The 144,179-nt window shown below is 33.1% G+C and overlaps 13 protein-coding genes and 3 pseudogenes across 15 annotated transcripts; 8 read left to right on the forward strand and 8 right to left on the reverse strand.

The window, feature by feature from the left end:
* Positions 1-9,059: 9,059 nt before the first annotated feature.
* Positions 9,060-21,406, forward strand: LOC129317990 (protein TIC 40, chloroplastic). The gene is made up of 14 exons (XM_054962455.1): positions 9,060-9,521; positions 10,273-10,399; positions 10,586-10,643; positions 10,729-10,746; positions 12,454-12,736; positions 14,692-14,798; positions 14,877-14,943; positions 16,762-16,834; positions 17,836-17,876; positions 18,151-18,196; positions 19,088-19,182; positions 20,526-20,629; positions 20,735-20,782; positions 21,035-21,406. Exons 1-14 carry the CDS (start codon positions 9,329-9,331, stop codon positions 21,092-21,094), a joined length of 1,320 nt encoding a protein of 439 aa, XP_054818430.1. The 5' UTR covers positions 9,060-9,328; the 3' UTR covers positions 21,095-21,406.
* Positions 21,407-22,400: 994 nt separating this feature from the next.
* On the forward strand, positions 22,401-25,209 carry LOC129318753 (uncharacterized protein At1g65710-like). The gene is made up of 2 exons (XM_054963688.1): positions 22,401-23,615; positions 23,872-25,209. Exons 1-2 carry the CDS (start codon positions 22,548-22,550, stop codon positions 24,688-24,690), a joined length of 1,887 nt encoding a protein of 628 aa, XP_054819663.1. The 5' UTR covers positions 22,401-22,547; the 3' UTR covers positions 24,691-25,209.
* A 1,644-nt stretch (positions 25,210-26,853) lies between these two features.
* On the forward strand, positions 26,854-28,076 carry LOC129317871 (NDR1/HIN1-like protein 6). The gene is given in 2 exon segments (XM_054962275.1): positions 26,854-27,198; positions 27,201-28,076. Coding segments are annotated over 2 exon segments (759 nt in total). The 5' UTR covers positions 26,854-27,098; the 3' UTR covers positions 27,860-28,076.
* Positions 28,077-28,850: 774 nt separating this feature from the next.
* LOC129317872 (40S ribosomal protein S5-like) lies at positions 28,851-30,713 on the reverse strand. Its single transcript, XM_054962276.1, has 4 exons — positions 30,541-30,713; positions 29,571-29,842; positions 29,275-29,478; positions 28,851-29,114 (listed from the first exon to the last, which is right to left on the reverse strand). Exons 1-4 carry the CDS (start codon positions 30,634-30,636, stop codon positions 29,060-29,062), a joined length of 627 nt encoding a protein of 208 aa, XP_054818251.1. The 5' UTR covers positions 30,637-30,713; the 3' UTR covers positions 28,851-29,059.
* Positions 30,714-31,802: 1,089 nt separating this feature from the next.
* LOC129317870 (protein LEAD-SENSITIVE 1-like) lies at positions 31,803-36,229 on the reverse strand (annotated as a pseudogene).
* Positions 34,723-36,247, reverse strand: LOC129317869 (phosphatidylinositol N-acetylglucosaminyltransferase subunit C). Its single transcript, XM_054962273.1, is given in 2 exon segments — positions 34,723-35,656; positions 35,659-36,247. Coding segments are annotated over 2 exon segments (918 nt in total). The 3' UTR covers positions 34,723-35,327.
* Positions 36,248-46,839: 10,592 nt separating this feature from the next.
* LOC129318863 (uncharacterized) lies at positions 46,840-47,729 on the forward strand. The gene has a single exon (XM_054963837.1). It carries the CDS (start codon positions 46,939-46,941, stop codon positions 47,545-47,547), a length of 609 nt encoding a protein of 202 aa, XP_054819812.1. The 5' UTR covers positions 46,840-46,938; the 3' UTR covers positions 47,548-47,729.
* Positions 47,730-49,316: 1,587 nt separating this feature from the next.
* LOC129318722 (auxin response factor 8-like) lies at positions 49,317-57,347 on the reverse strand. The gene is made up of 15 exons (XM_054963645.1): positions 57,210-57,347; positions 56,739-57,043; positions 56,438-56,559; positions 56,161-56,259; positions 55,990-56,046; positions 55,742-55,897; positions 55,581-55,665; positions 53,590-53,680; positions 53,319-53,483; positions 53,116-53,238; positions 52,673-52,748; positions 51,922-52,069; positions 50,689-51,695; positions 50,416-50,606; positions 49,317-49,858 (listed from the first exon to the last, which is right to left on the reverse strand). Exons 2-15 carry the CDS (start codon positions 56,779-56,781, stop codon positions 49,684-49,686), a joined length of 2,538 nt encoding a protein of 845 aa, XP_054819620.1. The 5' UTR covers positions 56,782-57,043; positions 57,210-57,347; the 3' UTR covers positions 49,317-49,683.
* Positions 57,348-66,911: 9,564 nt separating this feature from the next.
* Positions 66,912-68,680, reverse strand: LOC129318901 (protein DJ-1 homolog D-like). 2 transcript variants are annotated; one of them, XM_054963900.1, is made up of 5 exons: positions 68,503-68,680; positions 68,312-68,413; positions 67,727-68,161; positions 67,274-67,636; positions 66,912-67,193 (listed from the first exon to the last, which is right to left on the reverse strand). In XM_054963900.1, exons 1-5 carry the CDS (start codon positions 68,554-68,556, stop codon positions 67,005-67,007), a joined length of 1,143 nt encoding a protein of 380 aa, XP_054819875.1. In that variant the 5' UTR covers positions 68,557-68,680; the 3' UTR covers positions 66,912-67,004. The 2 variants fall into 2 exon arrangements, with proteins under 2 accessions (XP_054819875.1, XP_054819874.1); XM_054963899.1 differs by having other exon boundaries at positions 67,727-68,179; positions 68,503-68,677.
* A 4,636-nt stretch (positions 68,681-73,316) lies between these two features.
* LOC129318342 (helicase sen1-like) lies at positions 73,317-80,376 on the reverse strand (annotated as a pseudogene).
* A 7,976-nt stretch (positions 80,377-88,352) lies between these two features.
* LOC129317585 (uncharacterized) lies at positions 88,353-89,478 on the forward strand. Its single transcript, XM_054961904.1, has 4 exons — positions 88,353-88,613; positions 88,702-88,777; positions 88,860-89,032; positions 89,164-89,478. Exons 1-4 carry the CDS (start codon positions 88,498-88,500, stop codon positions 89,249-89,251), a joined length of 453 nt encoding a protein of 150 aa, XP_054817879.1. The 5' UTR covers positions 88,353-88,497; the 3' UTR covers positions 89,252-89,478.
* Positions 89,479-89,921: 443 nt separating this feature from the next.
* LOC129317584 (CASP-like protein 2A2) lies at positions 89,922-91,402 on the reverse strand. Its single transcript, XM_054961903.1, has 3 exons — positions 91,026-91,402; positions 90,580-90,697; positions 89,922-90,428 (listed from the first exon to the last, which is right to left on the reverse strand). The coding sequence occupies exons 1-3, from the start codon at positions 91,352-91,354 to the stop codon at positions 90,144-90,146; spliced, it is 732 nt and encodes a 243-aa protein (XP_054817878.1). The 5' UTR covers positions 91,355-91,402; the 3' UTR covers positions 89,922-90,143.
* Positions 91,403-101,192: 9,790 nt separating this feature from the next.
* On the forward strand, positions 101,193-102,226 carry LOC129318916 (protein OXIDATIVE STRESS 3-like; annotated as a pseudogene).
* Positions 102,227-113,906: 11,680 nt separating this feature from the next.
* On the forward strand, positions 113,907-119,716 carry LOC129317176 (probable polyamine oxidase 4). Its single transcript, XM_054961538.1, has 10 exons — positions 113,907-114,372; positions 114,817-114,932; positions 115,039-115,127; positions 115,287-115,400; positions 116,195-116,282; positions 116,383-116,468; positions 116,555-116,657; positions 118,058-118,155; positions 118,442-118,871; positions 119,207-119,716. The coding sequence occupies exons 1-10, from the start codon at positions 114,333-114,335 to the stop codon at positions 119,525-119,527; spliced, it is 1,485 nt and encodes a 494-aa protein (XP_054817513.1). The 5' UTR covers positions 113,907-114,332; the 3' UTR covers positions 119,528-119,716.
* Positions 119,717-124,452: 4,736 nt separating this feature from the next.
* Positions 124,453-129,539, forward strand: LOC129317720 (ras-related protein RHN1-like). Of its 2 annotated transcripts, XM_054962086.1 has the most exons (8): positions 124,453-124,563; positions 124,643-124,780; positions 124,878-124,955; positions 125,537-125,704; positions 127,036-127,084; positions 128,428-128,501; positions 128,694-128,787; positions 129,114-129,539. In XM_054962086.1, exons 2-8 carry the CDS (start codon positions 124,742-124,744, stop codon positions 129,215-129,217), a joined length of 606 nt encoding a protein of 201 aa, XP_054818061.1. In that variant the 5' UTR covers positions 124,453-124,563; positions 124,643-124,741; the 3' UTR covers positions 129,218-129,539. The 2 variants fall into 2 exon arrangements, with proteins under 2 accessions (XP_054818061.1, XP_054818063.1); XM_054962088.1 differs by having other exon boundaries at positions 124,507-124,780; positions 128,898-129,539.
* Positions 129,540-140,986: 11,447 nt separating this feature from the next.
* On the reverse strand, positions 140,987-143,307 carry LOC129318921 (trans-cinnamate:CoA ligase, peroxisomal-like). The gene is made up of 2 exons (XM_054963929.1): positions 142,900-143,307; positions 140,987-142,770 (listed from the first exon to the last, which is right to left on the reverse strand). Exons 1-2 carry the CDS (start codon positions 143,278-143,280, stop codon positions 141,187-141,189), a joined length of 1,965 nt encoding a protein of 654 aa, XP_054819904.1. The 5' UTR covers positions 143,281-143,307; the 3' UTR covers positions 140,987-141,186.
* Between the last annotated feature and the right edge of the window lie 872 nt (positions 143,308-144,179).

Genomic DNA, 144,179 nt, shown 5'->3' on the forward strand with positions numbered 1-144,179 from the left:
TAAAAAATATATAGTGTTTTTAATCTTTTAAGGATGTAATAGTTACTTTTTTTTAAGTGCCCTGTTGAATAGATTACTTTTTTTTTTAAAGTAAAGCACTTTATTAATAGGTGTAAATAGTAAAGAAAATTAGTTTTAAATAAGTAATTATTTTATTAAAAGATAAATTTAATTAAAAATACCTTAATATTTTAAATGGATTGAGTATCTAAAGAAAATGATTTGTTATAAAAATGTGATAGCACGCAAAAAAAAAAAACCTTGTACTGGACACGTGTAAGGTGGGGCAAATTTAGTAATTTACTTTTCCTGTCTCAAATATTGATGGGGTGATAAAAAATTGGATTTGGATCGCATGGGGATTAGTTCTGTTTTAGGAATTTGGACAGGCCTGGATCGTTTAAGATGCATACAGTGTAATCGGATCAATTGATGTGATGGGACCCGGGCCTTTTCCGTTTTTTGTGGCCCTGACGGAATCCTTTTATTCTTTTTTTTTTCTTTTCATTTTATTATATCCTTATTTCTCAATAAGCATTCAGAATTTTTTATGCGCAGAATTCCCACCGCATCAGCATTTGCAAAAGTTGACGACTTTTTATTTTATTTTTATTTTTGTATAATAAATAAAACAGCAAAGTTGCAAAGCGTGTCATATTCACGATCATCCAAGGGTCTCCGGTTTTATTGACTGTGCTCGTGATTATATTTATCATTTTATAATATGTATCGATGATTGACTTTTCTTGGGAATATCCTTCATGGAAAAAATTTTTGGTTCAGAAAATCACAAACAAAAATATATATATTCCCTCCCATCAACTTTATTGATAACTTTAAAAATAATTCATTTTATAAGTTATTGAATTGATAATGATATTGTTATTTTAAATAAAAATTTAAATTACTTTTAAAAAGTAAGAGAAAGAAAAATAAAAAAATAATATTTTATAATTTTTTTTGAGAGTTATATTTATCATTTTATTAAATTTTATTTTTATATTTTATTATATTAATATTAATAAACATAATTTATAAATAAAATGGGAGGAGTCCTGTCTATTTACCGCGAAAGTTAAATGACCCACACGAGTCTGCTTAGGGACAAAAGAATCTCATATTAAGTTATGTTCGCATGTTGAAAAGGGATGTCGAGTTTCATCCACAGGTCAAATAAGCAGCAAGTAAATGTCATTTGCGAACACTCGACAATGGTGCTTGCTTTGATTTTACCCATGGATGCCAAGTGCCATCGCGATCGGTTAGTTAGCTGTTGAACACACGAAAACACACACACACACAAAAACACGAAGCACTAGCACTACTGTTCCACGCATGTCTCCATCCATCACGCAGATGCTGTTAGATGATCTATATAATGTATAATCTTATAGATGACGCAATCTGTGTCGGCTACACTTAATCAGGACTGTTCGCATAGTACGTGGATTAAATTAGTAAAATTGTCAAGCATGAGGCAGCGTGATAAAGAGGAAAGCCATGAAGAGAATATACTGGTAGTTGTTTGGTTTTTTACCTATCAAAATTTATTAATAAAAATTAATTATTATAATTATAATAAAATTTATGCTTGAATATATTTTTTTAAAAATTAATTTTAATAAAATAATAATTGTTTAGATTATGGTCATGATTTGTTATTTAATTTTTGTGATTCATAGAATAAAATTGTTATTTCTTAACAAAAGTTGTAATTGAAACTTGTTTTTTAATAATAGAATTATATTTAATAAGTTGTAATTTCTTATTCAACTTTTGAAATTTACAGTACAAAAATTGTGATTCCTTAAACAAAAACTGTAACTAGGTATTGTTATTTTTAGTAGGGTGGAATGATATATTTCCTAAAAAAGTTATCAATAAAGAAATTCTTAGAGACTTCATTAATGTTGTGATATTTTAAAAGATCAAATTGTTATTACATAATTCAAATGGATTATTGTCACTTTCCTTAATAATTATATTTTTTTATAAATTAACACATGTTTTAAATAAAAGAATAACATATTAAAAGGATAGCATGGTTAAATAATATATCACTTTTCAAATCTTACCTCAAGATGTTTTTGCAAATCCACGTCCAAATCATTTTAGGAAGTACTCCCTCCATTAAAAAATGTAAGGCATTTTTAACTGAATCTTACCCTTAATAAAGTAGTTACCTATTTTCAAACTTATCTTATCTTTTCATATTTACCCCTATTAAATATTCTATAATAAATATAAAGTCATTATCAATATAGACAATTTTGAAAAAAAGATGATAATTATATCTTGAAAGACTAAAAATGCCTTACATTTTAAACATCAAACTTCTCAAAAAATCCCTTACATTTTTATATGGAGGGAGTACTTTTTAAAAGCACATTTTCCTAATCATTTTATATTCAAACAACTTTTTACATCTCAAATGTTAAAAAGTGTTTCTTAATATAAAATGTGGTTTACCCAAACACACCCTTAATTTTAATCCTTGTATAGTCATCAACCATTGAGGGATAATGCATCGTTGTTGGCATTCTAGTTTGGGCCAAGCCCAACAATGATTGGGCATCATAAGCAGGTTGCATAATTGCAAGCTTCTGGGCCTGACTAAATTGTTTTGTTTTTAATACTTTGTAGCAGTAACTTATTTTTTTTCATTTGCCCTTGGACCTACTTGCTCTTTGGGCTTTAAGGATGGATTGAATTTTTAATGAAATAAGTCAACATTTAATGGGATATGGCTCTCTCGCTTTTTTCTAATAGTCCCTCGCTCTAACTTGTACGCTGCCATACTGTTGAAGAAATGATCAACTAGTCCATAGTTTTAAGAAGATTAAGAATGCCGATAACACTAAGAAGGGGAGTATCCTTCATTGACATTGGCTGAAGCTGGGTGAACAAGAAGCTAAGAAGCCTGTATTTGCAAAGAAGCTAAAAGGTGTTAGTAGAGAAGAGGAGCGCTCAGAGGTCATACCAGAGCGGCAGAGCCAAATGATGATTCTGACGATAAGCTTTGTGATAAAGGAACTACGGACCTGAATGAACCTGATTGCAAAACTATTGAGGATACAAATAAGATCTTTCCAACGTTTGTATTCTCAACTAAAGCGAAGAAAAGGTTGTATCGTGTATGGAAGAGAGTTGTCATAGTCAAGCTCTTAGATAAGAGTATTGGCTTCAAAGCTCTAGAGTCAATATTACAAGCAATGTGGGTAAAAAAATGAGTCATTAGATCGATTAACATTGGCTTTGGATACTTTGTGGTAAAACTTTCAAATAAAGATGACTATTTTCAAGCTCTAACAAGTGGACCGTGGATGATTTATGATCACTATCTCACTGTTCGACCATAGGAATCATGTTTCAATCCGCAAACTACGAATATTGATCAAGTAGCTTGCTAGGTGAGAGTGCCGAAGGTGTTTTTTGAGTACTATGATAATGAGGCCTTTACTATCATCAGAAACAGGATCGGTAAGACGATTAAAGTGGATATACACACTTCTTGCCAGCTCAGGGGACATTTTGCAGTTTTAGTGGACTTGAGTAAGAAGCTAATGTCTGGTTTTCATCTATAAGGGGGAGATTATCATCTTGAATATGAAGGATTACACTTATTATGTACCAAATGTGGAATCTATGGACATAAGGCTGAAGTTTGTCCAACAAAGCCATACCAAGATTAGCAAGAAGGCAAAATAGAGTATGCACACGCTACTACAAAACCAAGTATAGCCTCGATGCAACAGAAGATACAGCCAGCGAAGGATCGTGGTCGGTTGTGCAAAAGCAAAGGAGTAGCATAAAGGGAAAGATAAAGTTGTTGATTAGACGAGAAAAGGCTAGGTTGGGTCGCGATTTGGTGTGCTTGCTATAGACGAGGTGACAAATAGTGCAGAGGATATAAAACAATGTAGTTTTATAGCCATGCATGGTGAGGCAATAACTATAACAGGGGGCCCATAACGAAGCTTTAAAAGGAAAAACAAAAGAGGAAATGTTGGAAAGAGGGTGGAGGAAGATATCAATTAGGAAGCTATAGCCGCACAAAACAAGATTGTAGAACAAGAGGTGGCTTAATAGTAATAGATGAACGAGGCAGTACAAGAAAGGGCCTGTAGGAAATGAGCAGAAAAAAGAATGAGGGAAATGCTACAAAATCAAATTAAGAGTAACGAATTACTAATGCTCACCTGGGAAGAGAGTGGTAGTAAGGAAGCCCAATCCATAAAGAGCACCTTAAGGCCTACTCAAGATTTATGGCGGAATCCCTTAAGTTTTAGGATGCCACAAATGAAATGAAAGAGGACTTAGACCTAGGAGAGCTTGGGCTGAATCTTTTAGTATCCCTTCAACTGGAACCCAATTTGAGTAATGACTTGTTGAACTTCATGGTACCTGAAACCCAAGTTGACTTTAGACTTTAGGTTGCTTTGGGCTTACTTACAGTTATTAATTATTTAGGTTTAATAAATTATTTTATTGGAATGCATGAGGGGCATGTGGTCAAAGCCTCCTTTACAATCTGAAACTAGTTTTAGATGGTCTAAAACCAAACCTTGTAGTGCTAGCTAACACACAATGTGAAGAAGAGTTAAGGCTTAGAAAGTTGAAGATGGTAGGATTCAATTCTATTAGAGTCATTCCCAGTGTTAGAAATTTAAAAGGAATAGTGGCAATCTAAAAGAGTGAGCAAGTACAGATACAAGTTTTAAAATAGGACCGACAGTTTATTCATTTGAGGGGTCATTTGGATGATGGTTTATCATTTCTAGCCACGGCCACATATGCCTTACCCCATTCAAACTTCAAAGAAGTTATATGGTAAAAGATTTCCAACCTTGCAATGTCAATCTCAAACCCCTAAACAATCTTTGGGGATTTCAATGGTGTTGTTCTTCCCTCGGAATGCATAGGTGGAGTAGGAAGAAATTTTCTAAGACAACACTAGTTCAGAAGTAAAATTGATAAGTGAAACCTTATTGATTTGGGTGCTTCAGGGCCTAGATTTACCCGGAAAGGACCTCAGTACATGGGCTTTGTGAGGCTTTATGAAAGACTCGATCATGCTTTGGCTAATCCTTAATTTCTTACTTGTTTCCTTGACTGTAAAGTTAAGGTACTATCTTAATCTCCTTCTCTAATCATAATCCCATATGCATTTAATTAGACGAAAAAGAGTACCCTTTCACTGGTTTTAAACCCTTTCGATTTGAGCCAATGCGGTTATGACATGAAAATTTTGAAGATTTTCTTAAGAAAACTGGAGAAACTTTAATGATGTTGGCTCTGATTTGGATTGATTTAAAAAAGATATCCTTATTTGGAATAGAGAGGTTTTGGATTTATTGAAATGAAGAAAGGAAATGTGCTGGCATGCCTTAATGGCATCTAGAAAGCTTTAGCTCATCCCTACTCTTCTTTTCTAAAAAATCTTGAACTTGACCTTCAGAAGGAACTTGAGGATCTTTTAAACTTGAAGAATTGAAATGGTTTCAAAAGTGCCAAAATAGAGTAGATTAATAAGTGTGATCGAAATACTCGATACTATTACTTAAAGACCACTGCAAGAAGGAGACAAAATAGGATCACAACTCTTGAAGATGATTCTGGAAATTGGGTAGAGAATGATTAAGATTTACAGGCAATAATCTCAAACTTTTTCTAGAGTTTGTATGACAAAGATAAGGAAGGTAAAGATTTGACCTGCTTATAAACTAGGTCTTCTTTCCCTTTAATTGATCAAAGTTCCAATGAGTCTCTTGTTATAATACTTCAAATGAAGAAATTAAAAGTGCACTATTCTTTATGGGGTCCTTCAAAGCACCTGGGTTTGATGGTTTCTTCCCTATCTTTTTCCAAGCTAACTAGGAAAAAACAGGCCATTCTCTTTGTAACTTTGTCAAGAAGATTTTCAAAGGTGACATCTCAGTGATTGAATCAAACAAGACCCTCATTTCTTTAATTCCTAAAAGAGAAAAACCTGAATTTGTATCCCATTTTAGACCAATTGCTTTGTGTACAGTTTACTATAAGTGCATTACCAAGATAATCACCAAAAGGTTGAAGGCAGTATGGATGATTTAATCTACCATTCCAAGCAGCTTCATGCCTGGGAGGCAGATACAGGATAATATTATTAGTAGGATAAGAATTGATGCACACCATGAATAAAGCTGGAAAAAGCCACCACCTTTTAGCAATGAAGATCGACTTGGAAAAGGCATATGACTGAATCAAATGGGATTTTCTGCATTAAGTACTTATTGAGGCTGGTTTGAATTCTAATCTCATTAATCCTATTATGAATTGTATTTCTTTTGTCTCATTTAATGTCTCATGGAATGGGAAACAATCTCATTACTTTAATCCTAAGAGAGGACTCCGTCAAAGGGATCCTATCTTTCCCTTCTTATTTGTATTGTGTATGGATAGGTTGTCTTATATCATAAATAATGCTGTGGAAGTAGGGAATTGAAAACCAATTTTTGTGACAAAAGAAGGACCAATAGTGTCCCATCTTATAGTTACAAATGATCTACTCTTATTCAGAGAAGCATCAGAGAAACAAGCTTCCATTATGATGGATTGTTTGAATGTTTTCTCTAGGGTTTTGGGTGCTAAAGTTAAGAAGCACAAGTCCTCCTTATTCTTCTCTCCAAAGGTGTCATCATACCTAAGAGGAACGATTAAAGTTGCATTGAAATGAAAGTTTCTTCTGACATTGGGGTGTACTTAAGATTCCTACTTACAAGAAATAGGAAAAGGATGGATAAATTCAGTTATATTATGGATATAGTCAAAACTAAGCTAGTTGGGTAGAAAGTGAATTGCCTCTCAACAGCCAAAAGAGCCACTCCAGCTAAATCAGTGTTAAGTTCTATTCCAACATATCCAATACAAGTAGCGAATGTGCTGATCAAAATTTGTCATGAGATTGAGAGGCTATAAAGAAATTTTATCTAGAATAAATATTAGTCACATGCTATCATCCGCTTAGTTGGCAAACTTTAATATTATCGAAAGTACATGGAGGATTGGGTTCAAGTGCCTAAATTCTGTTAATTAAGCTTTTGGAACTAAGTTGGCTTGGAATCTTGTCACAGGGAGTAAGAAACTCTGGGTGGATATTCTGCAAAACAAGTATATGCTAAGAAATGAAAACAACCTCCTTGTTGCTAAAAGTGGTGATTCAGCTCTATAGAAATTCATTTGTGAACAGAAAGACATCCTAAAGGAAGGGACAAGATAGCAAATATGAAATGGCGAATGTGTACATTTTTTTGATGATTTCTAGTTGTTCCTTGATAAAAAAATTAAAGATTTTTGCTTGAGACCATTGTCATAGGAGGAGTTGAAAAGCGAGGTTGTTGATTGGACTAGATATGGTGTTTGGAATTACATTTGGCTTGCTCTTATTGTTTAGTGGAGGTGATGCAAAAATTGATTGCCATTCTACCCCTAATGGAATGTAGTGGGAATGACATTATGACATGGAGTGGAAATAAAAATGGCTTCTTTACTATCAAGAGTGCATACTACCTAATTGAAAAAAATCCTTCGACTACTGACAATTCCATTTCAAGCGTATTTGGAAGTGGCAAGGTGCAAAGCGAATACGTTTCTTTCCATGGCAAATTTATCATGCTCGGTTACCTATAAATGATTGGAGAAGCTCGTGATCACAAAGCTCCCCTTATTGTAATTGGTGCAATTCTGAAGTGGAAAACATCATCCACATTACATGTGATTGTTCTTACGCTCAACAAATTTGGAGGAGACTTGTCAAGCAAAGGTACCATTCTATCTTTTCTCTACTTCTCTAAAGGATTGGATTGAGGCCAATCTTAAACAGAATTTTGGTGCTGGAAGTGCTATGGAACGGGGACTTCTATAGGGAGTTGTGGTTTGGAAATTATGGAAATGACGTAATAGTTATACTTTTGATTGCAATTTCCAAAAACTTGGTGATCCTTAGACAATAATTATGTTTAGCTAGAAGAGTTTCATTAATCGGGACGCTCCGAATGATTTCACTCATTCTAACACCGAGGCCAACTTAATGGAATAGACACCTCCTCCTAGTGGCTGGGTCAAATTTAATATGGATGGAGCCACGGTCATTATTGGTGGTCAAGCTGGATGTGATGGTTTTTTGAGAGATCACACTGGGCATTGGATTGCTAGACTTTGTCATCACCTAGGTTCTTGCAGTGCTTATGAGGCAGAGGAGTGGGCCACATTAAGAAGCTTACGTCGTGTTTGGGATTTTGGATTTCAAGAAGGTTATGTTAGAATTTGATGCAAAAGCCTTCTTGGTCAACTTCAACGTACAGAAGAGTAAACAACTTGAGTAGCATGGTTTTACTGTAGATTCTTAATATGACTCAGTGGGACCAGGATATTACTTTTCAGTATGTTCCCGGAGAGAAAAATCTTATAGCTAATAGGTTAGTTAAAGAAGGCTATCTTATTCTTCTTTATTTGGTGTTGCTCCTAGTTTTGTTAGGAGTTTAGTTTCTTTTGATATTTTGGGATTTCAGTCCCCTTTCTAAGTAACTTTAATATATTCACCTAGGCTCAGCCCTCTTTCTTACAAAAAAAAAAACTTATTTATTTTTGTATTAAGATTATATTTTTAATGGCCAAGGTACAAGGGAAAAATAGTTAGATTATATTAGTAAAAAATATATACATTAAAATTTAACAAAAACAATCTTGAAAAATAGTAGACAGATAATATATAGATGAGAAAACATCTTTCGATTTTTATACTTTGCTTGTGTTTTATTTTTGATCACTGCATCTTTTTTTGATGTTTTAATTTTTATACTTTTAATTTTTATTATTCTCCAAGATTCTTATGTTTTGTTCATGGAGTAATTAAAAATAATAAAAAATAAAATTATAAAAATTTAAAATAAAAAAAATGCAGAAATTAAAAAAAAATGTAAACTAAGTGTAAAAACTAAACGTTATATTTTCGCTGTGTGGATATTATATCGCCTTTTGTTTTAAAATAACCCTCTGTTCAATCAAGTCATATGTTGCAACGTTGAGGTTTATTTGACTCATCCCGGCCTAGACGCCGCCAAGTCCAAAAACTGCTCATCAGCTGCACACAACCAACTCCTCTCCCCTGCCGCTTTCTATCTTTCTTCTTTACAACGTCGCTGGGCTGAAAGTTGAAATCCCAGACAGCGAAGTGCGTAAAGAATTCAGAATTTTACTCACTCCCCGGCGTTCTACTTCAATACCTTCTTCCGCTTGCCCTGCACTTTTATTATTTATCTTTTCTTTTGAACTCCATAGACTGTAAAATATGGAGAACCTTAATCTAACCCTAACATCTTCTCCAAAACACGCGTTGCTGGGCCAGTTTCCTGCACGAAACTCCATTAAAGACGTCTTTAGAAGAAAGCCTTTTTCATTCGGAACCGCAATAAGTCCTTATTCTAGACGTTCCGTGTCTGCTCTCTCCCGTTCTCATGTTCATCGGGCTGCCGCTAAACCCAGCAAAACCCAAAATCTGGTAAATCTCTTATTATCTCCTCTATTGCATTTTTTTTTTTGCTTTTAAGGATTCGGGCTTCGGGGAATGTGCTGGGCTGTGGTAGGTTCTCATGCAATGCTCTTTACCGTAATTAGAAGTGTCAGGGTCTTATCGCTGAAATATATTAAATTGTATATATAATTGAATGCTGGTTCTTCTGGTTCTATGATGTATGGTAAGAGATATCAAAATAATATAACGCAGTGCTCTTGACATGCTACATTTAGATTCTCAAAGGTTTTCAGTTTTCGTAAGTCATACAATTAAATTTGTGTTGAATTCTGCTATCTTGTCCGTGCGGGGTAGATTTAAGAATAGAGAAATACTTTGTATATCAATCATGTTTAATCACCTAGCTTCTTAGAAAGAGAGTCACGATGATCCATGTAGAAAGTGAAGTTGTTCTATATCTAGATGAGATGATGAATAGGTTGGCGAATAGTATTACTGTATTAGTAGATGTCGGAATTGACATAGTGCTGATGAGAGAGGTTTAATTATTGTTTTTATAGCAAACTGAAGCAATAGTGTTTTGATTTGATGTGCATCCATGTTAAAAATTCATTGACTTGATCTCAGCATACTTTCAAATTTGGCGACCATATCCACGATTTATTTCTCCTTCCCCTCTTGTTTTCTGATTGACGAATGTGTGGTAGAAGCTGAATGTATCTCAATGTTTTCTGTTAAACTCTTTTGAGACATAATGTAAGACCTGCTAACAGTGCAGGAGACGTTGATAGTGGAGCATTTCGCTAGCATTTCCTCATCAAATAGTCAAGAAACATCATCTATTGGAGTTAACTCACAGTATTCAGTACCACCTCCGTCCTCAACTATGTAATCAACTAATCTCTCGGATACTGTACCTCTTGGTCATTCTACATTTATGTCCTTATTTTCCTCAAATTGTTGTCATAGTGAGAGACTGAGAGTAATGATTTTTTGAAAATTCATATGTGCATACACACATTTTGATTTGCTTAAAATTTCTCGTTTTTATTCCATTTTTCTATATATTTATAGAGGGTCGCCACTGTTCTGGATCGGTGTTGGTGTTGGGCTATCCGCACTTTTCTCATGGGTGAGAATTGTAATCATTATTCTGTGCGATATGTATCAATTAGGCTTTTCCATGCTGCCTGTTTAACTAGTTAAGTGTTTTGCAGGTATCTACGAGGGTAAAGGTGAGTGTCAATTTCTTGCAGTACATGGGCATAAGCTGGTGTGTACTTTGAGTTTATGGTAATTCTTCGCATAAGATAACTTACAATTGTCTATTCCATAAAGAATGATTAGCTGTAGAACTTAACCCTCCTGCCATGGTTTGGATAATCCCATTGCAGAAATCATGATATTGATATTAAAGGTCAGCTAGATTTACAGTTGCAGCAAGAATTTCCTTAACCATAAAAAATAATTTGGTTTGATTCTTGATGCCTCTGATCTCAGTCAATAGATATCGTTAATTCATGCTTCTGCTTTTAAAGTGAAACAAGCAAACCGTAATAGTGAGATTCAAACTCTGAAGGATGTTTATGTTAGTTTTAAATAGGGTCCGCCATGTCAATTAATTAATCTTCTATAGTCTGCAAAGGACTGAGAAAGCTGATTGTGATATGCGTATTCACTGAAGAACACTGCATTATCAGGAAATTGATTTCAATTTCAAGTAAGAGTAAAACTTCTAGGAAGCTTTTTTTTTTTTTTAAAAAAAAATTTGTATGGAGAAGCCACTGAGTGGTCAAGCCAGACCAAACATTTTCGTTCAATTTTTTTTTAATGCCTATGAACCTGAGCAGGAAATGTTTTGTATGCTTTTTCATCTTATTTTTTCTCCCTTAATTTGCATCCTCCTAATAAGTTGTTTTCTTTTGGATAAAATGCTTAACTGTCCCCTTGCTATTCCATCTCTTTCTCAAAGTATAAAACTTCCAGCAAAATATTCCCTTCCACTCCTTTGTTTATCCCATCTGAACACACTCTTACAGAGAATATGTTGCGGCTCTTGTTATCATTATTATTTATTTACTTATTTTTTGCTTTTTCCTATTTGATTTTTAATTATTTCATTTAGAGTAAAAGCTGTATGTGTTACTTCCCATGTAGTTTCTTTGCTAATTTTTTATCAGAAGTGATTTTTTCCATCATATTTTATTCTGTCCTGTTAAATGGAATTGGATTTCTTCCCATTGGTACAAGTCTGCGATTTGTAATATGGATTAATAAGGGTAGATTTGAGTTTTGTGCTCAGGATTTGGGAAATACTATGAAATATGAATTCTATTCAGGTGGTTGGTTATGGATATGATGAAATCCCTGTTCATTGCATGCCCTCGTTGTTGGATGTGGAATGGTTTAAGTAGTTTAAAGCAAAATTTCACTTCTTCATGAATGTATATTGTGAATGCAAGGCATGTTTTTTAATGGATATTTAGGTATTACTGGATGTGGAAGTGTCACATTGAGAAGTATGGGATGCTCAATGGGTGGGATATTTAACTAGGTTGATTTTAGCACCTTAATAGCTAGCTTTTGAGAGAGGGTTTTCTAAACCATTTGAATACCCATCAATTTGTATTATAACTAGTGGTTGACAATTTTGAAAGGGGGGCTACCTATGTAGAGGTTTGGCTATTGAGGAAGTCTAGTGAAGTGTCATAGAGTGCACCCACTAGGACATTGGCTCTCTAAGGGAGGCCAGTTGATGGAGACCTGGGCAGTCTGGGATGCTTGGGTCCCATATAAAGCAATCTAGGATGCTCAATCGGTTATTTAAATAAGTTGGCACTTCCACCTTAATATATATCTGTTGGGGGAGAGTTCCCGTCGCACTTGATATTTTCCATCCTCATGAATTCTGTCTATAACATTATCTTATGATCTTCTTTCAGAATTATGCAATGCAACAAGCTTTCAAGACCATGATGAGCCAGATGAATTCACAGAGTAACCAGTTTAACAGTCCTCCCTTTTCTCCTGGATCTTATCCATTCCCTGTGCCTTCGGCAGCAGGCCCCGCTGCGCCTGCTGCTTCTCCTCAATCTCAAACATCTACAGCATCAAGCGCACCGCAATCTGCTGTCACTGTAGATATACCTGCAACAAAAGTAGAGGCAGCTTCGGCCACCAATGTCCAGGATGAAACACAATCAAAGAAAGAACCCAAAAAAATTGGTAACAGCAAGAAAGTCTGCTTACTCCTTCCATTTCTCTTTCTTTTGGATCAGACATTGCTCTTGAACTTCTTAATGCAGGGAATATGTTCCCACTAGGAGATGTGCCTGTTAAATAATTGCCCTAGTTCTTTTGTTTTTCCTGGTTCAAAAATACACCTTGAATTTTCTGCCATTATTTATTCTCTTTTGGGGGGAGAGTGGCACATATAAGATGTAGGAAGTAATATTCAACACGAGACACTCCTAACATCACTATATCTCCCTATTTATGCTAATTGGAGAGTCCCCTAACTAATTAAAACCCTCAACCAGTTTCCAATAATTATTAATCCCATGTAACAGAGGGGATAAATTTTCTGCTGAGTTCAATTTCTCAATTTAAATGCTGTGAAGTTTACAATAGATTTGATGCTTTAACGCTGGAAAGTACTTCAACAAACCTAAAACAGTGATTCTTTTGCTGCTTCGCTTTTAGATAAAATTAGCAAACTTTCCATAGATCATGTTTGAATGTGATATGATAGCAAAATTAACCAATATAGTATATTCATTCTTAAGGCAAAAAATGGAAACAAAAAGAGGCACATAAGCTGATAGGAGTATTATAACTTAACAATTACATAAAAAAGGCTGTGCTTGGGGTGAAACAACAGTTCAGAAGCTAATAATCCTTGATTGTATTTGAAATATGTGCTTTAGACATTTTTGGAATCCTGCAAGTAAATAGAAATACACCAATTGTAAATTGTTAATATGAAAACCATAAGATGATTAAGTTGCAGTGCTGAAGAATAATAATCGAAGGCAGAAATGAATAGGGAAGAAAATTTTAGTTTAAAAGGAGAATTGGAAAGAAATTTATAGAGTAGCTGGTATGGAAGCAGTGATTTGTCCAAGAATATAAGATAAAGCTTATAAATGATAAGACAGCTGAAGAATAGGGTTTGTGAGACATTACCGATGGAGCATCCAATTATAGCACAAATTCCACAATTTCTTGGCATCAAAATTCAGTTCATGTGGAAAATCTGTTCCTTGGCGCCCTTAGCTCCCCCATCCTCTTCAATGTCTTCAAGATCGAGAAGCGTGACATCTTCATTTTCACCTGCATGCCCTCCATCACCTTCACCGGCAGCCTGCCACATCTACTCCTACCTTGACTCCTCCAAGCCCAAACATGCCCTCATCAAGTGCTTCTTCCACCTCCTCTCCTCCAAGAAAGACCAGGCCATGGCTGCTTCGATCTCATCTCTAGGTGGTGGTCATTTGTTTATTATATACATAGGAGGTCCCAACCTTAATGCCAAGTATGTTCTTCATTTCCCTCCAGGTTGCTTTGGACGATTTTCCCTTTGCCAAGTCCACGCCCAGATCTGGTCACCTTTCATGGTTAATTTTAAATTGAATAAAAGCAAAATTGAATTGGGTAAAAGGAAAAAAGGTTTTGGACGATGTTATGGTTTTGCTAGTGTAGTTTTAAGGGAGGGTATTTTGGTCTTTTGAATGAAAATTATACCATGATTCCATAGACATACCAATCATGTTTTAAACCCCATATCCATTCCATATCTACTTCCATATCTATTTCCATTTCCATCGAAGTCACTTCCATTGTACCGACGGGGCATTAGCATGGGTACCTGTCTCTCATTACAATGGATATCAATAGTCGCATATCCTTTGTTTGGCTATGGAGTTAGGATTTCAATATATAAAATTATTTCGTTTGAAATTGAAACTGTTCTTTCACCTGCACCATCATTTATATTACTAACAAATGCTTAATATTTAATTAGATTTTTTGAAATTTTGGGACATAGTCAAATGCTTCCTGAGTTTATCTTCCTTGGTAGTAGATATGATACTGCTTGATGATGTCAATTTCCATATTTGTGTACTTTTATTGCACAAGTATTGAAACTTTTCCTGTTCCTGATAAAATTTCCATCACAGCTTTTGTAGATGTTTCTCCTGAAGAAACTCAACCGAAAAATCCATTTGAAAGCTTCAAAGATGTTAGTGAACCAAGTACCACCAAGGAAACTCGGGTTCCTGATGAAGTGAGTTTTTAAGATTTAAGTTTTTGCTAATCAAGTTACGTTCTTAAAAATGTGACCATCCATGTGTATTAATTGAAGGTTTCTCAAAATGGAGCAGCACCACCTAACCAGGGTTTTGGTGGGTCACCTGGTTATCAATCTTCAGGTAAGTGAAGAGTCAGTTGAAACACATTATATTTCCACTCTTCCTGGAACTTTGAAGAAATTCATGGCCACTGTTCTATTAAAAACTGTTTTCTCTTGTTTTGCCAAGCTGATATAATTATACATATAGCTATTTTGTTTAAATGGTGCTTATACACAAGACAAAGTAACAGAATGCAAAATCCACGAGGCCATCTAGATGCCATTCCGTCCTTTAGACCTTGCAAACAAAAATCCACTGAGCAAGCATAGTTTGCAACCAATCTACACCACTACTGAATTCCCTGTAAAATTGCCAATCTGCTAGCAGCACCAGAGAGCCCACCTATATCATCCAGCACAATCACCTCCAAGTCTGCCTTCAAATTTACCCTCCTATATCCATTGTCTGAAGAAATCATACCACTCCACATCCATCTTGGTCAAAGTGCAGATAGCTAATTTAACAGGGAAGCCCACAACCCTAGTGCTAATGGAGTCAGGAAACTGACCTTTACACACGCCACAGATGCTGGGTTTGGCTCAATTCATTGTGCTATACCCAGTCTACAAATAAGCTAAACAGACCAGGTGCTTTTTCTATGAAGCTGATCCTTACATTAGGTAATTTTGCTGGGTCTGACACAATTTCAGTGCGCTATACCCCACAAAAAGTGAACATGCTTTTACTTCGCAGAAGTCCTACATTCCTCTTCATTTTCCATTGTATACTGATTGGCCCATTAGTAATGGGCCAAGACTGAGATACTTGGAGGCTTTCAGATGTGTGTGTCTGTGTGCGTGTGGGAGTAGGCTAGTGGGGAGGAATATATATGAGGTAGTTGGTTAAAGTGGGAGGGCAAGCAATTAGTGAGTGTTGTTTGGGAGTGACTCTAGCCTCTTGAATGGTGGAGGAGTTGTGTGTTTGAGTGTTTGTGTTTCTGTGTCTAAGTTATCAGTGTAGCTTTCTTTCATCTCACTTGTATTTGTAGCTTAATTTATTAAACTTACACTCCAGATTATTATCTGTTAGTTATTATCTATTGTGGAGCTTGGTTCCTGTCATCATGTTGATTTATATTAAAATGCATTTTAAAATATGCTACTAGGATGCTAAATGATATTAATCTGAAGATACTTTTTGATAGCTAAGTATTACAACTTTAAAGTATTAAAGATGTACATTAATTTTAGCATCGAAAATGTTAAAGTTAACTTTATGATGATATTCTTTTTTACGTAAATAACTGCTTCTGATAGGGTTAGGATAAAAAAAAATATAATTATTAAATTTATTGTGGTAGCTTCAAATTAAAGATGTATTAGTAAAAAAATAACTTCTTCAAAGATTAAATGACCTGGTCTTCGTACTGGTTCAAAATCCTTGCATCTCTCAGTAACTGGAGTTGTAAATTACATAAGAAGAAGGATAAGACAACCTTACGGAAGCCACAAGTGAGGTTTTCTTTGTTTATTAGTACTGGTTCGGAAAAGTATTGTTTACTAGTAGCATTGATGCTATGGGTTGAAGTCAGTTGAGGTTTTGTTTGGCTGCAATCACGGAACATATATTATCCCTGACTCGCCAGTCACATCAGAACCGACACTCCTGTAACAAGGAGGATGTGTGTTTGAACCCCAGAGTGGGAAATTGTGGTGGGTGTGTTTCCTTCCTATGGAGGAGTGTAAATATGGGTGGGCGAGTGGGTGTCATGGGTAATTGTCCCCTACCGAAAAAAAAAAAAAATTGTCTGTGACTCTGTTCTTTCAATGTTGCTTTAAATGGCTGCATTCTGGTTTAACCAAATGTTAAATTTGACCTTGTTCATTTTTTGGTTAGGAAAATCAGTCTTATCAGTCGAAGCCTTGGAGAAAATGATGGAAGACCCAACAGTGCAGAAGATGGTTTATCCGTAATATTAATTCCTTTTGACTTAGTGATTATGATTTTGGATTCTCAGTAAATGTCTACTCTTGGCTGTGAGGCTGTCTATGTAGTGCTCCTTTCCCTGCATATGCTTTAAATTGCACTTCTAATCATGCTTAAGAAGCTTATTTGTTTCCTTTTTGGTTCTACTTCCTTAGGCAATGTTTTAAGTTCAATTTTTATGTTGTATTATTTGCCTTTTTATTCTCCGCATGTTGCGTGACATTGAGGGGTTTTAGGTGAATCCTTCACTTTTTTAGTTTATTATTTGTTTTCCTTTGGTGGCTTTCATCACCTTATAATTGTACTTCTATACGAGACTTTTCCTATTACCTATTACAAACAACAGAGAGCTAGGATGAAATGTACTTTTAACTTTAACATGTCAGTTGCTGGCAGTTGATATTGGAGCCTACATTGTTTTTCTTTCAGGACTTTGCCCTTTGTTTTTGTCTTTTTTATCTTAATTCCTCCCCCTTCCTAATCTTGTTTTTCTTTACTGTACATGTAGTTTTCTTATAAACTCTGTTACTGATCATACTGGTAAAGTCCAAGACTTCTGTATTTTTATTTTCTGGCTGAAATATGTAACCAGTGCAATTCAAATGTATATATGAACCCTAACGCGAGTTATTCTGACAGAAAACTACTGTCTGATCTTCCCTTTAAATCTCTTTTTGGGAGGATATTTTTTCCTTTCTTCCTCTTTATTCATTTTTTATAGCATCTTTCTTCGGCCTTCAAGAGACGGCATAGTTTGGTTTTCATCTCCCTTTAATTGTCTGTAATATGTTGGGAGCTTTTTTGTATGTCAATTCGGTCCCTTTTTTTTTTTTGAATAAATTGGGTTGATTTCTAGCATATTCATTGTGTTCTCAATGCTCCATGAAATTTTCAACTATTGTTATTCGTGCTTATTTAAATTATTTGATTTTTTTTTTCCTTGCTATCCAAAAGAAAATTGACTTATATTTGGAACTGCTGCAGCTATTTACCTGAGGAGATGAGGAATCCTACTACCTTTAAATGTAATTTCCTACCTTTTCAGACCTCTGATTATATTGAGTAATCATAAATGTTATAATATATAAAATATTGTCCTTTTTGTGCAAAAATGTCTATATTTCTTATGACACCAGCATTTCTCATCTTTGCTGGGGGCTCAGTATCTTTTTCTCTCTCCTCTTTTGGCATATGATACTGTAAAATAGAAACCTGTCATGCTTCACTTTAATTTCTACCACCTGACATCTTAATATGATTAATGAAAACTAATTAGTTGCATTGTTGCTGCTTAACTAGGGATGCTGCAGAATCCGCAGTACCGTCAACAACTCGAAGAAATGCTGTAAGTTCATGCACTGTTCAGTGTCATGCTGTTTCTGGGGATCTTTTTATTTCAATTGCTTTCTCATTGGATCCATTGATTTGGTGGAAAAATAAGCTGAGAAAATTTTGACATGCATTATTTACTTTCTCACATTTCAGTGCTAGTATTCAGGTGGGCAGAATAATTGTCCACAGGCGGATAATGACTTCCTCTTTTCTGAGTCATCATTTTGTGGCAGCATACTCAAGATTTTTCAGTTTTCTGTGGGCCATCATGCCCTTTCGTGAAACATCCATAATCAAGTTATTGTTCTCATTTATTTTTGCCAACGGCTTCTGATTTTAGGAGATTTACTTTCAAATTATAGACTTAATGGACATGCTCTATGTACCATAAGTGTAAGTTATTGCAATCCCTTTTGGGTATTAGTTGCAAGGTATTTTCCAGGGGACGGTCATTTTCCTTTTAAAGTATGAATCCTTCAATAATTAATGCTTTTTTTCTTGTGTCTTTAAAAAGAATTTTACAATATAATATTAATAATATAATAATAATAATAATAATAATAATAATTGGAGGAATGTTTTGCTGAGTAATTTATACAGCATGTTTAACCATGAATGCGAGCTGAGAAGAAGTTTTGAATACTTATGCGGTCCAGCATACTGGTCAAATTTTTATGTATGTAATGGCTAGTTGAATGGATTTGGGAAGTGATACATTTAAAAATTATTCCTAATATTTCATGTTTCATTTGATAATGCCAAATTTTATTTTTATTTTCGTTCTGTATGTTGCAGTTCAATAAATAAATGTACTCTTTTGTTTTGATTAACCTTGCTGTGTGATCTTCCCTGGCGTCAAAGTATTTGAGATTCTTCTCTTATATTTCTTTATGTCCGGTTTCAGCAACAATATGAGTGGGAGTGGTGAATGGGACGGCCGAATGATGGACACCTTGAAAAATTTTGACCTGAACAGTCCTGAGGTTAAGCAGCAATTTGGTAACTTTTTGTCTCTTGCTTCACATTAACTTGAACAACGTTTAGTTTTTAGAGCTGGATGAATTAAGCTCATTCCTCACGGTAGTTCCATTCTATGCCGATTGCTTTAAATTTCACTGGACTCAAAACTACTCACAAGTTTAATATTCTTTTTTGGTTCCATCTTCTTGGTTATCCCTATAAAGCTTAGAAACTTCAAAACATGAGTTGTGCCCGCATCTGACACATGTTAGGCTCTTTTGTTGGACTTTTCTAAAGTTTGATTCCACTTTATCTCTGCTATCTTATCTACCTTTCAATGATTTTCATGAAACCAATCCTTTTGATTGTATTTTCTGTTGTGAGATATTGATATTTGTTAAAAATAAGAAGTTTCATTGAACTTCAAAATCTAGTCAGTTATCTTATCTACCCATTGTGTTTGTTTGTTTGATTCTGCTTTGATATGGTTTATGAAAGAGATGAAGCAAAAGCCGGAGTTAAATGACTGTGCTTAAATTTTGTTCCTCTTATAGTAAGCCAGAAAATGAAGCCAGAGATGAAGGAATTTCATGTAAGCCAGAAAATAGCACTATCCCTAAGCATCTGGCGGAAAACCATGCAACAGAAAAGGAAGTATTTTATATTTTTATTTTCATTACAAACCAGAACTAAATAAGGAAGCAAAACGTTGACTATCCCTAGGTAAATGTCCATAAAAACACACATAAAGCAGGAAACCACTCAGAAACAAGCAATTAACCAGTATGGTGGAACCAAAAAAAAATGTTATACTGCCATTCTAAGACACCAGCACTATCTTTATCCACTTTTTTCTTCCCCTTATTGGATGTTTCTATGTACCCTAATGTCATTGCATCCTCATAACTTGCTTGTTCTTGATGGACTGTCTGATATCTAAGACATGTTCTTGTTTGGAAGTTTATATTCAAGATATGCTACTTTTAATGAATGAGAGAACGTATCATTCCTCCAAATTAGTTAGCATGTTGAAATTTCTTTGCTGACTGATTTGTCTTTGTATGCCTGGCACGATGGGTATCCTAATGTCTGGCACAATTCATTGAATTTTTGAAAGCTATGACGACTTAACTCTTAAATTCCCATGTTTATTTTAGTGAGACTGACAATCTAGAGTTACTAGCAAAATGTCTTCCGCATAGGATCAATTAACAAGTGGGTGGGTTATCCCCCTGGAAGTTTTTATTCCCACCAGGAACATAGGATTTCCTATATTGTAACTCTGCCCCTCAGACGATTTCAATGCATTTCTTTGTTTGACTTTAACAATGAATCTTTCTTTTCTTACTCTTTGCTTCTTCTAAACATTTTACCTTCATCAGATCAAATTGGGCTTACTCCTGAAGAGGTCATTTCAAAGATAATGGCCAATCCTGATGTTGCAATGGCGTTTCAAAATCCTAGAGTTCAGGCAGCCATCATGGATGTATGTACTACTATTATTTATTTGTTTTATAAGTAGAAGACTGACTATCTTCTTTCACCTGGAAAAAAAAAAACGACGACTTACTTTATTATGCTGTGATTGCAGTGTTCACAGAACCCGCTGAATATTACTAAATATCAAAATGACAAGGAGGTAGCTTGATGCTCCATTACATCCTCAGCTTTGATTTTGTCACGCTTATGTCCTTTGTTTATTAGATTTGGATTTGCAACCTAGGTTACTTGGTGGTGTGTGCATTGTGCTTAATTAATGCTAGATTTTAAATTTTTGTTCAATCATTACTTGTCCTTAACCAGTCATTCCTTACGAACCCCGTTCATGTTCATTGTTGGATATTCTGGTTTAGTTTATCATCTAATAATTTTGCTTAACTATAAACTACAGGTTATGGACGTCTTCAATAAAATATCAGAACTCTTTCCTGGAGCGACTGGATCACCTTAATTCATCTGCTTGCTGCTGTGGATGCTGGGCTGAAGTTATTGTTGCCTTTAGAGATGAGCAAGGGACTGCAAGACTATGTTGATGGCTCTGCAGTGGCTTGCTGTTTTTGATATGTCGGGATAAATAATTCTAGTTGGCTGGGGATAAGTTATCTCAATAGATGTTTTTTTTTTTGGGTGAAATTGTTGAAATTGTGTATTCATGTTTTGGATATCAGTGTGGATTTTGCTCGCTGTGATTAGTTCTGGGATGTAGCTATCAATAACAACGCTTCAACAATCAGAAAATAAATAAATGCCTTCCTTTTCTCTCCGTGTGTGGCTCATGAGTAGGCATTTATTGGGTGAGCATAAGCTCCATGAAGTGGAACTATGCTGTACCCACTTGCAATTTCAAATTTTCAGTACTGAATGAATTGTATGGTATCAAAATATTGCCTCTGGCTTTAGCATGGCAGCTGGATAAGGTTTTGCTTTAATGAGATTGAACTCTTAACGTCCTCTGTTCCTTATTTATGTGTAGTGTGATAAGCTATTATTTATTACGAATCTCAAGTTTATTGGACGATTGAGAATTTGAGTTCTGTACATTTCTGTAGATTATTCTAGTTGGCTCTTCTTTGTACTGTGTCGTTATCGTGAGAAAGTGAAGGTTCTCAAGTCATATGATGGTAAATCTCTCTACGTATCTAAACGTACGAGACCGAGTTGGTTTGAAACATTCAGATTGGTTGCTAAATTCTCGTAATCTGACAAAGATCCAGATCACGTGAAGATAGCCGTTGGTGGATCCACTTCAAACATTCATGTGCCTGTGTGACCAAAAAAATGGGCACATAGCTAGCCTTCCTGTACCTCAAGTTCAGGCAAACATTTTATTCTCTGTACAAAAGCATTATAACTTGGTCAATGATGTCTGTGAAAGGGTAATGAACTGAATCACATCTAGTAATCTAGCAATCAGATTAGTGACTCTTTTTTTGACCTGGAGGTTAATGACTGTCACATTGTCCGTGAAGACTTGCATTACGAAAATTCCATTCCCTGCACAATCCTGCTTGTGATACCAATAAATCCCCATGTTTAAAAAAAGAAAAAAGAAAGAAAGAATTCATTTTTTTGAAAGATGTTGATGACATTGATGTTGGTGGTGTCAGAAACCAACCCACCCTTCACAACTCCAACGGGTCCGTGTTATAGAAAGAGAATATGGCAAGCCCGCTTGTGTACTGCCAAAATTTGAATTCCTCTCTCTCTCTCTCTCTCTCTCACTAAATGAAAAAAACAAATGTTTCTTGGGCAACGTTTCCATTCAAATCTGACGACCCCCCAATAGTCTAATACCCAACCATCCGGACCGGTTTATCCCCTCGTGGTACTTGCTACTCCTTTCTTTCTCTTTCATTCCCTTGTCTTTCTTTCGCTCCTTTGGTTAAGGTCAAACCAGAAATTCCATGGGTACGTGTATGAGTAAGAAGAAAATGTCTTCTTCTGCAGCTAAGTCAGTTTCTACTTCCACACCTCAACTTCAACCCCAAACTGTGACTGTCTTCAATTCCAAAGTGGAATCTGAGCGGCTAGTGAGCCAAAAGGAGAACAAGCAAAAAGATGAACAAAGCCAAGTGAAAAAAGAAGTCTTTATCATCAAGCACAGGAAGAGCAATGATGGTGGTGCTAGTGATAGAGAGAAAATTTCCAAACACGCGTGCTCTGATGGGGTTTCTTCAATTCCTATGACCAATTATGTAGCAGCAGAAGCAAAAGTAGATGAGATTCTCTTAGAGTGTGGAAGACTGAGCCGAAACTCTTCCGGGAAAGTTGTTTCTTCTGGTGAACGTGGTAGAGGAAGGAAACACTCTGGTTCAAAGAGAAGCCAAGATTTTGACCACTGTGAGAATGATACTACCACCATTGCCATTGGCAATAATGATTTATTTTGTGAGGACGATGGTGGGTTGGCCGGAGAGAACCAACCCCGTCTCCGGCAGCACCGGAACCGTCGGAGATCCCCCGTGCCCTCGTCGGAGAGAAGGAGAAGAACCCCGAGCAGAGAAAGAGACCAGCAACAACGATCAAGCAGCAGAGAGAGAAGATGTAGCAGATCTCCAAGCAAAAGATCGTCAGACACTACAACCTGCAACCTCACAAACAACACAACAACTAGGCCTGGAAAAATGTTCTCTGTTCCTGCTACTGTTTCATCCTTGTCTATGGATAAGAGTTACAATGGTGATGGAGCCACGGTGAGGGTCATAGCGAAGAGAAATGTTGGTTCTGCTTCACCTCGTTCTCAGTCTCCTTCAAGAGCAAATGGTAATAAAGTAACATTGCTCAGTGAGAATCAGCAGCAGCAACCATCAATGAGTCGTAATTCTTCAAGGAAAGCAGAGCAATCTCCTCACAGAAGAAACCCACTCAGTGAGATTGATGTTAATTCTCTTGCTTATACACAATCTGTCAACAACAATAGCAGCAGGTTCCAAAGTAGACCCAAAAGGGAAATTGAATCACACGCTAATCAGGTAATGACAACTTGCTTTTACATTTCTCCGCAGGAAATAGTGGCATTTTCTGTTTGGGTGAATGAATTAAGGTCTCTTATTACAGTCCCTTCTTTGACGATGTGACATTTGAATTTCATGTTCGTAATTCTTTTAACTTACTGTTAATGTGAAAATGTGTTGTTGTCAAAAGTCACTTTGGAGAAAACTCCAATAAGATTCTGGTTTATCCAATTAATTTGATGATTTGATAGTCTATTGCCAATGCCTACTGCAGAGAATAAAAGCTGATACGAACAGCAACACTGAAAGCAGAAGAAGCAGCATGAAGACGAAGGAGCAACAAGAGGAAGAAGAGGTCAAAGGACAGTCTTCAATGACTGAGAATGTTAATCTGAAGACAACAATAATACCACCTTCAGGGCTCGATAACTTTAAGCCCCAGGCATCAACGTTAACAAGAAGCAGATCGTCTAGGAGATCACGAGACCTAGACTACCTCCTCCTCAATCCTGAAACCGTAGCGATTCCGGCACAATCTTACACCTCGCTACTACTTGAAGACATCCAAAACTTCCATCAAATGAACAATAATAATATTACACCTTCTGTTACTCTTCCCGCTTGTGTCGCCAAAGTTTGCTCCATTCTTGAAGCTGTGGCTGATCTCAACTCCAGTACAAGATCGAATCTCTCTGCCAATCACTATGCGAAGAGGGTGCCAGATTCTAGTATCAAGGAACACCCTTTTGTAGAATCCGAGGTAAATGTCATTGATGATGTCATGGAGCCTAGTTTACACAAGTACGTGACAGTAAGCAGAGATGGTTCACTCCTTGGTGGGGTAATTGATATGGAGGGCCAAGAATCTTCTGCATGCAACAACTTCACTGTAAGTGGACAAAGGCATGTGGGGTTTTCTTCTTCTTCTTCTTCTTCTTCTTCAGTGAAACCAAATTCTGGGAATCCAACTGATTCTTGGAACCCAAGCAAAAGAAGAGAATTCGACTTTCAGAGGATAAGAAGTGGGAGGTTTAGTGACATTAAAGATGTTCACGCGATACCCATTGTTGTAACAACAGCTGAATCCACGTAAAATATCTGTGATACATGGATTCTCACCAACATCATTCTTCGTACCTGAGTACTTAAGTCTGCCTGACGTTTCCTCTATTCAAAGTTGCTTAATTGCAACTATTTTCATCAAATTCTGGCCATCCTCATCATTTGTTGTCCAATAGTCATTAACTTCAATTTTTAGTCCTTATTTAGGTAGAGCAATGGCCTTCTCAGGGATTTCAATGTACCAAAATGCCTCTTAGATGATCCAACAGATGATTGACCTGAAAGAAAAACAAAAATCCTCATGGTGTTTCCATTGCCTGCTGCTAGATGCATGGTTGATGATGTCAACATATTGGGCTATATTATATGTTTGAATTTGGGCCGAGGCCCTCAGAGTATGTGGAAGACTTTTAACCAGTAATTGGGAATCTGTAAAAGACTTGGTCTGGCCATACTTGTAGAAGACTTTTACCTTGCATGTAACCTTTCATATAGAGTTGACACTATAATACTCGCTTCAATACTATAATATGATACTATTAATATCCAAGTCATAATCACCTCTAATAAAAAAGATTTTCAAATTTGGTTGTCAAATTTTATCCTTTCATGAGGTATGTTAATTATTGGAATGGATTTCTTACTACGCAAGGAGAATTGTTCCTATAGATAAAGATTGTGTTTATTTTAATTTTAAAAAAATTATAAATAAGTCTTCGATAGGAAACTTTAAGTTATATGAATCTGCAAAGCTATTATCTATTGACAAGTCTCAAGAAGGACCTAAATGACATTTCTATCACATGTGAAGTGACTAAAATGCCTTCAGGCCAACTTCAATCCATCATCAAACTTTAATTACTAGTAAATAAGTTTTCTATCCGGAGATTTTACTTATTACTTTTTTGATTGACCTTTGCTTATCATAATTTTCGTCTAATCTAATGTGATTTTATTCTCAATAATTGTTTAAGAAAAGAAATAGATACAAACGTTGTCTTTTTCATCGTTAATTATTACTTTAATGTTGATAAAAACATCTAAAATTTGGGGTTTCTCTTGTACGGATTATGAAAGCTTGAAAATACATGGCATACAGTTTTCTCCTGTCTTTGTAATTGTAACCAGGGTATGTATTTGAATTTTAAATTTCTTGTATTTATTGTGATTTTAACCTTTTTCTGGTGCAGCCAGGTTTGGTTGACTCTTAAAACAGGGGAACCATACATTGATTCTCAGAAGCATTCAAGTTTAAACAAACAACAACTACCACAGGAAACCTCATATGACGTTTTTGTTTGATGGATCCAACTTATTCCACTTGTGACCTCATCAATGGCCACTTGAACATCAAACATCTAACTTCCTCCCCCACAACAGAACCAAACCAGAAAGTTTCTCTATTATACACACACACGAAGATGATAGATGCCCTGAGGTCAGTGATGTTGTCAGCCAAAAAGTCAAGATTTGAGACCTTAGACAAGACGCGTACGCTGTTTGTTGTGTGCAGATTGTGTTTTATATTGTTTATGACCTGGTCTTCTCAACATATATATATATATATATATATATTACGCAAGAAAGGAAAGTTCTATAGCCTTTTCTAAGACGCCTTTAAAGCAGAAAGTGGCAACTTCTTATTTGGGGATTCATCTTCCCATCATTAAAAAGCAAAAAAGAAAAAAGAAAGACTGACATGTATCTATATATTTGCTTGAGGTTTATATATAGCCATAGGCATGGTCAAGTAGCTTCCATCTCTAAAATCGGAGTAAATCAAACACGCTCATTTCTCTGACAAATTAATTATGATTAATGTGGAAAGTACTTTCATATCTTCTTTACTTTTTAATGCTATTTTTTAGGTAAACATGCTTTGAAAGCTTTGACAAGTGTGTTCAGACTATTTTACCTATGGGTACAAGACACCATGATATCCACAGAAGTGCATGCGTCAAAGTTTTCTTTTCTCTACTAGTTTATAATATTCTGGAGTGTTTGAACTTTGAATACAGTAATTAAAAAGGTCTAGAAACCAAAATAAAGTGAAGCTCTTTAGGTCAGATGCAGCAATACTAGATATTTTGAAAAGCAAGAAAAAATCGTTTATTGGCCAAAATTATACAAAGTTTGAAATTCCTAAAGCAAACGGCAGCCATTTCTGGACGCCATTTATTGCTGAATTTCTGGTACACGTGACTGAGAAGTCTTTAGCTCAGATGGAAAACCAAGCCTAGATATTTTCCTTCAGGGTTCAGGCCATGCACAGTCAATAAGAGCAAGCGCCTTATGAATATTCTTATATTCAAACCCTTCTTGCAAACCTAAACCTGTATCATCAATCAACATCTACCATATCCATATATATATACACAAGTATAGAAGAAATAACAGAAGAAATAGAAACCTTCAGTTTCTGAGATTTCCTGAACCAACATGGCTGATCATCAACAGAGAATTCACCCAGTCCAAGATGTAGAGGCATCACCACACACACCCTCCGCACCACTTTTCCCAAGAGACACGTCAAAGTCCGATACCGCGTGCCGGTGAAGGAACGAGCCGTGCAGGTGGTGGAGCATCCCCAACCACCTCCGAAGAAGAGAAGATCAAGAAGCTGCTGCTGCAAGTTTCTGTGCTGGACCATAAGCCTTCTGCTGATACTAATAGTAGCAATAGGCATAACCATAGGAATTCTGTTCCTTGTTTTCAGGCCGAAGCTTCCCAAATACTCAATAGACGGACTTAGAGTAACCCAGTTCAGTCTTTCAGAAGACAACAATCTGGCTGCAACTTTCAACGTGACAGTCACAGCTAGAAACCCAAACAAGAAGATTGGAATACACTATGAAGGAGGCAGCCATGTGAGTGCTTGGTACATGGACACAAAATTATGTGAAGGGTCTTTGCCTAAGTTCTATCAGGGTCATAAGAACACTACAGTGCTTCATTTGCCTCTTTCTGGGCAAATACAGAATGCAACTGGGTTGCAAACTGTGATTCAGGAGCAGCTGCAGCAGACAGGGAATATTCCTCTGAATCTTAAGGCAAAGCAACCCGTGAGGGTGAAGCTTGGGAAATTGAAACTGTTCAAAGTAAAGTTCAGGGTCAGGTGCAGGCTTGTGGTGGATAGCTTGGAAAGTAATAATGAGATTAAGATTGTTAGTAGCAGCTGTAAGTTCAGGCTTAGGCTGTGAATTCATTCTTAACAGAATAAGGCCTTTTCTGGTTATACTAGTATCATCATCATTATTTTTTTCCTATTGGATTTGTACATGTTTCAATAAGAGATGGAGGATTAGATTGGGTTTTTCCTCTCCATCCATACTTGAGATGCCACTCCCGTTCTTAGATTACAATTTCCAGAGACCTCTCTTTTACATTATATATAGTATAAGATTATTAAAAGAATTATACCTATTTAACTATTTTTTAAGTATTTTTATGGTTAATTGTTTATTTAAAATCTAGAAACTGCAGGAATTTTAGAGATGAAGAAATAATTTTCTAATCAATTTATATATTTATAACATTCTTATTCAAAAAACAATACATTTATTACATTGTAACAACAATAACAAATTCTATCCCACTAAATGAGGTTCACTATGACTAAGAAAAATTATTTGCAAAAATATATTGCAAATTGTTTAAATTTCTATGCATTCAAATAAATTTGTAGAAAGGTAGGGGAAAAGTGGGTGGCATAATTTTAAGACGTCCATCCACGTTTCAGTCGTGTTATATCGTGTCACTTGCATTCTAAATATGTAGAATGTGGTCAAATTTCAATTGGTAAAAACTGATTATAAAAAAAATAGTTAACAAAACATGATCATACTTAAATAATATTTTTTGAAGTTAATTTTGATCGCTGAAGATGTTTAAATAATTTTGAAAAAATAGTTTAAATTTATTTATTTTTTAAATCCTTGGCATTTTCTTTCGTTCGACCATCCCCCATAGTTAGCCTTACAAAGACGTTCATAAGAACAAATCATTATTTTCTTCTCAGACATAAAAGAAATGAACATTTCATTTAACATGCTTCATTGTTCTTTGTATCCATTCATCTTAGCTGCTCAAGAACTCAAGAGTCGAGACTCAAGGAGATGATAAGTCAGCTTTCTCGAGCTCATAATATTGATTGATGAGCACCCAAACTGACTCATAGTATTTTACAGCTAATGATATTGAAGGGTCTTTTTTAAGGGCTTCTTTCGACAAACAAGATCTGTCCATAAAATCAAAACTATCCAATATTCAAGAAATGAAACAAGCTAGCAATCATCAATCATATCTTTAATTTAGGTCCAGTAGAAACACAAAAGCCACGGAAGGGTGTGAAACAAAACCAACTCAACCAAAACTTTTATCCATGTGCCTCTTGTCATTCCTCAACGGTTAGCCTTGGCAACTCTCTCAATCTCGTCCTTCTTCTTAATGGCATAGCTTAAAAAACCAAGAAAAAGAATCAGCAAAAGAAGAACAGACGGTGACATACAAAGTGAAACAAGAAAGCAACCATCTTTAAGAGATTAGAGAAGTGCCACAGAAACATAATAATTGATTTCCATCAGAGTTAAAAATATAGCTGAAGACTTTTGAATACCTGTTTGATGATCCCTTTGCAGCATTGATAAGTTCATCAGCCAAGCATTCTGCAATTGTCTTGATGTTCCTAAACGCAGCCTCACGAGCACCTGTAGTGAGGAGATAGATAGCCTGATTCACACGACGCAGGGGAGAAATATCCACTGCCTGACGTCGGACAACACCAGCAGACCCAATTCGTGTGGCGTCTTCCCTTGGTCCACTGGTGAAAAAGAGGAGGTAGCATGGAATTAGATACAAGACAAACAATTAATAGGGGACGGCCACTTGTATATCTGTTTCTTATTTTTATACCTGTTGATCACAGCATCGACAATAACTTGGATTGGATTTTGATCAGTGAGCAAGTGGATAATTTCCATGGCATGCTTTACGATCCTCACTGCCATGAGTTTTTTCCCATTGTTACGTCCATGCATCATAAGAGAGTTGGTGAGCCTCTCCACAATAGGGCATTGTGCTTTCCTGAAACGCTTGACCGAATATCTCCCTGCGGTGTGAGGCACATAGGTCGCGTGCTTGGCAGGAGCCACACCAATGTAATCTGCCAGGGATATGTCATTCACCTACAGTCATATTGCCTATATAATTAGTAACCCTTGGAAGCATTAATTACTAATACAGAACAACATATATTGTTATCGCAAGGACAAAACCACACGCCTTCACTCTTAACAAGAAGTAAATTGTTATAATTTAAGTCATTCAAGAAAGAACAAAATCTTGGAAGCCATCGCATGTAAAGCAAATCGAAAAAGCCATCATTATGTAATGTGAGGATGCAAGCAAACCAAGAATAGCAGAAGTGGGCCACAGGACAACAGAGTGTATGGATCATTTAGCAAAGCCGAGTTTGTGACCATCGAGAAGTAATTATCTCTAGGCCGCAATCACAAGCAAATAGAACTATAGAAGCATGTCAATAATAGGAAATCAAAATAAGGGGTTCCCCATACTTCAGTCTTTTTTATGCGTATAAATGATGTCAAAGGGATAAAAACCGCGAAAGTTTCAGGGCAAGAAATGTAGATGCTGACGAACATGTTAGATTAAATATTTGGATTAATTCTCGACACATTATCTGAGTTGTTATGAGAAAATCAGAAAAGTATCTCCCTTTGTAATAGATTGACGAAATCTGGCATCAACGCAAGAAATGTCAATAATAATACAAAAACTTTAAAATCAATTTGCATCACATTTTGCTTAAATTTTAGATTGAGCATGTAAGGGAAAATGGGATTGAGAGGAACAAAAGGAAAACCTGAACATCGTCGAAGGTCCAACGGTTGAAGAGCTTGACATCGTTGGCTGGTTCAATGAGGTCATGGCTATGAGGTTGAGCTGCTTCGGTCGCCATAGCAACTTACCTTCTTCCCCAGCAACAGAGAGGCGGGCCGAGCTAGTTGCCGCAGTGGAGGTGCCAACTGACAAAAACCTCGCCAAGAGATTGTCAATATACAAAACCCTAAATTCCCGTATCGCCACCTTCTTTTGGGCCATGATCAAGCCCATATTCTACCCATTTAAACTCTTTCGGTCTGGGGATGATTTTTTGGGCCTACAGTCCAAGTCAGAAATTTATTTTATTTGGGACCGGACGGAGGGTTTGATATCTGAGGTGGCAGAAATTTCCGCCTTAAAAAATCAAGCGAGTTTTGACTTTTGAAAGAGAGTTTAGCGATGCTTTCAGGGAAAAAAAATTTACATACCAAACAGTAATTCATATATATGTGTGTGTGTGTGTGTGTGTCACATTTTTTTACATACCATGGAGACAATAACTTTTATCAAGCAGCACTTCATTTTCTTTTTGACCATGTGTTATATATTGCAGTTATAATTATTTAAACTATATTATTATTACTTAAATTTTATTTTCTAAATTGGCCAACTCGTGCGATGCATGAGATTATGGCTAGTTTTTCTTTAAATCTATGCTATAGATATATTTAAATTTTATCAATTTTATCAAACTTGTTGGTCAAGAATTTTTTTTTTTTATCATACTCCTTTTTTTAGTTGGCTATGAACCACGCGCTGACCAAAAAAAAAAATGATTTGCCTTGGCTCCATGTTTTGTTCCTTTTTTTTTTTGTTTAATTCAATTTTATGTGATCTATAACATGATCAAATCAATGAATAACTTGTGTAGTTTTAAATTTTTACTATTTATCTTCACATATTATCATCATTAGTAAATCACACGTAAAACTAACTAAAAAAATTCGTGCATGCACTTCAGCTTGAATTGTCGAAGAGAGAGGCCCCCTATACACTCTCATGAGAAAGGTGAAGTTGAATTGTTAATTTAGTCAAAACTAAATTCTTAGGAGATGTAAGAAATTAATATAAAAATGGAAAAATATCAATAAATCAATAAAAACCATAGAATTTACAGTATCGAGCCATCAACGTCTTTCCTCATAGGCTCATACGATTTAGTTATCATGTTAGAATTAAAATGCCATTTCCCACAAAAAAATGTCATTGTCACCAAAATAAATAAATAAAATGCCATCAACATGTAAGGATCACTAAGGAACATATATTGCATCGCATCATTTTACAGACGGAAACATCCACATAACCTGCAACAGTAGCGAATGACAGCACCGATTAAGCTGAACAACATCCACCGAGCACCCAGCGCCCACTGCTAGCTCGAACGATCATTCGATATCAGAAGCCCCAATGTCTTTCCGTTTCATCTAAACCTGACGACGACTCTATAACAAGCCTTTCCACCGGAACTTTCGCCACATCACGGCGGACTCCGATATCAGAAGCTAATCTGCTTACACAGTACATGCCACAACCAACCAAAGCCAAGCCACCAAAGCCAGCGGTCAAGAACCGAAGCGGCGAAGAAACCACCGCACTAGCCGCAGCCACATACGATGCCGCTTGTCCGCTGCGGCCAACTCCGATGCTCGCGAACACAAGCAGTCCTGTCTTGCAGTAAATGGCGAAGTCCTCACAATTATTATTGAATATATTATAATTTCCAAAGCCATTCTCGAGGAGGAACAAGGCACGGTGAAGCACCTCCTCTGGAGGATCAGCTTGGGCCAGAGTGCAGGTGCCTCCTCGGGCTTTGGAGAGAAAAAACACGGGGAAACGCCGTACTCGAAGAGGTATAGATCTCCGCCGGAGAGAAAACAATTCAGGCAGGATGAGATGACGCCATGAGATCTGCTTTGTCCCCCGCATCTCGGACATGCAGTGTGAACACTGGAATTGGGGGGCATTGAAGTTTGGAGGACACGGTCGAGAACAGTTCCGGTGCCGATTTCTTCACCGGCTCCTCTAGTGAAGTGGATCACCATTCCGTCACCGATGTAGATTCCTGGTTTCTTGGAGGAAAAGCAAGCATTGTGTGGCATTTTCAGTGCCTCATATGATGAACAGGGCAAAATTTTACAAGGCATAAATGTCACAGGATACTCAATAATCAGGATGGAATTCATTTCATAGGATTATTTTCTCGTTGTTAAGTTCTATAAAAATTAAGGATTGAACTGGTATATAGTATAGAAGAAGGAAAAGAATTGAAGGAAAGGGGATGACCGTGATGTGCGTAGATGTAAGCCTGTCTCCAGGAGTAAATGTGATCGCCGGGATGAAGTTTTTGCCAGTGGATCTTGTTCGAGAGCACTCCCATTTCTGGTTCAGCGACTATGAATGGTCTGCGTCTCAGCGATTTTTCTCTGAAGAATAGAAATGGTTCAAAAATCCAGAGTAAGCTAATGATGAAGCTCAATTACTTGGAGGGGAATCTTGGAACCCGAACGGGGACACGAAACGCAATCTCTGACTTCGCCTCCACGAATGTGCCACAAGCGCAACAAACAAAGGATCCGGTTTGTGTACTCACTGGTTATCATCAAACGCACCGTCTCATGAAAGCAAGAGAAGAATAACAGCCGTTCAGTTACTAGGTAATTGTGAAACAGTACATCGTTCTTAATCCTAGGCACCATTCTCATAACTCATTCATAAAACCTTGAATTCAGCAACCAAACCGGAACTAACTCTCAGTCGCAAGGAAGGGTGAGATTATTTCACGGCCGATGGCTCAGATCAATAAACAAAACAACGTGGTTTTGGTGCTGAGAACCATACTGACCTATGTTAACTTTGGAGGTTTCTAGGCCTCGTTTGGTTAGCTAAAAGTATTTTAATAAAATTGATACTAGATGAAAATGAAATTGAAATTAAAAATAAAATAAATAAATAAATTGAGTTTTAAAGTGTGTTTGGTAGGTCAGAAAAAATAAATGGAATATTGTTGTAGACATATTAATTAAATTGATCTTAAGATATAAAAAGACAACACTATCCCTAAACACTTTCACCCAGTTTAATCCTTTTCCTCCTTGTTCACCAGTGACGTTGTCGCATCCCAGAATCAATTAAGAAATTGTGAAAAATCATGCAAACTCATTCAATCTTTATGATGATCCACTTTTTAAAACTCTGAATCAACTAGAAGATGCATTCCATCGCCATCTTCGTCGGGGTATTGCATCCTGAATTACCTTTCCCACGATCCCAGTTTCTTCACTATAAACCAAAACCAAGAACTTCAACTTTACAAAGAAGGGAGTCTATGAAGTTAGACGACGTCTTTTCAGATATAGAGCTAACAGAGGAGGCATCGTCTAGTGGGTCAGAGAAGGAATCAGAAGTTTCTTCTGATGAAATACTCAGTGAAGATTAGAATCATGCTTATAAAGCAAGAACACTCATGCCGGAGGACGAGATTGCGAAACAAAAGGAGTAGCTATACAAAATTAGAAGCTTCGATGACCAAAGGTCAGATCTGGCGTTCGCCGAAGGATATGAAGGGGTGGGAGCTCCGGATGCCGAGGACTTGATGAAGAATGCTCAGTGCAGTGCAATAAATAAGGTTGAGCTTACAGTTACAAAAATAGCATGTTTCCAATAAATAAACTTGAGTGAACAGTTACAAAATCCAAATGTTTAATGACATTACGTGTGAATGTAATAAATGAGAATAAACCAGTTTTTTAATATTTTTTGCGCCTTAGTAGAGCGATGAAGGGTTTTCTTTTTTGTTTTCTTTTAAAATTTCTGAATTTGTTCTGTTTTCTCGTTCTTATCATGCCGACAGAATGCTTCCTTTTTTATTAATCAAACTGCCACATTATAATTTAGTTATCCATAGTAAGGTCAACAATATCAGTTATTGTTATGAAATGTAAAAATTAAATTAATAAAAATTAAATTTGAGAGACTAAATTAATAATTAAAACACACTATAGTAGATTAAATTCCTTTTAACAACTATGGTGACCACTCTATTTTGATTTTCCAATTCAAAATCCAAGCGTGACATCAATCTTATTCTTACTTAGAATCTATCTTGTTCTTACTTAGGCCAACCCCAACCAAAACATGCAGTTAGAATCCATTGTCCAAATTAATCCGAACATCCTCTGTAGCTGATTAAAATCTTTAGCTGAATGTCTTTATATACTGAACCACAGAATAAAATTTATTTTTTTCAGAACGGTTCATAAACAATAAATGATAAATACGTAATTCCCGGAAACGAACAAAAGAAGGTGCTTGTCCCATCAAATGTCACTCGATTTACTTGGCTCCTAGCTCTGACAGACATTGTATGCAACGAACGAACACCAACCGCCCCCCACCCCTTTTTCTTTTTTCTTTTCTTGGGGAAGCATGCTTTTTTCCCAGAGAAGTGGATGCAGCATCCAGATTGCAAACATGAATTTCAGACAACAGACAGCCTTCAAAATGGAACTCACCAGTAACTCAACTATTACGTGAACAATCAAGAGCAATCAGGCGTTTCATTTCACAAGATGAATTTGTCAAGGATTTGATGTGATCGTACAGCGATTGCAACAACACTTGCACCTAATTTGGACTAGCCCAAGCAAATATGCTTAGCCCCAATGCCGATGGAATGCAAAGGGAATTGTACCAAAACCTGAACCTCACTTAGCATTCAATAAAGTTGCCTCAACTTCTCATAGTATTCCCATATACGCTGTGATCTTAGTCTGTAATATCAAAACAAAGCTTAGCCTCATCCCAAGGCCCGTTGATCTCGAACTTGTATTCCTGAAGCCTTGTAAGCCAGTAAGGGCAGACCACATTGACAAATACTAACAGACTAAGCAGCAGCACAAAAAGTAACCGATCCAGCATGTACACAAAACTCAAGGTCAAACCAATCAACATTATGGAAACACACAAGTGTAAGCGGAAGGAATACTTTTTAATACAGTAAGTAACCAGGGGAGCAAAAAGGAAAACTAGCAATGAGAAGAGCATGATAGCAAATACATGTAGCCTTGATGGGAGACGGGACGCAATAAAAACGAGGCTACCACAGAAGCATTTACAGAGATACAACTGGATAAGGCCGGATTCTTTGTAGCAACAGGGGTTTTTACTGTGGATCCTGAATAATCATGGAGAAATAAATGAAGCAGTAGCAGTGACACGGTTATTGCCCAAATAGAATCCGAACTAATGGATCTTGTTAGAGTCTGGTATATAGGAGCCAAAACATATAATCCAGCTATAAAAAAGGAAATATTGAGAAAGTAATGGAGGAGAAGATTGAAGGAAAGCATATCTTGAGTCAATATGAGAATGAGAAATCCTGAAACGAGAAGACTTGCATCAAGAAACAGCAGAGAATTTTCATCCAGAGTTGAAGTTAGTGTGTAAGTCCAGACCAAGACAACAAGAGCAACAATGCACAGATATTCAGAAATGGAAACTGAGTCTAGCATCACCTTTATCATGTCCCTCTTTACAACACTGGCATTTGTGACCATACCTTCAAGAAATGATTCATCGGTATAGTTGTCACCATACCCAGGTTGCATACCACCATACGCCACTTTTCTCCATCTGGGACGAGGTGGAGAAGAGCTGGCAGAACTTCTAAGATCCATGCCAATCATTCATGCTATTTCAGATGACTCCTGATGATTGCATATACATATAGCAAGATCTAATTGTTCTTCATGACCCCTCCTAAAAAAAAAACAACTGATTCACATATGCGCTTCATTTGGTTCAAACAATCAGTGACTAGTGGATCTTATACATCAGTCTCAATCTCTTTTGCTTTCCAAGCATCATATCTCAAGATGGCATGGCATCTACAAACACCAAAGAATAAAAATTATTAAAAAAAATTGATGTTGAGGGAGCCTGATCAAGAATGAATCATCAGGGGGGGGGGGTCTAATGGCAACAGAAAAATCCAAAGTCATCAACAACACCGAGAAGACTTATCCCATTGAGGTCAACTACATGAATCACATGATGTGCTCTATCAATGTCCAACTCTTTGCACATATTATGGCAACAAAAGATAACTCAAACTATCAAGCATATAGTTGAAGCCAAAAAAGGTGATTCTATACTAGGAAATGCGGGAATTTTAGGCTACTGTTCTATATCCATTGAAGCAACGAAAACCAGTACAAATATGAGGGGCGGCACAGTCATAGATAGACCTATATTACACTCAGCGGAGGCATCTGCTCCCACCGAACTATTTGAAATATGCATAGACGATACCATACCCTTTTTGTTCCAGATACTTTGAAGAAGATGCCTTAGTAAGCCAATCGATTCAGACAACTCCTCAAAGCCACTGAAGAAGAATGACAAACGACAACACTCTTGCAGTTTATGACCTTCCAATTACACCTTGCAACTTATGATCATGAAAAGTGTTTCCTAGAGTGAGTAAGGTTCGTAATTGATCGTTTCTGTCAATAGCTTCTAAGTTCCAAGACCAATGAGCAGCAGGAAAGGATTTAAGCTCAAGACCAATATATTGACGAAATCTGGCATCAACGCGAGAAATGTCAATAATATTACAAAAACTTTAAAATCAATTTGCATCACATTTTGCTTAAATTTTAGATTGAACATGTAAGGGGAAATGGGATTGAGAGGAACAAAAGGAAAACCTGAACATCGTCGAAGGTCCAACGATTGAAGAGCTTGACATCGTTGGCTGGTTCAACGAGGTCATGGCTATGAGGTTGAGCTACTTCGGTCGCCATAGCAACTTCCCCTCTTCCCCAGCAACAGAGGGGCGGGCCGAGCTAGTTGCCGCAGTGCAGGTGCCAACAGACAAGAACCTCGCGAGAGATTGTCAATGTACAAAACCCTAAATTCCTATATCACCACCTTCTTTTGGGCCATGATCAAGCCCATATTCTACCAAATTAAACTCATTTCGGTCTGGGGATGATTTTTTGGGCCTACAGTCCAAGTCAGAAATGTATTCTATTTGGGACCGGACGGAGTATTTGATATCTGAGGTGGCAGAAATTTCCGCCTTAAAAAATGAATGAAAATTCGAGTTTTGACTTTTGAAAGCATTTTCCTTTATCTCTATGCCACGGGAATGTCTAAATTTTACCAACTTGTTGGTCGAGAAATTATTTTTTACCAAACTCCTTTTTCTAGTTGGCTATGAATCCCGCGCTAATTTATAAAAAAAAAAATTGATTTGTCTTGCTCCATGTTTTGTTCCTTTTTTTTATATGTTTGTCTTATTTTGTGTTTAATTTAATTTTATGCGATCTATAACATGATCAAAGCAATTAATAACTTGTGTAATTTTTAATTTTTACTATTTATCTTTGCATATTATAATTAGTAAATCACGAGTAAAGCTAATGAAAAAATTCGTGTATGCACTTCAGCTTGAACTGTCGAAAAGAGATCCCCCTTATATGCTCTCATGAGAAAAGTAAAGTTGAATTGTTAGTTTAGTCAAAACTAAGTTCTCAGGAAAATATACTAATGTAAAAAATTACTACAAAAATGGAAAAATATCAATAAATCAATAAAAAATATAGAATTTACAGTATCGAGCCATTAACTTCTTCCCTCATAGGCTCATAAGATTTGGTTATTATGTTAAAATTAAAATATCATTTCCCAATTCCCACAAAAATGTCATTATCACCAAAATAAACAAATAAACGATGGTTGAATGACAACTCGCGCGCGCTCAACTGTAGCTCCACATACAAACTGTCATTTTTAAACCTTCTTGCTAAGAACGACATGGTGAACGATGCGATTCCACACCCTTCTCCTTCAATAGACAGTATAAGTAGCTAGTGTAGATTCATTTCGAGCATTTTGTATGGTTTCACAAGAAGGTCATTGATTGGGCCGCACACCAATTCGGATTCACTATTCCAGTGGGGGTAAGTATTGAACTCCTCTAACAGTAAGCTCCACGTTCTTCATCTAAACTCTGAAATAGAAATAGATTAATATGGGTTCATAGCGTATGGCATATGTATCAAAAAAATGGGTTGTTTAACGTGGATGATTGTCAACATTTTTTTTATGCATGTAATCTAATCAACAATGTTAAAATTGCACACTAAATAGCTCAGTGAAAGTGCTGCACATTTATGATATTAAAGTTGTGTTGTAAAAAACAATTATAATTTGTGTTATCAAAAGGTTAGTGTCGTGTTGTAGACGTATAACAAGTGAAGTTAGATGATTGATAAGCTGTATAAGAGAATTTACAAGTAACTTTAGTTGATCCGTAACAAATTTAATGATGTTAATTTTTGTAGGGCAAGAAAATTGGTGGAGAAGAAAGAAGAACAGAGGAAAGCACAACAAAAAGACAAAGAACGAGTAACATGATTCAAAAAATTTATAAAAGAATTTCATAAAAAGAATAAAGGGTAATTTAAGAGCTTTGAAGAGGATTTTGATGGTGTCAGGTGAAACAACCGCATAATTGGAGGTGTCATCAAAGAATTAGACAGCACCAAGAAAGCAATGATGACGTGGCTAAAAAATAGTTTCATTTTGATCTTATCTTTTTTGTAATCGGAGATGCATGGATATTAGAGGATTGATATTACGACCTTGTATATTTAAATCGGCTATTTAGTGCAATGTATTTATGCTTTTTTTTATGTTTACGTTAGCTATTTTGATTAGTTTTATTGAGTATTATCAAGTTTTAGTATTAGGGCCGCACAAAGGATAAGACAGCACTGGATTTCGTCTTACCCCAAAGTCCAGTCTCTTTCATGAAAAAGACTAGATTAGGCAACTTATAGTCTAATCTTGTTCAATGATAACTCGAAGATTAACAGGACCAGACTTAGTTCATAGGATTAGCAGATTGGTCCTGTCAGTCCAACACTCAATTAGTTATTTTTTTCTTTTTTTTCTTCTATAAAAGGCAATAATCCATTTAACATAATAAACTCAATTAAGATAGTAAAAACACTTGTGAAGATGATGATGACGACGACGACGATGGTAAATCCATAATAATTTTTAACAATAAAAAAATATTTCTGTTATAGTCTAAGTGATTTAAATTTATAATTTTAACAAAAATAGTACTTAACAAACTTTAACAACACTACATTACAACAATAATTTATAAACAAACTCAATAAATTTTTATACAATCATCTCTTTAGCATCTATTACACTTAAAGCATTTGTCAAAAATAAATTAATTATAATTATAATAAATAAATTAATAGGGCTTGATTGGATCAAATGGTTCAAATGCCTAGTTTCTTGTTCAGTTCAATCCAAAAAAATAGTTCGATCTTTTTCATCTTTTTGGTCTTGAAGGACCAGTCTCTGTACGGATGAAACAAGATTAGGACCATCTCAGATTGGACTAGGTTAGACAGGACTAGAGAATTTTTGCACAGTCCTAATTGGCATAGCTAAGAAATACTATAAGGTTGTGTTTGGATAGATGAATTTGGGTTGGGACTTTGAATTTGAATCTCATATTTAAAATTTATAAATTTCAAATTCTTTGTTTGGATGATATAAAAAATTTTAAATCATAATATTAAAATTATTTATTTAGATCTTACATAAAATTCCAATTTTTAATTTATATATTTAAATTTAAAAGCAACTCGGACAATCTCGACGATCTGATCGTAGTCAAAGTCGGTTGTCTTGATGACCGACTTTCACTGGGATCAAATCGCTAGTGCCTATCAGAATTGAATGACCAACTTCTAATAGAACCATACCATGGGCAACGATTGGAACAAGATAATCAACTTCCACCAAATCGCACCGTCAATGCCTACTAGGACTGAAGTGCAGGCAACAATTAGGATTAGACAACTAACATTCACTGAGATCGGTCCATCGGTGCCCACTGGGATCGAAGTGCATGCAGTGACTAAGATTGGATAGCAAACTTGCACTGAGATCGAATCGTTGGCCCGATTAGGACCGGACGGCTGACATGGCCTGAGACGAGATCACTTAAGCTAATCGAGACCAAAGTGTAAGCCTGCAACTAAGATCAAAAGATTGGATTCCACCATAATGATCAATGTCTTTTGTCCTATCATGATCAATGCTAACAATCAGGTTTCAATGAAAGTTGGTTGTCTGGTCTTGATTGACGCTGGTAGTCTAGTTTAAAAGAAAGTCAGCCATTCGATTCCAATTGGCTCTGGCAGCTTAGTCTTAGTCAACGGTGGCAGCAATCCAATCTTGGTCGTTGGTGGCAATATGGTCCTTTTTATCACCACCAATGGGCCAGTGAAATTACAAAGAGATTGAGATAGAATTTAAAATATTAGGAATTTAAACAGATTTTTAAATTATTGAGAGATTGAGATAAAACTTGAATTTGGATTCGAGTTAAGTCCAAATCCATATATTTTTAATATTCCAAACAATGGATTTAGCTCAAATTTAAACAAAATCGCTATACATCCAAACATAATATAAGGGAATTTACAAAAAACTTAGATGTTTTATAGGTGCTGTAAGTAATTTTAACAAGTTATGAATGGATTTATATATGATGAATATTTCACAAGTGACATTTTAATGTGACACAAAAATATTTACAAGTCATATTAGATATTTTACTTGTGAAATTAGTAATTTAATAAGTCATGTTTAGATTTACGCAAATTAGATATTAAATTACATAAATAATAGTATGGATTTAACAAACAACATAAAGAAAAATTATAAATCATATTAGATATTTTTCTTGTAAAAATAGTCATTTAACAAGCCATGCTTGGATTTACAAATGTTTTGAAATTGCACAAGTAATATTTTGGATTTAACACATACAATAAGAGAATTTACAAGTAATATTAGACATTTTACAAGTAATGTTAGTAATTTAATAAGTCATGTATGAATTTACATAAGTTAAATATTTGACAGATAACATTATGAACTTGATAAGAAACATAAATAAATATACAAGTAATATTAAATATTTTACTTGTAATGTTAGTAATTTAACAAGTCATAGATGAATTCACATAAGATGAATATTGTACTGAATAACATTCCAAACTTAACAAGCAATATAAAAAAATTACAATTTATATTAAATATTTTATTTGTAAAGTTAGTCATTTAACAATTCATGCATGAATTTGCACAAGTTTTTTACGAGTAATATTACAAACTTAATAAGTAATGTAAGGAAAATTATAAGTCATAATAAATATTTTACTTGTAAAGTTACTCACCAAGCCATGTTTAAATTTTATACAGCCATGCTTAACCTAAAATCCTTAACTTTAGTGGACAAAGTGTGCTTCTCATCTCACGGGCGACAACCAAGTTGTCACGCTAACCTACACCTTATTAAAGTTTTAAGTCCAATTACCTTATCAGCATTGGATATAAATTTATAACTACAATTATCATATTTACAACATAACATGAGGATTGACAACATAAGATACAATTATTCCATTTAGTTTTATTTATAGGATAAAGAGAGAAGATTTATTTGTCATATTTATAAGTCACCTTATTAAATTTTTATTATAAATTTTTTTATTTGATCTCCATTGAATGATGAAGAGAGAAAATACATTGTTAAAGTATGTATATTTAATAGAAATAAAGTTGAGAAATTATTAAATTTCTAAACAAAATTAGTGAGCTTTAAAGTTATCATTGATTATTGTGAAACATGTTAAAATATCTCATAAATAGAATTAAAAAAGTATTCTTGATAGGACAACTTTAATATTATTAATGTGCAAAAATTTCACCCATTCCCCATGCTGTGAACCCATGTCAATCTAGATGAACATAATTAACAAGTGCTGTATGGTTTTTGTTAATATATTCAAGTTATCAACGTTCAAACAAGTCATTGTCATGGCAAGAAAAATTTCAAGTCATAACCAAAATCGTTCTGCATTTCTATGAACTATTTTGCATTTTTATATCAGAACTTGATACCAGTGATCTACCAAAAAAATTAACAAGAGTAACAATTTGACAAGTAATATATCATAATTAATAAGTTTGACTGAGAATAAATTTAAATTAGTAATAACAATTATTAAGGCAATAACAACCTTACACCGCTAAATTTACAAATAGATTTACATAATTGACAACTAATTTCACGTTGTTCATAAACCATGGCAATCATCAGTATGAGACAAATCTTCACGGATCTGTCACTGAACGTGAAGTTGATTACTCATTCCTCACCTGATAGAAAATTAAAAGGACACTATGACATGCCAATTGAAGACTAATTTCTCACCTGACTCAATAGGCTAATCGACCTTCATAAGCCATAGTTTTGGTTGCTCGATTTATGCACTACTACAATGCGTTGAAGTGAGACAGACTTTAAGCCACAAGTCACAATATCAATAGGCCACCCAACCCAGAAATTAAATGCAAGTCCTTCTCTTTTTGATCGAGCATATCGGTTGCATCATCGGTGACATAATTAAAGGTTAATCAATAACTTCACTCATAGGACCTCGTCAGCATCATCAAAGTGAAATCATTATGTGACTTATCAAAAATGATGTTTAACGACAAGAGGGGACTCGTGCACATGAATTTGGCTCTGGCATCGGTAGTCCAAGTCGATTTTTGCACACGCTCTCTCTTTATTTTATTCAAAGGGTATTTTGGTTAATTGCCTTGTAAACTTATTTTCATTTCAGTTTCACTTGCCCGTAATGTGTTTTAAGATTTGTTCAGTCCTGATTTTTTTATTAGTTCTCTACATGGGTCGTATAACAAAATTCTCCTTATAAATTATGGACTTGGCTTCCTTCATCTAAGGCCTCCCCTAAATCGAAGTAAATTTGGACTATCCAAATTTACTTAGATAGTTCATATTTAATTTTTTATATGTATTTGTATTTTATTTTATTTAAATAAAAATTTATAAATCATAAAAATGTTTGATAAATCTGTTCACTGGTCTCAAAAACCAGATTTAATATATATCATTCAGATATAATATTAAAATTTTATAATTTTTATGAATTGATTATCGATATTTACTCTTGGACCGTATAGTTTTAATATTAAAATATTTTAGTATTAAGTTTGTACTACTCATACTAAATCTAGATTGTAATGGTAAATAGATTTTTTAAATTCTTTATAATTTATATAATTTTTATTTTAATAAAATAAAATAAAAATAAAAATATTAAATATAGAACATCTAAATAAATCTAAATAGTATAGATTTATCCTCAACTATAGTTAAGGCTTTTGAAGGAAGAGGGAAGCCAAGTTCTTTAAATTATAGGGAAAATTATAATAGAGGACCTGCGAAAAACATTCATTGCAAATAAAGATCAAACAATTCTAAAATTATTTTGCAGGATCAAAAAACTTAAATGTAATTTAAATTTATTGTGAAGAGACAAAATCACTATTCACACACACACTTTGTTTTGACAACAAGTCCCTGTTCAGAAAACAAACAAATCTCATTTTTATTCTAACAATAATTACTTATCTCATTAATAACTCTAGAAAATTAATTTGGTAATAAAGATGAACAAGTATTATGATTTGGTAAATAAGTTTACATTCATGAAAAAATAAGTTCTATTTTTATTTTAATAATAATTAATTCTTTCATTAACAACTCTAAAATATTAATTTGATAGTAGAAAGAAAGTGTTGTGATCTGATAAACAAGTTCTCGTTTTAAAACAATAAGTATTATTTTTATTTTAATAAAAATTAATTCCCCTATCACAACAAATATTTGTGTGTGAGAGGAATAGTCTTGTCTTTTCACAATAAATTTTAATTACATTTATGTCTATTAATCTTGCAAAAATAAATTAGTATTATTTGTTCATGCAAAGCAATTAATATTATTTTGTGGTCCTTAGTTTTGATTTTTCCTAAATTATATTCTCTTATTTAAAAATTGTTAGGCATTTTTAATCAAGTTTTATTCATAATAAAGTAGTTAATTATCTCCAAATTAATGCTATTTTTTGCATTTACCTAATTTATTTAACAGACTATTTCACTTTAAAATAAATGTAGAGTTATTTTATGTTAAAACCTATAAAATGATTTATTTATTATGAGCATTTTTAAAAAATATAATGGTTATACTTTGAAACACTAAAAATACCTTACTTTTTTAACATTTACTTTCTTAAAAAATATTTTACATTTTTAAACAGATGGAGTAAGTAACTAGAATAATTATACGTAAATCATAAAATATGATTTTTTTTTACAATTTAACAACCATAAAAATTTATAAAAATTATTTTTTTCAAATTTTTAAAAAATTATTTATAAATATTAATTCGAAAAATTGTACATGAGCATTTGAGTGTAGAATAAGGATTGTAGTTAAATCGTAAAAGATTGATTTGCTATTGAAATTCACAATCTTAAACCTTCTCAGCTTTTATTTTTGATTAATTTTATAAACAATTTATCAAAATCGAACCATAATTAAATTGATATTCGTATTATATTATGTAAGAGCATTTTTTTAAATACTTGACCCTTCCATTGAGCACCTCCACAGTGTATACAAAGATTCCATTTAAATTTTAGGTCTTATCGATTACATTTTTAAAGTAGGTTACCATTCCCACACCTCCCGGGGGGTTTGACCCCATTCTCATTCCTTCAAAATCTTTCCTCCTCTAGCGAGATCACGCCTTCTAAGTTTTAGCTTGAAAGTTTAGAAAAATAAAGGTTGGATTAATTGATTTGCTTGTCATACTTATCATAAAAATTTAACACTACAATTTTATACGATCCACAATTCTAAGATGCAGACATTTTTTTTAACTTTACTTGGATTTCTATGTGTGCTTCCAACATTGAAAATATAGGTTAAGTTATATAAGCTGATCTGAATAACTAATTATATGGGTTAGGTTGGATTAAAAAAAATTAATCCAAATAAAGATCATTTTTTCTCACTCGTATTATATAACTTATGAATTATATGAGTTAATCCAGATGGATTAGAATTAGTAAATTTAACCTATATATTATTTTTTTAAAAATAACAAGGAAAAAGGGGGGAAATTTTGTGGGTACTAACCATATGAAGTATAACATATTTAGTCACATCAATTCATATATTTTATACAATTATTATAAATTAATATTTTGATGTATTTAAAATAAATCATAAATGAATATCTAATTGAAACTCATCATTTAGGTATACTTTTTAAAATTAATGAAAAAAATAAATTGAAAAAAAAAGAGTTTATGAGTTAATCCATTTAGCCCACTATCTCTCAAGAATTGAATTGGGATGGAGTTTTTTAAATTTATATAAAAATAAATTAAACATAACCCAACCTATATTTCTCCAAGCACTTGTGAGCCAATCCGTATGATTGGGGTTGATTCAAATTCTCAACGCTGGGTGCTTCTATGAATCAGCAGGCTTAAAGCCGAAGAAAAAGAATTACAAGGAAGATGCAAGGATAAAATAGTAAATACAACGTTTTGTTGAGTTAGAGTAAAAAGTATACAATTGTTTTTTTTTTTCCTAACATAAAAGTAGAAGACAAGAAACACAAAAATGGATGGATAATAGATTCGGTTTCAGTGCTCAGCTGAGGAGCACTGTGATGCTCATCATCCAAGAAAATCTGAAGATTCAAATTTTTTTAATTTTAATTTTATATTTTATTAAAAAAATTGAATATATTTATCATCAATTTAAATAGTATTAATTTAATATGAGACTTTAAATAGTTCAATTTAATATTATAATTTTTATAAGATAATTATCTAGATATACTCTAAACAAAACAAATTTAATATTAAATTTTTTAATAATTTTTTATTTTAATAAATATAAAATAAAAATAAAATAAAAAATTTAAATATAAATTTTGCAGATAAAAATTTAATATTAAATTTAGACTGTCTAAAATATATCTAGATATTTAATTTATAAAAATTATATAATTAAATTAAATTATTTAAATTAAATCAGTACTATTTAAATTGATAATGAATATATTTATAAAATAAATTTATAAATTTTATTTTTTAAAAATATAAAATTAAAATTGAAATTTAAAAAATCTGGATGGCTCGAATTTTTTGGATGATGAGTACCTGCTGAGGACCGAAACCGGATCCGATGGATAAAACTTGGACAGTCTGGCAAGCGTATTCCGTATCGTGTCAAGTCCAATCGTTTTAAAACTTGCCACGGTGGATTCATGGATTGGACAGAGAAGGAGAGAAGTTCAAATCCTGGCATTGACTTCGCCAGTGATCTACAATCTGTGCTTTCTTCCCTATTATCTCTTCCTATCTGTTACCTTCGTGGGTCATGGCTTCTTCAACAACGGCTTCGCGTCTGATCGCCGTGCTCCTAGGGTTTCTCGCACTCACCATGTCCACCACCGCGAGGCCCTGCAGAACCTTCTTCATCTCCTCCTACTCCTTCTCCTTTAGGCCCCAGTCCTCCGCCGCAACCCTCACTGCCTTCGAAGAGTTCAGATCCCTTGTCCCCCACGACGTCGCTGGCAATAACGACAATAACTATGACAATCTTTCTTATCCTGCCGAGATCTTCTTTGACGGCGTCCTCACTGGCTATCCCCTTGAGGAGGAGGAGCATGAGGCTGAAATTGAGCTACGGGCGTCGCAGATACGAGCCCCATTTGGATTCTTGTCCCATAATTTCAGCTCGTTCCGTGATCGAACTCAGGACATTATGAGCGTTGTTCTGGCGCTACTCTTCGGCGCCGCAGGTGGGGCTCTCACGGCTGTTGGTTTGTACTTAATATGGTCTGTGTTATCTGACCGCTATGATTATGGCGATTCTTACGATGATTATGTCGATCAAGAGAAAGAAATCGATAGCCCTAGGAAAACGGGGTTCATGAAGATTCCGGCGTTTGAATCTGCGCCTGCACCAGCCCAGGAATCGGTATGAATTGAGGATAACAGTCATGTGCTTTGGTGATTGTAGTTTGTGAACCTAATTATGGGTTCCTTGTAATCGTAGGTGAATTGAAAATGGGCAAACTTTTGGCCTCTATCGGTGTTTTCAATTGCATATTTGCCTCTTTTGTTTGACACCAGCTCGATATGTATTACTAACTTGTGCTTCTTTCTTTCTTTATATCCATATGCGCGCGCACACACACATGCGAGTTTACTGATGATAATTGAAGTCGAAACTAGATGGATACTAGTGTTGTCATATATTTTCTGTTCCCTAATAAGATCCTGGAAACTCGGATATTCCTTTATCTTCATATCTGCTTTTGGTTCTTCTGTCCCCTTTTCATGCTGGACCCCAAGGAAAGGTCCACCAGAGGAACTTCTCATATGCATTGCTGCTTTAGAATTATTAAACTTGTCGTTGAACTTTGCTTGTGGACTTTAACAAAGTTTTTTCCTAGAGCTATGAGGGAAGGAACGATATATTCTAGGAACTTCTAAAGACATACTTACTCGCGGTCATTAGCAGCGTTTTCTCTTTGTCAGATATTTTATTTACTATTGCTTGATTTCCTTTGTGATAGAGAGACACTTGCACGTGGTGTGCATTTACAAGTGTGTTTGATTTTTTAATTTATCAAAAGTTCATTTAGCGAAAGTTTATTGAATAAAAGTTAATTCAATAAAAATTAATTGTTGTAATAAAATTTGAGTTTGAGTATATTTTTTTAAAAATTAATTTGATATACTAAAAATTATTTGAATTAAGATAATGAAATATACTTTTAAATATACAATCATTAAAAAAATATTAATTTATGATAATTTATAATTTTTATTATACAAATATAATATAAGATTTATAATTTTTATTATACATTAATGTTAAAAATTAATATGATTAATTATTCAATTGATAATACTAAACACTCAATACCTAATTATTATTATTGAAATGATACTCATATTTTTAATGAATTAAATATTTTTTAAATAAAAAAATAAGAGATTAAATTTGAAATAATATGATTAAATGATATTTATTTTTTAAAAATTTTAAATAATTAAGTTTTTTAAATTTACTTTCAACTACTGTTTAAATATATTTTCAAAATGTGTTTTTCTGTAAAATATTTTAACTAAATAATTTTAAACATCTTAAAAATAAAACTTTATTTTATGAATGTGAAATGTAAGCAAATCAAAAAGGTCTTTAAGAGACACCAATCTGAGTCATATAAGTGATGAAGATGATTATGACCCATTTACATTTCCCATTGATCGTGGCTGTCATAAAACCAGACCTGCATCCGGAAAAATAAAATAACGTTTCTCAGCTTTTACGAAACGGATACAGCATATTAGTTTTCTAGGCGCTCGTGTTGGAAAATCCTATGAGAAAACATTGTAACAAGAATTCAGTGTCGAGTGGATTACGACATGTGAGACTTGCGTTGACAACAGGTAAATTGAAAGGCGAATTTCATTGTCAAGAAAAGAAACATCCACCTTAAGGTAAATGATATGAGATATTTAATAAGATAGACTTCAGAACCTTATACCACTACGGACCATCCACCTTAAGGTAAATGATATGAGATATTTAATAAGATAGACTTCAGAACCTTATACCACCACGGACCTCATGTTTAATCAGACTCGAAATGAGCGCAGTGATTTATTATGTTTATTGGCTCATTGCACGTTATATACTAAGGCACTGTCAAAAAGGCAGTAGTTTCAACAACAGTACAGGCCTAGAGAATAGAGATCGCATCATAATACAAGATAGGCTTATCTAGCTTTGTCTACTGTACATGAGTTCACGCAAGACGTTGATCAAATGCTACAGTAAGCAGAAACACTATCTAGCTTACGGTGCACATGTTGAAGGCACAAAAGGCCATCCTAACTTAACTTTCTTCACCACAGTACTTTTTTTCATCATCAAATCTTAAAAGTATGAATGAAGCCGTAGAATATGGAACAGAACATAAAGAACCATTCTAAACATGCAAGGTGGACAAATAGCGTTCAAACAGAAGCAGTAAATTTCCAAGATTCCTCACGGCCGCACTGGAACCTGAAGCAAATGCATTTATATATATATATATATATATATGAATCAGTATCCAAGCGAGCCCATTGATGGAAAGCCAGAAAGGTCCTGAGATTCTGCGGTGCTGCTGTTCATCCTTTGTCCCACACTCGGACCAAGCGATTCCACCGATTGCTCGCCCATTTTCATAACATCCTCAGGTGAGAGAATCTTGATGTACCATACATTATTGACGAATGATCTGTCACGTGAAGCAGTAAATCCACACCAAAACAATGTCAAAGATCCAAGGATAGAATAGCAGACCATGAGAGGAGAGAAAATAAAAGCTGTAAATTTAGGATAAATTACACCTCCTTCCCTTAAAAAAAGTTCAAATTGCAACATCCTTCTTTTGTTGTGAAAGTCCAGTTTATACAATAATACAATACAGAATATGTTAAAAAATGTTCAAATTGCAATATCGTTCCTTTGTTGTGAAAGTCCAGTTTATACAATAATACAATATAGAATACATACAATTATTTCCTTTGACCAAATATGAAGTCAGTAACTCAAAAAAAAAAAAAAAGGAGAAAATCAAATTTTTTGGCTTCTAACCAAAACTACTAAGCATTGAAATAAAAGTATAGAAATTATGATTTTTGATAAAAGTAACCAATAAATCTTAGGATATTTTCCCCATGTTTTAACTTGAAGGAATCAAGAGGCTTTGTGAACGTTATTATAATAGAAAGAATGTGTGGTGCAAAACGAATGATTTAACCCTAAACTCTAACATGATGTAAATATACTTACTCCCACGGGTCGTCTCCGAGGAGAAGAACATCATTCTCCCTGTCGACGAATACAAGCTGCCAGCCTGATCTAAGAGGGTCTTCTAACTTCCCCTCAATTCCAAACATTTGGGCCAACTCCTCTCTCAGCTCATGATAGCTGCTGAACCGAGAGATATCAAGTGAGCGCCCAACCGAACCTGGTTTGTAGACCTGTGGAGACAGAATATCACAAATAAAGTAAATAGTACAAGGACAAAGATCTGAATCAAACATTTTATATTAAGAATCAAACCTTGACAAATGTCTGAGCATGGTTTTGCGGGTCAACTTGCCCAGAACTCTGAATCAACTCTGCAGAATCTTGCACGCAATTATATAGAGGACCCTGGAATCCAGAGTCCCCTAATGGCATGGTTGATGCGTCAGTACTAACCGAAGAAGCTGAATAACCAGGGACAGTGGTGGGGAGCAGAAGACCAGATGAATCAATATTGACACCAAAGAGTGTAGGATTTTGGCCATCTGAACTACAGTGCGATGGCACCATGGCAGAATCTTTCTCAGTATATTGTGAGTGTGACATTGAGTTGCCAAAGGCAGCAGCACTCACCTGCACAGGTGCATATTTTGGACTCCATGATTGTTGGGGTAATTGTTCAGCTAGCATGGACTGACTGCTTCTGGACAAGTTGAAAAGATTGCTAGTCCCTTCAGGACAGAGTGAACTGAGCATGTTCTGTCCAGGGGAAACTGACGAGAACTTTATGCTTGAATCAAAGAAATCAGGTTTTGAATATGATGGTGAAGGAGCATGGGAGTGTTGCCTCTGCGGGAGCTGCTCACCCTGAATAAAAAACGCTTCATGATAATTAGCCTGTGGTTGCTGCTGCTGCTGGGCTTGGTCTTCGTGATTATTATGTGGTTTTGGAAGGAGATGCTGAGATAGGTTCTCTGACAACGCTTGAGTTTGCGGCTGAAGGATATTAGAAGTCATTGATTGTTGAATTGCTTGATGCTGCTGAAGCTGCAGAGAAGTATGGTTTCCTGATTGTTGAAGATAATGGAAGGGTTGGTGCAAATGCATCATTTGCTGACGCAAGAGATCTCCACTCCCTAGGTTCTGCAAACCAGCTGCCAACATGGCTTGATACTGTTGATTATGGTCATTTCCTAGCAAAGTTGGATCTAGTCTCTGCTGCATCCACGGCAACAGACCACCACCTTGAAAATTGAGGGAGTTGAGCCCTTGATCTCCAGGTCCACCTCTCAGCCACATCAACCCTGCTTCATCTCTTCCATCTATAAAAGGGTCACAGTTCATGGTTAATGGCAAGAAAGAAGACAAGAGATAAACGATGAAGAGAGCCAGCAGCTGGATAACTTGGTTTTCATATATGATCATTTGTTAGCAAACACAAGCACAAGTGAATGTGTTGTGAATTCAGGTGAAACGTTAAAGCCAACTTGAAAAATTGAATGAACTTGAACAAATTTTTTAAATTTTAAGATTGAGTGTAACAAGTACCATGCAAAGATGAAGAGCCAGGATGCCATGGCCGCTTCAATCTGAGAGGGAATAGTGATGGATACATTGGAAATGTTGTCAAAGGCTCAATTTCCCATAACGATACCCGTGGCTGCCTATCTCCTGCTGTTGATTCATCCCAGCCAACCTATGCACAAAGGATGAAAAGGGCAGAAATTACAGACTCCTCAACATACAGGGAAGAGAATTTCTTCAGAATGTCCAAAGTGTTTCAAATCATTACACATTTTAAGGAATGGAACAAAGTTTGTTAACCTGAATCCACTAAAAACCTCTAGCTTTAGAGCAATCCGTTTGGACAATTACATTGGCACAGTTAATCATGATTTATACACGCATCTTTTACTTAAATAACTATGTAGGAAATTATGAAGAACATTAACTCGTACTATTAAATGAAATTGAAAATGAATTTATCAATACACAAATCCACAAAAAAATTACACATTTCGAATATGCTGCAGCATCACCCAGTCACATTGCAAGATACTTAACAATTTTATGAGGGAAATGAAAATGAAAGACAGGAATCTATGAAACAAGATTGAAATAGCTTTAAAAAGGTGCATTCAACTAACATGGACAAAAATTTGACAAGGCAACCTTCTCCATCCACAAAATCCACAGAACATGTACAATGCAGAGGAGAAGAATCATATTTCACAAACGCACAAGATCTTATTCAGAATGCTACCTAGTCTTATGTCATGTTAAGATCTAATTTAATTACCTTGACAGATCGCCAATGAGAATTTGGCCAACGAACAGGATCCAGATCACTTATGCCAGTTATCGTACCCATGTACCTGCAAGAAGGTATTTGTATCAGGTAGCATAGCCACGTGCCAAACTACCCTATTTAATTGTGTTTGCAATGAATCAGCCAAGCAAACTAGCCTATCTAATAACTTGTGTTTGCCAGAAGGTTTTCAAAGACAGAACCTATTTATCAAGAAAATCGCATCCTTATAATAGGCGCAGATGCCAGAACAGCCTTATTCTAGGCAGGATATTGATAACATAAATATAGAAGGCTCTTCTGTAACACAGCCTTATCTACTTATGAGAAATAAAGTGACTGATCTAAAAAGAGTGCCAAGAAATATTAACGGAGGCAAGAAAAATAAAATATCAATAATGCTAAAGAGAATAAATATAAATGGCTACAGATACCTGCGAACACTTGATTCCTCAGTCTCAAAAAGCATCCTGAATCGCATGCCAACTGAAACACGTGTATGGTACACAGCCTTAACATATTTTGAAAGTGGTATGACAAACTCAGAAGGACTAGCCCTGCCCATGATTCAGGTGTCAAAGTAAGTATAATAATTTCACAAAAGTATTACACGTGGAAATAAGTCACCATTCACAACCTTGGATTATAGAACACTGTAAAACAGCTATTAGTTGCAGCAGCATGAGCAGCAGCTGCAAGAAGTCCAATGTGCATACTATCAGTTGAAAGAACTGAAGATGGCATTACAGTTTGGGGCCGACTGGCACGACGTATTCCTAAAAGTAGCTGATTCTTTTCATTCCTAACAATGAGAATATATTTAAAAATATCAATAAACTAGCAACTTCCAGCGTTCGTGGGGCAAAAGGATCAAAAATAAATCAAAAATAAAAGAGGGGAATGTATACCATATAAATAGCACAGAATCTCCAGCCACAAGTCTCTTGGCACTGACGAATACACTCCAGCCTGTTGTAAGAAGGTGTCGTTTTGGCTGTCCTGCAATTATACAAAAGAAACAGGCATATCAGCTTGACTAGGAGATATAAATAAGGCAAGACATGGTCATTTCAACAGGTGAGCAAATGGGTTGCTTCAAGAATTTTCTGTGACTTTTCAGTCAAAATTGAAACACAGATGAACAAAATAAGTTGCAGAGAAACCACCACACCAAGTTCACAGAAATAAGGGGAAAGCATGTAAAAGAAATAAAGCATTATTCCGCAAATGAAAATTACATCAAATTCAAAACTATTTCTTCTTCTCAATATATATTAAAACAGTACAGATCACATTCTGCCAAACATTGGTAGAGGATTAATATATATTTTAAAGAAAAAGGCGTTCCAATAACGTATAAGACCAGTTTATATGAGAAGGAACTTAGCTGACTGACATGTTTCGACAAGTGCTGCTAATGTAGTGTGAAACTGACAATGCTACAGATTATCATACAAAGCTAGACATAACATGCCATGGCAACCAGTTTCGCTCGCCAAACAGAACAGACTGGCATACAATCTTGCACTTGTCTGTCTGCCATGGTATATATGAGGGACGAAATAAAGAAAACAATACTACAGGGAACTAAATTTAAAGATTCTCTATATACAAGACCAGACTAGAACATAATACTCTGAAGGACTACATTATGAAACACTTTATTGGCAAAGGACCAAAATATATTTTCGTCATCACATTAGTTAATTGCACAAACAATAGATTAACATTAAGAAAATATTAACAAAATGCTTTTATTGGTGAAGAACCAAACCAAGAAAAACACGTGTAAAAAATCAAATTGAGAAGACAATTCTATAATGGAACAACTTGAGAAATACTCAATTCTATGAGAGATCAAATAGAGAAGATAATATATACTCACTTGTTAAAAAAATGTAAGACATTTTTAACTAAATCTCACCCTCCAATAAAATTATTACCCACTTTCAAACTAATCCTATCTTTTCATATTTACCCCTATTAAGCACCCTATAATAAATAAAAAGTCATTCATCAATAAGGCCACTTTTGGGAAAAAAAAATACAAGGGATAAACCTTAATTCGCACAAAAATATTTGATACAAAACCATAATATAGTTATCTTCTCCAACAGGTTTACATGTTCACAAAGAAACAAATATAGCTTTATAGCTTATCTTAGTACCAACTGTTTCCAATTATAATTAATTAGAACTTAAGATAGCACTCAAATTATCATTAGAGAAACAGTTCTGTAATGATTCTGGAACATGTAAAATGAGTCGTCGTTGGCATGCATTTCATGAAAGATTCTAGAAACAGTCATAACTACTAAGCCCCCTACAAAATATTCATGAAAAACAGGCATAGGCTTCTCAGAAATTGGCTCAGATACTGACAATGAAGATTTACCTGGGGAGGTGAACTTATTCAGTAAGAAACCTCTTTCTTATACTTCTACCCCTTGGTAAAACACCCTATCCATCTCAATCAGTCGAAATAACCTCCACTCTCCTTACAAAGAGATCCAGGCATTGGTTTAAGTATGTTTGCTCAACAGCATCAGAAAAGGGTGATCGAGTTAGAAAAAAGTGTGGTACATAAGATGATAGGGCAAAGCGACCATTGTACAACAAGCTTTAGTTAGCTTAACACATATAACTTCCCTCCTAGCAAAACACATAACCTTAACACACAAATGTTCTTTGAGCTCTAGATTCTAGCAGATAATAATCTTTGGATGATACTCGGTCGTTGGAATCAAAAGCACCAAGGTGGAACATTCAAACAGGAGCTATAAATACCAGACTTTACAATCAAATGATTATCTTCAGTACATTGAAAATTTATAAAATACAATATATATATATATATATATATTATCAGAATAATGCAAATAAAGAACCAGAACCTTACCGCGAAAAATATGTCGGAACTTCCACTCAACATCATGGAGGTCCCTAGCAATTAGTTCCTGTGCAGGTGGTTGCTGTGAGAAATCCTGTACAGCCAAAACAGAATAGAAATGAATCTACATCCAATAACAGTCAAACAGAAAAGCAAGATATTGACACTACCAGTGGAGGGAACACTTTCTCAGCCGCACGACGAGGAACAGAAAACCCTCCATGTGTGCTGGTGTCACTTGCCGTTAATGTCTTGCAAAAATAATTTGAGGGCTGTTTGCTTGGAATGCCCAATTCCAAAGGAAGAAATGTTTCCTTCTGCTCTTGCTACACGCCAAATTAATAATACCCAAGTTCAACCCCAAAAAATGAAAGAGAACACGTTCAATATGATTAAAATCAAGCTAGCAACATGGTACCGGAGTCAATGGCTGTAGTGTCATTTGAGCATAAACTTCATCTGTTTCGACATCAGCCTGAAAAACACAGGATCCTCTGGTTAATTTTGGAATTCTAGTTCACTCTTATGCTTCAAAGATAACCCAAGTACTCAGCCATTATATTTACATGGGAATTATAATAATACCCACATGCATTGTGACATTATGAAGTTGGCAAATTAACTGCGGCTGCAAGCTCGGGTAATTGGGTATGTGCCCATCAAGTTCTCTGTTAGTCGTGGCTGCAACCTACAATCATTAGTCATGACAAGTTCAGTTCTATTTCAACTCGTAAAATTGTCCACTAGCGGTTACCAAGAACTGCTACTGAACCAAAATAAGCAAGAAAATTTCTGAATCTTAGCCTAGTATGCAAATAAGATAACATTGAAGGATCTAGAGTAGAGTAGGGAGTACTAAAAAGCACCTGCTCGCTATGACCCTGAGGGAAGTAAACCACACGAGTCCCTGCATTTGGTAGGGACACAAGAGGACCCGCGCATGCATGCCATAGCTCGGAATTCAGACACTTCTTCTCCCCTCCTCCTCCTACCATCATTCCAGCACAACAAATTATCATAAAAGGGAAAGAAAATAGGTACTAGGATGTTCAAGGGACACAAAAGGGTTGAAAGGGACACATTATTTTTGTGCATGTAGACACAATTAAGAGTTTTCAATGGGAGGCTAAAATATAAAAAAGCAAAAGAAAGAAATAGAGTGGATACCTTCTTGTCCCTGCTGACCCAACCCTGATGTTGAAAGCTTCATATCAAGCTTCACTTTTCTTTTCTTTTCTTTTAAAGATACAGAATCTTGTGATCTTGTAATCACATAAACAATACATGAAACCCTAGCTCACAGCCGCCTTGTTGAATTTGTTTCAAGCCATTGCATTCCCCTCCATCTTCCTCCAACTTGCCAATGCACTCCATACCCACAAGTGAAGTGAGAGAAACCTTACGAATCAGACGAAGCCAAAATCCAGAAATTCCTCAAAGTACAGCATCTCAAAATTCAGAACTGGCCACTGCTGGAAGATTGAGGAAGCCAAAATTAAACTAAAGATAAGACGAGTAGCGAGGAGCAGAGCTGCTTTTCAGCAATTTCAGGCAAACCCATGACCCAGAACCCAAACCCAAATCGAGTTAACTAAAAGCAGGGCCCGTTATCCGAGATCGCCATGAAATGAGCAGTACCAGAGCAGTAGAAAGGAAGCAAGAATGAAGAAACACAAGTGACTGTTGAACTAAAGGTGCTCTTCGTGGCCTATCACTTTCGATTGAGAGAGACCCAGTGAAGATTTTTGGCTTTGAAACGCACAGTGATGAGAGAGAGAGAGATGGACGAAGCAAATAAAGTAAGAACCTTTGCCTCTTATAAGGGGGTACCGACCAAAGCTGTACCTGTGTGCAGTAGAGAGAGAAAGAGAAGGAGCGTCTCTGTAAGAGTCATGGAAAGAGCCAATCTCAGCCATTGGATTATCCGTACTCGAAAATCTGGATGGTACATTATACACTGATGTGACAGCAGGCATGTGCCACCATCCTTTAGTGGTCATTGTCAGAGTACGGATTATTAAGTGAAAAATATTACCATAAAAAATTATAAGTATTAATTAAAATGAACAAATAATATAAAATATCTGTAATGGAAAGCGAGGGAGAGGAGAGAGAGGGAGCGCGTGCTCTGCAAATGGATGACGAGAGACTGTGTTTGAGGCGTAATAAGTAACGAGAAAAAGTTAAAAGCAAATAGTTACTCATTGATGGTAATGAGTGAATACTCTCTCCCATTTGCATCGAAACATTAAAAAATTTGAGGAGATTGCTCATTTTTTTAACAGATCATTCCCCTCTCCATATAAAAATCCATTAAAGATTTAAACTTTAATCTCAATCATTGTCGTTATGCTACTGTTATTTTAAGGAGCTGTTATAGTCAATGTCCCATTTCTTTTGAAGGATAAAGCGGCACTTTATTTAACCAGATATTTAATTCGGCTTCTTATTTTTCACAAAAAGTTAAAGGAACAGAACATTTTCGAAGTCCTGATGCAGTCATTCTGAGTGACGACATTGAATGCGTTGCAGTTAAACATAGCTCCGTATTAAGTTTATTCTGCCCAAAATATTTATTGTTCATTCTATACATAAACGGCAAGTTTGGAATTTTTGCAAACGGTGAAATGTTGGTGCAGATGAGGACGACCATGCTTATCCTATTGGATTATAATAATTTTGTAACCTTAAAATGAGCATGAAGTTTTCACCATTACAAACTGAATGATGAGAGGAGCAATAATGAAAATGAAAAAACAAGAAAAGGTACTTGTTAAAACATTAGGGTTTGCAGGAGTAATTTAATTCAAACAAAACAAAGAAACACAGATGAGGAAAAAAGTCAAAATAAAGATTGAGGATCACATGCATGTTTGTTTCTGTAGATCGCTCATCCCAAACACATCTTCCACCTGTGTCATTAAAGCCAAGCAGATAATAATTGAGTAATGCTTGATGCAGATGATTAAGGAAACAAGATATATTTGTTTGTCTTAAACCTCTTTTCAGGTGTGCGCATAAACAGAAGCCCAGATGTTAAAATTTACGATGCTGCAATTTGGTAACAAGACAAGACTGTCGTGTCTGTGCGAGACAAGAATGTATACTGATCCTTGATTAATCATTAATAAATTTTTCAGGTGCTGTGATGCTGGGATTTTATCTTACTTTGCTTATAAACACACCAATTATCATTTTTTGGGTTGTTGTGAAGTGTTTGTCAGCCTAAATTATAGCTTCGATTTGGACTATCTATCGTACTTAGAGACGTGCAATGAAGCAATTCTTCGGTCCTCAGGGCTTAGAGAGCATGACTCTGGAAACAAACGAAGAGTGAATGTTAATTCTGAATTAAACCAAGTCATTAGTATCAATTCGGTCTGATAACCCTTATTTTCGTTACACCTTTCCATAAGACTATTCGAAGAAAATAAATAAAAAATTCTTCTCACCTAATATACACAGTAACCCTGTCACAGACAGTGAAACATTATTTATGACCCTTTTCTACAAAAATATATTTTTACGAATTCACTCTACAATTACCCCTCTCTCTTGTAATGTTTTAATTAATGTGGCTAATAACACTCGTGCAGTCCAATTCACAAGACAGGGAGATAATATTTATTTTGTTCATGTTTATATGGAATCTCAATTTGTATTGTTTCCATTACCATACCATTTTGCCTCATTAATTAAATGCTGAAAATGATATTAAATATTAGAATATTTTATAAAAATGTATATTTAATAAAGGTAAAGTTGATTTTTTTTTTAATTTTTAAACATGGCTAATAAGGTTTAGAATATTGCTCAATTCTGGTGAGAATGCGATAAGCAACTTATGAATGGAATCCTCTGGATAGCTAATACGTTCCGGAATAAGAAGATAATAATTTTTTACGTGGAATGAGAGAATTTTATAAATGATCGATACACTGTAATTAATTTTTGAAGAAAATTCAACGAAATGAATGGAAGGGCAATTTTGAAATTAGGTTATTAGCTTACATTACTCCACATGAAATTTGAAATGAATCATACACTTTTAAATAATAAGATTTCTATAAATTTTACATCGTACATAGACATTGCTGACATTGCATAAATGTTAATGTATGATAACATTAGATGCTCTTTTTTCAAATAATAAAGACCTAAATGAAGTGCTTAACTGCTTATATTTCCAGCTACCAGCAAGGTTAGGGGATATCCGAATAATAAAAGACAAGGAAAATTATATTCTAGTCCCCATAGAAGGAAGTATATTATCAAAAAGTCTCATAAATTTTACAAAATAGTCTCAAATTTTAAATTCTATACATTAACAAATTGACTGAAACATTGATAATTAGGCAATGGTAATTTATAACTTGCCTTTACAAGTTATAAACAGTTGTTGTTCAGTTGTCAATACTCTTAATCAAATTGTTAATATACAATATTTTAGATTTAAGAATATTTTGTAAAATTTATGAGACTTTTCGGTGATAAATTTTTTTTCTATAAAACCTAAATATATTTTTTTCCTAAAAAATATAGGATAATTCAGTCCCGTGATTTTTCATAGTACATGAAATTTGAGATGAAGTTGTTGTAATTACGATTCCATATTTTATATTTTATATTGACACTATAAATTTACTTGTGATGCATGTGAAACAGCATATAGGGATGTGGTTCGGAACTCGTAGCAAGTGCCAAGTACCAATGGCCATCTTCTTGTGAACGTTTGCGCGGGTTTTGTATAAATATTTTAATTTTTTTTACCCTGATGTTGTATCATTACTCCCATTCCAAATAATCTTTGAATCAGTTAGGTCCCCCTTGATAACTATAAATGATTGAAATGAAATAGATTGCAAAGATAAAGTTAAAAAAATGATAAAAAATAGGTGAATTATATTTATAAAAGATGAGGGGTAATTATTTCATGGAGTTATGAATATGATTTATAATATTTTAAAAAAACATGATGATGTCCACGTTTATAATATATATTAATAAATTTTAGTATGTTTATCAGAAAATAAAAGAGTGATTTAATTATTTTTTTTAATTTTTTTAATCCATTATTTCATTTCATTTTTTTAATAACCAAACAAAATCTTAGTAAATTGGTAACATAAAGTCGAGATTAGTAATTTGAACCTGCGATTAAAGTGGGCTTATTTAATCTATTCGGCCTACCTAACTCCTACTAAAATGAGCTGCCAATTAACTTGCTTACTTGCACGTCAGGTTTTATTGAATATATATATATATATATATAAATCTTTATGCTTGAGTCAGAATCAAAAAATACATGGCCTATCACTCTATCCTCCAAACTCCTGTTGCAATCACAATTTCCCATTCTACCTTCACTTGTGCCGCAGTTAGGATTTGTAGACTCTTCGTCTCTTCATGTACCTTGACTTATTTGATGTTTAGCCCCTGGCTCTGTTTTCAAGCTTTGACTTGAATTTAGACTACTCTCATCTGCCTTTAATTCAATTAGCTTGAATCGATACCGGTTTGAGTTTAGCCTTCATTTATGCTCTTTGAATCCTAGCTCCCTTGTGTTCCCACTTCTTTGTTCTTCTAGCTCAACATCCCACCAACACCTTCAACTTTTCTGAGTGTTTTGTTCTGATGGGTGAATGCTAGTCCGTTATAAGTCAATCTTTTGCAGCCCACCCTGCCCAAATCACAAACTCATTGGTTGGCCTATATTCTCAACTTTATACTGACCACTCTTGACACACGTTCCTTTGATCAAAATATTTTCTACAGCTTTATAGAAGAAAAGTTTGATCATGTTAATGATTAACCATTGATCTATTGATATAATGCACACACACATTAATTCATGGAATTAAAGCGATCTCGTTTCTTTAGCTTCTTTGCAACTCAAGACGCTCTCTGAGGTAGGGGCATTGAAAAAGAAGAAGACAAAACTTCGCTGGGTACTGGCCTCCCTCACCCCCCCCCCCCGAAAAACAAAAAACAAAAAGTTAATACAAGAAAGTTTTGCCTCATCCCTTCTCCTAAAAAAATTATAGGGATACTTAATTAAAACCTACGCCTACTTGCTTTTATACATCCAGCATTATAATATTTTGAAAGCTCGCGGAGCAAGTTTCGTAATAAGCGCGCTATAAAATACAAATTTTTTATACTAGGCGTAGGGGTGCGCGCGCGCGTTTTTCTGGATTGCTTTTAACTTATAAATTAAACTCACGAATTTAAAGTATTTTGCTTAATCGTATCATTTACATTTAATGTTACAAAAATTATATTTATGTGCAAACATGTATTCTTCAAAAACATCTGAATAATGTATCTCTGCTTACATCTCACACCCATTCGTCATCACCTCAAATTTTATACGTGGGCTATTGTACACGTACATGTACGGTTTAAATCTGATTTAATCAGGCATGATTAAATCATCACAGCATCCAAGAATGTTGTCTACGTCAAATTAATGTTGAAATTGTACATCCATTATGCGTACGATGGGAGTAGGTTAAGTAGACTGTGCGGGCATGATGTTGAAATATCGTTACAGTGTTAGTTGATGGATAATATTAATGGAGGAGGAATTGTTTGAACTCTTAGGTGTCTCTTTCATGTCCACAGTTGTTGTGGCATGTAGTAACAAGAACCCCTTTGGATGCTTTAGAGCACATTGTCAGCGGGAGAGAAGCTGCCAGCCCTTCAATTTGCGTGTTTCCATAATTAGCCAACGTTTTCCCTTGAGAAGCAATGCAGTACATCATTAAATTTGATATCTCACACACACACACACTCATTATTTAATTTCTCTTTTAAGGCACCGTGAGCATGCCTCGTTAATTAGCAACATAATTTAATAATTTAAATTACTAATCACTTATTTAAGTGATAAGAGATCATGTTACTTAATTCATTGGGACTTGATCATGGAAAATTATGTTATTCTTAAACATGCTCTTTTTTTTTTTTTCAAAACCTGACCCCAATTGTCCTGGTTCTCAAGGCTGTACTTTAAAACCCTTTTGTTTTGTTTTATAAAATATAGCTTAAGCCTAAAATATTCAAAAAAAAAAGTATAAATAAAAAAAAGATCATATAAATATTCTAAATTATGTGCGAAAATATCATTAAATGTCTAATTATCATCACCATCTATAAACACAATATTTCAACTCAAGCGTTGTCGATTAGTCTTCAATAATTCAACACTGTAATAGTCTCAGCTTGACTAATTGAGTTTGAAGCACAGTAAGGAATATTTTTCTTACATGGTAAAAGCATAAAACTTTTTAAAAAATTAAGACAGAATGTTCGAGCTAATCCGAGCCCTGGTTTTTTTTTTTTTAAAGGCCTCTTAAGTCTGAGCTTGAAATTCCCCTTACTCTTTTTTTTTTTTTTGGTAATCTCTCAAGTCAACCCTCGAGAAAAGCGGCCTGCCTCCCAGATCGATTCAATTGATATATATAAAAGCTTCTTTTTTTTTTCCCCCTTCACCTTCTTATACTAACAACTAATAAATTTTAAAAAAAGTAGTTGCGATGGTCACCCATGGCTTCAGTGTCGATGTGAATGACCACAACGGAGAAGTGAGGGTTTTTATTTTAAAAGAGGAACAAGATTTTAATAAACTTACTTTAATTTTAATTTAATTAATTGATTTGAGGGGGTTTGTCACGGGGACTGAAATTACATTCTCCTGAAATGGGTTGGTAAGGGAAGCAATGATGGCAAAGGCAGACCAAACAAACAACTGTTTTAATTTAATTTTATATAAGGAGAGGACTAGAGGGGTGATGATGATGGGGAAATGGCGGGGCCCACGTATGACAGAAAAGTGTGGAAGGAGACGTCCCGGGGGGGTCCCACAGGCCATAGCTTTATATCCAATCAGCGAATGTCAGGAAAATTGAAAATTCAACCCCTTTTATATTCCAACACCCCCGTCCCATCCCCCTCTCACTCATTTCCGCTACGGGGAATCCATTCATTGCGTATCTGAAACCTCGTTCTAGGCTGAGGTCATTGGATTGACTAACCTGACAACCTAATCGCTTTCACGGCAGTGTAATTCGGGTAATGTTTCTTCTAATTTCAACAGCCTCGTTCAACAAGGTATGTAACCGTTTGACAACGTAGAGGAGTGCCGATTGCTGAAGGTAGAGGAGGACGAAGACCACATCCAGAGGGCATTAAAAACATAGTTTTCTCCGATCCAATCCCCACTCCTTCACAGTGAAGAGGTAGGTATAATTGCATGTGGCACTCCACTTGTCACCCACCCCTCCTCCATCCAGCTTTTCTCCATTCTATTTCACCTGATGATGTCACTCACCCCTCGTTGCTCTTTAACCGCACCCAATTTAATACCTTCAATTACGTTAAATTTGATTATTGTCATCCCTCGTCCCATACACTCTCTACATTAAAAAATATAAATTATTTTTTAAAAAATTAAATATTTATTATTTTTAAATCTTTTAAAGTATAATTATTATTTTTTGTAAAAGTGCCTATGTTGATAATGACTTTAGATTTATTATACAATATTTAATAGAGATAAATATAAAAATAAATAAAATTAGTTGAAAAGTAAGCAATTATTTTATTGAAGGGTGATATTCGGTTAAAAATATTTTATATTCTTGAACAGAGGAAATAACTGTTTTAATATACTTTCTCTAGCCTTGTTTATAGTATTTGGAGAAAATTTTTTATCTCTATTTCTAAAATACTTCCTTTATTTTCATTTGTAGGAGAAAAAAAATTGTATCACATAATTTAAAAAAATTGATTAACTATATTAATTGTATTTACAAATAAAAGAATTGGACTACAATACCATTTAGCAATTGTGTTAATAAAGCTTTCATTAATTATTTTTTATGACTGTGAATGATAAAATTATGAGGGATAATTTAAAAAATTTATAATAAATATTTATTAAAAAATGTGACTTTACTTTTATAAAAAAATTAGAAAAGGTGGTTTATTCTATAAATAAAAATGGAGGGAGTGCTTTATTAAATTTTTATCATAAATTTTTTAATTTACTCTTTACTAAATGTTGAAAAGAAAAAATACATTGTTAAAACATTTATATTACTAACGGCAAAGTTAAATAATTATTAAATTTTTAAATAAAGTTAATAAATTTTAAAATTTTTTATGGTTTTGATGAAAAATATTGGAAGTGACTTGTGAATAAAATTAAAACAGCACTTGCTCCATGATATAATACAGGACAGTTTCTAAGACTTTTGCTTGATTCAAAATATAAGACATTGTATAGGTTATACACACACACCCTTATTTTATAGTAACTCACTTGAACAATTGATGCTAATATTTTTAATAAATCAAATGTTATACTTATTCTATTCAAGGGTAGAGGTTTGAAAAGATGTAAAAACATTTAAAAAGTCAACATTTTAATCAATTCTTTTAAAAAATATAAGATTAATTGACATCGATTTATATTATCGTTGGACGAAGTAATTTTAGTTATCTTTTTCATACACGGTCTGGTGATAAAATTAACTAACGTGGTTTACTTTGTTGGCAGTGTTTATATCAGGTTTCAGGAGTTGAGGTTGACCATGGGGATGGTGTGGTGGAGTTGACATGATAATAATAGGTGATATACAAAGCGTCATGATAGTGCTTCTAGTTGTCACATAAAGAGGCCTCAATTGTTTCTGCCTGGCTGGTTGCCTCACTGATCTCCTCAATGCTAACTTTTCTACCGCATTCATTGGTTCAAATCTTCATCACTGTAAAGTTGTTCATCCCCGTTTTCACCACTTGGCCACCGTCTCCTTTCTTTTTAACCTTGCATGCAATATTTTCATTTAACTTTTTCTTAATTTCTTATCTATTTTAACATAAATGCAGAGGTGGCTTCGTCGCATCAATTCCCTCCCAGCACGCATTGCTGCCGGGAAAAACGATATTTCCGATTGAATCAAATATTCTTCTATTTCTCACGCTAGTATTATTTTGGAAAAATTAACCTGCAAATTTTTATATTTTTTTTTCAATTTTAAATTAAGTTCTCATAATTTATTTTATTTCAATCAAGCCCTTATAATTTGATTTATTAAATATTTTAATATTTAAAATTTAAAATTAATAATGAATTATTAAATTTCCCAAACAAAAATAGCTCTGGAGTTTTTAAAAAATTTAATTTAATAGTTTCCTCCAAAATAAAAAAAATTTTGTTTTGTACATTGTTTACAATTTTATTATTTTTTATAAAAAATATATAAGTTGAAAGACAAACTAATTATACAATTTTTGAGTTATAAAATTTATGCAATCAATTCTAAAGTTATATAATTATTTAAAAAATATAAAAGTTCTCATTTTTGTTTCATAAAGGAAAAATTTAAATATTTTATCTTTAGATGTTAAAAAATTTAATTGATCGAATTATAGGAATTCAATTAAAAAAAATAAGTTGTAGGGACCTCATTTGAAATTTAAAAAAAAAATATAAGAACTTGTAGGTATATATAATTTTTATTGTTTTTAACATTATATTTATGGGTAAAATATTATTATAGTACATATCACAATTCATATTTCCGTCCTAAGCATATTATAGTATAATTTTTTTTATTACCCATAGAAATCCAATACTATTTAAGATATTATCAAACATTAAATATGAGCATATTTTATAGCAGGGCTCGAACCTCTCCTAGCACGAGGCTTTGTTTTATTGTTAAATATTTTTTTAATTTTTTTTATAAGTCATTTTTGTCTATTTTATTAATATCAATATTAAAAAAGTATAAGGAATAAAAGTGTATATAATTACAAATAATACAAATCCAAAAAATAATGTTAGATTATTTTTTCTCTCTCATGAAGGGCAATATCAAAAATATTTTTTAAATATTATTTAAAAATTTATATTATAATTTATAAATAAAATTAAATAAATTTTTTAAAATATAACCTATAAATAAGATTAAAGGGAGTAACTTTTTCGTTGAATTCTCGACATCCAGTTATAATTATGAGAAGAATCAAGCTTCAAGGGTGATGGGCCGAAGGCCCAACGAGGCAAAACAACATGGACCTATAAGGTGAATAGGTTAAAAATCAAGCCATTTTCTCAAAGGCCGATGCCCGATGACTGATTAACCGACTTATTTATAATAAATATTCGCTAATAATTTGGTTAAGGGTGCAACTTGGCTGTTGCTGCTAAGCTAACCAAATATTTAGCTTTCCTTTTGAATCTCAATTTCAACACCCAACCACGAGAAGAACGCATATTGCCAGAAAATTCAACATATTATTAGATAGGATGCGTAAGAACATTCTAGTCGATGAAGAAAACACAGATACTTTTATTCTAATTCATGAAGCATCCACTGGCTTCTCTTGTAACACACACACACACGAAACCAGAAAAAAATAGGCTCAGAAAGATACACGAACATCGAGCAGTGCCATGAGCTGAGAAATGAGCTCAGGGTGGCCGTACCACGACGCTCCGGTGACCAAATTACCATCGGTGAAGCAACGGTGAATGGGATCAGGTTCCATCCATGTTCCTTCCGCCAGAACCACGTTCAGCTTCACAGTCGGGTGAGCCGTGCATTTCCTTTCCTGTCCCAAACACAGACACAAACATCAATATAAAACATGATACGCCACACATACTCTCCAGATTAATGTAATATAATCACCTTGAGAACATTAGCAGCCGCTAAAACCTTTTGTCCCTGGGAGATGGAAGCTACAGGCTTATTGTTCTGCATGAAATGGTTGACCAGGGCGAGAACAGAGTGATTCAAAGCCAAATAAGCAGGGGCTTTGCCTCCTGGAATGACAAGAGCATCATAGGACGAAACATTCACGTCATCGAAGTTAGCACTTAACACGAAGTCATATCCTGCCTTGTCGCTGAAAGTGTGGCCGCCTTCGGCCTCGCGACATTCGGTTCCGCAGGTCTCGCCGGCTTTCTTTGTCGGGCAAACCGCATCCACGTGGCATCCCAATGCCTCAAAAGACTGAAACGGAACCGTCACTTCATAATCTTCCATGTAATCCTACAATTTGAAGATGTTAAGAGACTTTATCCACACAGTTTTAATTTAAATAATGACAAGAGTGATGAAAGTGATAGAAATTGAACTTACTCCACAAAGAAACAAGATCTTCTTGTGGGGCCCGCTGATGCTGCCTCCTAAAGCTTTCACAAAAAGGCGTATGAATGCGGAATGTCCTTTGAATGTAACGGCCGATATGATGTTGCCATCGGCCACGGCTATAGTGGAGCCAATGCTTTCTGGTTCAACCCAATGTGCACCGGCGGCGACGAGGACCGGTCCGATTGCGGGAAATCCAGTGATCTTGCGACCTTTCACTGCCCCGGCGGCCGCCAGGACCAACGGTGCATGACAGATCGCAGCGATTGGTTTTCCTGAATCGGCAAATTCTGAAACCAGCTCCACAACGCTTGGAATAAGAGCGAGATGTTCCGGTGATCTCCCGCCGGGTATTACTAATCCGTGGTAGTTTGTTGCTTTGATTTCGTCGAACGTTGCATTGAGTGTGAAATCGTGACCACGCGTCTCTGGACAAATCCGAATCTAGATTCAACATCACGGAAACAAAAGCTGAGTTGATGCTAAGAAACTAATCATGCTCGTAAATATTTGGGATTGGATGAAGTAATAATTAGAAAGACTATGGAACTGATGTCATGGAAAAGTCAAAGAGACCTGATGAATGGAGGTGGGGCAGATGTCGCCGGCTTTCTTTCCGGGGCAAACGGCGTCAACGGAGACGCCGAAAGCTTGCAAAGCTTGGAATGGAACCATCACCTACAAACCAAATCATCCAAATACGAAATGAAATGGAAATTAATAATAATGGAACATTACAACGGCACAGAAATGGAAGCGTATATAACCTCGGCATCTTCGACATAGTCATAGCACAGGAACAGAACCCTTTTCGGAGCCATGTCTGGTGCCTGGAGACCTGATGCAGAAGAAGAACGCCGCTTGATTTTAAGGAGGATTCCAACGTTTGAGGTAGGTGGCTACTTGGTATTGGGACGAAGCTCGATCGGTCAATATTCAAGGCTGGGAAATCGTCAAGCGGGGTTGTTTAATTAAATGTCAGTTTATGCTTATCTTTTAGAGATTTTTTAATTTTTACAGCCAGGCTCAGCGAATGGGCTTGCATTGTTCAGTGAACTAAATTTAAAAACAAATATTATGTTCTTTTGACTTTCGATTATTTTCGATCATTTTGACAAAAGTTTATGGAGAAGCTAATTTCTGGGACATGTCATCTAGTCCTTGAGCACACTTTCATCACGAAGCATAAGCAGCAGCATGAAGGAGCGGGGCACTAATTATTTCTTCTTTTTAATGTTCTTTTTTTTTATGGGTGAAATTTTTAGTGTTCTTTTTTATACTCAAGATCCGGTATTTCTGTATTTTTATATAATATGGCTTTGGTCGGAAGATAAATTTATTAAATTATTGTTGCCCTACTATGGGAATGGATTCAGTGAAATTGATCGTTAAAATTTTTTTAAAAGAGAGAAAATATTTTATATTTTATAAAAAAGAGAAATGTAGAGAGGGGGGAGAGAAAATTTTAAAAAATTCATTGTGCCCTCCACTCAATGCTAACTTTCTACTGCATTCGCTGATTGAAATTTTTTGCAACTGTGAAGTGGTTCGGGGACAATTTTACAGCTCGACCCTGGTTCTTTTCTTTTTAGCTTTGCATTGAAGATTGTCATTTCACTTTCTCTTGAGTTCGTTTTTATAAAAAACACAGACATGTTAAGATTTAAGATTTGGTTCGTTACTTCTTTCCTGACAGAGGTTCATTTTTGCGAACGAAAACGATATTCTCAATTGAGTCAATTGTTATACGATTTCACACCCTATTCTTTTTGTTAACATTAATTTTCTTTGACACAACATTATTGTGTCACAGATTCACGATGCATATTTTTGTTCTAAATAACTAGCACAGTATTATATTATTTTTATTTCTTTGCGTCACATGTGTGTGTATTCAAAATTATGATTACATATGATGTATTATACGTTTACTACATGAGGTTTTGTGTTGTTGATAAATAATCTCCTTTTAGTTATTCTGGGATCCAATAGGATTGGGAATATACCATACCCTTTATAAGGGTCTGATCTACTTACTAAATAGATTTAACTGGTTTAACCTATTAGTGTAACAAGTCAGCCTCTATATATATATATATATATATACTCTCACCATTTTTATTTGTAAGATAAACTATTACTTTTTATTTAATTTGTTATATAAACAAAATTACATATTTTAATAAGTATTTATTACATATTTTCTAAATCATCTTTCATAATTTACATTAATAAAAAATAATTAATGTATATTTATGTTGATTAATATAGGACAGTTTAATTAATTTTTTTATTTTTAAATATAACTATTATATTTAACTAACTTTTTAAACTGTGGCTAATAACACTCATGCAGTCCTATTTACAAGACAGGGAGATAATATTTATTTTGTTATGATTCCATTTCTTTATTGTGGCTAATAACACTTGTACAGTCCTATTCACAAGACAGGTAGATAATATTTATTTTGTTCATATTTATATGGAATCTCAACTTTTATTGTATTCATTAACATACCATTTTGCCTCATTAATTAAATGCTAAAAATATTATTAAATATTAGAATACTTTTTAAGTATATATATTTAATAAAGGTAAAGTTGATTTTTTTAAATTTTTAAACATGGCTAATAAGGTTTAGAATATTGCTTAATTCCGGTGAGAATGCGATAAGCGAATTATAAAATGGAATCCTTTGAATAGCTAATACGTTTCGAGATAAGAAGATAATATTTTTACGTGGAATGAGAAAATTTTATAAATGATCGATACACTGTAATTAATTTTTGAAGAAAATTCAACGAAATGAATGGAAGGGCAATTTTAAAATTAGGTTATTAGCTTACATTACTCCAAGTGAATTTTAAAAAGAATCATGCACTTTTAAATAATGCGATTTCTATAAATTTTATATTATACATAGTTGAGATTGCATAAATGTTAATATATAACATCATTAGATGCTCTTTTTTCAAATAATAAAGACCGAAATGAAGTGCTTAATTACTTATACTTCCAGCTATCAGCAAAGGTCAGGAAATATCTGAATAATAAAAGATCAGAAAAATTACATTTTGGTTCCATAGAAAAAAGTTTATTATTAAGAAGTCTCATAAATTTTACAAAATATTCTCAAATCTCAAATTTTATACATTAATAAATTGACTAAAGGCATTGACAATTGAGCAACGGTCATTTACAAATTGTAAACGGCCATTGTTCAATTGTCAATACTTTTAATCAAATTGTTAATGTACAAAATTTTGGATTTAGGAGTATTTTATAAAATTTATGGGACCTTTTAAAAATAAACTTTTTTTATAAAACTTGAATGTAATTTTTCCTAAAAAATATAGGGTAAACCCGTCCCGTGATTTTTTATATTACATGAAATTTGAGATGAAGTTGTTGTAATTATGATTCCATATTTTAAAATTATTTTGTTAACGTTATTTTTCTTTGATACAATATTATTGTGTAACAGATTTACGATGCATATTTTTGTTCTAAATAACTAGCACTGTATTATATATTTTTTATTTCTCCATGTCACATGTGTGTGTATTCAAAATTATGATTGCATATATGAAAACTAAACGATGTACTATATGTTTACTACCCGAGGTTTTGCGTTATTGATAAACAATCTTCCTTTAGTTATTCTGGGAATCCACTTATAATTATGAGTACTCTATGACTTCAAGGGTGATGGGCTAATGGCCCAACAAAATAAACAAAACAAAAGATCAACTTGCAAGTTAAATGTATGTGTGCGCGTGTGTGCGTGTGTGCGTGTGTAACACTTGCAAGTTGAATCCGGCGATCCAGCGATTTTCTAAAATGATGATGACCGTTGAACTATCAAAAAATTGGATTTTTTATTGTATTGACAAAAAAGGGGGGGGGGGTGATGACCTTTGAACTATCAACCAACTTATTAATAAATGCTACTCCATTATCACATATGAGAAAACCTATCTTAGATTCCTTTATTTTTTATTACAAGCAAAATTACAAATTTAAAAAAGCATTGATTAATTATATATTTTTTTAAAATTGTCATTCTAGATATCATTAAATTAGAGGGAAAAAGTAAACATTAGTTACAAAGACATAAAATCCAAATGTTTTAATTTCAAATATTTTCATTATTATTAATTATTAACTATTAACTAATTAACTTAAACTGTGTGAATTCGTTGAGATCTTCATATATTAAATAATGGATGGAGTATTTGCTTATAACTAGATGGTCCATCTTGTTTAGATACAAGTTAGATGGCTTAATTAAAGAAAAGTTTAAATAAGTTATTTGTAATCAAAAAGTATTTGATAAATTTAAAGGGAAGCTTTATTGAATTGATATAAGATCAGTTATGTTTACATGATAGTGAATGTTAAGTTTTAAAGAGACAACAATAATATAAAGTTGAAATATTAGATATGAGAATGTTGAAATGAATGTAGAACATATAAAATAAAATAAAATAAAATAAAAAATAAACATATATGAGAAAAAGCGAATGTAGCACCTATGCAATAAAAATGGTAAAAAAAAATTGAGTAATTTTGAGAATGGTAAATAAAGTTGGAATTGTTTCAACACATATAGAGAAGGCTGTGAGAGATACCGATGAGAAAAATGAAACATATAATTTTGAGTCCAATAAAAAGAAATAGAGGAAGACCAAGGAGAATAATAATATAAATGTTGAATGAGATCTTTTAATTAATAATATTTTTAAAAGTTTAATTGATGATAGAGCATAATAACATTGAATAATTTATGCAGCCGACCCTATTTAATAGGATAAGATTTGTTGTTATTGTTGCATGTAAATTGTCTGTCCGTGAGAAGTGCCACCGGATAATATAATAGAATTTTAATGTGTCATGATTTATTCCATTGTTTAATTGTTGGGCTGTAGTATTCGTCTGTATTAAAAAAGTAAGAAGAAAAAATTCAACACCCATCCAAGAAAACAAATTTGCAGAAAATTCCTCGTATTAATTATTAATGGATAGGATATGGGAGAATATCCTAGGCGAAGAAGAAACAGAGCATCCGAAAAGGAAAATCATACTTCTATTGTAATTCATGCAGCATCCACTGGTCTCTCTTATAACACACAAGAAACAAGCTTCGTTCCAAAGAGAGGAAATCGCTCAGAAAGTTACGCGAACATCAACCGGTGCCATGAGCTCAGGGTGGCGGACTCACGAAGCTCCGGTGACCAAATTCCGGTCGGTGAAGCAACGATTACTAGGGCCAGGCTTAACCCATGCTCCTCCCTACAGAACCGCACTCAGCTTCTTCGTCGGGTGAGCCATGAGTTCCTTCCTTGCGTCAAACAGTTCATAATTAACCAGCAAAACACAAAAGTTTTAAAACACCTGACTAACACAGACACAAACATAGTTATGTAGACATAAAACATGGTAATGTAATATTACGTTGGGAACTTTTGCAGCGGCTAAAATCTTATGTCCTTGGGAGATAGAAGCGACAGGCTTCTTGTTTTGCATGAAATGGCGGGCCAAGGCAAGAACAGAGTGTTCCAAAAAAAAAAATGCAGGGAGTTAACCTCCCGGGATGACAAGGGCGTCATAGGACGAAACATTCACGTCATCAAAGCTCGAATTTAACACGAAGTCATATCCTGTCTTCTCCGTGAAAGTATGGCCGCCTTCGGCGTCGCCAAACGTGGTCGCGCAAGTCTCGCTGGCTTTCTTTTTAATCTTCCATGCAGGGGCCGAACCACCCTCGAGAGGGGCAATTTTTGTAAAACAAGATATACTGTTTCCATTAAAAAAAATATAAGACATGTTTAATTAGATCATACTTTTAAATAAATTAATGCCATCTTTTAATGTTTGTTCTTATTTAATGTGATGTCTCTTTTTAAAGGAAAATAGTTGAGTGGTTTATTTATTAAAGATATTTTTAAAGAAAAAACTCATGAATTATATATTAAAAACTAAAAATATCTTATATTTTTTAACATCTAACCTAAAAAAGTATTTTATATTCTTAAATGAAAAGAGTGTATAATTATGTTCATGTATAAATTGTTAATGAAGGATAAAAGAAAAATTTTATGATAAAAATTTTGATGACATAACTTTTAAATAAAATAAAAAATCATTCTCTCTCTATTTTATAAGTAGAATAAGAATGAATAATACATAAGTATATGTATGTATTGCATCTAGGCATACTAGGTTTTTTTTTTATGTTTCTTAAAAACTTTTTATGAGGCTAAATAGGTTAAAGCATACTTTTATTCTTTTGATTTTATATAAAATTTTAATTTAGTCTTTTAATTTTATAAAATATCTTTTTAATCTTTTGATTCTAATATCATTAGTTTCAAGTGATTATTTTTAATATCAATCATTATTACTTTGAAAAAAAATTAAACTTAATATGTCAATATTTAATAATATTTTGTTAATATTTAAAAATTCACTGTAAAAATTTATAAAGATAAAAACTAATAATGTTAGGATTAAAAGACTAAAAATATATTTTATAAAATTAAAATACTAAATGAAATGTATAAAATTAAAGAACTAAATTTATAATTTAACTGGGCTAAATATTTGGAGATTTATATAAATATATAGGAAGAGGCAGAGAGTTGGGCTCCCTCATCATATAGGCAGCTCAGCCCCTGCTTGCCTGCTTCCATGTAAGCCCTGCAAATTAGGAAGTGTTACGAGATCGTATATTTTCAGTTTAGTTGAAATAGGTTGGTAAAAAAAGCGATGGAAGTGATATACAATTATAGACTTACTCCACCTAGTCCTCACAAGAACAGAACCCTTTTCTGAGACATGTTAATTTGGTGGTTGGAAATCTGATGCAGAAGAAGAACACGGCTTGGTTTCAAGGAGGATTCGAGCGTTCGATGCAGATGGCTACTTTGTATTTGGACGAAGCTTGATAGGTGAGTCAAAGCAGGGAAATGGTCAAGTGTAATTATTTGATGTATGTTACGTTCATGCATATCTTTTTGAGATTTTTTTTTAAATTTCAAAGTCAGACTTAGCGTATGGGCATGCACTGTTCAATGAAATAGACCTAGATTTAAAAACAAATATTATGTTGTTTTGACTTTGGATTAGCTTAGATCACTTTGACAAAAGTTACGTTGGTCGAGAAGCTAGTTTCTGGGACATGTCCTCTAATCCTCGAGCATACACTTTCATCATGAAGTAGGCCAGTGGGGCACTAATTATTTCTTCTTTCACTGCATTTTCTTTTTTTTCTCTTAAATCTGTTCCATGTCAAATTTAGAAGATTAGTTTTAAATGTAAATTGTTTATAGTCAGTAGTAAATTATGAAATGGAAATTAATAATAATGAAACATTAAAACGACACAGAAATGGAAGCATTTAATTTGTACCTCGGCATCTTCCATATATAGTGAACGCAAAGAAAAAGAACCCTTTTCTGAGCAATGTCTGGTGTTTGGAAATCAGATGTAGAAGAAGAAGACAGTGTTAGAGGAGGTAGGTCGGTTACTTAGTGTTTGGACGAAGCTGGATCGGTCAAGTCAAAGCAGGGGAAGTGGTCATGACTGATTGTTTTTACGTTTTGAAGTTTTGAAAGTTCACCAGACTATCCTCATTGTTCAGTGAACTCGATTTAAAAACATACATTAGGTTTTCGATTTTCGATTTTTTAAAATCATTTTGTAGAAAAGTTATCAAATCAAAAAGCTAATTTCTGGGACATGTCTTCATCCTCTGGCGCCAGTAGGCGCTTGTGTTAATAGTCTCTGAGTACGCTTTCTTCACTGAAGCAGGAGGAGCGGGAATGTGGCATTGCTTGTTTCCGTAGAAGAAGAATTTGGTATTTCGGTATTTCCTCATGAGAATGGATTAAATTTGACTGAAGTATGTATATAAAAATTAATTAAATTAAAGTAATATATAATATCTTAAAGTTTGATCCAAATATGTTTCATTTAGAATTTGCACTTAATATATTTATTAGATTATTTTTACTTGTAAATTATGATTAAAATATGATCCTACATTAGAATTTAACATTAATTTATCCCATTTGAATATATTTTAATAACATACAGATCCTACATTAGAATTTAACATTAATTTATCCCATTTGAATATTGTTTAATACATACAGTATTTTATTATATATGCATAAAATAAAATTCTTCAACAAAAAAAAAACTGAGGAAAGGATTTTCATTATGTATCAAAATGTTAAAATAGTTAAATGTAATTTCATAACAAGAATTTTTAATAATTTAAAGATGAGATAATTGAAATGAACTGAAACAAAATAAATGACCCTTTCGGTAATTTACGTAACACAGATACTTTCTAATTCTTGAAAAACGCCTCCTATAGTCTTCTGACTAATGCCATTTGGTTTTAAAATATAATTGGATGATATTATTATTTTTATAGAACTCAGTACGTGGAAAGCAAAACAAATGAAACCTACTTGAATCCGCGGAAATTAAAAGGAAAAAAAAAAAAACTGTTTTGAGGAGTTCATTTTCTTTATTAGTTAAAACTGCAGTTTGCATTAGTTGGTTAATGGGATTCACCACGCATCTGATGAAAATCAAAAGAGTGAAATAATCAAGTGCTGAGTAATTTTGTTGCAAGAAACCATTTTTATCATGTAAAGGTTATATATATATAGCCAAACATAAGTTAATAATTATATGACACACTGTAGCATACATTGCACATTACCACCTCCGTGTCCGTGGTCTGCCCTGAAAGAACCTCTGCATTCAATTATATCAACATTAGTTCTTCAAAAACCATCAACAATGCCATAAATTACAGATCACACTTCTGTTTTCAATTTTGCCACTGATTATATTGACATTATCATTATATGAATTCATGCCATGTTAAGTGCAGTTCGACATGCACATACCTAGAAGAGGTACTAGCCGAAGATAGTGATGATTTGTTCCCAATGGTCAATCTCTCAAATATTGACTCTGGTTCTTCAAGCAGTTCGAGCTCGAGCAAGGCATCATCAATTGCTTGAGCTAAGTTCTTGTCATCATCAGCATTATGGAAGCACTCTCTATTCCTAGCATCAAGCACAAGTTTTCTCCAAACGGAGTCACTGTTGGTTAGAGTTGCCGCATTCCCTAGTATCCACAAACAATGCCTGCAGGAAATTTATAAACCCAAGTTCAAATCAACTTTTGAAGAAGCTGTGTGACTACACACACACGCACACATTACAATTCTATAGAACATACCTAGCTCGAGTCAGTGCCACATTTGCTCTTCTTAGGTCACTGAGAAAACCTACTTTTCCCATCCCGTTAGATCTTACTGTGGAGATTATTATGATGTCTTCTTCCCCACCTTGGAAGCCATCAACAGAACGAACACTTACAGAGAAGTTGGGTCAGAAACCGAAGCATACTCCTTAACTTTCTCCTGAATCTCATAAACCTGAGCATTATATGGAGATATGACTCCCACGCTGACTTTCCTCCTTGTGTTGAGAAACTCTGCAGCAAACAGAAAAATACTGTCATGAATATAAAGTCGTCTTATTCAGGAATCTTCAGTCCAGTTTAACACGGGAACAATACACGTGAGAATAAGAAAGAGTAAGAATGACCTTTATGAAGGCTTTGAATAATTTGTGAGATAACTGAGGCCTCAATTGTGTTCTTAAAGCCGTAGCCTCGTCGACCAGATTGCTCTTTTCCCTTGGCTATGTTGATAAAGGAATAGGTCGCATACATTTCCCTTCAAGGAAACGCTTACTATAGCTTGTCATTCTGACATTTGGGGCATCAGTAAGTTTCTCATCATAGAATTCTCTATTTGGGAATGAACTTATTGATGGATGCATTCTGTACTGGACGTTAAGCATATGCTTCCCATATCCTATCAAGACCAGCCTCTCGAACAAACTTCTTCCAATTCAGCATGTTTAGAAATCTAAAACAAGTTCGTCATCTTGAACATGTTAAACATAAATCAATAAGTGCTTCCACAATCAAAATCATAAAGAATGGAAAGCTCAAGTACCCTCGCTTTTAACCAATGCTGGGAGCTGCCTCTCATCACCTATTAGAATAGCGTGCTGGAGACCTGGAACTTGCAGTGGAATTGCTGATTCACACTCTTTAAGTTGAGCTGCCTCATCAATAACTAGAAGTTGCAGAGGTGTCATTTCTTCTGTGTACAATCTCGTAGAACTTGAAGCTGTGCAGAAAACTAGGCTTGCGTTCGACAAGCAAAAATTTGCCAAGACATATCTTTCTGTAATGTTTGGAAGATTAACTGATTGAGAAAGTAACCTTAATATGCCAAGACACTCTTGTCTCGCAAGGCTTGAGCTTCCAAAGATATTATCAATGCTTTCTTCAACTTGATAGTCACCAAGGTCATTCCTGATGTTGGTTCGGCGCATGAATCTTTCAATAGACTTCAGCAAATCCAAAGCTCTTAACATGCTCTTCACCACCTCAAGTGAAATGAACGACGTTGGTAAGTGTGTATACAAGGTTTGCATGCAGAACTGGAGCTTCTCCTTCATTGAACTGAATCTCTGCTTCACATATTGCTCTAATGTCATGACATTGTTTCCTTTATCATTCTTATATGAATTATATTGTTCTTCAACATCCCTATAGTATTCTTCCACAAACTGCTGTAATGTCAAGGGATCATCATCATCATGCTTCAATAGATTGTGGAAGCGACACAACTCTTCTATATTGCTGATTTTTTCCTTAGCAAATTCTTCTAATGAAATAAGGTCATCTTCCTCCTCATCACTTTCACTGAGCTTATATAAACGATATTGTGCTTGAGGGTCTTCAAGCAACCTGGTCAATGATTCCAAGTAATGTTTCCATCCAGTCAGTGGAGCAAAACACTTCAAAAGTTTGTCAACACGATAATCAAGAAAGACATCGCGAAGACCCTGATAACCTTCGACCTTCATTCGAGAGCTGTTGCCAAATAGCACTATGTTACCAAACCCGTAAGTGTCATACTCAAGGGAATCTTCCATTATGCTCCGCAACCTTGCTGCTACTTCCAACACTGCTGTGTTAGTTGGAGCACAAGTCAATGTTCTGGTTTTTAATTTGAGCAGGGAAAATAACAAGGAAGCAACTGTCTTTGTTTTGCCAGTTCCTGGAGGGCCCCATATGAGTTTGACAGTGCTACTATGATGACATTCCCTCAAAGCCACGCAGCTTGAAACTGCATCTTGCTGGGACTCATTTAGATTCTGAGATCTGATTATGCTTTGGACAATAGAATCTAAATTGAGATTTTCTCCAGACAAGCAAATATTACAGTTTTCTCCATTCTGCAGTATACAGAGCGAGAATTTATTAGCAATTGACTTTACTCAATCTGCTTATCTTTGATAGATAGATAAACTAAGATTGCCCACTAATACAACTTTCATACAAAACGAATTAAGTATCGTTATCTGAACAACTACACGATGCCAATTAAGTAGCATTTAAAAAACAAGCATGATTTTAAACTATTGGAAGGCTCATTGTGGAATTCTGGTAATAAGATGAAAATGTGAAAGATGAATCAGTGGTTCTTACAGTTGAATCTGCTCGTAACACTTTCTGAATGATGTTCATGCTAGGTCCTTCGAGTTCCGAGTTCAAGGCTTTCCAAATACGAACATAGGTAGTCATGTTCAAAAGGAAGACAGCATAAAGCTTTTGATCCTGCGTGATCCTAGCACCTGGTTCCATGTCCATGAACTTTGATGACAATATAGGAATCTTATCACAACTCTCATGCTTCATCCCATGAACATAGGCAATATGGTAGTATTTTGGCGGCCTGTTCAAGTCATCTATGCTCTTCGGCCTAACGTCTGTGAAGGCAATCAGATCTCCTACCTGAGGTTCATACGGTGCAATGCCTTTCACTTCATGAGTAGAATTCTTCACTCTGATATGATACTCCTTTAGAGATTTGAAGAGCTTTGACGTTATTTCTGATTCTACTGTCATGATTTCGCAGATAGGAGCACCAGACACTCCTTTCAAGCTTGAAGAAAGATCGCTGTGTGTTTCCTGAATCAGTGCAGGAATAAACGATTCCATGTATTCTGTAATCGATGAGAATGTCTCTGGGATCTTCCTCACCTGAGAGAAAAGAAAACATTGTACTAAGATTGCCAGTATTGTAAAATAACCACCTCAATCAGATTTCAATGCATAGGTTAAATTGGAAAAGACCTTGTTTTTGCAAAGATCATTGTTGAGAACGTCCTTTAGAGTCCAAGAAAATACAGTTGTCACCAAGCTTGCTAGCTCTTGCCCTTTTGCACCGCAAATCATGTTCTCCATTTGGACACCGTCGTCTCTTACTTAACTCACAGGAAATCAAACAACTGAAAAACAACACAGTAGTACAATATCACGACTCAAACTCGTCTTTGCTCTTTTGTAGTGGGAATTCCAAAACACAAGTACGGATATAAAGAATTGCTTACCTCTGAAGAAACTGATGATAAACAATTCGCAGAAAAGAGGATTCTCAAGGCCTCAAATCAATCAGAGTGATAATAAAAGCATAATGGACTTGGATGGCTTACGTTACATGCTTAAGAAGGGTCGATTGAGAATTATTTGGAGGTGTATTGCGTAGGTAATCTGTTCAGGTTTTGAAGGTTTAGGACTTAGGGTACCCTAAACTCTTAACAGTTGAATTCTAATATTTTTTTACGTTTTTATTATTGAGATTCTTGTATTGCAAGACAATGTGGGAAGCTGTTGAATCGCAGTCCATTGCAAGTCAATAGGACAAAGAAAAGAAAAGAAAAAGAAAAAGAAAAAATTGGGAAGGACAGGACGCAGGTCGGTTACTTTTCTTCAATTCAGGTATAGTATTTTTCATGATTTCAGGATTTGACTAAGAAAACTGCGATATTTAATTTAAGAGCTGGTCAATAAAAAAATATGACTGTTATTATGTTTCAGATATGCAGTGCGCAGGTACTTAGTTTGTATTTTCCTCCTACGGTCATATATATCAGTCAAATATCACATGTTCGCCGTGGGGTGAAAATAAATCAAGCCCTATTACACTGTAATTAGACCATTAGGTAAGTCTATTTAATATTTAGGCATTATTTAGTATGATAGAAGAGGTTTTTATAGAATTGAAATTAAAATCAAATTGAATTGAATTTTAAAAGTTTATTTGATATGAAAATAAAATTATGATATAATTTTAATAAGTATATGTATTTAAAATAAAATTAAAATACCTTTTATTTTAATTTTTTAATGAAAAACTTAGCAATAAAAAATAAAGAATGTACTTTTAAAGCTCAAAATACTTTTTATTTTATTTTTTAAATGACACATAAGTCAATTTCATGTTGAGTTTCTGGATTTCATGACCTCTGCAATAGAATTAGATTCCATCAATTTTGATGAACCAGATTTCTTCAAGAAAATAATTCCAGCACACCAAATAAGTTAACTGAACAATTTCATATCTAATTTCATTTCCTTTCGCACAATTTTAAGATATCAAACATGACCTTAATTAAATAAAGTAGGCTTATTTTTTTTTTTAAGGCTTGGCCTATAAGTTTAACAAACTGACCTATTTATACATGCAATATATAATATATCACTCACACATTAATTTCACCCTTTTACTTTTAATGAATATATTCTTTTTTATTTTTAATTATATTTCAATCAAATTGAACGTATATGTTAATTTTAATATTATTACTTGCCTATTTTGTGTGTATGAACGCATTTTTCCTTCAAACTCATTTACTTGCCTGTTTTATTTTTTGAAATATATATACTATGGGCTCTCTTTATATATCTAACGTGGGACTTATCATTTTTATACATCAGTTCAAATATTACAACATCAAATGTTACGAGTGCAATTATCTACATACATCCATTTGTTTAGTGCACGTGTAGAAAGAAATTATATTTTGTTTATGAAATGCATAAAAGACATGTGTATCATATACAATACTTAAATATTCATCATATTTTTATTGTAAGAAAAATAACTAGATATATCTAAAATAAAAAAGGAAAAGGTAAAAAGGAACCTGCCAGTGGAGCGTTCTTTGCTTTCCGTGGCACTAGGATGCAATCATATGCTCAACTTTTCGTTTTTCGACGCAATCCTCGTTACTGTATTTGTTACGTTGTTTGGTTTTGAGAGGGTAGGAATAAAACATTGCTCAATTGTTTCCTCGTGATATCATTCGTTTTGTTCTTTGCCCCATATTCTAATCTGAGTCGATCTTGATTCTCTGAATAATTATTCCTCAATTATGCGTTTACTACTATTTTCTCTGTTTATATTTATAATTGTCTTTAGTCTTTAACTAATTCACACAGATTAATAAAATTAATTAGTTTAAAATCAGTTATCAGTTAATATTCTTAAAATTAATTATCATATATTTTCAAACATATAATAAACTAAATAAATATATATTACATTTCAAAGAAAATACAGTGACCTCTCTTCTCTTCCATTTAATAAAATTACAGAGACTTTTCCTATATTTTTAAAAATTACACTTAAATGCAATTTTTAATGCTGTTAAAAATATTTCATTAAATATTTTAAAATATTAATTTTTTTGTAAGTATGTTAAAAATTTTAAAATTATTAACTTGTCCTTATAATCAAATTGTCCACTCTCTCCCAAATTTAAAACTTTAAATAATTAATTTTGTCAATATTTAAATAAATAATTTAAAATATTTAACCGTGCTTTTGAATTTTTAAAAATTACTAAAATAAATATGGTTACATAATTAAAATTTTGAAAATATAAATGAAAAAGCACAGCATGAACTTTTTGGATATTTTAAATGATTTTTAAACAATATTTATATTTAAATAGGGATATTTTAGTCTAACATATGTGACTTAATGTGTCAACTAACGGTTGTGTAGATGAAAATAACATCTTAAAACTAAAAAAAATATCCATGTTTTGTAGCTATTTATAAGAAGGAAAATTTATATAGGTTTTAAATATAAAAAGAAAATATTTGTAATTAAAGTAAAAAAAAAAGGAGGGATGTTAGAGTACTCTATTCTAAATTTTACCCAATCTTACTTGTCTATTTCAGTCTCTCTCCAACAAAACTATTCAATAATATTTAAATCAAAGCACAATTATAAAATATCATTTTTATCTAAATTATAAAATATTTTTAAATAAAATTACACGTATTACATTGATGAGTTTTCAATACATAGGCTAAACTGGAAAAGACCTTGTGTTTGTAAAGATCATCGTTGAGAATGTCCTTTAGGGTCCAAGAAAATACAGTTGTCACCAAGCTTGCTTGCTGCTCCCCTTTTGCACAGCAAATCATGTTCTCCATTTGGACACCGTCGTCTCTTACTTAACCTACAGGAAATCAAGCAACTGAAAAACAACACAATCGTACAATATCATGACTCAAAACGTGTCTTTGCTTTTTTGCAGTAGGAATTCCAAAACACAAGCACAGATATAAAGAATTGCTTACCTCTGAAGAAACTGATAAACAGTCTGCAGAAAAAAGGATTCTCAAGGCCTCCAATCAATCAAAGATGATAATAAAAAAGCATAATGGACTTGGATGGCTTACATTACCATGTTAAGAGGCGATTGGGGGTTATTTGGTAGTGTATTGCGGAGGCAATCTCTTCAGGTTTTAAAGGTTTAGAATTTAAGGTATCCCAAACTCTTAACTACCTTAAAATTCGTTTTTTTTTCTTTTTTGGGGAAAATATGGGGCAAATGCCTAACCCATATTTCATGTTTGACCAACCTAGGCTTAAACATGCTTATTTGATCTTTGTACAATAAATCCTGTAATTCTCTTGAATGACCCCATAAAAAAGACAATCTTCCTTCTTACTTCAAGCTTAAACTAGCTAAGTAATTGGTATAACAATTACCTTCCCTTTAAGTGTTCACCCTCCATCTTCTCAGAATTTATCCCTCAAATGTTTCTGGTGGGGTGGAGAGTGGGACTCTTTCGAGTCTATTTACTCAGGCAAGAGTATATTGTAGTAAGCATTTCTCATACCTTTTCAATTATCAAATTTTAAGGATTTGACATAAAACACACCTTTAAAATTTGATCCCACAATCTCTTTTACTTAGCGAAGAAGTGGACAATAGTGGTACTCCTGAGCTAATTAGCACTTGAAACTGAACATATGTATTATATATTTTTTGAATCATATGTTCTACGTTTTTATTTTAAAGCAATTGTATTTGTATTTATTATTTATTTATTGTTGTTTCTATTTAACAGAAATGAGATGAGATTCTTATTTTGCAAGCCAAAGTGAGAAGATGCAGACTCGGAGTCAATTGCAGGTCAATATGACAAAAGAAATGTTAAAAAAAGGGGGAAGGAGAAAACACAGGTCGGTTGAAATTGACAACTTAACTTATTAAATTTACAAGTAATTTTATCCAAAAAAGAAGAAATATTTTCACTTACTAAAGACTCCTTTGACAATTGTCCTGTAAAAATTTATAACTAATAAAAACTGATACAATCAGGGTCCCTGCGACTGACAAATGCATCACAGGCCCTACCAAGAGTACTTTTTCATAGGGACAAAGTAGGATGAAGTAATAATAATTTTTTTAAAAAAATAAAAATTATTTTTTTTATTAAACATTCCATAAAATTCGTTATCTATTCAATAATATTTATAGCCGTGCTACTTCTTTGACATTTATTCTCGCTATTTGTTCCGTACTAGACTAAAAATTTAATAATATTAATCGAGTTTATTTTTCGTTAAACACAAAAATTGTTCCCTACTAGCTACTAATTTTAATTATCCCTGAACTGTTAAGGTTTCCATTAGCAAATTAAACAATACTTAACAAATAGGGTTTCTGATTTGCCACCTGTTTTGATGGATGTCAGCAGGGAACCAATTATGAATTTTGGACTCTTGCGTTCGTAACTGAATGTCCTACGATTTGAACAATTGGACTGATCAATCAAGTCACTCCCACGCTGGTCAAGGAAAAAAAATGAAGTCACCCCCACTGGCATTAGTGGCCCATGGCACTGGGAAAGCGGTTAGGGGAGGGGAAGAGACAAAACAGAAAAGGCACTTGGTTTGTATGATACTTAATTTAATAGCTGGTCGATAAAAAAGCATCACTGTGATGTTGTCTCGAGTATTTATCTGTATTTTTCAAGATACGTGAAATTAGATCGATCATTAAATCGATCATAATACTGGATAGTTAGTAGTTTAATTAGAGTTGAATTGAGATTGAACCGGTGACAAACTGATCATGATCAAAATAATATAATTTAAATAAAAAAATATTAATTATAAAAACATTCAACCAAATTTAATCACTCAAAAGTCTAACAACAATAAAATATTATATTTTTAGACTTAGCATGTTCTGCCTCTAATTTTTTATTTTTTGATTTTAATTTCACTTTTTGTTGTTATCTTATTTTTGAATTTAGAGCTTTGAAAAATTAAAAATAAAAAAATAAAAAACAACGTCATTTTAGGGGTAAAAATTTGAAAAAATAATAACCCAGTTAACCCAGTCAACTCGTCGGGTTATCCGGATTATACCGGGTTGAACTCGGGTCGATCGAGTTATACCGATTCACTTCCTCACTGGGTTAAGAGTAAACCCAGATCGAACAAAGGAGCGGGTCACCAATTTCTAAATTGACCCAACTGGTCTGATCTGATTTTAAATACCATAATATTTTCTTCTCAGATATCATGTGTCACGAGGGAGTACAATTATTTAGGTCTATTTATTTGATGCACGAGTGTAAAAAAAGGGTAAAAGTAAAAGAGGGTGTGTCAGGATAAAAGAGAGACGGTTGATAAAAGTTAACTATCATCAAGAAACAACATCAAAATTACATAAAATAATAAAAAAATAAAAAAATAATTAAAAATTAAAAATTTATAAACAATAATAATACAAAAAATATAGAAAATAATCAATAAAATTTTATTGATAATTTTCTGTAATCCTTTAATCAACTGAGATCAAAATTAATATTTGTTAATTACAAATGCTATATTACATTATTTTAAAGTGATAGAAGAGACTAAAAATAAATTTAAAATTTTAAAGGCTCATAAATTTATAATTTAAGGATGAATGTATCATTGAACCCTAAATAAAAGATTACTTGTTTTGTATTATTCGTGGCACCATTTGTTTTGTTCTTTGCCTTGTATTCTTATCCGAGCCGATCTCGATTCTCGGAATGAATTTTATCTTAAACTATGTTTTTACCACTCTCTCTGTTTTATTCATAGTTATCTTTAACTAACTCACTTGATTACTAAAGTTTGTTTAAATCAATTATCAGTTATTATTTTTAAAACTATTTCCATCTTTTCAAACATAACACGAGCTAAATATGTTAAATAAATTCTATCCAATCTTACTTGTTTCTTCTTTTTTTATTGCTCATGGGATTTATATTCAAAATATTATCGAGCACGAACATTTTTCAAAGCAAATATTCGAATCTCATTTCTTTATTCTTTCTCCAACTGGACTACTCAATAATATTTATATTAAAATATATATTTAAATATTTTATATTAATTAAGTAATTATTTCATAAATTTTGTAGAATAACTTATAAATACAGATACATAGATAGATATATGCGTCTCAATTCTAGAAAAATCAACTTACAAAACACAAGCAGGGTGCTATGATGAGGCCAAAGGATGTTCTACCCCACTCGTGTTTACTGCTGAGGCATTGCATTGTATCTGCTTACCATCAAACTTTGCTCCTAATAAAAATTGATAAATATCACCTCAAACTTTTAAATACTAATTCTTGAAAGGATAAACATAATTTTTGATCTTTATATTTTATTTATGTTTTTTTTAATCCTTATATTTTTTTTATATTTTAAATCTTTATACTTTTATTTTATATTTTTTTTGTTCCTCCATGAGCAAATCATAGGAATCTTGAAAAGATTTAAAATAATAAAAAGTAAAAGTGTAGAAATACAAAATATTAAAAAAAGTATAGAGACTAAAAATAAAATGCGAATAAAATATAAGAATTAAAAGTTATGTTTATTCTTTATGAAATAAAAACTTTAAAAAAAATCTTATATTCAAAATCATAGAAAGCAGGAAACAAGGCTTCATAGTTCAGTTCTCATATATGATACTTCCTTCATCTCAAATTATGAAATGTTTTTAAAGAGGTTTGACATTTTAAAATATAAGATATTTAAAAAAAATAAAATTTTATTAATAATGTTATTCTAATATTATTTTATATATATATATTTTTAATATTTTTTTATAAATAGAATATTAAGTGAATGATATTTTCAGAAATTTATATTTTATTTTTTTTTAAAATAAAATTATAAACTTTATTTAATAATTTTTATTGATTTATGTGATTTCATACAGTAGTATCTTATAAGGAAAGCAATAGGTTTGTCTTACTTCTATGCATTGCGCTGCAGCTGAGGATTTTATTATTATTATTATTATTATTATTTTGCCCTGGTTAGTTGGCGGGAACGTAGCTCGAGCTCATTAATTACGCATTGGCCTTTTCAAAGTCCTTTTCATCATCAACGTTATTTCGGCCCGATAAACTTCGTAATGCTTTTCCGTATCTTCAATCAATATTGGCAAGCTAAAATTTTTAGATACTCGCAATCTCCCTCAGTCCCTTGGGCCATTTAAAATTTTTATGCAGCTTATGTTTCAACTTTCAACTAATTAACCAAGGGATACTTGTCTTAGTAGTTAGGGATTAGGATAGCTTAACTTAGGATATCAAGTTCAAGTCTTAGAAAATGCAGCAGCATAGTTAAATATGTAAAATATGTCTAGCTAGTGATATTCGTGAACCTCCTCAAAAATGGCCTCATCTAAACGCGAATCAACTAATTACTTCATTACCAACTCTTCTTATTGATATACGCAAAGGTGAAGAACTTTTTCATTTTTTGCACCATTTTTTAGTGGCTTAGTTTAATCATTTAAAATTTCAACTATATCTATTTATTTCTTCATCTCGTCATTTTTTTTATTTAATAGTATTTTTAACTATTGAATTCTCTAGAGCAGATCGATTATCTTTGGAGCATTCATTCCTAGTAGATGGACTCATTTTGTTACCTAATAACTGATATTCTGCTCCAACCACAATAAATCATAATTAATTAATTTACATTTTACTAATAATGTTAATTAAAATATTAAATTCTTAAAATGTCAACATCTTTTTATTTACACTTTCATTAGGTACTATATATATAAAAATCTTAATAATAATAATTAAAATTTTAATATGTAATTTTTTAAAAAAGAGTAATAAATAATGCAGTAATATAGTTGAAAAAATAAATATAAAAATTATTTAATATTTTTATATTTCAGATAAAAATTTTAATAAATATTTTATTGTGATATGGTGGTATTTAAAAAAAAAAACCTCAAATCAAACTAATGTTTTTTTTTTAATGTACCAAATTGTCCTAGTCAACCTCTCCTTGGAGAAGAAGCCGCTGGAGCCACCAGAAACATGAATTTTTCGAATTTAAATTACAATTAAACAACCTGTGTGCTTATGAGATTGGGATCACCGAGCGATGTAATTCTGGTTGTGTCTATAAAGGAGACTTGGCCGCTCCCACCATTTTCCTCCTTATCTGCTTCACTCTGGAATCTTCCATTCGACCAAAAATGGCGAACGTATTGGAATTGCTTCCGAAAGAATATGGCTATGTGGCTATCGTCCTCGTTATCTACTGCTTTCTCAACTTCTACATGGCAGCTCAAGTGGGCAAAGCTCGCAAGAAGTAACTACCCACTCAATTCAATCTTTTTAATTTCTCAATATTTTACATGGTCATTTGCTTACGAGATGTTTGTCGAAATTCCTGGCAGGTATAAAGTGTTTTATCCCACCCTTTATGCGTCCGAATCCGAAAACAAAGATGCAAAGCTCTTCAACTGCGTTCAGGTCTCACTTTTATCACAATCCAGAATTTTTTTTTTTTGTTGCTCTTGGATTTTTCATGGATTTTTTTTTGTCACTTGTGTAGAGAGGGCACCAAAATTCTCTGGAAATGATGCCTATGTTCTTCATGCTAATGATTCTCGGTGGGCTAAAGCATCCCTGCATTTGTGCTGCGCTTGGAGTTATCTACGTTGTTGCTCGATATTTCTATTTCACTGGCTATTCTACCGGCGACCCACAGAACCGGCTTAAGATTGGGTTTGCTCCCTCTGCTGTTGTCTTCTTAATTTTTTGCTAAAAAAACGCCTTTCTGATCAAATTTATATGTAGTTGTAGTTGTTTGGTTTGTCTAATTAAACTTTTTTGTAAATTAATGAATATCCTTACAGGAAATACGGGATGTTGGCACTTTTCGGTCTGATGATTTGTACAATCTCGCTTGGGTACAGCCTCCTTCAGCAGCCTGCTAGCCCCTGATTGTGTTCCTGGATTTTGTAGTTCGTGTCTTTACCATGTTCTTGTACCCGGCTTCGTTTTGCAATCTTGTATTGTCTGGTAGAAGGGATGGTGAATAAAATTGAGGGTCTGATCTTAGTAGTCAATGTATCTGTATTAAAACTAGTTGGGTTTTCAGTCCAGTGAAACTCCAACCTTGTTTCTGTGATCTTTATAATTGAAAAATTATGTTTGTTTTTGTGCTTCAATTCCTCATCTTTAATTCCTATCTGGTTTTACACTGGATGAAGATTTGTATGTTTGATTGTTTAGTGCTTATTTTTCTTGAACTGGTTACACTATATTTTGGCCCCACTAGAGGCTGTCTATTCTCATTTCACATGGAATTGAAATTAAGATTCACTGTCTTCAACTTATGTTGTGACAAACTTGCGTTTGTTCTCAGCTAAGTTAATACAGTCATGGTGATGATACCAATGATGCCAGAATGGTCATGACTTCAGTTATGAAAGCTTGTGTGCTGTACGAATCGAACTTAAAATTAAAAATCAGAAGGGCTATGGTTTTTCAAGTCGAATCTGTGCCAATGTAAAAGATGCTTATTTACCTCGTTTAGGGTTGGATAACGTTCAAATATATTCAGACAGTCACAATTTTTTAGCCTTGAAGGCAAACTTGTGATCTTCAGAGCTAGAAGGAAGTGGTCATCTTATTTATGGCAAGTGACAGAGGCAAGGTATTTTCTTTATTATATTTTTGGACCAGAAGCAAGGTATTTAAAAGTAGCTTATATCGTTACTAAAGTGGGAATATCTGTTCATTACAATACGGGCACGAGACTTGTTATACTGAACTTCAGCAGCACGAGGCATTGAGAGTCTCAGGTACAGGTTACTACTGCACAAGTGCTGTGTCAAGCATGGAATGCAGCGATGTCAATGGCTTTGGTGGTGGCGGCAGCAGGGTTTGGTGCCGGAGCATCAAACTTGCTGAAGAGCTTGTAGGAGGAGATGAGTGAAAGCAGCGCATAGCAAACCACAGCTAGGAAGGTGATGGCGACCGATGCCGTGGCCTTGTGACAAAACCTGCCAAAATACCCACAAGCTGAGCTCCAGAGTGTGGAGTCGTTCCCCTTCTCCGCCAGGTACAGAGCTTCCGTTGACACCGAGCCAGCACCCAGAATTATGTAAGTTAGCAACTGCACCAACACAAATAAACTCACTTTTTAAACACCCTTCTTGCTGACTTTGTGTCCGTAGTTCCTTCACATGTGGTGGTGATTCAGGAGGTATAAAGTGAAAAGATGTTAATATCAAAGTAAAAGGAGGGAAAGGAAGAGATGAAATGACCTGGTCAAGCAAAAAGAAAGTCCAAGCTCGAGACATGGTGGAAGGGCGAGGCATAGCAACAATGGCTGCTGAAATGAGTGAGTAACCTGCACAGATACCATTGGCATGCACCAGATACCTACGGGATGCAAATTAAGAAGCTTGTTTCATCATCACAGTATATTTCTCATCTAGATCTTAAGTCAGAAAAAAAAATCCTAAATTATGAGTCTCTGTTTGTATTTCCATGTTGGGAGTCCTGAATTTTAGCTTTTGTCCCAAAGATCAAGAAAATTAAAATCCCATATTAAAACAGTTGCAATTTGTGAATCTGCATAATTCCTGTGGTAGTATTCTGTAGGTATCTAGATTGGTGATGTGTTATGCTTGTGATATTTTGAATGATTATGATGCTGTGATGAAGAGTATGTATGAAAGAAGATGAAAGAGAGAGGAGAGGAAGAAACCTGAAGGCGCCAAGGTCAGTGTAATCCAGAGAGCCATAGTCGTTGGCTTGGGAGTCGTTGAGCATGAGGACAAGGGCTGCAACGGAGAGGCCGATGGGAAGGAGACGAAGGAAGGTCTCAGAAGTACGAAGGGCAGAGGAGTTTTCATCTTCGTCGTCAGCCCTCACAGGCCTTGCTGCTGCAACGACGCTACTTTTCTCCATGGCTGAGGTCTCACGAGAAGAAGAAGAGATAAATGGTGGGGCAGGACAAGGAGGTGAATAAAAGTAAGGTTGAGTTATATAAGGAAAAGGGGTTCGGGAGGCAGTTGAGGGAGGTGGGCGGAGCATTGAATGCCATTAAGGCGAAGGCGAAGAAGCCACGCATTCCCAAGGCACATAGATAGACCATAGACGACCTCTCCTTCCATGCTCCATGCTCCATATCGCCCGTTGCTGCTCTCTCTTTTACCCGATATATGATCGTCTGCTATCAGATAAAAGTATAAAACTATTTGCTTTTTATATTATCGGTTTTATTTTTTTAAAAAAACATAAATATGTTATCTATTTTTTAATTATCAGTTTCATTCAGAACAACTGATCAATCTTTACAGTTAATTGGTTGATTTGAAATAACTCAACTTTTTTAATTTTTCGATTTTCTTACCTTCAATTATAATTTTTGGATTCGAACAACTCACTTTTATGTTTTATAATGATATCATTATATTTAAAATAACTTCATATTGTTTTAAAATGGATGGATTTGATGGAAAAAAAAAACATAGGTGGATGAATTTAGTTATAAAACCTTTTTTTTCTGATTAACATTAAAAAATTGAGATAAGTTAAGTCAACGTATGGTTGACAATTCAAATTTGATTCGTAAATGTAAATTTATGATAGAAAACCAAATTCAATGAAGTGGTTATTTTGTTGCCAACACCACCCTTTATACAATATAATATAATATAATATATATATATATATATTACAATAAAATTATAGTATATTGAAATATAATTTTGTTAAAACTAAATAAATATAGTTTCTTTTATTATTATCCCTGTTAAAAAAATGTAAATATTTTTTAAAAAGTTGGATGTTCAAAAATATAAAATATTTTAAATATTTAATATATAATTAATGTGTTTTTTAAAAGTTTCATAATAAATAAGTTATTTTATATTTATTTTAAAATAAAATAATATATTAAATAAAAATAAATATAAAAAATATGGTATTAATTTAAAAATAAATAATTATTTTATTAAAAAAAAATGAGATGCACGCCCTATGCAAGGAATCACGCTGAGAAAAAGAAGATGGAGCACGAAGTTCAAACTTCAAAGTCACGACCATTATTAAGGGTGACGAGCGACACGCTCACCTTAGGCTTCTTGCACAAGATACTGGTTAATATTTCCCGATTTTCAAAAAAAATAAGATGAAATATTATTTTTTTTACAAAAATTTACATATTTTTATTCTATTTTCATTAAATAGTTTATATAGGTGTCTTTATAATAATAATAATAATAATTAAAATTTTAATATATTATTTTTAAAAATACTAATAAATGAAGGAGAGTATAATTAAAAAATAAATTTAAAAAGGACAAGACTTAAATACTTAACCTTATATATTTAATAAATTTTTATTCAATAAAATTAAAATAAATGAATTATAACATGTTAATAATATCAATAATAAAAATTTGTTAAACAATAAATAACTTATAAAAAATACACGTGTTTTGATTTAATTAAAAATCATCACGTCAAGCATATAAAACTAAATATTTCAGTTTTCTATTTTAAAAAAATATTTAATATCATATATTTTGAATCATATAAGGGTTTCAAAAGGTATTTCATGATATGATACGGAGGGAGTAATCAACAGTTCACAGTAAAGAGGCAAAAGAGAGAACGAACAAGGTTGAAGCAATATTTCTTTGCACTCGAATAACGCGTATTTTAAGATTTTGATACCAAAGCCTTCACGAAAAGCAAGTGAGCAAGCAGGCAAGTACGTGCAATTATTAACTTTTCTATAGATGAAATTAAAGGTCAGCATTCAGCAAATGTTTAGGTTAAAAAATTTACAACTAACTTTAAAATCAATTGAAATTAGTAAATTAAGATTAGGAAAAAACTCTATAACTTTAACATAATTTATGTTCAAAATTTTTTTAAAATTAGTTGAATAAATTAAAATTTATTTGAATGATTTAATTTAAAAGTCAATTTAGATGTGTAATAACAAAAAAGGACATAAATTTTATGATTTTTTTTGTGATTAATTTGACATTTACAAATATTAAAATTTAAATTACAAATGTATTTTTTAAAAAACATATAATTAAAAAATCTAAAATAAATTGATATAGCCCTAATATTAATTATTTAATTATTTTTATATATTTTTCTTTTCATATGATTAGCAATTAAAAACGGATGCACTGAAACTGAACATTCAAGGAGAAATTATTTTAATTTTAAAATAAAATTAAAATTTCATACTGGGAAGACAGAGTTTCTATGATATTGCCATGTTGGGAAAACATCGATCAAATGGGCACTTGATCTCAAAGAGTGTGGTGTTTCAGGAGAGATAATGCAGGAGAGAGAAGCTGACACCAAAACCCATTTTTCTAGGAACGGGGTTTAATAAGCTCCTTTTCCCAGCTTCGATAGCAACACTCGTTTTCTCCAGCTGCTTGTTTATTATGATTATTTTTTCCCCTCCTGAACACGGGGAAGGGGCTTTTTATCTCTTAACTGAGGTTGCCAACCTCAGTTTGAATTAATCTCAGTTAAGAGATAATCTAAACATACACTCAATCTCACATTCTAATAAAGTTAACAAGAGGGTAGTATTGAGAATGTCTGTTTTTAATGAAATTGAGTTTTCATTGGGTCACAATACCTGTTGACTTTTTATGAATTTTTCTTTATAAAAAATCGAGACCTCGAAAAATGCTTAATGACTCTGTTGCAATGATGGGATGGTATCCGAGATAATTGTTGAAGCCTTTCATCAATTTTCATGTATGTCACGAACAAGACACCCACAAGCCGTAGTTCTAGTTTGGCAAACGGGGACCATCAATATGCAATCTTGACAATTCAAGTTGTGGTGGGTACCATTGAAAGTGCACAAACGTATATCCCGTAGGCGGCTTATTCATCCTAACTTTCAACTTAACATCAGTTATGCTTGGATGAGCACCCTTGAAAATAGTATCTTCCATGGGATTTGGACGAAGTCATGATACGTGGACCGCAAGGGATCAACTTTATGGCCCCCGCTCCACCTGACACCCTCATAAATGTGTTTCGATAAGTAAGCCCATCACTCGCGGACCCTTTGCCATCTGGAGTTTTCTTGTCTCTGTTACCCTTTTTTTTCATTTCCTCTCTACTATTTTAAAATAAAATCTAAACCGTTTAAATAATCCATTTAAATTTTTTATTTTTATTTATATTTTATATTTATTAAAATTAAAATTTTTAATAAATATATTTTATTACCAATCAAAACAATCAGATTTAATTTGAAGGATTTAAAAATTATAAGTATAAAATACAAATCAAAATAAAAAATAAAAACTTTAAATCTAGACCATCTAAATTTAATTTGTATCAAATATAAACAGTTTAAATTTTATTTTAAGGTAATGGAGGAGAAATGAAAGTGAAGGATAATGAAAACAAGCCAAGTCCTCGCCCTTTGGTGTCATCCACTTAGACTAGAAAATGAATTGCACTATACTATTCCCTCTGTTTATATATATATATATATATATAAAATTATATTATATAATTTAAAAAAGTTAGTTAATCATAATAATTATATTTAAAAATAAAAAAAGTAAACTAAAATGCCCTATGTTAATCAATATAAGTATATATTAATTATTTCTTGTTAATGTAAATTATGAGGGGTGATTTAAAAAAATGTATAACAAATGTTTATTGAAACAGGCGATTTTACTTATATAAAAATAAAAAAAATGATAGTTTCTCTTACAAATAAAAAATGAGGGCATATGTCAATACAAACAATATAATTTGTTGTAGATTTTATAGTTTATTTTAAATTTAAATTAAATATCAGTGATTGTATATGATATTCTAAACTTCACTTGACTTTAATTGAACATAGGCTGCGTTTAATTATAAACTGTCAATTTGTCTTATTCTTGGCATTAATGTTTTGGTTTTATTTTCGACATAACAATGTCATGTTTGTGTTGGTCAACACTCAATACAGATGCATTACTTCCCAACACTGAACGCGCAAGTAATCATAGGTGGCTAAATGGGTGTTTGGATTTTTTTTTTTAAATCATAATTTTAGATTCAAATTTAATTTTAACATGTGACAATGCAAGTTTGGCCCCGACATATTCAACAAACAAAGAATAACATGGATTATTAAATTTAATATTGCGTGATTCATAATTTTTAAAACTCCATACAGAATGCATGGGGCCGCATCAACTGATTTTCACATGCCCTCTACAAGTTTTGATATGTTTGAAGCGTATCCTCTTGTGTGACATGGATTCAAGTATAGCCTGTCCAGTTGCGACGATGATTAGTCAGCTTTACTGATGACGTGGCTTACTGCAGTGTTAAGTGGATGCCACGCACGCTTGGAACAGTTGATTGGGCTGAACTCAGAAGTGTAACTCATGGAGAAGAAGCCCACATAGTAACCACCTAGCTTCGAGTGCATTCTGCGATTTCGTTTTATTATATTCCCCCAATCCTAAATTTAAAAATATTTTTAAATAAAATCACACATATCAATAAATTTTATTAAATACATTTAATAATTTTATTTTTTTAAAATAAAAGTATAAACTTTTAAAAATATCTATCATTTCATATATTAAAAAGAGAAAAGATAAAAGTTAACCATAGAGAGAGAAAAAATGATATTGAAATCAGTATATTTAATGAGACATTAATCTATTTAAAATATTTTATATTTTAAAATAAAAAAATTCTTTAAAAATATTCTATAATTTGAGATGGAGGGAGTAAGATATGTATATAGTTGTATAAAAACATTTATGGTTTTCCGTTCTTGTCGTATTAATTTTCCCCCTTGGTTGTTTGTGTCTTGATAGCTACAATCAATGTGTGCAGCATACTTTTTAAAAAATAAATTAATTAATTAATTTTTTAAACTCTCAATTTTTAATTTATTTATAATTCAATCTCTCAATTATGACTTACTGTGACTCAATCTTTTAATTATAATTCAGGTCCTTAACTTTTGAATCACTTATAATTTAATCCATCAACTTTTGTTTTTTTTTTATGTTAACTTAGATCTCAAATTAAATAGCAAGAGGAGAGGATTTTAGAATAATATATAACCATTTTCTTTATCCTTCTTATTTGATAAAAAAATTTAAAAAAATAAAAAACAAGTATCGCATTATAAGTGAATCAAAAGTAGAGGGATTAAGTTACATCGAGTTATTGTTGGGAGACTAAATTGTAGAAAGTTATAGTTGAGGAACTGAGTTATAAGTGAGTTAAAAGTTGAAGGACTAAAAAATTAATTTTTTTAATTAAATAAATTTTGTTTGAAGGGTTGAATATTAAAAAATATAACGTAATTTTAGTCTTTCAAGATATAATCCTTACTTTTTTTTCCAAAAGTGCCCATATTAAATAAATTACTTTATATTTATTTTAAAGTGAAACACCCTATTAAATAAGGATAAATATAAAAAGATATGATTAGCTCGAAGATAAATAACTACTTCATTGAATGTGAGATTAAATTAAAAATGCCTTATATTTTTAAATGAGGAATATATTTTTTGTTGGGGATTTAAATGGCTCTTGCCATTTTGTTTTCTCTGGTATAACTTGTTTGCTATTAGAGCTAAAAAAAAGGGCGAGCTTGGCCCTTAAGTTTGATTTTTCATCCCTTTTTGAAATTTAATCCTCACTTGAAAAGCTCAGAGTCAGGCTCACAAGTCCTATTTTAAAAAAATAAAATAAAGTTAAGCACTATAGATTAATTAAAATATTCTAAAATTCTTAAAAACAAAAATTCTCATAATTTTTTAAAAATTAAAAATACGCATTTAGAAGTTTAGTAAGAAAATTTAAATATTAGTTTAAAAAATAGTTTATTTTTTTTATAAATATACAAACATAATAATTATAAAAAAAATATTAAAAAATTTATACTGTACACTGATATTTATTAAATTATATTAAATTAATTTTAAAATAAATTAAAATTAATAATAATATAATGCATATATGATCAGATTTCAGGTGAACAGGTCTTTTTTGACTTCAAACGCATGTTCTATCAAAAAAAAATTAATAATAATATAATAGAGTTTAAAGGTCGCTTAAACCTGAGCTCTTTTTTACAGAATTTATTAAAGTCGAGCTTTCAAACTCAATTATTTTAAAAAAATTTAATTTTAAAATTTATTTAAACATTACTTTTAGATCTCACCTTCATTCTCAACCTTATTCGCTATGCCATTTTCAGTCAAAGTTATATTTTTTGTTCGCGCTTATAAGTTTCATGACTCGTTACAAACTTGATATGTGATAGACTCTGGGTCGTGCGTTCGTGTGTAATGTGAAGTCTAACCAAGCAAGTGGCGCCATTCGCAGTCTGTGAACAGTACATACATATACGTTGAAATATCGATATGGGATGGTTTTTAAATTTGTTCATAGAATTAATAAGCTGTACTATAAAGTTAAATTTGACAGTGAGAATAGGACACGCTGCCGCGTGGCGAGCAGCTGAATGTGCTCGTTGACTTTGGCGTTAAATGAAGATGAATAAATAATAAAAACAGAGGTAGAGAGTTGAGAAATTATGGAGATGAGTAATGGTAATAACTTTGATTATGGGAGAGAAGAGAAATTGAAAGAGGAAGAAGAAGAAGGAGAGAGAGAGAGAGAAAAGGCATGCGCGGACCAGACCCCAACAACTTTTCGTTGACGCTGACCCTCCCCCCGTCCCTTTCCCTTTCCCTCTCCCCATTTACCCCGACACCCTTCGACGGCCCAACCGTTCAACCATTCTTTCAAATATTCATTAATTAATTAAAATTAAAGGTAACAGCACAAAATGTATATATTTTTATAAAAAAACTTAGATTTTATTAGTATAAGAATTATTATTAAAAATTACTTAGATTTCCAGCCGTGATAAATACTGCTCACTCGCTATTTGAGGTAAATTTTAATTTTAACTAACTTATATAATTTAAGAAAGTTAGTTAATACTGATAATTATATCTCAAATTCAAAAATTTAAACTAAAATACTCTTTTAATTAATATTTACTTTAATGTACTAATACTGTTAATTTATTAAAAGTAATTTTAAAAATATAATAAACATTTGTTGAAATTTATAATTTTACTTAAAAAAACAATCAAACATGTGACAGTAGTTTTCATCTAATAAATATTTCTCTCCACTATTTTTTTTTATTTCACCGTTGATCCGTTTCAAATTTAAAATATTTAAATAAAATATGTATTTTTAAAAAATATCAAATCAATCACCAAGTTTAATTTAATAGCAGAAAAGCCAATTCCAAGTAGTATTTAGTTCCCCTCCCCTTCCGCTCCTTGTCTTTTTGCGAGGGTCCTGTCTCATCGTGTGCTCCCTCCCTCCTCTGTACTCTTTCTAAAAGCATTGACACGTTAGTTTTATTTATAAATTGTTATTAATTTTTTATTATTAATAAATGTTAGTATATAATAAAAATAAAAATAGATTTTATAAAAAAAATATAATTTTTATATAATAAAGATAAAAATAAAACTGAAAAAACGGTATGTAAAACTTGTGTGGATTTTGCTTAGAGTATCGGGTATGTTGAATTTATCTTAACGGGAAGATCATCAGAAATTCATACTAGTGCGAATTGATCAGGACAAAGTGACAAAGAACGACAAGGCTGGGGTGACATGGGGAAATAAACCCTATGCACAAGGTGCGTACGGATATTGCGTGTGGTGGAAGTGGAAGACAAGGATGAACAAGGCTCAAAAGAATAAGGCTCGGTATGCTGGAATTTAGAGCATGTAATTCAAAATGAATATAAAAATGAGAAAAGTATTTGTTTGATATGCATGAATATGGCTTCCACAATCCCACCAAGGAAATAAGTCGTGTTCCATGGAATTGTAACATCGATTAATTTTTAGAACAGACTTGTCTCATTTTCGACATCTCCACCCACCACCATTTTCGCTTGAGAAGATTTGCATTAGTGATGAGGCCAGAGACGGGTAATTTCCCTCACCATTGTTGAACTGCTCCGCTTCTCACTTTTCGATCTCCATGGAATCAGATTTTGTTGGCTTTTGTTATTGTACTTGCAACCTTTGGCGATAGTTGAGGATGCTATGGGTTTTGTTCTTTGTGGAGGCAGGATTCTTTTCAGGTTCTTCCTTTTGGAGCCATCTGGTCGGCGATTGAAATCCCATCGCCTCTGAGGAAGACGTTAGCAATGGCGGCCAAAGATGGTGATGACATAGCCATGAAAGGTGGACAAGGTGGGTGCCTTTGCTTTGCATATCGAAGTCTTCCATGGCTCCACCATTTCGATTTTGTTTTTGGTCCGGTGATTTCGGTTTCAATTTCTGGTCCAGTGAAATTGAACGCTGTTTCTAGCCTGGTGCAATCAAATGGCGATGGATAAGGGAATTTGGTGAAATCCAATCGAATGTCGTTTCTAGTTTGGTGGTGGACAATGGTTCTTCTTTGGCGGTCTAAATGGCAAGACGATAGCAATGGACGAAGAGCTCTAGGTCAAACAAAATTTACTTGGGAATAAGGGCGTTTTAGTCTTTTCATATTTTAAATATTAATATTAAAGAAAAATAATTGAACATATTAAATATATTTTTAAATCACATGTCTGTTCCTATTTTTACATTCATATCAATTTTTATTTTTATTTTGATTAAAATCATTTCCAACATAACCAACAGGACCCAAGGAAGTGTAAGTGCATCAGACTTGAGAAACGATGGGTGTTTGTTTCTTGTTCCCTCCCCTTCGATTTGATCTCTCAGTGGGCGCCGTTCCTATCCCCCTCCCTTGTCCTTTCCCCCCCTCCTCCACGCGCCCTTTCTCCACCCCAATCACCACATCACCACCTTTTAGGCTTTTACTTTCATTTTCATTTTAAATTCATCAATAAATAAAATTATAATTCATATAATTTTGATTTAGTTTAAATTCCAACTATTCTTTCGGTCACTATTATTCAATTCTGATATTGCAGTTCTAACAACTTAAAATATTTGTATTTAATTAAATTTTTTAAAAAAATTTAGTCAACATAAATTATATTTTAAAAATTAAAATTATAAGGTGTGACTTGCATCAAGTCAAAATCCAGTGACTAAATTTTATAAAGAAAGTAATTATTTTTTATTTCATTTCAATTAATATTTCAATTAAAATAGTTATTTTTAAATAAAATATGAGAGAAGTCCTAAAATTAAATATTAAATAATAATTATAAGTGATATAACTGTTATACTCATACTTCCGAGATTAATTCACTCATTCTCCAAGCAAAAATAATACTCTTTTTGTTAAAAAATATACAATATTATTAATTAAATCTCAATCAATAAAATAATTATTTATTTTTAAATTAATCATATCTTATTATATTTTATCCCTATTAAATACTTTATAATAATTATAAAATTACTATCAATAGGAATACTTTAAAAAAAAATAATAATTATATCTTAAAAGATTAAAAATATTTTATATTTTTTAATATTTAATTTTTTAAAAAATATTTTATATTTTTAAATGAAAGAAGTAATTTTTTTTCATGAGTAAAATAGATGGCGAGCAGGTGACGCGCTGAGGCCATGAACTGGGATTTGAAGGCATCAACTTGACAACAGCCTCAAGTTGAGCAGGTTTTGGAGGACGACGATGGGAGACAAGCAATATCAAATTCTGGATAGGCGCGAATCTTACTGTTTCTCTTTAATGGGAAATATCAACCCCTCAATAACTAAAAAGCATGCACCCTTAATCTTATCCGCCACCTTTCAAACCTTTTTATTTTAAACCATCCGTCTCTTCTTTCCCTCCTTAACCTTTTCTTAATTCCATATAAAGCCTCGCTTTTGTGCCCCACCTCTTGGATGTGTCTGTTCCGTGTTCATGCCCATTTCGAGAATTCGGGTACCAGGTAAAAAGCTGAGCGCCTCTTATTTAAGGTTCCTCGCATCATCATTAATAGCCCCCCATTGGGTCTCCGAGAGTTCAAAGCTATGGAGCAGATGATGATGAACAACACCGCCATGGCCGGACCTGAAAGGAAGGCTCTTCCTGATTCTCCTTCCTCCTCCTCCCTTTCATCCATTGGAAACTCGAGCGTCTCGTCTCTGGAATCTGAATGCGATCCTTTCGAAGAAGTCAATTCTTCCTCTTCCTCTTCTTCTTCCTCTACTTCTTCCTCCACGGATCATCCTCTGGCAGCTGACCCCGCGCTTGACGTGTCTTCTCTGATTCAGCAACTTCCCATCAAGTAATCTTCTACTTCTTTCGATCTGGTTAATCTTCATGTTTCTGGCCGTCTGTCTCTCTGGTTCTGAGAGAAATCTCTGATGAAAAGATTGTGCCTTTTCTGACAGGAGAGGGCTTTCGAAGCATTACCAGGGGAAGTCGCAGTCTTTTACTTCACTGGCTAATGTGAGGTGCTTGGAAGATCTGGCTAAGCCAGAGAACCCGTACAACAAGAAGTTGAAGATGAAAGCTTGCAGAAAAAGCTATGGAGGAGGAATAATTGGCGACACAAGAATTTCAAAGAGCTCGAGGGTTTCTTGTTCGTCAATCAGTGTGAAAAAGGGCAAGCTCTAACCTGGGAATTACCAGCAGGCCTCCAATGCCTCCTCATAGATCCACTAGCACCACCGCCGCCGCCACCATTACTAGCCAAACTCCACTGATCGCTTAAGAAACCAAGGACTTGACAAATCTGTGGTTCTCTTTCGCTGTGTTTAGACCTAGCTAGTTTCAATGCATTAGGAATTAGGATAGGCGAGTTGGTCAGAGTCAGTGATTTCTGGGGAATGCACCCATTTGTACTCCTTGATAATGGCTCAGAGGAATTTAGAAATTTAAAAATATTGATATTTATAATTTAAAAGATTTTTCAGACTACTGCAATGCTCGGATATATTTTGAAAATGTGTGGTTTATCCTACTTTCTCGGAAAAGCATTGCTAGAAAATTCAACTTGATTCCGGTACACCAGAAAGAAGTGCTCCTTGAAATCTCCTACCTGCAGTGTTAGGAGTGAGACAGTGCATCGTGTTCTTGGAATAAATAAGTTGGTCATTATCGGTAGTTGTTTTTGGTGGAAGCCATGAATCAAACAGTGTCAGAATAGTTTAAATTTCCTTCCAGCGACTGAAAGGTTGGGTCAAGTTGATTGTTCCCGCGGCGGAGTTCGATACTCTTTATTCAAGAAAAAGATTGATAGCAACTTGGGCGGCAATTTGGATATGGATCATAGAAAAAGACTGGGATTGCATTAAAATATCTTCTACTTGTTTTTTAATTTTTTAGAGCATGCTTAACAGACTTTGACACAAGTTCCTAAAGGAAAAAATGCATCCGATTCTAAGCATGTTGATGATTACAGAACTTAGTATATTGTATGAATGTAATACCCTAACAGTAGTATGCCTCTTGGTTTTGGTGGGATGGGGACTATTATTATATATCAAGGTAGGGTTTGTTTGGAGCTGTTCTCTTAAATTATTTTTTTGATAGAACTTCTTAAAACATTGATGCTCCTACATGATAAAAATTGTAAAGACGGACTAATCCAGGTATCCAACTGCTCGAACCAACTAAACAACCCCCCAAAAAAAAATTTTCAACGACGCTAACCTCTGTCTCTGTTTTTGTTTGTTTTTGCTTTTTGTTTTTGTGTTTTGCCTTCTTTCTGGGCTCTTTTTAAGGAATCCAAGATTGCAATCTCAGGTAGAGGCGTTGGTTATAATGAAATCTATCCAAGTGAATAGATTCGCTGTCAATCCAATAGTGGTATTTTAATTTTTAACATTTTCCTATTTTTCTTTTAAATAACTGTTACATGTGTACTTTTGACTTTTTTTTTTGGTTTCTTTTAAGCCTAGACTCTTACTTCATTATTAAGTTGTAATTAAGTTGTAAATGTCAGGACAAGAGCATCTTAGAAGTGAGGAGAACAAAGTTTGAGTAAATGTCCAGCAATTCCAAAAGTACATGCATGAGTAAATTTGACACTACGTCTCAATATGAAATTTCAAGACATTGGATAAATGTTCCATATATATATATATATATTTCTTCCCCAACACGACACAACTTCATCTAGTATAAGACTTATCTCCATACCAAATTAAATCAACTCACAGTCAATAGCACAACAGTAAAATATATTCCTTTCACTCACCCCCCCTCCTCCCATAGCCGATGTCTTTGTCCAGGTGAAGGGTGCATCTTTAGGAATAAACGCCACTTTGAGAGCAATATTTGATCGCTGGTTTAGATTTCAGTTAAATATAATAAATTATAAAAATAATTAATTAAGTAATAGATTTTAATAATAATTAATTATATTATAACGCAATTTATTTGGACACTAAAATTAATTTCAACTATACAAATTATTATAAAAGATATTACTTTTTAAAATTAAATTATTGATAAAGTTGTATTTAATATTAATAAATTTGTTAAATTTTATTGAAGAAGCAAAATATATTATTTAATAATAAAATTAAAACTATAAGCAACCTCCCAGAGCTTATTTCAAAACTTGATTTTGACCCAATAATTAATTATCATACAAAATTAAATTATTGATAAATTTATATATAATATTATTAAATTTTATTATGAATACTGAAAAATTATTGACAAATTAATATGGCAAAATGAGAACCAAAAGCTGGTATGAATAGCTTGAAAAAAAAAAATCGATTTTAGCATGTTCAATTGATTATGGCAATTATATGCCGTTTGGCTAATTTTGTTTTAAAAATCGATTAAACACTCAAAAATCGATTTTGGACGCAAAACAAACAGGCACTGAGTTGTTCTGCCAAACAAATGTTTAGGGACCAAAAATAGACAAAAAGGTCTGGTCGAAGTTCCAAACTTGCAAAACCGAATGAGGTATCAAACTGAGCCGCCTGAGTTCGGACTGGATTTCTGAACGCCCTCGCTTTAAAAATTGCAAAGAGGCTTGGAACCTGGTGCTGGCCGTCATAAAACTCACAGACACAGATTGTTGGCCAAGAAACAAAAGACAAGGAGATTGAGAAAATCGTACTGTCATTTCCGTGTGACAGTGAATATGAGTAGGAGTTTCGATTCTTTGGACACAGAAAAATCTCTGCTCAACGAGGCCCATCCATTCCTTCAAAAGCGCGACAAGATCATGGTTTTTTTCTTTTTTGTTTTTTGTTACATCACTTCACCCTTTTATTCTTTCACATCCTTGTCCATCAATTATCACAATAATTGTTTGCACTCTCTTTTACTGTTATGAAATATTTTTAAAATATTATGTTAAAAAATATAAAATATTTTAAATATTAACAATATTTTTAAAAAATACTCATTAAATAAAAATAAACATAAAAATAGTGTATAATTTTAAGACAATTAACAACTCGTTGTCGCTGCATATTTTGAGTATTTCATGTTTCCGTTGCATGGTATTTATTTTATTTTTTAGTTTCCACGTGGCCGTCCCTCTCCCAACAGATTCATCGTACATCTTGCTTCCTTTTGACCGCATTCAACGCTGCGGCTCTTCCAAGTTCCGGCCCCTTTGCGTCACATCGCCATTTGAAGTTGTCGGCAAAAGCATTCTGTGAGGAGAGCAATAGCACGTTCCGACTTCCAATGATTTAACAACTTTAAATTACTATATACTCCCCTTCGTCAATATATATATATATATATATACTCTTTTAATTTTTTTTATAAATTATTTTTATCAATTTCACTATTATTAATATAAAAAACAGAAATGATATAAATATATGTTTATATAATAAATTTAAAAAATAACATATTATTTTCTTATAAAAATAATTTTAAAAATATTTTTAAATATTACATACTTCCTCTAGTAAAAAATATAAAGTATTTTTAATTTTTTGAGGTGTAATCATTGTCTTTTTTAAAGTACCTCTATTGATAACAATTTTATATTTATTATAAAATATTTAATAGGGATAAATATGAAAAAAATTAGAGTTAGTTTGATAATAGGTAACTATTTTATTAAGTGATAAAATTCGATTAAAATATTTTATATTTTTTAACGGAGGGAGTAATAAATTACACCATAACTTATAAATGAGATTGATATTAATAATTTTCTTTATATGATAATTTTTATCAATTTCATTAATATTAAATAAAACATAAAAATGATATGTTATTTTTTTTCATGAGAAATAATTCTAAAAATATTTTTTAAATATTATTTAATAAATTACACTGTAATTTATAAATGAAATTAAATAACTCTTTTAAAATGAACCATATAAACGAGACCAAAGGAAGTATTTGTTTTTTTTTATAAGACAGGTTTTAAATAAAAGATAATTTAATTTATATTGAACGTTAATAAAATCAAAATAAAAAAATAGTTTATAGTTTAAAACTCCCTCCAACTCTCCTTCAGGTAAAAAAAATAAAAATAAAACTGCCTCTAACTCCAAAGCTTAAAGTTAGCACTAATTAAATAATTTACACAAATTCAAAAATCATTTATTTGCCATTAACGTGTCATAATTTTGTCTGTTTTCTTCAAATACCCCTCCTCTTAATATAGTAGGGAAATATTTTGTAATGAACAACTTATGTAATAAGTAAAGGCAGTTTAAAAAATAATTGACGAGGCAGACAGAAGAAATTTAAAATTTAAAATCTTATAAATATGTCTAAAACAAAATTTAAAATATTATTAACTCTTGCATTCAGGTTGGAGAGTACATGTAAGTAACACACTAATGGGGAATAACTACAGTAAAAATGACGGCAATAATTACTTTTAAATATTCAGATTTGGTTTCTTATAAGCGCTCCACCAATAATTGAGAATCTTAATCATGTGTGCTTCCAAACGCACCTAATCCAACGCCAAATAAATGGGTCGGAAATGTATATAGACAATTCTTTAACTGTAGTTAAAAATCTAACTTACTAAGAGCCTCACGGTCAAGTTTTGTGATCGTCACCTTTATTTTTTTTTTCCCCACGATTTAAGTCTTGTATTAATATGACCACCAGGCCAGCAGAGGAAAGATGGATTTGGATTCCTAAGTGATTGGATAATGGATATAGACAAGAATCCGGTTTTATTTCAGACACTGACAAGGGAAGTTTGTCGTATGGAATAATTTTGTATGCTAATGTTACTCATGTCGTGTCACTTTTTTTAAAAAAAAAAGCTTAAATATGCCACATGGGTGAATACGAATAACATCTATGCACATGTAGAGATGGACAGATATCCCTCCCAAGTCCCAAAAGGTACAGAATTAGAAGGTAGAATTCAGATACACACAGACATGAACGTGAAAAATATATCCAGATGGAGATGGATACAGCTTTTTAAACAAAGAAAAAGAAGAGAAACCTCACGGGGTTATATCAGTTGGCTGAAATTATTCTAACTTAATCAAAGATTTTGAGTTTAAGATGTGGGTATGCAGCATTTTAAGCGTCAGGGATGTCAACCTCAAAAATTTCATGTCATGTCTCGATGCGGATTAATATAAAATTATTGATGTACCTAAAAGATGGCCTATCCTAAAATATCGAGTGCTCATGTAAAAAAACAAGTGAGAGAGAGAAAAGGAAAGGGTAGATGGATGCAGGATTAACCATCAATTATTGGACGGCTGTGTATGTGCATTAAATATCGTCCCGTACAGCATGTGAATCTGGCAATTTGACGTGGCTGACTAAGCTCCACGATAGCTTTGTGGGGCACAATAAACGAGAGCATTAAACATTGGTATCGTGCTAGCACTTCCATCCAGTCGTCATGTAAAGTTCATTTAACTCTGTTACACTTTGGATATGTTAATTAATATCTTTAAAATATTCAATTATTATAAAATATTTTTTGATAAAGTTACACAGTAGATTATATATATTTTACAATTTTATTTTTTAAATGAAAATATAAAATTTTAAAAATATTTTTCATTTAATATTTTATTATTTAAAGAATATTTAAAATAAAAAATATATATAGGAAGAATAATATAAAAAAGTATCATTAATAAAATTTTATTTTTATCAAAGTGTTTTATATTTTAAGATGATAAATTTTCCATTAAAATATCTCATAATTTAAGATGAAAGTAATATAACTTTTTTCTATATATCTACTTTATTCAATTTTTATTACAAGGCACGTATAATCATTTCATTGAAGTCAATGAAAGATAATTAAGTTATTAATTTTATCTAAAAAAAATTAAAGTCTACTCTTGATTTTATAATTTTATATATGATTTTAGTTTGGTCTCTTAATTTTATAAAGTATTTTCTAAACTAATAAAAAATAAGCTTCCAATTTTTCTCATATTTAAATGAAAAAAATTAATTTGACATTACATTCTCTCTCATATTTTATGAGTTTAAAAAGCAGTAATATTAAAAAAAATATAATTAATGCCCCATAAAGTGTCTTATATGAAGAGCCATCAATTTTTTTTTTTTGAAAATATGCCTCATAATAAGGATTAGAGAAATTGTTGAATATGGTGTTTCAATTAAAAAACTTTATCAATTACACTTTCTAATCAATACATTTTTAGAAAATCTTATTAATTATGCATTAAAAAAATTTAAAATGTCTTATATTTTTAAACATGATATGTCAAAAAATTAATAGCCTTATAAACTATAACACCCCATCCCATGTTATAAACAATATAATATAAGATCGTGCATATCAATAAAGATCAATAATCACTTTTTACAAATTTAATTTTTTTAAAATGAATGTATAAACTTTAAAAAATATTATTCATTTAATATAACTTTAAATTTATCTACTTAATCATTGTGCTATAATCATTTTAATTCTCTCCTAACTTTAAAGTTAATATATTAAAATAAAATCACACATATCAATAAAATTTATTAGATATGCTTTATAATATTATTCTTTTAAATTAAAAATATAAAACTTGGGAGAAGATCAATGAAGGATTTCTAAAATAATTTAGTAATAAACAGTGATTTCTAACGAGTAAACATTAACAATAAATCAATAAATTTTAAATTTTAACAAGTATCTGATCCAAGTTATTGTCTGACATTAAATTATTTTAGAAATACTTCCTTGATATTCTTCCTACAAACTTTTAAAAATACAATTCATTTAATATTTCATTTGTGAAGGAGTATTAGACAAAGAAAATATAAGGGTAATGTTAAAAAATAATAATTAATGAAACCTTATTCTTATCAAGTTATCTTAAATGTATTTTGTAAAATGAGATAGATATAGTATTTTAGGATAATGAAATACTTTTAAAATTATATCATAATTTAATACGAGTAGGGTATTAGATGGAGGGAGTAGCACCGAAAATTTTATACAGAAGTTGATTATTTCTTATAAATAATAGTGACTGTTCACTTTGAAGAACCATGTATAACGAGAAGCCATTAAGTATATATAGAGATTTAAAAATAGGCAGGTTTAGTTTTTAAAGGCCTAAACTTTGAAATCAAGTTTTTTAAATTTTAACTGAATCTTAAAACTTGGCTCTTATTGAAAAGGCTCAGGGTCAGGCTGGGTTCGAAAGCCCAATTTAAAAAAATTAATATTATAATTTAATATTATTATTCTAAAAAATAATTTAATTCAACGGCATAACATTTTACATTATAATTTAACTATAAAATTTAACATAAACTAAATCAAAGTCTCACATAATTTAGAAAGTGAATAGAATATTTAAAAGTCTTAATACATGTTAGTTGATGTCATCATAAATCACAACAAAGTTTCATAAACAAAATAAATGAGGCATATTGATATAACCCTCACAGAATAAGATGAGGGATTAAAATTTTTAAATTAAATTAAAATCTTAAAAGCGAGTATCAAATTGAGCTTTTAGATGTCCATGGCCTAAAAAAAAGTCTATGCTAGAAGAGGAATTATCTAAAAATAAGAAAGTCAAAAGGCCAAAGCAATAAAATGCCAAAAGGGAGATACCAAGTCAAGAGATGTTAAGTCAAAAGATAAGTGGAAGAAACGAGAAAACTAAAGAAAAAGAGAGAGCGAGAGGGAGAGGTTGGGTTAAAAGATAAAGATAGCTACATAATTTAAAATAATTAAATGCTTAGAATTTTTATTTTTCATTTGCCAAATGATACATTTTAAGGCAGGAGGGAAAAAAATAAAATAAGGCCTAGAGGGTCACTTGGCCAAGCTCCTTTTTTTTAAGATTTATTAGGGCGAGCCTAGAAGCCCTGCTATTCTAAAAATTCTTTATTTGATGAACACAAACTTTTATTTAAATAAAGTTTTCAAGTCTAACCTTCCAGATTCAACCCTTATTTTTAACTATAAATATACGAACACCACACCGGCGATACAAAGAAAGACTATGAATGGTGAAAGAGAAAATAAAAAAACTAAAGTAACCATCTATAAGGCTTAAGCGAGACTCAATGTACTCGTGCTTCTTTTAAAATAGGAATTTTTAGAAAATGACTATGTAGCTTAATGACATGATGAACGTTCCTGTAAATAAGAGGTGACTCTGATGACTTTGGTCCCAATTGTAGCCAATCAGATTATGGGTTTGGTCTTGCTTTTAACCAGTTAGGTTATTGGTGCCTACCTCTCTGATTTAAAAATAAAAATAAAATAATTTTTAGATTCATGTTCTTTCTACGAAAATTTTTCTATTGATATAACCTGGTCGTATCAGAACTGATTAGCATTCAATAGTCATGATATTGCGTAAGAACAATGGGGAATAATAAAAAATCTGTAAAAAGAAAAGCAATTTTTTCTCATGTCATAACTAATGTGATTTATTTCAGATTCCGCGAACACAAGATTTCACCATGTAATTTCGTAAATTTGTAATGTTAAATTAGGATACTAAACCAGAATATATTAAAAAACAATCTATTTTACTGACACCTTGCCATAGGGCTTATGTTTCTAATAAACATGATATAACACTAAAAATAAAAGATCACTTCCAATTCCAAAAGATTATGGATATCTACGTGTCATGACAATATTTATAACTGTTCAATTATTTTGCGTGCATAGGAGGTACTTTGATTTCACATGACAAGTATTTAACCCTTTACATAATGTCATAATTATGCTGACACTTGAAAAATATTTATACCAAAGTATACCAATTGTTTCTAGCCGCATCGCGCGAGATGTTTTTATGCTAGTTAGATTAAAATTTAAATTACGAGAAGGTCGTATACTATAAATAATTAAACATCGTTATATAAAAAGTTAAAAACAATGGTAAGTATTTTTTTTTGTTACATCCTTTTACGGTTTTACCCAAAAAAACAGCGTTAAATTCCCCACTCTGCGTTGACCATGAGGAGGACTCTGCATGCTTCTTTTGGGGTGGGGACTGGGGGATTCCAAGTCATTTCCTCTTGGACCACATGACGTTGTTCTTCGCCTTACAAATGAGCCGCCCATATATTTTGACCACTTTTTTTTTTTTATTCCGACCCAGTATCTCATAAAATTTGAAGATATTATCCTTCTTATTTAAACTAATCCAAACACTTCCAATATGAAATAGTTATTGTTAATGATATTCTCGCAAATGTCTCAAAAATATTTTTAATATATTTATTTAATACGATTGCTTATTTTAAAACTTAAATTTGAGATACTAGAATAAGTTAATTTTATTTTTTAATTAGTTGAATCAAGCACTATATTATATATTTTGACCCCTATCTTGAGGGTTTAGCCTTCATTCTCATTTTATTTTTAGAATTATAGGAATTTGGATATAGATTCACCCACTCCATAATTATCTCCATGGCATAATAATAATTGCTGAATTTAATTCAATGGTGCCAAAATATTTTCTATCTAATATTCAGAAAATATTAAATATTAAATATTAAATTTTTAAAAGGAGCTGCTCACATTAGAAGTGTTTTAATTGTAAAATTTTTGAGTAAAATATAACTTAATAATTTTTAAGTGTTGAAAAAATTTAATGATTATAATTGAGCCATTCATTAAATAGGCATATTTACGTCACTCACCGAATCTAAATTCAACACCTAATTTTAGGCCGTACGTTTCTTCTCTTAATTATTCTTCTTCTACCTTGATAAAAAATATCTGTAAAAATGTGTATTCTCTGAAAAAAATTGTATGCTTGTTTTTTTTTTTTGTGAAATCACTCTGATCTATTTTTTTTTTTACTCTGATCTATTTTTTTTGTTCTAACTTCTGTCGAATACACTTTTTTTAAAAAAACAAAACAAAACTTCCACACAATAAAGAGTTTTTGGATGATCTCTCTGGCATCACTGAAATTTATGATGATTACGTGGCAAAGACTCAACTGAGGGGCAAAAATTCTGCATGGGTTGGAAGGTCTTTTGGTTTATGTGGCGGCTAGAGGGAAAATGCGAAGCAGCCTCACCAATAAAGGGTTATTAACGGCCACATGACCTAGTGGCAATTAATTTACTTGTACAATGCAAGGTTACGAGTTCAATTTCACCTACTATACCCGTCTAATTTTTTTTTTTTAAACCACTAACACACACAAGCTCAAATGGAAAGAGTTGGAGTCCCTTTAATGTGAGAGTGAAAATAATGCATTTGGGAGAGGTTTTTTTTTTTAAAAAAAAATTAAAACTCAAACCGGTTTGAATTTGAATTAGCTGGAGTTGCAGGCTCGGATCCGAAATCCGAATACTGAGTGGTTTTTTTTCCAAACCAAAAAAAAAAAAAAAAAAAAAAATCAAAAACAAAAACAAGAAGAAAGCAGAGGAAGGTGGGAGGAAGGACGTCCTAATAGAAACAGAGAAGGTGGCGGATGGATAGTGATGTCCAGGCCCAGGCTGTAAGAACAACGCATCTCCAACTTGTGTTACACTAAAGCGCCCCCACTTCAAAATATGACATCCTGCACCAACCCTTTTTTTGGCATTTCATCTTTCTTCGATTCTTGGCATATTCTTTTCGTCTACGTCTAAGTCTCACCTCCTGCTCACACTCGTGTCATACCTAATATTCAGGGCTTGGACGGTTGGATTATCATTTGAGAAGAAAGTAATTTGATTTAGAATCCGTTTAAATTTCAATTGAATATAATTAATTATAATTAAAAAAATTATTATGTTATAATATTTTAAATACTTTTTTTTAAATTAATTTTAACATAATTGAATATGTCTGGAGAATTTATTTAAAATCAATTTTAGTTGTGTAAATTATCATAAAAGACATTACTTTTTAAAATAAATTATTAATAACTTTATATCTAATATTATTAAATTTTTTAAATTTTATTTAAAAAGTAAAATATATTATTTAAACTATATATTTGATCAATTATAAAAATTTAAATTATATTAATATTAACAATTATAATTTACATAAATAAATAACTTAATATATCTTACTTTAAATAAATTTAATAAAAGAGAAAGATTTAATTCTTAAATACCAAACATCAATTTTACAATAACTAATGAAAATGATGATATATAAATTAATCTCTATTAACATTATAAATATGAGCCATACCTAACAAAGATGTTAAATATTGTCTAGAAATTTTGGCAATATAAAAAATATAGTAATGTAACAAATAATGAAAAATCTCTCTCTCTCTCTCTCTCTCTCTCTCTCTCTCTGTGGACAATTGCAACAATTTTTATAATGACCCTTACTTTTAAATTAAATTAATTTTTTTATCAATTAATATTTTATTTAAATTAATTTTATAGTAAGTGTTAAGTAGAAGGTAATGATTGATAGGAACTTATGTTAAGAACTTTTTTGAGAATTCAAAATTTAAATTTTATTAAGAAAAGAAAAGAAAAGAGAAGAGAATTTTATTTTATTTTTATTAAATTTTGTGCTTTTTGTATAATTTTTTTTCTTGAGCCTTTCTTATAATTTTTCACCATACCTTTGTAATTCAAACATAAAAACTCACATTTCTAGCTTATGAAAAAAATCAATTTTATCCAAAAAATTGATCACCCACTTCTTCAGATGTTTGGATAATAGCTAAAAAAATTGATTTTTTAACTCAAAAATTGATTATATATGTATCCAACCATGCACTTAACCATTTGAGCAGTTCAGGCTCACTTTATCCCCAGCAGTTCTTAATTTGGAGAAAAACTCAAGATTTAAAACAATTGAACAGTTTTGATCCATTTTTTTATTTTAATATTATTTTATTTAATTATTATATTATCAATTTGATGATCAGTCTAACTAATTAAATCATATGAGAATTGTAATTCATTGATTTTTTCGGTTCATCTTCGCTCCAATTTATAAAACATCGGTGATACAACATCTTTAATTTTGATTCCATCAAAGGCACTCTAAATATCTTTTTAGGCCCACCGTACATTACAATTAACTCGTCCCAAATAGTAAACGATAATTTTTTATTCGTAGTTCCAAAATTGTCCTTCGCTTTTTAGGAAAACGGTCGGATTTTGTTAGGTTACTCTCTCCGTGTCTCGGTCCAAATTACCCAGGCCATTAAAAAAAATTCGTGCGTCTATATATAGAAAAACGCAGCTCGGGATTTTGAGAGCATTACGTAATCGTCAATTGCTAAGAGGGCCGGACGATCTGCGTGGAGAGAAAGCGTGTGGTTTTGTGATTGTGGGCGTAACGGAAGAGAGATCGAGAGAGAGAGAGAGGCATTGCCATTGATCTATGCAAGCGACGATCGACGCATCCCTTCTCAGGCGATATTTCGTGGGGATAGTTTGATATAGTTACTCTTCCTTATGAGCTGGTTTGATAACCTCAGTTTCTCGTCGAATCTCAGCCGCTTCATTGCCGGCATCATCATCTTGATTTTTTATCATTCGTTTCAATTGGTTTCTAATTTCTTGACTCCTATACACCCTTCAAATTTTCAATCTGATCGTCCTTGATTCCACCTCCCTGTTGAGATCTTTCTATTCCCTTGATTCCCCTGACTGTTCTGACGCCTGTGATCTGTTTCTCATGGACCCAAAAGAATTATTCCCCGCCAATTTGCTTGATGGTTAGTATTATTATTTTCTATTAAAACCACGTGGGTTCCTGTACATGCATTATGTACTCTGGATCAATTAAGTGTCTATGTGCTCGACTTGTATTAGTTTTTATATTTATTCTTTCAATGACAATTTTAGATTCTTCTGTATTTATTTTTTCTTTCCGAGATTAATAAGGAACTAGCTTTTTTGTTTTGCCAAATATATAAAAAGTAATCTCTGATACGACGCAGATTTTTTTTTTTGAAAGAATTATATCGTGTTATTGATTGCAATCGTGGTGCTAAACTAAGGCCTTTACAATGGTCTCAAAATAAGTTTGGTCTTGATACAGGGTAGATTTGACAGTTTACCAGGCATTAGAGATAATAATTGGACTTCATGATTGTTAGTTCATTCCCGTAATATCTGAAAATTTTGTGCCCCTTCTAATTTTGCTGTCAAATGACTAGGAACTATTGCCTCACACATTCAGAGGCAACGCAGGCCACATCCTTCTGTTATTGTTATTGGTGCTGGAATTTCGGGGATCGCTGCTGCACGTAGTCTCTATGATGCATCTTTCAAGGTGTTATATCACTCTTCTCAAACTTCATCTTTGTTTACTGGCTCCAATTCCTCGTTTCAAGTCAGGGGAAAGCTTTTTTCTAAGCTTATTCTTATCATTCCTTCAGGTGACTGTACTGGAGTCTCGGGATAGGCTTGGTGGCCGTATCCATACTGATTACTCATTCGGTTGTCCAGTGGATATGGGGGCCTCATGGTAAGTTCAACTTCTTTCATTGAAATTGTGTGTGCTATTTTTTTTTTTTTTTTTGCAATCAGTCAAAAACCCTGCTTTGTTGATGAAAGGTGAACAGGTTGCGTGGAAGGCATCATGATCTTTCATTATTTAATTAGTTATTTCTTGATCATTTGCCAGGTTACATGGAGTTTGCAATGAGAATCCCTTGGCTCCATTAATACGTGGTCTCGGGCTTACATTATATCGTACCAGTGGTGATAACTCTGTCTTATATGACCATGATTTGGAAAGGTAATAATCTATGATTTAAATCCTCATTCTACGGAAGATATTTAATATGATATATTCATGCAATCTTAAGATTAATGCTTAAGAACAATAACATTTCTCTCAGAGCCTTGAACTTTTGATTCTGAATCTGAGCTAAATGTGCTGGATTCAGAAGATTTTCATATTAGGTTGGTAATATATTCCTTTTTTTCTCTTGACAGGACATAGACATCAGTGTTAGTCCAAAATTTTAGGTTGTTGGTCTCTATAAAGTGCTCATGGACGTTCTTCTGTGTAAATATCGTTTTATTACCGAGGACTTGCCTATTTATATATTAACTCTGTTTCTTTTTATTTGTTTTTTAGCTTAGAGATGAAGAATTACAATTAGTATGTCAAAATTTCTTTTAAATTTTCTGATATGCCCTTAATTTATTTAATCTATTCTTGCTCTAATTATTTCTTTTATTCCATAATTAATGTAGTGATGATTAAAGTATACTTGACAAAATAGTAATTAATGTTGTCTTCGGCTTTTAAAATAACAAATAAATAGAAACAAAATGTTTCTTCAAAAATAACAATTAAAATGAAACGGAGAGATCACTTCCTTGATAACAAGTTGCCTTTGCTATGATGCTACCCAAACTAAAATACTTGACTTTTATATCCTTTGAATCATGTTAAAGATATATATGTTCTTTAAAGACTAGAATAGATTAATTTGGGGCATCTCAAATTCTATAAGACATCCATAACTTCTGCATTTCTTATAATAATGATTGATATATAGTAACTGCATTTTGTCTTTGCAGTTATATGCTGTTTAATGTAGATGGTCATCAAGTTCCTCAACAGATTGCCCTAGAAGTTGGAGATACTTTCAAGAGAATCCTAGCTGAGGTAAGATCTTTTCAGCATGTGTTTTGTAGTGTTTTCCATAACAATAGCAACTATGATTACTTAAATGTGGAACTTAGAGGCCTTTTGCTGACATCTCTAGACAGGGAAGGTGAGGGATGAGCATCCTCATGACATGTCAGTTCTTCAAGCAATATCTATTGTGTTGGATAGGCATCCTGAATTAAGGTATTAACTGATTATAGTTAATTGTATAACTGTATATAGCTTGCCATTTTAGTATATTGTTTTTAATGACAAGGTATTAAATGCAGGCAAAAAGGACTTGCCCATGAAGTGCTGCAATGGTATGTATGCAGAATGGAAGCTTGGTTTGCTGCCGATGCCGATATGATATCACTTAAAACCTGGGATCAGGCAAGTGCCATTATATTATTTAAAGGCTAAATATGATTTTCGTACTTAAACTTCCACCCAGACCCTTTTTCCTCTCTTGATTTTGTTCATACATGTATGTTTAAAGCACCTTGTCCTTTGTTAAATTATTGTTGATTTAAATGAGGTAATTTTCTGTGTTGAACTTAGATGATGAACAGAATCTTGATCTTGCTAGAACACAAAATGGGCTGTGTTTTGCTTCATATGGAGTGCTATGTAATGTGTATGTTACGAGTTGCATGAAAATTATGGAAAGTTATAGTAGGATATAAAGGATTTTTGTTGTTTTGGTAGGAATAACCGGATAAGTGATCCAAAAAGTTCTGTGGTATTAGTTTCATGTAATACATCGTTATTTTTGTTAGTGGGAGCTTTTGAGAATGAGAAAGGAGCGGTTCATGTAAGAGTGGAGTGTGCAATGTCAATATAGTCAGTGTACACAGAGTATATAGAACAAAATTGGGGATGTATCAGTTAAATGGGCATTTTCTTTATGTTCCCCCCTCCCCTCCATCTCTTGACCCTGATTCAGGGGATTGAAGGGGGTCGGTTTTCCCCTCTGCATGATGTGCTCCGAAAAGAAATTTCCACACCCAATCAATTATCCACTTCTCTCCACTCTACTCCCATCACACTTTGATGAGATTTAGTTCAAGTCCTAAAAATATTTGAATTGCTTGAATAACTTAGTGAAATAGAATAATCTGCAATTAATTGCATGATTGCCATATGAGTACTTTCATGAAGATGAAAGGAACAGCTCGATGCACTGTCCAGGGAGGGTCAGACCCATTTTGGGTCTACCATACATGGTCTTTCTGTGAACCTATGACCATCAAGTCCCACAGTGATAACTTTGCTGTTGTGCCAAGGCTCTCCCTCTCGTACTTTCATGAAGTTCATGCCAAGTATTCAGAGATTTTACTTATAGTCATAGCAATACAGAGATTCAAGTATAAGGGGTGAAATCACCAGCACCTTTAGCTCTGCTTTTGAAATTTGTAGCAGGAAACCTTAAAACTCAACAGGCATGATCTCAAACACTTGAGATCACAGACGCAGGAAGTGAAGAAAAATATTTTGCTCATAGCTTTCTGTGACAAGTTCATAAATTGTGGTGATGGGAACTCTAGTGGAAGATTTCTCTCATCAGGGAACCTTCAATTTTTTAGCTGTCTTAAACTTATCATATCCTACTAACCACTTATGATATAGTATTCAAAAGCAGAGTGTCAGAATATTCCCCTTTCATGTATTATTTTATAACATTCCAATACCTTAACATTCAAACATTGATTATGGGAAATTATTGGTAATTGAGGAAAAATTTAATATTGAAATGAGTACTTATATTGTTGAGATTATTAATTATTCTGCAGGAGCATGTCCTCTCTGGTGGTCATGGACTTATGGTGCAAGGATATGATCCTGTTATAAAATCTCTTGCAAAGGATATCGACATACGTTTGAACCATAGGTATGCTCATACAATTTACATCATGTCTTAACTACATGATTTTATTGCCATTCTTTTTGACTTCTTGCAATTGACAAGAGATAGAAAGAAGGAAGCTAAAACTGATGCCACCCATCCACTGGCTGTAAATTGAGTCTACTACTTTTGTCTGGCACCCACTTTATAGTTTGAACCCAGAGAACTGTGGCTTGCTGACATTTTTATTTTCATGTTTCTGCAAGTAGAATACTTAACTCATTTTCCTTTGTGTCACCTCTTATGATTTTGATCCTTCTGTTAAAACTAGGGTGACTAAGATATCCAGTGGATACAATAAGGTGATGGTCACCGTTGAAGATGGCAGGAACTTTGTCGCTGATGCTGCTATTGTAACAGTTCCTCTTGGAATCCTCAAAGCCAATTTAATTGAATTTGAACCAAAACTGCCTGACTGGAAGGTGGCTGCAATTTCAGATCTTGGTGTGGGCAATGAAAATAAAATTGCCCTGAGATTTGATAGGGTGTTTTGGCCAAACGTAGAGCTCATGGGCGTTGTAGCTCCCACTTCTTATGCTTGTGGCTATTTTCTGAATCTCCACAAAGCAACAGGCCATCCGGTTCTTGTCTACATGGCAGCTGGCAGATTTGCTTCCGATCTTGAAAAGCTAACTGATGAGGCGGCAGCAAATTTTGTTATGCAACAGCTCAAAAAGATGTTTCCTGATGCTTCTGAGCCAGTAAGCGCTGTTCCCGTGTAGATTGACATGTCCCTGATTTAGATTGACCTCCAATCCCAGAGGTATTTCTGGAGTTGGGAGGACAAAGGAAGGGAAAGAATCAAAAGAAAATGGAAAGGAAATGAATGGTTAAAAAATAATTTTTCTTTGTTTAAAAAAACTCTCGTAGTATCAGGAGCTTCTCTTCCATTTCTTTCCTCTCCTAACCCCCTCCCCCCCAAAAAAAAACCAAAAGAAAAAGAAAAAAAAATCCAAAGATGCCTTTGTTGTATGTAGACTCGAAATGCATCTGCATGCAGGAGCCTGACTTTATGGTTTTGTTGGATTATTTGCAGGTTCAGTACCTGGTGTCCCATTGGGGGACGGACCCAAATACGCTTGGTTGTTACTCATATGACTTGGTTGGGAAGCCTGAAGATGTATATGACAGGCTTCGTGCACCAGTAGGAAATCTGTTCTTTGGTGGGGAAGCTGTGAGCTTGGATCACCAGGGATCTGTGCATGGAGCTTACTCTGCTGGAGTCATGGCGGCTGGTAATTGTCAGCAATATCTTATGGCCAAACAAGGCCACATGATGGAAGAGCTGCCTCTAGTTACTAATGTTAGCCGTGAAATGCTTGAAACTAGTATTCCCCTTCAGATCTCCAGGATGTAACTTCCCCACATTAGCAATCTTCCATAAATAGGAAGCATTTCGTTGGGAAATTCTTAAAATGTCTTGACTTCAGTATCAACTATTTCAGATGACATTGACTGTGCAGGGGTTGTGGTGACAAGAATCTTTCAATCCCTTTTTCAAGTACAGTTTCGGTTTTTGAAAGCCATAATAATTTTAATTTATTAAGTGTGGAGAACTCAAATTGATAGTGAGCATTTATGGAAGCGGTGGACATTGGAAGTGAACTTCAAAAGAAGTTTTAAGGCCTCGTTTGGTATGACTGAATAGTTTTTGATGGAATCGGAATCGAAATCGAAATTATAATTGGAATCAGAATTGGAATAGAATTAAATTATAAAAATATGTTTGGTATGTTAGAAAAATTAGATGGAATCCTTACATTATTTTTGTTTGGTACGTAAGACATAGAAATGAAATTATACTTAAAAGACAAAAATACACCTATATAAAAATTAAAATAAAACATAATAAAAGCTTAATTGTGTTTCAATTTCCTTATGTATTTTATATGTTAATGAAATATTATATAGATGATAGATATTATATATAAGTAAAATATTTTACAAAAAATATTTAATTTCCTCACATGTTTAGTATATAAATAAAATATTAGATAGATGATAAATATTATATATAAGTAAAATATTTCATAGAAGAAATATTATAAATACATATATCGTATTATATTTTACACATACACACATATATTATAATTGGGTGGGGTCATTTTTGGGTATGATTAGGGTTATATGTTTTTAGGCAAAATTGTCTTTCTATAATTTTTATGAGAGTAAAAGTGTCTTAAAAGTCACAATTCTATGGAATTGCCTTTGATTTCATAGCTTTAAACAAAGAATCCAATTCAATCTATTTTCATGGAATTGGGATTCTTGAGAATTATGATTCATGTCTACCAAACATCACTTTATTCAGATTCTTTTTTCAATTCCATTTCCATCTTTATAATTCTAGTCTACCAAACATGGCCTTATTCTTCTTTAGAATGAACTCTCTCTCTCTCTCTCTCATAATAAATTGGAATTAATTAATTGGTTCTAGAGTTAGATTTGATCTCTTCAAATGGTATTTTAATCACTACATTGATATTTAAACGTTCCAATGTAATGCATTCTTATAAAAATGAGTATATTTACATCAAAATGAATGACAAGATCTTCCCCTCTTTCTTTTTTCCTGCAATTTTTCTTTTGCTTTTAAGGTTTTATATTTTTGATAGAATTATGTTAAAGTCTTATACAAAGAAATTAATTACCATAAAATTTAACAATTAAACAATGACTTTAATTTAGTTGTTAATGAATTTTGTAGTAATAAATTTTTCTGTACGAGATTTGCATGTAATTTTTCTTTTATTTTTATATTAATTGTATGACAACTTCAACAGTTTATAGTTTTATGATAAGTAAAAGTTGATTTTGATTTTTGAATATTGATGGTCCATTTATTTATAATTCAAAAAAAGTCTGACATGAAAAAATTAGTTATTAAAAAGTTTATTAACAATTAAACAATGATCTTAATTCAATTATTAATAAATTTTATAATAATTAATTTTTTTATATGAGATTTATACATAATTCTCCCTTTATTTTTTCATTAATTGTGATTTATACATAATTCTCCCTTTATTTTTTCATTAATTGTATAAAGTTCATAATTTTATGATCACTAAAAGTTGATTTTTACTTTTGAATATTGATGATCCTTTTATTTATAATTCAAAAAAACTAGTAGAGTCGCTTTAAAAAGATTTGCTTTCTAGGAATCATGGACTAAATGAGTTTTATTCTTGTTAAAAAAATAAAAACCAATAACATAAGTTGACATTCGAAGACTGTATTTAAAGATCATTCTTTGTTGACATCTCTTTGTGAAATATTAAATAAAACATATGATTTAAAAATTTACTTTTGATGATAGTTAAAAGTAATTGTATAAAGTTCTATGATCGCTAAAAGTTAATTTTTACTTTTGAATATTGATGATAAAAAAACCAGTAGAGTTGCTTTAAAAAGATTTGCTTTCTAAGAATCATGGACTAAATGAATTTTATTCTTGTTAAAAAAATAAAAACTAATAGCATAAGTCGACATTTAGAGACTATATTTAAAGATCATTCTTTATTGACACTTCTTTGTGAGGTATTAAATAAAATATATGATTTAAAAGTTTACTTTTGATGATGGTTAGGACCAAAAACAGAATAAATCTTTAAAATTTAAATACCAATATTTTAATTAATTTTATAGTTCAAGAATCAGAATACTGCTATACTTTTTGTTGTCCTTGACACTGGGATCACTACAATCAATCCCTGTGCACGAAAAAGCTAATTACAGAATTAGAATCAAATATAAGACACAAGTTAACTGATGCACACAAATGAATAACTATCATTAAAAGTAGCTGATAAATTAATTTTATAAAAAGGAAAAAAAAACAAACATTTTAAGAAATTAATTTTGTTTGTTAATCAAAAGTATATTCTCTTAAAAAAATAGGGAAAACCATTTTGCTGATATGTATCCTTTCTTTTGATATAAAAAAATTTTTAAAAATATGCACCAACCAGCGCTTGACAACACGTCAACCCGTGTTTGATTTAGGCTAGCCAGCTAAGCTCCTATAGAGCCATTTTCTAATTTTCTAAATACATTAAAAATATTAGATCATGATTCACGAGTTCAATTTATTGCATACTATAAGGCGTAAGCGTTAATTTGGCTTTCTGTGACAAAAAAAATAAAAATAAAAATAAAGGTTAAAGTATATTTTTAATTTTATAATTTCATATAAGATTTAAATTTGATCATTTATTTTATACAGTATCTTTTTAATTTTTTAACTCTAATAACGTTTGTTTTAAATGATTATTTATGTGTCAATCATTATTATTTTAAAAAAATTAAACTTGCTATGTCATTGAGAATATTTTGTCAGTATTTAAAAATTTATTGTAAAAATTTATCTGAATAAAACTAACAATGTTAGAATTAAAAAATTTAAAAAATATTTTATAAAGTTAAGAGATTAAAATGAGATGTTATATAAAGTTAAAAAATTAAATATATACTTTGACTAATAAGAAAAGTAAAACCTAATTAGTCTTTTATTACAAACTCCATCTTATCTAAAGTATAAACATTCTCCACCCATTTTATTTTGTGCATATTTTTCATTGAAAAAACATACCTGTTGGTCCTTATATTTTGCTCATTTTTTGTTATAGATTTTTGTACTTTTTTTTTATGTTTACACTTTCATTTTTTGGTGTTTTATGTTCATCCAAGGTCCTTATACTTTATTCATTTAGGGATTTCGAATACTAAAAAAATAAAATGTAGAAACTAAAAATATAAAAAAAAAGTATAAAGACCTGTAATAAAATATGAGCAAAGTGTGCAGGGATTAAAATGTATTTTTTTTTCATTTTATCTCTTATATTTATTAATTTAAATTTATGTATCTGTCATGACCTTCTTCTCACTCGCTATAAATTAGGACTAAAGATTAACAAATAATATATATTTTTATGAGAGTAGAAATTTTATTGGAATGCGAATTAGTTTTAAAAGATGTTTACATTTTGGATAAGAATAAGTGCTATTATATTATCTATTATTGAACTTGAAAACAGTTAAAACTTAAAAGGATTGAATAATTATTTTTTTATTCAATCAGTGAATAAAAAACATGATAAAATTAATTTTAGAGTTAAGCTCTGTCTTCTATAACTAAAATGTCATGCATTCATCTTGTATAATTGTTTTTCATGTGCCCCTTTAGGTCTTCGCATGGTTCCTGATGATCTAGCCATGGACATATTGCAGGATAATGATATTACGTAGCTTGGCTTTTTCCCCCCTTATTGTATTTTTCTTGTCGTTGTATGAAAAATATAATAATTGTTTTTTATATGTTCTGGTATAAAGAATCAAGGTATATTCTTGTCCTCAACCTATTCTCCGATGAATATCCCACGTCCTATTGATTGTTAAAAATGTTAACTAAGATTTAAGATGAGTCAAATATCACTTGTTGTGCTAAAAAAATTTGAATTAAGGTGTAGTTTTATCTTTAGATTATTATTTAAAAAGCATCTAATGTTCAAACTACTTGTTGTATGGTAATTTTACTTTTAAAATAATTAAAATATAACATTTTTAAACCCACCTAACAGGACACGTGACATTTTTATTTAAACTTAAATTTCACTAAGTATTTTTTAACGAGGTATTTAATGTTAGAGGAAAACATGTTATGTTTTAATTATTTTATGGCTGAAACTACCATGACAAATAATTTAAAATATTGAATACTTCTTCAAGAATAGTTTAAGAATAAAAATATACTTTAATTCAATATATATTATCTGCCCATCTCATATAATATACAAAAGCAACATGCCGGTGGAATTTAGCTACACTCTGGAGCATCACTTTTCTTATGGAGAATAATATTAAAAACTCACATAAAAAAATTAACCACTACAAAATTTATTAATAATTAAATTAAATTATATTGACAATACAATCAGTTATTAATATAATTTAGTTTAATTATTAATGAATCTTATATCAATTAATTTTTTATGTGAAACTTAAATGTAATTCTTTTAACGTCTTTATTATAATTCATTTTTTTGGGCTGATTCTATTTTATTATAATTATATTTTATCAATAGTTGCAATTCTGATAACAATTTTTATCATGTTACTTAATCGTCGTCGGCATATATTATTAAAGTAATCCAATAATCCAATACCTAACCTACTCATTGAGGATGTTTTTTTTTTCTCTTTTTTTTTTTTACCTGATAACAGTTATTTATGGACTTACTTAGATCAGATTATGTTAGCTTTCTTATGAGAAATACATAATGCATAATGCGGGTTTAGTTGGTCTTCAAAAACAATGTGTATATCACACACACACACACACACACACAAGCACAATATTCGTTAGCACGCAGCAACCATCGTGGGGGAAAGGTAATACAATTGAGAGAGACACTCTGCTTCGGATTCTTCTTTCTTTGTCCTTGATTCCAATCCTCAGCTAATTGTGTAGAATACCCGACGTGTCCTCTCAACTTCTGGGAATTTCTGTTTCTTCTTCGATTGGTTGGGTCTCGGTGTGCTTCCCTTCCAATCGATCCGATTTATAACCATGGCGACGATCGGGCACAACAACCTCAACGCCAAATTGGTGAGTGTGATTTCGGTTCCTTATTCTCTCATCATTTTTGTTTCCTTGCCAGGTTTGTCGACGGTTCGAGGTTATAATACTCTCAATTGATGATCAGGTTCTCCTTGGTGATATGGGCGCCGGAAAGTCCAGCCTGGTTTTGCGATTTGTCAGGGGTCAATTTCTTGAATTCCAGGTTACTTTACCTCTTCACTTAATTCGGAGCTTCTCTTGAAGATTTCACTGGGTGAATTTGAGTTAGATGCGCTTGAAATTTTACTGGGTATATTTAGAGTTTGATATACTGATATACTGAAAATGTTCATTGAATTACATGTCTCTCTCCCTGGGCAAACAAATATTTTGGTATTTTGAATTTAGCTCATTCGAGTGAAGTTGAACTAATTTTTCGGATGAAATTATAATTTGAATTCAATTTTTATCAGCATTGTGATGTTTTAATTGCAATATTTCTAAAATCTATAATTCAGAAGATGAGAATTGTTTCTGCTGATCACATAAAGCATAGGTATGGATGCTTTTTCCCTTCTCCTCAGGAATGTGGTGAGAGTAAATGGTTCCAGCTATGTAGTTTACTATGGTACTCTGAGGAAACAAAGGAGGGAAAACGATTATGCTCGATCTTCTCTTTACAACAATTTGCACGTTGGCGGTTTTAGTTCTCATGTCTGCTAGTTTTTGCCAAAGCCTAAGAAACAGTCTGATAAACTTATTAAGTCTCTGTTGCTGAGTTTATATAGTCTGTTGTGTGGGCAGGAATCAACAATAGGTGCAGCCTTCTTTTCACAGACATTGGCTGTTGATGATGCAACTGTTAAATTTGAAATTTGGGACACGGCTGGACAGGAGAGGTACCACAGCTTGGCTCCCATGTACTACAGAGGAGCTGCTGCTGCCATCATTGTCTATGATATTACTAGCACAGTATGTTATCTCTCCCTCATGATATTGTGAATTTGTATTGAAGTAGGTAATACATACATACATAAATTGATGGAAGATGGAAGACTCCTACTTGGAGCACGAAGCATTAGAATATTAGATTGATTTTTATGTTATCTTTTAGATTCTTAGGATTTCTTGTTTTATTATAATGATCTTTTAGATTTGATTTGTATTACAATTTTGTTCGAATAAATCTAATCTTTTAAATTACTAGTGCCAGCTTACATTTGAACATTGTGATTTGCTTAGATTATCTTTTATATTAGGGTTATGGCTAAAGCCCTGTAACTTGAGCCAAGTTTTTCTTTACTTGTGATTATTTAAAAAGAAAAATTTTTTTTCTTTACTTGTCAAACCTTTCAATGAATTGAATAAAGTTGAATATTTTGTGGTCACTCTCTCAATTTGGTCTGCATCTCCCTCCTCTCTTCTCTCTCCTCCCTCTTGTTAAGCATTAGTTTGGCATTAGAGCTTGCATTGCTATACTCTGTAAACGCTTTTGTTGCCAAAAAGCTCACTGGAACCATAATCTACGCTTGTATAGCTCTCAACTTCCGGATTCTGGAACCATAGCCTATACCTGTATATCTCCATGTAGCTCTCGATGTTTGATCCTCCCCTGCAACAAGAATAATTACCGATCATGGAACAAGTTCCTGCATCATCCAAACACCATGATCATCCAACTATCATGAAGTATTGACAGCCTTACTCTTCGAAGGAAGTTCTTTCAAGCAAGAGAGAATGATGGAAGATTTGGAAGTAGGAAACTCTAGAACATTAGACTGATTTTTTGTTATCTTTAAGATTCTTTGGATTTCTTATTTTTACTGGAATTTTCACTTCTCTTAAAGTATTAATGATATTATTGGATATCCATGCTCCTATCCATGTTTCTAATTTCCTCGGTAAAAGGTTTTAACTTTTGGATTCGTTGGGATTATATACATGCAATACCTTTTGTTTTTTTTTTTAATTTTCTGATTTATTATCCAAATGTTAAGTTTTTCTTCTGGCCTATGATGCCTGTTAGAATAAATACAAATGATATGTTTCTAACTTGTAGACCAAGGAAGCCTATTTCATATGCTGTTTGTGTAATGTGTCGTTGGAGTTTGAGACAAACAGCCATTGTTTTTTTGCATTGGGAAGTAGTGTGGCCATTTTGACATCTTTCATGAGCATTGGATTTGGTGTGGGTTGGATGTTGATCTTTTGTCAGGGTTTGCTGCTAGACTATGCTTTTGAGATTTTAATTCCCTTTGTGCACCAAGGTTTCATGTGATAGGTTTTGTACATTTTATTTGCAGGATTCATTTACACGTGCAAAGAAGTGGGTCCAAGAACTTCAAAAGCAAGGTATTTGCTGATTTCCTTTTTCTATGAATGTTTGATTTAAGTAGATTACTGTGACATAAAAGATGCGTGTTAAATGTATACAATGAAAAAGTAGAGCCAAAAATATTGGTATAATCACCAGTTTCATCCTAATATTAGTCCCGTAACTTAACAACTTTGTAACTTGTTTTTGCTGTTTTCAAACTATGTAATTAAGTGTGAAAGCTCAGGCTCTTAGTCATAACTGAGTTCCGCTTGCAGGGCTGTATAGGAATATTACAGAAACAGAAAGCCCACTAAATCTGCAGGAGTAATAGAATTAAATCTAACTAAATCTAAATTATTCTAATCCCGTAAAATCTGAAATACAAACAGAAAGTAAACTAGGGTGAAATTATAAACCTAGCTTCTTGGGTTTCGAAAGAAGACCCAACGAGATATCCATCATTATGTCCTTGCCATGACAACCTGCAGCAAATGTGTTAATGGGTTGTTATCATCCATTGATCCATAATCAAGCTATAAACAAAGGTGTAGCTACATAAATTGACCATTCCCGTGAGCAAGATAGAAAGCCAACCAAACACAAAATAAAAGATATAGAAAGGAAGAGAATTGAAAGAGAAAACCAGTAATCAGTGCTGAATTTCCACTTATACCACTGACCTTTTGCATCCCCATACCTTCACCTTCATTTGAGCCCCCAAGCCTCCTCTCAAGTCCAGATGAGTAAAATGAAGAAAACCCTCAAATTATACGCAAGAAACCCTCAAAAATCGTGTATTAGTGAAGCTGTTTGTTTTGGGTATGCAATAGTGCTACAACACCAAAGAGCATGATCACTATTTTCATGTTATTGAGCTGCGGCACCACAAAGTTGGTGCTAGGGCACCAGAGAAAACCAGTGAAAAATAATATTTGCTTGCTTTAGACCAATTTTTACTCAATTCTCTCCATACTTACCAATAATTTACAAAAACATCAATGAGCCCAATTCTATAGAAAATGGATCAAAATATCCCCCAAATGTAATTATAACTCATCAATGACATTGGTCTTCCCCCTGCATGATTTTCTGACTTGTATTTTCCTCAATTCCCAGTTTTGAAGACGACATCAAATAATATGTATTTTACCTATGATATTATATGTATATGTGCTTGAACTTCTCCATCACTGATCTACGACTCCTATATCATGAAATAAAGATAACAAATTATTGATCACTGCTGTGTTACGACCCGGGAAATAACAGTTGACAGGTTTCCTTTCAAAAGTGATATAAGTTCTAACCCTTTTGGCGTGCGGGGTCTGTGGTTGCATATGTAGAAATTTAATGAATGAATTCAATTTGTTTGTTTCAGGGAACCCTAATATGGTCATGGCTCTTGCTGGTAACAAAGCTGACCTGGAAGATAGGAGGCAAGTGACAGCTGAAGTAAGTATTATTATTATTATTTTTTTAACTACTCGTTTCATGGTGTATAATCTTATTAAGGATTATATTTCCTTTCACAATCTAATCAGTTCAGTGGCAACTCTGGTGAAGCGATATTGCATTACACTGTTGGGGAATTTCTTTTAACGGAATTTAACCACCAGCTCATAATTTCTAATATTGGCATTGCAGGAGGCACGTGTATATGCCGAGGAAAATTGTCTCTTTTTCATGGAGACCTCTGCCAAAACTGCAGCAAATGTAAATGATGTATTTTATGAAATAGGTACGAGTCCTTTCCTATCCTGTGTCAGTGTTTCAGCTTCTTATCGGGGACGATTAATAATCCTAATTTGACTTGTGTTTGGTTTGCTTCCTTTATTGAGTTGCGTTTAGGATAATTTAGAAGGGGAAACATGAAACCAAAGAAGAGATACTCTCCTCGAGGGAAAAGTCTGTTCATCATTTGTAGGGGAGGGCGATATTTGCACTGTTTTTGCCTGGGATTGAAGTCTGAAGTCTTAACTGCGAAAAAAATACCCATGTCTCCCATGTGCTTTTGTTTTGAATTATTTTACTTTTTTCACCGTGACCCGTGAATTCTGTTAACAGCCAAGAGATTGCCGAGGGCCCAGCCTACTCAAAATCCAGCAGGAATGGTTCTTGTGGATAGACCCCCAGAAGGATCAAGAGCTTTATCATCGTGCTGTTCATAAGTCGTGCGATTTGCGTGGCATCCACCCAAAAAGGAAAATTAAACACGATGTGGTTTGTCTTAGCTCTCGCCAAATACTTCACTTTCCCATGTGCTTCAGGGGCCACCTACCTACTAACCTATCCAACTTGTTCTGTAATTTTCCTGCTGTTTACCTTTTGTTGCCCTCCACCAAAAAAAAAAAAAAAAACGAAACTTTATGGTACAGAATATACCTGGGATATGCGGTGTCTGTGGGTTCAATAGTATCTAAGGAAAAATGCATCTAAACTTAAGCTTGCTCGCTTACCTCTTTTAACAACGTTGGTTAGCTTTTCGCTCCCCTCCATTCTCCTCTTTTAACCGAAATGCCTCGTATGTTGATTAGAGAGGGGGGGGGGGGGGAGGGAATAGGATGTGAATCAGAGGTGACTGTTTTATACTGGTTGCTGTAATGAAAGGTTTTTTATTGTTATATTATATAAATAATGAGAGTATGAAATAATTTAGTATGTATATGCGTGTGGGAGGGTGTGAGTGAATTTTTTAAAACTAATTGGAAAAAATAAGATACTTTGTGAATTTTTTTTAATTGAAAAAAATTGAGTTAGATCTGGATTTTTGGTGGATCACCAGGATTAGGATATGTCACCTCTAAGCTTAAAAAGCGCTTCCAAGTAATTGTTTAATGGTCCTTCCAATTACATTAAGATAGTTTATTGAGTACACAAATGAATGTCATTTGATCTATTTATGAAATTCTTTATAATGTAAAAGTAATATATATTATCTCTTATTGCAATATTGTTTTCGTTGAAAATTAATCAAAATACTTTTATTTATTATATATATATGTTTTATTTTATTATTTTCATTTGACTGTGTAATGGAACAAAAAGGTGCGAGTGAAGAAAGATATCATGGCCATTGGAACTTATGACTTGATGGTGATATGGTAATAGATTTAAGTTGCCCCCCAGTCACTTCATGAGTTTGAAACGGCACTCGCCGTAGTAATGGCTTGGGCTTAGATTCTGAGCAGCCACTTATCCATGTTTGCGCAACGATCCCATCATCGATCTCATTGGCCGATTCATGATCCTTCTTTTGTGCGCATAAATGGCCCTAGGAGGATGACATTCGAGAGTTTGGCAAAAAATTTATTTGTAAATCATAATCAATAAAAAATAAATTGTTATTAAAATTAAAATATAGATTTATTTTTTTAAAAATAAAATTTGATATTGATCTTTATTTGCGAATAAGTTTTTTGGCAAGCAATTAAATGTAATTTTTTTTTCTTTATATCAAAATAAAAAAAAGATCTTGCAACATATTTAGAACTAATCGCTTCAATACTTTTATTTAATTTTTTAATAAAAAAAGAAAAGAAATGATATATTTTTTCATACTGACGAAGGCATAATTACCTTCGTCTAGATCAAAATACATTCATTTATAAAATAATTTAATGACAATAAATAATATATTTTAGAATTAAGAATACTTTAACAACATTCCAATTATGATGTGATGTACGTATGTATGTATTTTTGCCATCGACGCTCTGTGAATCAATAACGAAAATGTACATTCAAGACCAAATAATCTCATTTTTCATCTCTTGTCCTCGCACTCACTTTGTCTTTCCGTTGACGTCCCACCAATGGAATGACCAAAGGAATGAGATTCATTGGGAGAGAAGACAAAGGAAAAGAATTGCGACATTTAATTATAAGAATATTTGAGTGTATTGTACTGAACAAAGTTATGATAATTAAACAATCAAGTCTATTGCAAATGTTCACTGCAAAAGAACAATTTTTTTTTCTTTCATGTTATACCTCTTGAGATTTCTTCTGCAGAATTGACTGGCCGTGCTTGCATGACATTATATGTAAGTCTCGTATCAAATAGCTACTGTGAACAAGGTATGGATGCACCAATTATGGAGGAGTCATGATGACCAGTGTGTGTTTAAACATTGGAATGAGAAAAGCAGTGCCTAAATGGCTTAATGCCGTTTGATTTACTCATGAAATCTTTTATGACATTAAATAAATACCTCTCATTGTAATATTTTAAAATTTAATATTAACATTTTTATTAATTTTATTTAAAATCATCAAAATAATATTAATTGTTTTATATATTTACTTTACTTTATTTTTATTTTTTTGCTTGAGCTCCGGTATTCTAAAATTTTTACCCATACTTCAAAAGCGCGTCATAGAAAAGATACCTCTCACAGAGAATTAATTTGCTCTTGGCTGCTGCATAACTAGGGCTTGAGATAATTTATTTTATTATTTTCATATTAGGACGTAATGGATAAAAAGGTGACAGTAGAGAAGGAGATGATCATAGGCTCGGGCTTAGATTCTGAAGACCCACTTATCCACAAAAGAACGAAAATCTCATTTTGATCCGCGTTCGGTGATTCGTGATCCTTTTTTATCAAAAACAATTTGACCATGCATCGGGGTCCTAGAAATTGATCATGGAAGGAAAAACATAATTTTAAATGTTTATATTTTATTCGAATTTTATTATAATTTTTTCTTTTTTTTATTCCATATCTCTATATTTTTTTCTATTTGCACCTTAGATCCTTATAACACTGCTTGTGAAGGAATTTAAGGTGCAGATGAAAAAAATATAAAGACCTAAAATGTTAAAAAAAAATATAAAAATTTATAATAAAATTTGAGTAAAGTAAAAAATCCTAAAGTTATGTTTTTCATTATCAAAGTGATGGGAATCTGTTTGTTCCCAGGTAAAATCACGCCCCGTTTTATGGGCATATAAAAGTTAAGTTGTATTATTTATCACTTATAAGTAATATAATATTTCATAAATATTATATATAGCATTATTTACAATGACATACCAGGACCAATCCTTGCGTGGATAAACAGTGTTATGTGTGTGTATCCCCTAAATCAAAATGCAAAAAAAAAAAAAAAAAAAATCTTAGAAGAATTTAGAATACTCACTTGCATTATTTTTATTGACAAAAAATAAACATAAAGTCATTTTATGCTTTTTTTTTAATCCCATTGCTCGATATATTAAAAAACCTAGCAGCTTTATGGGTGCTTGAGAATGCCAATTATAAGTTAATTCAAGCCCCTCAACTAGTTAAACCAAGTGTTTGTTGGTTAAAGTAATTTTATATTAATAATTTTTTTAATTATGAAGACTTAATAATTAAAAATTACATATTATTTTTAAATAGCATCGAGTCAAAAAATGAATTTAAAATTTTAAACAAGAATGACAAAATAAACATTAAAATGTCTCAATGATAAACATAAAATTCATTTATTACATGAGACATGTCGAAGGAAAAACAACGGAAAATTTTCAAGAAATTCCTAGTAGGAAATTGATTTCAAAAAAGATTTAGAAAATCTGAAATTACTCCACAGTGTCCAAAGACAGAAATAAACAGTATCAAGGGAACGAAATAAAAATATCAATGCATTTCAATAAAGTTGTTAAACTCATAAATTTAAATAAATTTATGACAGGAATGTAAACTCGTATCATAAATTTAAATTATAAACTTGTAAAAGTTTACTTCTATTAATAAATAGCCATTACAATATGATTGTAATTTAATTTAAATATATTAAAAATATTCAGGATAAGGCCTTTCATTCATTTAACATTTTAATTACTCGAAAAACTTTATTTCGTGTTCATCATCTTGGAGCTATTTTTTCATTTAACCTCGAGAACGCCTCAAGTGAGGTTGTTCCAGGAAGATCAAACCTCGAATAATCATGCAAATAATAGAAATGTTGATTCCCTCCAATAATAAGTCACCTGTCATTTTTAGGACCCTGGCTAATTTGTTAGAATGGTCAGCCCTCCGGTTTGCTAATGAGAGAGCCCCCTATAGAAATGCTTAGAGCAATGCTTAGAACCAAAGGAAGGTGCTAAGCCTTTATATTAAACCATTTATAAATACATAATATGGAGCTTTCGCCCTTTCTCTGTAGGACTCGCTATCTATACCACAAGGCTAGTTCAAGGCAAGCTAGATCTCCTAGTTCGGGTATGAATTCTCATTCGAGAAGTCCCTCTTAGGTATAGAGAAGATATGGTACAACAAAGCTAGGGCACTACAATTGAGTATGCCTAATTCCTTTTGTGATAAGTAATCTGGGTTTAATTTTTAATTGCCCTAAGATTTTTAATCTCAAAGAGCTATTGCAAGTTGAAAGTGACTTGTGGGTTTGGCCTTAAAGTGTGGATCATTGGGTTGAGTACAAAGCATGTTTTCAGACCTTGGGCAATGACTTACTTTTAGTATAATTGATAAATTAGGAAGAGTCGCTAAATAGACTAAATTAGTCTTAATGCCACAGTAGGCTGGTCGCCCTACCTCACCTTTCCTTTTTTTCCCTTAACTATTGATAGCAAGCATTCTTGGAGCAAGTAATCTGCTGAAGAATAGAAAAGTAAAGTTGCATCCTAATCTGCTCTTGGGGGAAGGTGCAAATGAAAGAAATCATCACAGGAATAGGAAAAAGAATGCTGCAAGTCTTTTTTAAGTGAAACAGGATTTGGTTTTAGCAGACTAGGTTATGCTAGAATTCGATCTAACCATATCCAATCTTTCGGAAAAGAATAAGCTCTTGTTTGAGAGTTCAGAAGAAAGATTTGCTAATTGTGAAATCTTGTCTCAGTAACCAGTGCTTTAGTGCATTAGTTGAGTGTAACACCCTCAAATTTACAAACCGATTTTTCGCAAATCATTAATTCAATAAATCATTTTTTTCTTTTTTTTTATTGAACCCTTATCATACCCTTATCATGGTAGAAAAATTTCTACCATGATACATCCAAGACAATATACCACAGGTCTTAAAATATCTCAAAAAGCAATTAGAACCATGAGGGACAGACATGATCCTCATAGCATGTTATTCAAATTAGGTCATGAATCAAAAGGGACAGACATAATCCTCTTGGACATATAAATGCATTTAATAAAAAGGATTAGAGTTTACATGCTCCACAAACAAGATATGTCCTAAGTTGGCACAAGATACATTGTATAATCCAAAATAAGAGGCAACGTAAAAGATGGTGTCTCATACACCATAATTACACCTCTGGTGCTTTCTCGGTCGGATTCGCTCCTGTAAAAATATTAACTACGGGGAATGAGACTTAAAAGTCCCAATAACCAAAAATTAATATGTAATGATGCATGCGGATGTAACTAATCATGCGATTGCTAAGTGGGCACACAAAACATTTAACCGAACAATACTTTCAAACAAACCGAACAAGTATTTAATTGCATGACTACACCTTATATCTTCCTTTCACCATGCTCGGACGCCAAGTTACCCGGCCAAAGGTGAGTAGGACCAAGCGACACGCCACTCATTGGGTCCAATGAGGGCTTACCACGTGGTAATAATTAACCGAACAGAAATTTCCATTAACACTATACATTAAAATACCCTGATAAGTCATGCATCATTCAAATATCTAAACAGGAATATATCCGAACAATAATATCTCATCATGATAAACAAAAATAAATTTTTAACCCACTTGAAAATAATTTCAAACAAATATATAACAGTATTTATTTTCAATAATTTATAATTTTTTTAAACAACAAAACAACACATAACCATTCACAAACACACTCATCACAACACATTAATAATGGTTACCTTGTGTCTTGAATAACAAGTTCCCCTTCACAATTCTTTTTTCACCACTATCTTTGTCAATATAATCTACATAATTATTTCACAATACTATATATTAATTTTATATTAAAATAAATAATTCTAATTTAAAGAGTTAGAAAGTCTTAGATCTATCATCCATATTAACACTAATTTAAGATTTATGCCTGATTTAACTTCTCAAATTCTTTTCTAAAATTCTCGTACCCTAATAAACTATTTTTTTATCCTCAAATCACTTCTAGTATCACAATTTCATCCTTCTATATTCTAAAAATTCGTCCAAAAATAAATTAAATTTTAAAATTATCCTGAAGCCTCAAATCACCTTTCTATAACCTCAAAAATACCTATTCATACTTAAATAAATATTTAATAATCATAGGTTTATCCCTACATCTCAGATTCTACATAAATTCAACCATATAGATCTAGATTTTAACTCAAAAATTCTTAAACATGAGTTTCAACCTTAAAAAAAATATTATATAATATTTATTATATCCCTAAGAGTTTTAACCTATATTTTTAATCCATCATATCATCAGATTAACTATCCTATAGAAAAATCCTAATCAAAATATTTACTCTATCCTACAAAATAATCATATCACTAGAAAGCTAATATTATTTAGAAAATAACTATAAAATTAATTTTGTAATTAAATAAATTTTTAAATGCTAATCTAAACAGGAAAGTTAGAACATACCTGAAGAAAAAGAAAATAATCCCCCCTTGCGAGAAAACGCCGAGCAACATGAGAGGAAGAGAGAAAAATAATATAAAAATGGGATTGTGAGTCCCAAAATTATATTAAAAAAAACTATAGGTTTGAATTTAATTATTCAAACCTTTGGGCCAAAAGTTGTAATTTCCTCTAAATTGCATCTTAGCCTCTCATGCTTCCTAATGCACACACCCCCTCCTTTTTATATATGAAGGCACCTCTTTTCTTCCCTCATCTAACCAATGTGGGACTTAAAAACAACAACCTTTCACCCCTTTTTTTTGTTCCTTCTACCTTCTCTTTTTTTTAACACACACATAAAAAAAATTATTTATGTATTATATCTTAACTAAATATTGCTTATGTGATTTTAAATTTAAATTTTTAAATTTATAATTAAATACCTAATCATAATATTATTTCTAAATAACCTCAAATAATATAAATTCCTATTATTATTATTTTATTTTCAAAACTTAAATTCCACAATTTCTTTAATCAGGATGTTACATTGAGTCCCATCAGTGCCTTTTCTGTTAGATTGCTTACTTTTTTGAGTCTAGAAAGCAGCTAGAAGGTCGTGGAGTAAATTTGGATTCTTTGCTTATGAGATTTTTATTAAGTAAGAAGAGAAAGGGACTAACTCTTTTAAATCTTTCTTTCTTCTTGGAACTAGAAAAGAATCTACAGGCTACCTAGCCTTTAGAGTCTATTCAGGATCACTTTTTTGAATGAGACCAGAATCTCAAGCTTAATTCGAAAGGAAATCAAAGAGCATAAGCAACGCAGCAGCTACTCTTTGGTTTGTATTAGGAGTTATGTTCTTGTCATTTAGTTTAGCTTTCATTAGTTTTTGGTAGTAGTCGCTGCTTGCACCTTTCAATTTAAGGTCACATAAAACTGCAAGGTGCTCTTAAAGTGTTTCATCTTCAAATTGGGCCTGAGGCGTAGAGGGAGGATTCGAACCTGCAATCTTCAGGTCATGAGCCTGACGAGTTAACCAACAACTCTACCCTGCTTCGCTTCCTTACTTTCACCTCTCTTTTTCATTCCATTCCCCTCTAACGGAACGGCTAGAATAAAAGGTCAAGTCCAGCTCTTTTGCTAATAAATGCAACGAGATGCCTTTTCTTTTGCTTTCCACTTCAAAAGGCCTTCCAAGGCTAGTCATTCATCTGATGACAATAAGACTAATCGCTGACCTTCTTTCTTGATCAGGGGAAACTTCCTTATTCTGTCACTGATCGAGCACGTTACTGAGCTTCAAGAGTCATCTTTTCATTGAGGCCCAATTTCACTTTGTAGCGTGCTCTTTCCTAAGATGTATAAACTCCTTTTGGTTGGCTTCTGTACAATAGTAAAAGTTTGAGCAAGTATGGTTCTTTCTTTCCCTATTTATGGCCATATCGCCAAATCTACCTACATCTTCATAAGCATACTTTGGATCTCCTTCGAATTTCAAAGAGGGGTTGGGGATCCACCAAACACTCTATTTACGCTATTTAGAGTGATCACCTGCTTTAGTTCTCCCTTAAACTCGAGAAAAAGACAATGAACTAAAAATGAAAACTATCTCTGATACGAGGCATTGTAGGGAATTTGAATAGAAGGAAATGAAGCCTCAAGCCATTAAACCCATCTATATTGATAAATTATCATATGCAAGACATCAAAATTTTAAAATAGGGAAACTTATTTTTGGTATTTTGTTTTATTTTTTATTAATATTAGTTTTTGCATTTCAAGTTTTTTTGAAACCAGATCTTATAAATTTTATGAACTGAATTTTTCATAATATATACTTAACTCGCTCAACTAAAAAAAATGACGAGTTTAACAAGTTTAATCAAGCTTGTATCTCGTCCAAGTTTATGAATTAGTTGATATGATTTTATAAGTTAGAAATATAAAAATGATAAACTCAAAAGTAAACTCACGAGTTTAACTGAATTTATATCTTGTTCGAATTTATAAGTGAATTGACACAATTTTGTAAGCTAAAAATATAAAAATGTTAAATTCGTAAAGTTAACTCAAAAGTTTGACAACTACGCTCCTAACTTTGCAGAGTATAATTTTAAATTCTCTTGAGCCCTTTCTTTGTGACTAAGCGCCACCCCTTTTTTTGTGGGACATTAATAATTTTTTGAAAATAACCCCTCAAACAATTAACATTAAAAAACTGAAAAAAAAATAAACACACATGCATGCCCGGAAACGTTTTTGGTGCTCGTGATGAGAACTTGATCAGCATAAAAAATTTGGACGGTCTGAATTTTATAAAATTTATTTTTCATTTTAGTTTTATTTTTATTATAAAAATTATAAAATTTTAATAAGTTTATTTTATTATCAATTTGTATAATATAGATTTAATTTAAATGGTCTAACTTAATATTATTTTTATAAATTGACTATCCAAATATATTATATACAAATTAAATTCAAAATACATCTGGATAGTCAATTTATAAATTTTTTTAAAAAATAATATTAAATTGAACAATTTAAATTAAATTAAATTTATATTATCTAAATTGATAATAAAATATAAAATAAAATGAATAAATCTGGATCATCCAAATTGCTCATTAGGTGACTGATGAGCTATGAAAACCGAACTCTGCTTGCATGACTTCATCAGCGAGGCTCGGTGTGGTGAGCAAGATATCGAGACTTTTGGTGGACTGTGGACACTCTTAGTCCGTATAATTTTCTTGACCGAAAGAAGATATATATACTACCACGATTTTTATAAATTACTGGAGAATATATATATATATATATATATAATTAGTTGGGAAATTACAAGCCACGATAGATATTGAAAAGCACGACATATAATAGTATGAAAGAGACTAGACATTAGAGAATGGCATGCAAGAATGAGAAGAATCGCGGCGCGCGGGAGATGAAAAAAGATTATCGCAGGCAAGAAGAGATCCCAATTCTCGTACTCTGTTCCACAATGATATGGAGCTAATTAAGCAATTTTGACCACAGATTTTCGTTTTTTGAAATAGAAATTACATAGTTTTAACTTCTAAGGTTAATGAAGGAGTGGTTTTAGCAGTGTGAGACATTTGCATCGGAGGGCTCCTGATGAAAAAGGCATCATGAAAATCAATAATGTTGGTGGTGCTTTCTCTAGGGAGAAAAGATGTGCAGGTGTGATAATTATATGCAGAGATAGAATGGGGACGTACGGTTTAGGGGAATTAGTAGAATTGTTGCTGCTTCGTCTGCCTTTGAGGCTGGATGTTTGGCTCTGCAAGAAGCATTACTGGCATAAAATATGCAAAAGAAGTTGATTGCGAGGTTCTATACAAACGTTTAATGGCTGGCTCTGTTGGTGATGCGAATTGGCAGAGTAAGCATCTTTTAACATGCATAAGCCACCAGGTACTGCATTCTCCTTGGTAGCATGCCAAGGCAATGGTGCTACTGATGCTTTAGCAATTGTTGGGGTGGAGCCTAATGGGTGGCTGGTGACAGGACCTCCCTTCTTAACTGAGTTGTTGGCTGATTTATCTGACACAAGGAAGAATTGTTTGGATGTTGTAGTCTGCTAATTTTGCTACATTTGATATTGGCTCCTTCTTTGTGTATTTTGAGACAAGTTTTTGTTGTTTTCTTTTTTGGTTAGTTTTGTATGTTCGGTTATATCTAGGTTTTTCTAAAGTGTTTTTCTTGACTTCAACTATTAGTGTGTGTAAATTGTTTTTTTGGTGATTAACAAAACAGGCTCCTTTTTTTTGTTGGAAGGGGGTTTTTACATTTAAATCTAAATTTCTAGTCCTTTGAAATAATTACAATTCTTGAGATCATTAAATAAACAATTAATATTTCCACTATATTTAGCACTCCTTTGTTATAGTATTTATACGAATATATTTTCTAATTTTAACATTCAACACTTTTTTTTTAGAGAATCACAATGAAGGACCATTAAATAACATTTATTACTCTACAGGATCAAGTAATTCTGATTTGCTGTGCAGGATCAAGGAACTTAAATGTAATTAAAATTTATTATGAAAATACAAAACTACCTCTCATATAATATGTGTGTGTTGTGATAGCAGAATTAGTTGTTGTTAAAATGGACATGACACTTATTATTATTATTATTTTTTGAATGAGCACTTGTTCACGACATTATGGCTCTTTCTCTCTAATACCAAGTTAATATTTTAGAATTATTGATAAAAAAATTGGTTATTGCTAGAATAAAAATAGGACTTGCTTTTCATGACTAGGGATTTGTTCACGAAATTACAACACTTCTTTCTCTCACTACTATGTTAATTTTTCAGAGTTATTAATAAAAAAAATTAATTGTTAAAAAAAATGAGACCTATTTTCTTCACATGAAAACTTGTTGAAAGAGCGTATATATATGAGAGACAGTTTTGTTTTTTCATAATAAATTTTAATTATATTTAAAACTCTTGATTTTGCAGAGTAATTTTAGAATAGTTTGGCCCTTGTTCGTAATAAATGATCTTCCCAAGTACTCTATTGTAGGGGTGTGCAAGAAAACCAAAAACCTGATCAACCCGGTCCGATCCGATCCAACCCAATCCAGTTTGAATAAAGAATAAGCAACCCGAACACTAAACTAGTTTGTCTAGACTGGGTTGGTCGATTGGGTCAAACTATGTCTTGGACTAATGTTTAGTACTACATAGTCCAGCCCAACCTGGTGGTCATATATTTTTATATATATATAATTTTTTTAAAGTAATATATATATACACATACTCCATTTATTTTCTCAAATTTTCTTTAAAATTTTTTCGTTCCAGATTCTATTTCTCCTCTCCCTTTTTCACAGAGCATGATATAATCCTTTGCTTTGTTGGTGGAGCCGTCCTTGCCATATGTGGTAACCATCAGTGTTCTTCCTTTTCTTCCCCTATCTTGGCTTTCTCCTTTCTCCTTTCGTTGCTCTGTTCGTGAAGTTCTTTGCTTTGTCTGGAGATTTCTTCATGGTGTTCTGGAAATTCCTCATCCAATCCTCCTCCAAGTTTGTGGTTTGATTCATCGATTTTGTTGCTTAGATCATTTTCTTAGGTTTTTAACCACGTTCTTGTGTTCCTAAATGGGTGTTCTTTGATTTTTTTTAAAGTTTTTTATTCAAGTTAAAAAAAATGTTGGTCTCCTAGACTAGTCCACGAGTCTGGTAGACAATACCCGATCTGATTAGTCATCGGGTTTGCTTCGGGCCAGACCAATCAGTCTATTGTGCTTTTCCCTATTTCCTTTAATAATTAAACAACCATTTCTTAACATATATATGCATTATATATATAAATATCATATTGTATTATACTTCATACTCGAATTTGGCTCTGCAATCTGGATCTGCATCAGTAACGACAAGCGGGGTTTAAGATAGTTTGAGTTCACATCAAAATACAAAGTTTCTTAAAATAAGCAAATAGCCCGACTCCGAACCTTGCCCACGTAGTATGTACACAACGACGACGCACAGCAACTAATTTTTGGTTCCAATTAAACACTCTGTGATTCAATTCAACTCAAAGACGAGAAAGAGCCAAAACCTGTTCGCTGTAATGACCACCCCTATTACTATTATCGTTCTTATTACGATCAACTCGAGCCGAGCTAGACGACGTTGTACTCTGCACATCTTCGGATACCACGAACGCCTTCGCCTTCTCCCTCAATTCAAACTTGAGAATCTTCCCAGTTGAAGTCTTGGGCAGCTCGTCCATGAACTTGACGACTTTCGGAACCATGAAGTGTGGCATCCTCTTCCTGCAATACCCGATTATGTCATTCTCCGTGACGTGATCATCACCAGTCGTAGTCGTCCTCCCTGATTCGTTCTTCTTCAGAGCTATGAAGGCGCAGGGGCTTTCTCCCCACCTAGGATGAGGCATGGCCACCACCGCGGCTTCCGACACCCTCGGATGCTTGTAAAGAACATTCTCGACCTCGACGCTGCTAATGTTTTCTCCGCCGGAGATAATCACATCCTTGGACCGGTCTTTGATCTCCAAATAACCATCTGGGTGTACAACTCCAACATCCCCGGTTCTGAACCACCCGTTCTGGAACACTTTGGATGTTTCGTTTGGATCCTTATAATACCCTTTCATGATCCCACTCCCTCTCAGCACTATCTCTCCCATCGTCTTCCCATCTCTAGGCACGCTCTCCATCGTCTCTAGATTCTTCACGTCCACACTCGCGAGTGTTAATATGCTAACCCCTTGACGTGCTTTCAGCTTCGATTGTTCCTCTTTCGGTAAATCATTCCACTTCTTATCCCACTCGCAAACAAGCGCTGGTCCAGTGGCTTCCGTAAGGCCGTACGCATGCGTGACGTGGAACCCGAGCGACTCGATCTGTTGGAGGAGCGCCGCCGGGGGGGGAGCGCCTCCGGTGAGGATCTCGACAGTTGAGGTAAGGCGGTGGCGGTCAGTTTGTTTGGCCTGGAGGATGATGTTGAAGATAATGGGGGCACAGCACATGTGAGTGACGTTGTGAAGGGCAATGTTCTTAAAGATTTGCGGGGCCGTGATGTTGCGGAGGCAGACGTTGGTGCCGCCACGTGCCGCCACCCCCCAGGTGAAGGTCCACCCGTTGCAGTGGAACATGGGGAGGGTCCAGAGGTAGACCGGTGCGGTCGGAACTTCCCAGCATAAAATCAAGCTGAGAGTACTGAGGTAGGCTCCTCTGTGACTGTAAACGACGCCTTTGGGTGCGGAGGTGGTGCCTGAGGTGTAGTTGAGAGCCACTGGGTCCCACTCATCGTGGGGCTCGATGGGGACGAAGGCTGGGTCGCCTCGGAGGATGAGGAGCTCGTAGTCGAGCTCGTTCATGCGGATGCCGGTGGGAGAGTTGATGTCGTCAATAACGACGACTAACGGCAGAGAGGAATAACCGTTAGATTCCATGAGGATTCGAAGCGCTTCGCCAGCCTTAGGAACATACTCGTAGTCCACGAAGAAGACCTTGGCTTCCGAGTGCTTCAGAATGGTGGCTATGTTGCTGGCATCAAGTCGAGTGTTTATGGTGTTCAACACAGCTCCCGCCATGGGCACAGCGAAATGCATCTCGTACATGGCCGGAACGTTGGGCGCCAACACTGATACCTGTCACAAATTGCACGGAGCCACGTGATCATCTGTCAGAGAGAATCTCGGGTACGTATCGTAGGGACATTATAAAGTAAAGATTCCATAATGATTGTGAAATTGTAAAGTATGTGTACGGAGACATACGACGTCGTGGGTGTTGATGTGGAGGGAGCGGAGAGCGGAGGCAAGGCGGCGGCAACGGTCATAAGTCCGAGACCAAGTGAAAGAGGTTGCTTCGTAGATGATGGAGGTTCTGTTAGCGTAGGAGGAAGCAGCTCTGGTGAGAAAAGTGAGAGGGGTGAGCGGGGTATAGTTTGCTCGGTTCTTGGGAAGATTCTCCATTGAATCAGCTTCTTCTTCTTTTAGAACCAGCAGCTCTAATTCTTCACTGAAGACAGAGGCAGGGAAGGAAGGAGAACTATGAAATGGTCCTTTTGGGCAATGGAATGGGTTTGGAGTGTGTGTGGGAGGGGTTTGTTTATATAGGACTGGTGAATACTGAATATATTGGGTTGCATGATTCATATGAGCACCACGTTATGTGGGGGCCATGTGTTCAGGAAATAGCAGGGATAGAAGATGCTGTGAAACTTGTGTGTGGAAGAAGTTGTTAATCTGGAAATTGCGTTGATACTGCAATTGAGGGAAGAGTTGTTTACAAGAGTTTGACTTCTTTTAAATGTTTATTTATTTATTTTTAATGTATTGGCCTGAAAAATAATTTAATATCATATCATAATTTTTAATAAGTAAACTTTAATAATTAGCAAATGAAGTTTAAGTTCTAACAAGTATCAAATTTGTCTGTCTGATATTAAATAATTTCTAATTTTCTTCATTGATATTCTCCCTTATATATATATATAAGGCCCAGCCTCTCTTATAACTGAAGCCATATTTTCTATAAAAAATATATTAGTCGAAAAATTAAACTATTCATATTATAATCGTATTAGTGGTTTATAAGGATGTTCAAGTTGCACTTAATATATTGTTGGTTCATTTCTCCGCTATTTCACACGAGTGTGCCTTTTCACATTGGTCCTAGTTTGAACTTTGAACAAAGTCAGTACTCTGGCAGTGCCTTTCGTCACAAAATACCTTTTTACATTAAACAACCATCGATAAAGAAAGCTTACCTTTTATTTGGAGAGAGAACCCAAACACTTGTAGTGCCATTCATATATATCCCCTTCTCTCTCCCGGTGTGCATATTGTGCACCACAAATTAATTTTTTATTTGTTTTTGTCCCTTTTTTGTAAGGCTTGACATAGCTTGAGTTTTTAAAGGTTTAATTATATCTCTACTTGACAATTATAACTTTTCAGAGATTTTAATTTAATCACTATAATTAATTTAATTATTTGAGCAAATTCATTGTGCGTATGAAATTTTTTTTACGGGTTATCCGTTATGCCTTCTT

Source organism: Prosopis cineraria, unplaced genomic scaffold (genome assembly GCF_029017545.1).
Source record: "Prosopis cineraria cultivar Desert tree isolate PC_DT_omini unplaced genomic scaffold, ASM2901754v1 PC8, whole genome shotgun sequence".
NCBI lineage: Eukaryota > Viridiplantae > Streptophyta > Magnoliopsida > Fabales > Fabaceae > Prosopis > Prosopis cineraria.

What these genes read in the sequence shown, in the direction of transcription:
- LOC129317990 (XM_054962455.1), top strand. Translation starts at nt 9,329, where the DNA reads ATGGAGAACCTTAATCTAACCCTAACATCTTCTCCAAAACACGCGTTG. An exon ending in GTGCAGAAGATGGTTTATCC is followed by an intron (nt 16,835 to 17,835) that starts GTAATATTAATT and finishes GAACTGCTGCAG; the next exon opens with CTATTTACCTGAGGAGATGA. An exon ending in GAATCCTACTACCTTTAAAT is followed by an intron (nt 17,877 to 18,150) that starts GTAATTTCCTAC and finishes CTGCTTAACTAG; the next exon opens with GGATGCTGCAGAATCCGCAG.
- LOC129318753 (XM_054963688.1), top strand. Translation starts at nt 22,548, where the DNA reads ATGGGTACGTGTATGAGTAAGAAGAAAATGTCTTCTTCTGCAGCTAAG. An exon ending in TTGAATCACACGCTAATCAG is followed by an intron (nt 23,616 to 23,871) that starts GTAATGACAACT and finishes TGCCTACTGCAG; the next exon opens with AGAATAAAAGCTGATACGAA.
- LOC129317872 (XM_054962276.1), bottom strand. Translation starts at nt 30,636, where the DNA reads ATGGCGACCGAAGCAGCTCAACCTCATAGCCATGACCTCATTGAACCA. An exon ending in GGACCTTCGACGATGTTCAG is followed by an intron (nt 29,843 to 30,540) that starts GTTTTCCTTTTG and finishes ATATGACTGTAG; the next exon opens with GTGAATGACATATCCCTGGC. An exon ending in GCAAAGGGATCATCAAACAG is followed by an intron (nt 29,115 to 29,274) that starts GTATTCAAAAGT and finishes TGGTTTTTTAAG; the next exon opens with CTATGCCATTAAGAAGAAGG.
- LOC129318863 (XM_054963837.1), top strand. Translation starts at nt 46,939, where the DNA reads ATGGCTTCTTCAACAACGGCTTCGCGTCTGATCGCCGTGCTCCTAGGG.
- LOC129318722 (XM_054963645.1), bottom strand. Translation starts at nt 56,781, where the DNA reads ATGAAGCTTTCAACATCAGGGTTGGGTCAGCAGGGACAAGAAG. An exon ending in GGGTCAGCAGGGACAAGAAG is followed by an intron (nt 56,560 to 56,738) that starts GTATCCACTCTA and finishes GAATGATGGTAG; the next exon opens with GAGGAGGAGGGGAGAAGAAG. An exon ending in GTTCCGACATATTTTTCGCG is followed by an intron (nt 53,681 to 55,580) that starts GTAAGGTTCTGG and finishes GTATAATTGCAG; the next exon opens with GACAGCCAAAACGACACCTT.
- LOC129318901 (XM_054963899.1), bottom strand. Translation starts at nt 68,556, where the DNA reads ATGGCTCCGAAAAGGGTTCTGTTCCTGTGCTATGACTATGTCGAAGAT. An exon ending in AGATCTTGTTTCTTTGTGGA is followed by an intron (nt 67,637 to 67,726) that starts GTAAGTTCAATT and finishes TTCAAATTGTAG; the next exon opens with GATTACATGGAAGATTATGA. An exon ending in CGGCTGCTAATGTTCTCAAG is followed by an intron (nt 67,194 to 67,273) that starts GTGATTATATTA and finishes TGTTTGGGACAG; the next exon opens with GAAAGGAAATGCACGGCTCA.
- LOC129317585 (XM_054961904.1), top strand. Translation starts at nt 88,498, where the DNA reads ATGGCGAACGTATTGGAATTGCTTCCGAAAGAATATGGCTATGTGGCT. An exon ending in GTGGGCAAAGCTCGCAAGAA is followed by an intron (nt 88,614 to 88,701) that starts GTAACTACCCAC and finishes AATTCCTGGCAG; the next exon opens with GTATAAAGTGTTTTATCCCA. An exon ending in AGCTCTTCAACTGCGTTCAG is followed by an intron (nt 88,778 to 88,859) that starts GTCTCACTTTTA and finishes TCACTTGTGTAG; the next exon opens with AGAGGGCACCAAAATTCTCT.
- LOC129317584 (XM_054961903.1), bottom strand. Translation starts at nt 91,354, where the DNA reads ATGCTCCGCCCACCTCCCTCAACTGCCTCCCGAACCCCTTTTCCTTAT. An exon ending in ACTGACCTTGGCGCCTTCAG is followed by an intron (nt 90,698 to 91,025) that starts GTTTCTTCCTCT and finishes TGCATCCCGTAG; the next exon opens with GTATCTGGTGCATGCCAATG. An exon ending in CTTTCTTTTTGCTTGACCAG is followed by an intron (nt 90,429 to 90,579) that starts GTCATTTCATCT and finishes GTGTTGGTGCAG; the next exon opens with TTGCTAACTTACATAATTCT.
- LOC129317176 (XM_054961538.1), top strand. Translation starts at nt 114,333, where the DNA reads ATGGACCCAAAAGAATTATTCCCCGCCAATTTGCTTGATG. An exon ending in TATGACCATGATTTGGAAAG is followed by an intron (nt 115,401 to 116,194) that starts GTAATAATCTAT and finishes TTGTCTTTGCAG; the next exon opens with TTATATGCTGTTTAATGTAG. An exon ending in CACTTAAAACCTGGGATCAG is followed by an intron (nt 116,658 to 118,057) that starts GCAAGTGCCATT and finishes ATTATTCTGCAG; the next exon opens with GAGCATGTCCTCTCTGGTGG.
- LOC129317720 (XM_054962086.1), top strand. Translation starts at nt 124,742, where the DNA reads ATGGCGACGATCGGGCACAACAACCTCAACGCCAAATTG. An exon ending in ACAACCTCAACGCCAAATTG is followed by an intron (nt 124,781 to 124,877) that starts GTGAGTGTGATT and finishes ATTGATGATCAG; the next exon opens with GTTCTCCTTGGTGATATGGG. An exon ending in TGATGTATTTTATGAAATAG is followed by an intron (nt 128,788 to 129,113) that starts GTACGAGTCCTT and finishes TTCTGTTAACAG; the next exon opens with CCAAGAGATTGCCGAGGGCC.
- LOC129318921 (XM_054963929.1), bottom strand. Translation starts at nt 143,280, where the DNA reads ATGAATCATGCAACCCAATATATTCAGTATTCACCAGTCCTATATAAA. An exon ending in ACATCAACACCCACGACGTC is followed by an intron (nt 142,771 to 142,899) that starts GTATGTCTCCGT and finishes AATTTGTGACAG; the next exon opens with GTATCAGTGTTGGCGCCCAA.